Source organism: Zosterops lateralis (genome assembly GCF_965231275.1).
Source record: "Zosterops lateralis genome assembly, chromosome: 5".
In the NCBI taxonomy this organism is placed as follows: domain Eukaryota; kingdom Metazoa; phylum Chordata; class Aves; order Passeriformes; family Zosteropidae; genus Zosterops; species Zosterops lateralis.
In genome coordinates this window covers 45,885,298-46,010,217 of record NC_139766.1, presented here as the reverse complement: position 1 = coordinate 46,010,217, position 124,920 = coordinate 45,885,298, and the positions used below count along the sequence as shown (strand labels likewise).

Genomic DNA, 124,920 nt, shown 5'->3' with positions numbered 1-124,920 from the left:
GCTGCAGGATGGAGGTCTTGGACATGATTTTCATTATGTCAAATTTAGTCTATGAAGCCTTGAAGGCTAATGCAGTTTATGATAAATCAGGTGGCTACTGACAAGAATGCCATGTAGGATTTGCATGCTGCTGCCGAGTAAACTGGAACAGGTACTATCTGTGGCAGAAAGCATCTCAGACTCTGGCTTCTACCAGGCAACTTAGCTGCTAACAAATAATATGAGATCAAATCCAAGCTCCTGTTTTCTGGAGATATAGAGATGTAGGAAAAGCCTTGTTTTGCATCTGCTGCCATCTGCAGAACTCTAAGTGCTCCCAGTAAGTCCCTCTAGCACTTCAGATAGGTGAAACAATGCTGCTCTACCTTTGTTCCATTGGAGCTGTGCCTGTAAAAGACTTACTTGTATTTTAAAGTGCTCTGTTTCTTTACAGGCCTCGTCTAAGTCATGTGAAGATCACCTGTCTCTTTGGAGATGCTGTGTGCCTTAACAGGGAGAGGAGGATTCATGCACTGATGTAGAGAGCTGCTTGTTACCCTGACAGAAGAAAATGCAGGCTGGCCTGTTTCACTGCATCAAGCAGCAGCTCTGTCTCAGCAACTGCAGAGGACAGGCACACGTGTGCCACTTTTTTCCTCAAACAGGGCAATGGGCTGTGAATTCTATTTTAATACTCTGGCACTGGGGGACTTCTGTTATTGAAGGGCGTTGCTGGTATTCTGGGCTGGCCTCCCTGGCTGCAACTCAGACGGGTGTAGCAGTTTCTGTTACAAGGGCCTGGAAAGAGGGACTGTTTGGAAACCAGCCAGGGCAGGATCTAGCATACTTCAGAGCTTGAGGCCATTGCTGTAGCATCCCAAAGCCTCCACGCGTTCGGTATCTCAAAGCTACAAGGGCATGTAATAAAATCTTGCCCCAAGTGACTTTTCAAGGCTCAAGATAAAGGCCCTGGCTTCTCCCCTCCCGCCCCCCCCCCCAACATTGGCTCTGGAGAATAATTTTATTTTTTAATGGATTTTCTGCTTTTGTTTTTCTACCTATCAGTTCTTAACTGCCATCAGTTACTAAAAGCCATGGCTAGCATTTCATATAGCATAGGAAAGCAGGGGATAATAAACCACAGCTGGAATTAAAATCTGCAATGAAATGCAGCTCATTTAGAGGTTCTGCTGATTTTTGAAGGCCAAATGCAAGATGTTTTTGTGTTTTTTAGGAGGGGGAGGCCTGAAGCCGTAACTGAGCTGTCCAGGTGTGCTGATGAAAAAAGGAGTGGACTTGTCCAAGGGAAGGATTTCCTCTCAGTGCACCAGTTTGGTCTTGTCAGATGGCCACAGAGAATCACAGAGTAATTTAGATTGGGAGGGATGTACAGAGGTGATCTTGTCAAACCCCCTGCTCAGAGCAGCTCTAATTAATTCAGGTTGTTTAACATTCAGGCTGTTTAACAGAGTTTCTGTCAGTTCTGTTAAACATCACTGACAGGAACACTCACTTCAAAGTTTAAAAGTAATGATTGATTGCTGTCTTTGGTCTGAAATCCGTGGCTTGGCTTGAGTAACTGGTAAACAGTTATGCAAAACATCTTTGTTTATAAATTCCAAAGATGTTATTGCTACAGGGTTGGCCAGTGGTCTTCTCTAAAGGTGTTCTAAAGCCCATGGGGCTGTGTAAGTATGCAAACACAAACCCAGGTAGTCTGTTATTACCATTCTTAGGCAAGCAGTCTGTCTGACCGGCTGGGCTGACTTTGCAGGGTTAAACTGAGAGAATGGTCATTACATCTTTTTACACTTTCATTCACAAAATCCTGTGCACCCACATTCTTGCATTTCCACCCCACGCTTTGATAGCTAGTTTCCGTACTACTTCCCTAGTACTAACCAAAAAAGGTTACTAATTGCCTGGCTTACTGAATGACACCCTAATACCAAGCTCATTGCAACTTGATAATTTATTGTGAGGAAAATTATTTGTTAATTATTGTCTTTTCTTGGTCTATCTGTACCATTGTTCCTGGGGCACAGGTGCGTGTAAATTGATTTTTCATCATCTGAAAGAAGCAAGTGTATTTCCTTATTTCACACTGTTTCACAGGACAGTTCATTTTAATGTTTAATTAATTTGCAAACAAAGGCAACCTACTTAAAGATTTATTAGGCAGGTTGCAAAAGATTCTTGATTGTAAAAAAATAAATAATTTCTTAGGAATATCTTTGTTATTCATACTCTGGAGTGACAATAGGAATAGTCTGTCATAGTGTGATCTGAAAATTACCAGAAGTTCATTCATCTGTTATCCAATTCCTTTCCTTTGGCACTTCTTCCTGAGAACCTTTGCAATTCCAATTAATGTTTTTCATTCTTGTTTCAGGGCTCAAGATTTCAGGTAAATGATATCTCAAAATCTAGCTGTTTGCTGAAACCTACTTCTCTTGTAATACATTTTTTACCTGGTCCAGGTGGTCAGAGTTTGGCACTGAACTTCTGCACGCATCAGGGAGAATTCTCCACATCTCACAGGGTAAGCACTTCAAGGGCCACTTTTTCCCAGCATAAAAAAACCCCCCAAAACAACAACAAACCAACCCCAAACCAAAAAAGCAACAAAAACAAACAAACAAACAAACAAACAAACAAACAAACAAAGAGAGAGAGAAAAAGAGGAAGAAAGCCGCAACAAAGAATTCTAAGGTATTTTCTTGACCTCTGCATTGAATTGATTTGAAATCAATCTCCATCACTGCATCAAGTGCTTGAGTTCCTGTGGGATGTGTGTATTTCTGGGTGGAGCAGGGAATCTTTTTTGAGTTTAACTAATTTTGAAAAAGAAAAATAACATGGTGGGTGGTGGGGAATGGAAGGTACAGCCCAGGGAGGATATTAGTACTTGACAGTACTTGACAAGTACCTGTGTACTTAGTCAAGTAAAGCCTCAGGTAAGGCAGGCAACTGTGACAATGCCCTTTCCCCAGGGACCTCAGAGAAGCCAAAAAAACCCCAATTGATTTGATCAAAGCAAATGAAGAAATCAATGTTACAGAAACAGCAGATGCAGTTCAGCAGTGATCAGCTTTTCCCACTGCCCTCAAAATGGTCTGCGCAGACACTCCTACAATTGCATTGAAATGCCTGTGAATGGATAACTTTGAGGAAAGATGGAAAATGACTTGATATATTTAGGTAAATTTTCCTCTTGCCTTTTTTTTCCTCCCCTCCCTTTATGGTGAGGCTGTTTCTGGAAGATAATGAATGTTCCAACAAAAATGACTGAAATATTGAAACTTCATGGGAAACCAAATGTTTCAAGCTTTTTGGCACAAATGCAAGAGTATCAAACAGCAGAAAACAGATTTGCTTTCTTGTAATTTTACTTTTAGGTTTGTGATTTTTGATTTTCGATGTAAATGCACATTTGTCACTGGTGAATCTCCATTTTTTCCCCTTTCCAGCTGGCTCTGAAGAATCACGTTTGTGCTGGGAGAAGGGAATTCCAAGGGGATTGGTGGCCCTTTTCACAGAGTAAGCATTTTCCACAGGCGGGGTTATGCCAACTATTAAATGACTAACATGTAATTAGGAGGCTGGATACTTATAGTTGTCTTGTCCCTGATGCCAAGGGAGTCCAGCACAGCTGTGGATGAGTGAGCACTGAGGTAGATCAGGCTTGGCTGACCAAGCCATTTATGTCCATATTTGTTTTTGTGTTGGCTCTCTCAGAAGACAAGTGACTTAGCGTTGTGGACAGTGTGGTGCCTCTCCACTGTGGGTTTTACAGCGAGCATGTGGTAGAAAGTGCAGCCACTCAGGACAAGGCCTGCTGTAGGGATAAAAGCTGGACAGAAAGAGAGTGCTGGAAAAGGGAAATCTCACCCACTTCCTGTTTCGCTGTAGTGAAGAACAAGTCTTCTTGCTTGGGCCGGTTTATCTGCTCACTCCATCTCTGCCTGGGGAGCTCTTTGATGCGGAGCTGATCGGAAGGTTACAGTCTCCTTATCAACTCCATGCTTACCTCTGTTTGTTTTTATTCTGAAGTTCGTTCCCTCATTTTGCAATAACCCACAGGGTGCTGGGTGTTGCGCCAGCTGTGCCTCAATGAAGGATCTTCATTCAACACCTTTCCCTTCCCGTCACACCAGTCAATGTGACTCCTGCGTTTTCCAGCACCATTCTCTGCGCAGTCCAGACTTTAGTCAAGCCTTTGTTGGTGGGCAGAAAGGCTACCAGGCCTACCGGGACCTACCATGGGATCTTCAAAAGTAGGTGGCATGTTTTAATTAACCTGGCAAGATTAATTTGGAGGTGTAATGGTGGTAAAGGGTACTGTCTATGGGAAAGACTTAGGGCTTCAAGGCCATAGATCCAGAGGAGAAATCTGTTTTTTCTCTCTCCTACCTTTGGTGCTCAATGCTCTACCTATGCCTCTCTCATCCTTTTAGACCTGCGATACATCGTGGATCTGTTTGAAATGTGCAGCCTGAAAAGGGATGATAAACAGAGAGAAAGCTGAACAGGAAATTGCAGGATGAAAGGGTGGTTTTGGTGGTTGTGGTCTGGATGAAAAGAGTAATGTGACTGGAGTGAGAAATGTAGAAGGAAATCCTTCTCTAGCATGGCCAGGAGCACAATGACTTGCTGTCTGTTTAGAAAAATTATGTCAGATTGACACTTATGTTTTCTTCCTTCTGATCATCTTATTCTGCCTGCAGCAGGCTTTTATTGCAGCAGTGCAGAAACCAAGAAGCTCTTTTGTGTCACAATCAAGTGCTAGTGGCATGATTTTTCAAAAACGTGGTTTGGTCAGGTGCAGTTGTAATGTTATTTCCCCCAAATCCTGCAAAACATCCTGGTTAAATAAGTGATGACTCAGCATCACTACATAAAGGAAACACTATAGGTTTTCATCATTCTGGTTTTAAGCCTAGTATTTTAACGAAGAGGCCATGATTTTTAGGGTGTAATGAGTAGGTGCTTTGCATCAGAAAGTATTTCATGCATTCAGAGATGATGGATATCCTTAGTTTTATTTTTCTATAACAATATTTCAGACAGCACTGGAAAGTTCAGAGTATTTTTACAAAAGTAAGTCTTCCAGGTGCAACACTCAACTATTGTCTCTTGGGTCAGAACAGAGATTGGGTTTGAGATGTACTAATACCTCTTGGAATTAGTAATTTCTGTTTAACTCACTGGATTCTAGATTAATGTGGCAAGAGGGGGATGCTCAGTCTCCCATGAGTTTGGTTTTGGTTGTTGTCTCAGTGGTTGATGAAGCTTCAAAGTATGACCTCAGGAACAAAATTCTGAAGAAATTGAATTATTTTTTAACATCCTAATGATTTGGCTGGATGGTTGAATTTTTGTATGTTATTATTAAAGACCTTCTCTCTGTGTTGGTTTGGGCAAATGGCTGTGGATGATTGCAAGATACTACTTACTTTTTCCATCCTCAGTATTTTTAAAAATTGGGTTTTTCAGGGCAAGCTGAAATAGAAACACTGCTTTTGGATGGACAAAACTTCTTATTCATGTCCACTGAAGCGTTCTCATTTTGTGCAAAAAATCTAATTTTAGTCAATAGTCCTGACTTTGTCAGGAGAGGATGAAGTTCTTCTTTGTGTTCTCTGCTGCTTAGTAGTACCCTGCTCAATACCCAAAGATTTTCTGCCCCATTTAATATCCATAACTTAAAAGATATGATACTCTAACTGTCAGGTAAAGAAGAAATCCCCATCAGTTGTGATTGCCAGTCTGTGTTTGTTACATAAACAGGAAAAACTAAAAGAGAGTTCTCTACCTAACAGAATGGAAAAACCCTTCTTTTCTAGTTAGATGTAAATCTACTTGCTATGTCCTTGTGATATCAACAGTGGTGTAAATAATTTTAATGACAGTGTGCTAGAGGGTAGTTAAATAACCTCTGAGTACAGTTTGTTTGCTTCCTACTTAAGAAAGGATTTAATTGTTTAAATGGTTATTTAAATTATTATAAAATCTAAAGTACAGTAGAGGAAATCTGTGATGGATGGTTAAATATTTACATGTTTGGGAAGGGGTGGAAACTGCCTAGTCTTAATCAAAGCCCTGGCGCAGCCTGTTAGATGTCCAGAGCTCTTTGCTGGGCAGGGATGTAGATCTGAGTGTGGAGCTTTAAGCTTTGCTGTTTGAGCTCATCCTCCTCTGCCTTAGCCCCTCATGGAGTTTCACTGTTAGCTTTAACCAGTTCCAAGATGCCTCTTTTCAAAGCTTTTCAAGCTAAGTTGGAATGTGTGCTCTGTAAACCCTTCAGGAAGCAAACCTGATGAGGAAAACTGGGTGGAGTAGACAGCCTTGTTGGTCTTGTCCCACTGTTGTGCTGTGTCCTGCACTCTGGGAAGCAGGTGCAGTGTCCTATCTGCAGCTTCCTTGTGCAGGTCTCGTGCCCTGGCAGGGTGAGGTATAGAGTAGCTGATGTTGTATATGGAAGTCTAAAAGTGAATATGCAGGTGGAAATGCGGTGCCACTTGCACCAATTTGTCATGCAGTAGGTGGGCAAAATGAATGCAAATTATAGACTGCTGAGGTGTAGCAGGAAATAGATACCAGCCCTGGTGCAAGGACACTCATGTGCCACTGGCATTAGCGGGAGCTTACCTTGATTATTGCAGCAGGCAAATGTGGTTGCTGCATGGTGCCAAAGAGAAACCTATCCTGCTCAGTTTCTCCCAGAGCAGATCCTGAATTTACGAAGCCCTAGTGAAATACTTTTGCTTCTGGTACACACCACACCTGATTCAACTCATATGCAATTGGAACAATTGATGTTTCCTTGCTGATTTCTCTCAGTTTCTGGCCATCTAGGAATCTAAAATGAGACAAGACAAGACGTCCTCCTGAGCCTAAAATCTTATATTCTTCATTCCCTGAGCAAGCCCCAGTGTAATTCCAACAGCTTTTCTGGCCTCTGCTGTTCCTTTTAGAAGGTGTTTCAGAAGTGTTTCCCTCTACTGTTTTTTTTCCCCACGCAGTTTTACAATTGGGCATTTTGGGTCAGCATAAGCTTTGTAAATCAAGGCATTCTGCTTCCACCACATACTCCTTCCATGTTTGTGTTTTTTATTACATACAGATCCTCCTTTTGAACAAAGCCAAGCTTGGGATGGCTTAATTTGACATGCTTCTGGTATGAGACAATCTGAATGCTTCATGTAGTCTGTGGACAGATTTAGTGATAACAGGGGGACAGATTTAGTGATAACAGGGGGACAGATTTTATACAGAATCGAACATGGGAATTATCCAATTTCTCTTCCACTGGAGAGTTGCCTGGGGTTTCAGTATCAGCTGAACCACTTGTCTAGGGAGCTTTCTCTAAATTCAGCAGCATTTTTCCCATGAAGAAGTGTGTCCATCTCTATTCAGTGAAAATACATTGCTAGATTACAGCATTTCATTGTTTATCTACCCAGCCTAGCAACTGTTTATTATATATTGTGGTTTAACCTCAAACAGCAGCTAAGTGTCATGCAGCCACTCACACCCCCCACACACCACCCCTCATCCCAGTGGGATGGGGAAGATATTTAGAGGAAAAAAAGGTAAAAAACAATAGATTGAGATAAGAGCAGTCTAACAATTGAAATTATTATTATTATTATTGATGATAATAATAATGATAATAATAGTAATAGAAAAAAAAAAAAAATCCCAAGAAGGACAACTGATGTACAATACAATTGCTCACCCACTGACCAATGCCCAGTCCATGGTAGAGCAGGGAATGGCCCCTTCCAGCCAACTCTCTCCCCCATTTACATACTGAGCATGAGGCCCTTGTAGTAGGGAATATCCCTGTGGCCAGTTCAGGTCACCTGTCCTGGCCATGTTCCATCCCAGCTCCTTTTGCATCTACTCACTGCCAGAGTGTGGGAAACTGAAAAGTTCTCAACTGACAAGTGAGCACTACTGAGCAACAACTAAATCATCACTGTGTTACCCACATTGTTCTCACACTAAGCCTAAAACACAGCTCTGCACCATCTACTAAATAGAAAATTAGCTGTATCCCGGTGAAAACCAGGACATAAAGTATAAAGCACAGAAATTTGGGTCAGATTCTGAGTTGACATAAGCTGTCACAGATGTACATCAGCAGAAGAGCTATATCAGACTTGCAGAACTCCTTTGGAGTGATGGTAAGTATAGTTTCATGTACCAGTGAAGAGACTTATTTCATCAAACAAACTGAAGCACATCACTGTCCTACTATTTGTGTATTTTTAATATTACATTATATTGTAATGTAATATTAGAACCATTGCTATAGTGATTTTTGTAATTTAGTTTTGCTCAAAGCACCTTAAGAGATAGGTACTATATGTATCCTAAAACAGTGGAGAAATTTTGTCAATCTAAGCATGCCTCTCTTATAGGAAGGACTAAAAGCAAAGGATGTGTAATAGCTCACAAGAGATCATCTCCAGGTGACTGTTTTGGGTTTGGCTTTTCAGCAGTCTGTCCTGTCAGCACCTTTCTTGAGCAGCCACTGCCAGAGGGTGCGTGCCAAAGCAGAGCTCTCTTTCCTGGTGCATGCTGACTTAGCTGGACACTGCCTCTGATAGAAAGCTCACTGCAGGTAATGGAGGTCCATGGTGAGGAAAACCTTTGAGGCTTTTCCTCTGAAGCAGACAGTTTGGCTCATAGATGGCAGTTTTAATTCTGCTTCTTTGTGAGAAGTGAATCTAAATTTCAGTGGGTAAAAGACACTAATTTCTTCTATAAACTAAGAGTTCCAGGCTGCAGTGAGGCAAGTGCATTTATGATTTATTTATTTCAATGTTTATTATTTGTTTATTAAACAACCTGAAAAACCCAAGAAAGGATATTAGGCAATATTTTTAGTTTTCCTTTGAGACTAACATTTTTATTTTGATATTCTTCTCTTACTAAAGTCAGACATAATTAACTGTGTCCTTCTTACGCCTTCTAAAATGCATAATGGGAGGGATCTCTCTGGCTCTGTATTCATTGGTGTGAGCTCCTTGTTGAGGAAAAGATTCCTGAAAGGCTTCTTTGTGCATGATGTGAAGGAATCCAAGTATGGAATGCAGGGCTCCAAATCACATACCACTGTTCAGCAAAGGTTTCAGTGGGTATTTCTTGGAAAATATCAGCTGAATGTCAGTTGAAAAAGCTGAGACAATGTTGGGAAGTACTAGGAAACCAAGAGAGGACAAAGAAGTAAAATCATTATGTCAGTGCAAACAATTCTATGTCAGTTTTTATTGTTTCTCTCTGCCAGCAAGTATTTCACTCCTCTTCCTCATTGGAAAAATCTTAATCTGAGACTTGGCAGTCTTGTGTCAAGACATGAAATCCAGTCCTTGTTTGCAGTGCATTTAAGATTGCTGCATAGGCATGGTTTCCTGGGAAAGAGCTGCAGTTTCTTTCCAGGGAAGGAGGGAAGGGCCACTTAAGCTGCAAGTAGAAGGGAGATTGTCAGAAAGCCTTCTGAGGTAGGTGGGGAGTTTTCATCTTCAGGTATTTGGTTCAGGCATAAAATTTTCACTTCTGCTCTGGAGGACTTCAGTGACTTTTCCAGCTGGAGTGTTTTTAATCTCAGCATCCATTTCTAGGCTTCAGTCCCCGTTCCCTTGCTTTGAGCACATAGCTGTCACAGAGTAAGCAAAGGCTGCTTGACTCTTGGTCTGAGAAAAATAAATTCACAGAGTTCAACTTTTATCAGGTCTCTCCAGAGTGTTCAAGCCCTGACACATCATCACATGGATCTCAGTTGTTTCAGTTCTGGCATAGTTATTTTTCTTGTGTGTACTGAATTCTTGTAAGTATTGGTCAAGTTTACACAGTGGGACATGTTAGATAAAATAATTAATTTTTGAGGAATGAACCTTAGAAGGTACAGCAAAGCAGTAATAAAGTTCAAAGTTAGTGGGGTTTAAAAAGTATCAGTTCAGTAATCTTTGTGGGTTTGTCTCACAGATATCTTTGAGAACCTGGATTAGAAATTCTCTTAGTTTGCAGCATATCTATTCAAGATGTTTAGCCAGATGGTACAGCCTAACCAAGGATATTTTGCTCAAAAATACCCTTTGTTTTTAAAACCAATTTTCATTTTTAAAAGAAATTAGGAGTGGAGGATAAAATTTAACAGCTGTTTCTCGTTTATGTATAAAAGGAAGGGGGAAAGATTAAGATAAATCAAGAAAAAAGACATCCAAGTCCCAAACAGCACCTCCTCCCCCTGTTAAGTGACTTTCTAAGATGAATTTGTCAAACAGCTTATTGTTTGAGGAAATTCAGTTTAGAAACTGGTGCTGAGACCCCTCTGCACCTCTTGAAATTATATTCTCAAATAGGTTTTGTGAATTAGGAGAAAGTTGTGTGTGAGTAGAATTACATGTGTGAGCCCCAGCTGCTGTGGACTGGGGCTTCTCTTTGTTAATGATGACATGGAACTTGAAATAGAAGAAATAAACAGTAAGAGTTACAAAAGAAATTACACTATATACAAGAGAATGCTGAAAAGGTTTCAAATTTATAATACTCTGTTTAACTGTGTCCCAGCCTTCTGGTCTGAAACTGTTGTTTCACTGATAGGATAGGCAGTAATTTCTTCAGGCTCACCTACTGCGGTGCAGAGGTGGCATTCAGCCTTTCAAATGGGCTTCTCCAACCCAGCATTTTGGTTTGAGGTGATGCCAGAATCATTATAGCTGAAAGACCTTCCCAGTGTTTTCCTTCTGTACAGCCTAATCAAGATAACTGCTTTTTAAATGAGAGTATCTACAAGAATACAAGAGTAGGTTATCTTAAGTTAGATGCATTTTTGTGTCTGTTTTGTTGGCTTTTCTTGTAACTCAGTCTCATTTCAATCATAGTAGACACAATTGCCAAGCACTAGGGAGAAGAGCCCCAACGAACCATAAAACAACAAATGCACATTGAATAACTTTATGATTTCACCTAAAAGCTACAACTTTGAAATATTCTTGTTTGTGAGGTAGAGTCCTGACTATTTATACTTCCATATTTTTCATTTCTCCAGTTGAAGTTTTAAGGCAATTTTCATACAATAGTCTCAGAAACAATTTTGGAGGTGCTCATTTCTGAACTGTTAACAGGACTATTTAATTTCAATCTTTTTTTGGGGGGGGTCTGGTTGGCTGGTTGGTTGGTTGTTGTTTTTTGTTTGCTTGGCATTTGGGGGGTGGTTTTTTCTTTTTTTGCTATGGAGTCACAAATGAGTTTTGATACAAACTTGATGAAAGGTAAATGGCGGTTGTACAAGATAGCAGAAGGGAAGGAAACACTAAATAGGACATGCAGAACAAGTCAGAACAGATACAAGTGACAAATTATTATTCCCATTTTCATTCAATCACATATCATGATATTTGGCCTGAGTCAGTTGTTTTCCAAGCCAAAGTAATAAGATTGTAATTGTAAGGCAACACGATTGAATTAGAATGAAATATCAGGATCTGCTTCGGTATTTATGAGCCATGCACAGTTGCTTGCTGTCCCTTTCCTGCACACAACTGCAGGGGTCGCTTGCAATTATTTCAGCTTATTTGAATGTATTTAAACTTCTGGCTCATGAGGTGTGTGTTCTGGGAGTGAGCTGTGTGTACTTCGTATATTAGAACTCACTGAGGTGCCCCAGATCCTTAGGAGAGGATCCCTGCAGCCTGCTTTTCTGAGGCAGACTGTACTTAACCTGCAGGTGTGCATGTCTGCATGAGTGAGGTATCTGAAACAGAATGAAGGACTCTTTACCAAAAATAGTGCCTTCTTGTTCTGTGTTTTGTAATGGCTGATAATATAATAGCAAAACGGCTTTAAGGTTCTGAAGGAGTCTTTGAGTTTATAGACAAAAACAGAATTTGCTGTAACCAACCTTTTTATCAGGGAGTTTTTTAAAATAATACTGACTGTCCATTGGCTTTTCATGAGTCAATTTGGATTAGTACCCATGTTATTAAGAGCACAACAGAGAGAAGCATCTGGTGATGTTCTTACTCACATGTCCTTGTCCTTCCCTGTCATTCTATCACTTCAGCAATTACTGCTTAAAGCAGTACTTGCCTTTGTGTTTAGATTCAGTCTGAATAAGACAGGAAGCACAGGCTGGCCCTCTGAAATCTCTTTCTCTTTTTAGTTCAGCTCTGTTTTGAAGGCTGAAATGGACTGAGCAGCTGGAATAATGTACAGATATGTACTATACAAACTATGGGGTGCTTTTAACCAATTTTCCTTCACAAAGCAGTTTTAGGAGCAAAGGTGCCAGTGTGTTTGATAACTGATTTGCTTAACCAATTGAAAGCTGTATACATTGCTGTGTGAAAGTTCACCTAGCTGAAAAATAAGTTTTATTGTTGCAAATTTCTGGTCAGGAGTCACATAAGAATCTTAGTGGGACTCCTATTTGATTTGGCCCTAATAATACTTAAAACCCTCAAACCTGTCTGTGTTCTTTGACTTCTTTGACTTCTAGCACATCCCAACACCTATTTCAAAATTGTCTTGTGTTATGGTTTCATTTTTAAGGCTGTTGGGTGAGAAGTCAATTGATATTGCTGGGAAGAATGAACTGATGTTGAGGGAGAAAACTTTAGCCTAATTTTTTTTGGGGGGTGGAGATGGGGGCCTTAAATAGAAAAGGATCTCTTAATAATCTCTCTTTGTTCTTATTTTTCCCCAGAATTATTCAGTCACCTATCAAAATAAGACATCTTGAGCCCTGGAAAATTGCTGTAATTGTTATTGGAACAGCAGTGGCAGCAGCAATCACCATTGGTCTCCTAGTTTATTTTCTGGCATATGGTAAGTTTTGCATAATGTAACACTATTCCTATGCTTAGTGAATTTCCTCTGTTTCTGTTGTGCCAGATGATGCTGGGAGTTTTTACCTGTCTGTCTACAGCTTATTTGGGGAAAAAAACACTGGCTTCTCTAGAGCTCTCTTTCCTTCCTCACTCAGCATCTTTGCAGATCTAGTAAAATTTCCTGCTGTGCAGGGTGATTTAGGGCTGTGGTTTCTGTTGCTTTTTATTTACTTTCACTCGTTTCACGTTTTTCTCATGATCTACTTTTGGGATGAAGTCAACATGCAAGTGTCTGGTCTCCCTTACATGACTGGCAAACAGAGCCTCCTGCATGTCTCTCTGGGGTGTTTCTCTGATCCCTTTCCCTGATCATTAGCAGCTTCCTGCTAGGGGTTGGTGTTGTGTGGACAGGCCAGGAAGGAGGGTAACTCAGCAGCAAGGTGCAGCTTGTGTTTCTGTGTGAGCCCCAGGTGCTGTTGGTTGGCCAGAAATGTAACTGCTGGGAAAACTTGGATTAGATCACCTAACTGAATCGAGTTGTATTTGAAGGGTTGGATACAGGTGAAGGATCATCCACTCCCTAGATGTCAGGATATCAGTCAGCACCAAGTGTTTCTCTGAGTACTTTGAGTATTGCCTGTTCCTCTTCTTTCCCTTACAGATCAGAAGCTGTTCTATTACAGTGCCAACGTAAAAATCACCAACATCCGGTACAATAATGAATTTTCCAGACAGTCCTCAGGAAGGTTTAGAGACCTGAGCGAGAGGGTTGAGAGACTGGTAAGTTTGGATCATTGTGCCTTTCCATTAAGGACTGTGTGATAATACAGGAGTCAAAAATGTGAACAGCACACCTGGAGACCACAGGGTCTGGTGTACCCTCTGTCCCCCCGTGGGCAGACCTTGGAAATGGACAGCAGGAAAGGCATGATACCTGCCAGACCAGGCACTTGCCACTTGGCATCTTCTAGCCCGCCACTTCTCTCTATCTCTGCAGTGGTGGATTAAAATAATCTCAGTTTCCTCCTATATCACTGATCATACTATCACAAAGTATTCTCAGCTGAAAGGGTCTAATGAGGACCATCAACTCCAGCTCTTAAGTGAAATGCCCATACAGTGATTGGACCCACAACCTTGGTGTTTTTAGCAGCAGGCTCTTATCAACTGAGCTAATCCCATAATTTGTGTGTGTTCTCTTTCCATGTCCTGAGCCTGGCTTTGTGATTTATGTCCCATTGTCTCCAAGAAAGGCATTCTTTTACACCCTCTCCTTTACAGGGTGGGAACTCTACCTGTTGGGCTGCTACTGTGTGTTGAGAAAACAACACACAAACCCTTTTCCTGTGCCTTTGGTATGTTTTGTTGGGAAATCCTCCTACAAATAGCAGAGGTTGCTGAGTAGCTCTCAGTCATACAGTAGCTATGGAAATAAATAGACACATTGCAATTTCCTTTCTTGCTTTCTCTTTGAGACACTACCCCAGAGCTGCTAATTACAGAGTTCATCTCTATACAACAATAAACATATGATTGTGCTTGTATCTTTTTGTGTTTCATTCATCAGAATCCGATGCATATCTCTTACCTCCTGTTTGGCAACCATGCACAGATACCCAGTTAATAGGACAATGCTTTGCTCCCCACTATCATTTAATTTAGGGCAATGTCATTTGTCCACAACAAAATGTGAGCTGTGCTGGACATTGCTCTGGAGAAGTAGGGTGCTGTGTAGGGACTTGGCAGTGCTAGCATCTCTTCACAGCTCCAGTAAAGAGGGGTTCATTAAACTTAGTCAAGTTGTCCTCTTCTCTGTATGTGTCTGTTCTCCTGCCCTCTTTGTCTACTGGGACCCATTCCAGATTTCCCAGATACGCTTCTGGTGCATATCTGTATGTATGGAACAAGCTGTGTTTGCTTAGGTGCCACCGCTTTACAACTATTGCCTAATAATAACAGGCTTTTCACCTTGTTATATAGGACCTTGGAGAGGGAATGTTCTCCCTCACCAAGGAGGCACTGCGTATTGCTGAGGAGGAAGGAAGGCAAGGACTTAGAAGGAGTCTGAGGAATAACACATCATTGAATACAGTTGTATCCCTTCTTTTTTTTTTTTTTTTTTTTTTTTTTTTTTTTTTTTTTTAACATGTGCCTCCTTTGGCAAAGAAATATTTATTTTAGCTAAGAGTGTCCAATGCAGTCAGATTTCCTCTGAACGTGGCCATCAATTTAGATGCTTGAATGGAAGCCAATGGTTTAGAAACCCCATCTCCTCTCTGGGTGTTGAGCAGTTCTGACAGTAGTGACAGTAAATACCAGTGCAGGTTGAGCAGTGAGAACCATTTTATCAGGGCATGTTAATTGTACCTGATAAGTAACATCATAACAAACATACACAGAGTATACATATACATACACACTGTGTTGCCTTTCCTTCATTCCTGTAACTTTTCTTAAGAGCTGTTCTTAATTCAGCCATTAAATTCTATGTTCCTCTCTCAAATTTTATGAATTCTTTGCTTATATCAATGGTTCCCAAATCATAAGTTTGACTTTTTGTTGTTTTAGTTCCAGGTGTTCCATTTAACAAGGATGTATAAGATTGAGAATTGTCCGTATCCTTATTGAAAGCAACTCCATACAGTAATGAAACAGTGTGTTCCTTGTAAGTCTGATTTTATAACAGCATAACTCATCTTGTGGTGATAAAAATCAGTGAAATCTTTCCAGACACATTTATCCTCTTGACATCTTGAGAGACAGCTGTCTCAGAAAATTTGTGGTTTTATTCTCAGCATCTTTGCAGCAACTCTAAGATAGAGAAGGAGGGAACTGAGTTCTTTATAACATTTTCTAATTTTTCTGGATTTACCAAAACCCTTTGAAGTCTATCCTTGGCTGGTGTCAGGGTTTGGATGTCCAAGCCTTCTCATTGTCATAGTAGTAAGGATACCTTAAGCTCATGTTGAAACAGTGAGTCAATGCAGATAAATGCAATGTCTTTCCCAACACTGGTGTAAAGTGAACAGAAGTGAATCATCTCTGATAATCAGAAGCATTCAAATTGCCTGAGTTAGTGCAACTCCCTGCCAAGTGTTCCCTTCTCTGACTCCATGATGAAGCCCTCCTTCATTTATCTCCAGAAAGACCCAGAAAAGAGGTCTTTTCAGAGCTGGTGTTTCACCAGGAGAAATGTTTTTGTTTCTATATCGAAGTCATATCCTGACTTGGGACTTGCAGCAAATGTCCGATGTTTGCTTTGGTTTCCAGATTTGAATAGTAACACCCATTGTGTGAACAACATTCCTGACTCTTATCTCATTGAAGGTGGGAGGGAATGTAGCCAGATCATGCCAGAGAGCTGATGAAGCTGGTGCACCAGTCAACATCTCAGGGCTGACTGGAAAGTCTGGAAAAAGTCTTCTGGGGTGGAGCTGGGGGGACTGAGGAACAGATGATGAAAGGTCTTTGCTCCTTGACTGGCTTCCTGTGAGTGTCTGTGAGTGTTCCCTTTGTGCTCTCTTGAAAAATCAGACTTGACTGAATGCCACTAGGGAAAGAGATATTCCAACTCATCAGAGTCTCCTCGTTTTTCTAGTTGGACCAGTCCCTCTTCCCTTGCCAAGTTAAAATGCTCTGTGCCAGACTGTCCTCTCTTTTACTGGCTAAAAAGGACATAGTCACAGCCTTATGGCTCTATTTTATAGCTTCTATTTTATAGTGGGTTCACTTATTGTGTGGCTCATCTGCACAACTTTTACCCACTGTTTTTCTCCAACTCCTTCATCAGACTTGGATTTCTTTTTCTTCTTCCACAAAATGTATTACTTCTTTTGGATTTCCCAAGAATGCCTTGGAGATGCTAACTACCCTCTTATTAACAGTATCCTGGGGGAGATTTCCGAGGCTCTGCTTTAAGCTTTGCTTCTTCAGCCTCTCTGAAGGCATGCCAAAGAGGGAGCTGTGACAATCAGATAGACCCGGGTGACTGGGATGATCCCAGTTGTATGATCCCAGTTTCCTGCTCTGGGCAGCTGCAGGAACTGCCCTGTGTGCAGGAAGAAGGGTGGAGGGGTGTTGTGTCTTGTATAGGAAGTCATCTTTGACCCCAAGGGAAGGGGAAGTGCAGTCAGGGAGCTTGAAATTAAAATCTCAATCTCAGTGGAAGTTGTCTTAGCTGAAGGCTGGCAAGTTTCTAGCTGTGAGAGAGAGGTGGATATCAAGCAGCCACAGCAGGTGACCCCTTCAGTACATGGCTGGTTATTCAATAAAAACAGACATCAGCCATTACCCTGCCCACCAGGGGCTTGTAAATTTACCTGTTGGCTCTTTTTTATCACTACAATAAATTTCTGATACTTCCTCCTAGAAGTGGTGGGCTTTGCCCTCTTTGAGGAGAGCTTATGCAACCCTTCTCCTTTTTCAGGCACCTTGTTATCTCCCTGTCTCCCTCTCTGGGCAGAGCTGTTCCCAGCCCTGCTGTTGGCTGCTTCTCCCTGTCCAAGTCCATTTGTCTCTGTGGAATCTTGTGCTGGTCACTGTACCCTTCCCAGCTTCTGGGGCTTTGTCTTGCCATTCCCTACTCACTCCTGCTCCCATGTGCTGGTAAGGCAGGCTGTGAGCTGGGTGGATGGATGTTTCTCAGCTATGAGTACAGCATGGCTCCCTCCTTGCCTGGTTGGGTGGCTGGGGGAGAGTTGAGGTGTTTGTTTTCCCTCCTGGAGGGCCTTGAGCCACGGAATGCACTGACTTGGGTTTCCCCTTTTGTCTCATAATCCAGAAGGCACCTGGGCTATCCCCTTGTCCTTCCACCATCTGAAAGCAGCACAGAACTAACTGGCTGGATCTGGGCAGAGGGGTTAGGGATTATATTAAAACAGTACCTGGACACTTCCCCTGGGAAGCTACTGCCCATCCAAATATTTCTATTGACTTAATGGAATTTCATCAACTAATTTTCACCTCAGAACTCAGCACTGTTTGTCAGGACATCTTTTTTAGAAACAGACATCTTGCTTCAGCTACTTCAACTGACAAGAGAATCTTCTACATCCTTAATTACAGGTGTTGGGGTAAAGTTTTTAATTAATAAAGCTCTTGAAGTTTGTCCTGTCTGATAGAGCTGAATTAGTGTGGGTTAAATTTAATGTTCTCTATTGAGTATTGCAGAGACACTTGAGATTCCACAGTAAAACACTGCATAACAGTTCTGACAATGGTGCCTGTTCTCAGTAGGTTGAAGGGCCCACTGCTGCGTCCCTGTACTGGAACTGGTGAGGAAGGAGGCAGTTTTCTCCCTCGGCAGATGATGATTTTAGAGGTTATTAAGACACATCACTCACTATGAATTGGGTGGAGAAGAAACAGAAGAACAACCAGGCATCATGCACCTCTTCCCCTGCCCCCAGCTCTGACACCTGATAACCCTGTTTGGTGCAAGGGTTAGCCTTCAACAGTATGCTTGTGACTGAAAGGCTCTCTGCTTTATACCCAGGGATAAGCTTGCATCATCCCAATATCAGAAAGTATCTTGTATCCTACAAGTTGTGAACAGATTACTGTCACATCTGCAAGGCCAAAGGGCCAGTCAAAGTTCTGATTAGTGTTTCCACCTGAGCTGAACTCCAAGGAAGCCCATCTGAAAACACCAAGGACACCAGTGAGTGAGCAGATGAGGCTGCTTGGCCTTTTAGGGTCACACGTGACTCAAGTCTTCCTGGGGAGCAGAAGTGTGTGTATTTGGGAGAGAGAGGGTGGTGAAATACAAATCCTTTCAGAGCGCAAAGCTGCAAAGCCAGGTGAAACTGTGCTTGAGGTGTGTTTGTCACACCTTCCATGTGGGTGTTTAGATAAAGCTCAAAAGTCTGTGGCTTGCTCCATCAGTGCCTTATGATCCTTGGGTTGGGAGGTTAATTCAGTAGGAGCAGATCCCCAAGGCAGCAGGTTTTTGAAACACTCCTGAAGAATATTTGTTCTGGGAGACCAGACTGTGAGGATCACTTCAGAGATGATAAGTAAACATCCCCTGACAAAAGGGAGCGTGCTGAAGATCAAGAGAGTCTAACATGACTCTCATTTTTACAGAAAATGGAAAAGTGCAGGTGTCCACAAGTATCATGTAGCTTCATTTGCTGTGTGAGTAAAAACCTCACTTATTTTACCCTCTTAGCCCCTAAAGCTAAAGAAAAATTAATATAAATTAGCCAAATCAGAAATTATGGTATCTGCAGCAGCCAGATCTTTCCAAGGACTTCATAGAGTCTTGCAGCACCCAGACCAAGTTCAGTAAGAACGTTCTGGCTGTAATAAATTTCAAAAGAGATTTGGAAGTGTTTACGGATAAAGATCGCAAAATCTAAACCCTAAGTCTCTATTTAAACTCCAGCATTCCTAGGCTTTATATGTGCTCCCTCAAGTAATTATATACTACCAATATGAGGTGAAAAGAGCAGAACTTTAATAGAAAGATTTTCGTGTTCATCACTAAAGCCAATTTTATTTACAAATGCATCCGTAGTACAAAAGCCAGAATAATTAAGATTTTTAAATTTAGTTTTTTAGAAACTTTTAAAATAACAGTTTCCTTTTCTTTTTTCTAAGAAACAATATTGTAAAATTGGGAATTTAACCATGTAAAAAAGTTATTTAATGAACACTTTGAGAAGAAAAATACCAAAATAAATTTATGGGATTAAGCTTAATTTGAAGGGAATGATTCTCACAAATAGAAACCTTTGCCTTTGGACTAGCGAGGTACAATCGGGGTGCCCTCTATGGGTGGCTGGGACTAGAAACAAAGCAGAAAGGATTTTCCATGGTAATTCAGCCAAGAGGGAAACAGCAATGGATCAGTGGTCAAGATGACAGCCTGGCAACATTTTTATTTAGCTCGGGAATTAGAGGTTGGCAGTGCACTTGACTGTCAGTATGTATATATACAGGTGTGGCCCTAACAAGATAGGTGAAACGCTCTACTCTTGACAGAGGAAATAACTCAGGAAAACACCTGCTTCTCACTTGTGATGCTGTTTTTAGAAGTTCCTATTGAAATTAAAAGAAGAAAAAGACCATTGGCATAGGTGTATACTGCATGGATTTTAAAACATGGCATGCTTTTTTGATTTTAATTTTGTTTCTACAAAACATGGAAGCACGGAAAATAGGTCACATGGAAACAGGAAAAACTAGCACAGGAAAAACTAGCACAGGAAACTAAATATTGAAGAAAATATGAAGCACTTTTACATGCTGGTGTGAGTTGATGAAGTGTAGCGCATGAAGCTGTGGCTTAGTGCTTTTCATCACCTCTAAGAGCTCAAACTTTCAGTGAGCTCTACCTAAATTTCATGAATTTTCAGGATGAAATAACTAGTTATCAAAAATGTGCCTAATATCTAAATTTTTTTCTCATGTAAAGTCAGTGATCTTTCAACTTGTTTGGTTCTTTGACTTACTAATGCAGTACAATTTTCTCAAGTAATGGGCATGCAAGTTGATTTTTCTTTTTCTTTTTTTTTCCTTGGTTCATCAAAGCAGTTGTAATATGCACGTACAAATCCAGAAAAATCATAAGACACCCTCAATAAACAAGTAACTCTAATGCTGATGCAGTGTGCAACATGAAAAGCTCTAAAATGTGCACAAGGAGAATGGATGTGAACCTGAGATAGAAAAAGGAATTCAAAATGAAGTAAAGCACAGCTATCGATAGTGTGTGTGATTAAGAGTAGAATCTTAATTATAGACTCACAATCCAGAATTACTGCATTGTTTGCAAGTAATTATGTCAATGAAGTGATTCAAGATGCAAACCAGTGATCAAAATCTGGCTGGTCAAGAGAGTGGCTGCTTAGATCCTGGTGCTGTCCAAGGGGAGAATCCAAATTCAATACTGAAGTTGTGTGGTTGGTGGTATTTGGGCACTTGTAAGCTGAATACATAAACAAAGATCTTCCTGAGATTTCACAAAACAGTTATTTTCCTAAGAGGTATTTGCTCTTATATTTCAGCTCCTTACCTCTAAGTATTGTTTAAAAAACCTCAGAATGCACATAGTAATTTTCCTGGGGAAAGCATGTTATTTTGAGAAGAAAAACCTCAACCACAAAGCCCTTCTCTGGATATTGACACAGATGCTTTTCTCACCAAACCTGATTTTCCCTCCAAAAGTTGGAAAATCCCTCCACTAAGTGGACAAAATTTTAATAGCAGTGTGAAAGTTTTAGGGAGCTAATTATGGATAATTGAAAGCAGGGAGTAGGAATGAGAATACTTAGGTGACCTTAATTCCAGCTGTCACTAATACACATTACTATAATGAAACACTCATGTCATTACATGCCTTTGAAATTGGTTGCACCAAGCATAAGCATGGTACTTTAAATCCTGACGTTATCCCATATATTAGTCCTCTTAATTTCTTTTATCCGAAAGAACAATCTTTTTAGGAACTATTGTACAAGGACAATTATTCCTCTTTTGCAGATGTGGCCTCTGGGAACCATCCAGCTGAGCTCCTTATTTCAGTGCAGTTCAGGCAGTGCTCACTCAGCTCTCAGCTTTAGCTGCCCTGTTAGGTTAAACTCTGTGAGAAGTTTGTGATGTCATTTGCTGGTGTTTGGGATCACACAGCCCTTGCCTGCTGTGAGACCTGCTGTCTTTGTGTGTGTGGTTTCTGATGGGAAGGTTGCTGACCCTCTGGTTTTCTGGAGGCACGGGGACCATTGCACTTGCTGTCCTCCAGGTCCTTTTTCTTCACCTCAGGCAAGGACTGTAGCTGTGGGGCTGTGGTAGTAATTGGAATGTCTGTTTCCAAGGAGAGTGTGATGTCCACATCCTGGTTTGGTCCCTGTCAGTCTTTCTCTTTGCATTCTCTCTCAACCCCTTAGCTGAAATCAGGGCAGGAAAAATATCAGGTTCTCAAAGGAGCAGCTACTGGATTTATATTATGGTCAGCTCTGGGGGTCTCAGCATGTTGAGCTGTAAATTGGGGAGAGTCACTGAATCAAGTGGTATGTTTCCATTAATATTTATGGTCAAAAAGCTTTAAAAATCACTAATAATAGGCTTTACATTCCAAGTAGCTACTGAGGTAAGAGGAAGAATGTAGTATGAGGATAGCTGTTGAAGGACTAAACTGGCAGCAGGCAAAAAAGCAATACTATTGAGCAGCAAGAGGCTTTCTCCTCGCAAGCCTGAACACTTTTGAACATCCCATGCAAGTAACTCAGTGCCTTCAGCAAATATTCCTGAGGAGAGCTCTGTCAAATTAGATTTAAGATAACTTTTTGATAAATCTTGTGACCCAGTGTGTGGTGGCAGAGCAGTGTGTGGTGGGAGAGGGTGAGGACTTGATACTGCCAGCATTGTTGGGTCACTTCCAGACACAGCCACACATCTGGGCAAAAGTCAGTTCCATACTACCCCGGAGTGATGAGATCCCTGTTGTGACCTATTTCCAGAGCTTGGGTGTTTTTTGGGTCCCAGGGAGGAAGGACATTGTGTGCCTCTGAAATCACAAAGATTTTTACAAAAAGAATCTCAAAGATTTCAGTAGGTTGCTCACTGAAAGGGCGTTAGAAAGTTGAGCATGGTGCGACACAAGAAAAAGGTTATGAGATCTGGAGTTTTTTGAGACAGAGTAGGACATCTTGTTCGTCAAAGTATAAAACAACTTCTGACTACAAGGAACAAGGAAGCATTTCCTTTTTTTTTTTTTTTTTGGGTTTGTACAGGTGGGAATGTTTTGCCCTCTTACTGCATCTTTGGTGCTAGCCACTATTAGTTACTATATTGGAAGGACCAGCACTCAGGAACATAGTCCAGTTTGTCTAAGAAAATTGTTCTGCATAGAGAGAAGTGTAGTAAAAAGTATAGAGAATGTGAAATTAAACTGAGGAAGTTAGAAATGTCATTAAGCCAAGCTAGCCAGCAAACACCAGCTAAAAGAAAATCTTGTTTGGACGAATGCTAAAACAAAGGCTGTCAGGAAATGACTTCTCACTTGAAAGGAGCAGGACTTAGCACTTGGTTCAGAATGCTCATAGACCCTGCCTGCAGTGACAGCTATCACAGTTGAGCTGTTGCTAGACAAGGGCCAGGAAAAACAGTGAGATGCACTTAAACAGTGGCGATTTTAGGAGTGTGGTCATGACAGTGTCACTTTTGAGGGGCTGTAATCAAAGCAAAACATTTTAAATGAGGGTAAATGCTTCTCCCAAGCAGGACTAGGTTACACCTAGTCATTGGACAAAGTCTTAGCTGCTTTTGCTCCCAGTGTTGTAACTCAAGCGGACAAGAAGCTATAAGCAGGCTGGAGAGAAATGTTTTCTTTTTGGTGTGTGAAAGGCTTAGCCAAAAAAAGAACTGTAAAAAATATAAGGCAGAACATTAATCTCTGAAAACTTTTATCTGGAGGCATTGTCCTACATACTCTCCTCTTATATAAACTCTGTGTGAATATAAAGATTACTCTTAATAGTTCAGGTTACCAAAATCGTGGTTGGAGGCAAGAAGAGATTTGGGTCATATTTGCCAAATGAATTCATCAGCAGGTGAGTGGTAGGCCACAGTGCTGAGGTTTGTCTAGCCTTTCTTTCATGATAAGACACAGTAGATTGCAAAAGTAAAAAAAGTTAGCTCATATTTAAAGGTGTTAAAGGCCCTGCAAGGTTCACTGAAAACGAAGCCACCCTTCAGTTATTTTTTTGTCTGTGGGTGATGTAGTGCTAAGGCAACCCTTAAGGGTGGGAAAGTTAGTGACAGTGTGTAATGGGAAAAGTGTCTACTTTCCCATTTAGATATGAAAGTGTGAAAGAGAAGGAAAGTTAACACAAATTTAGTATAATTTTAAATCATATGCTTCCTGTTCTCCCCATGAAAATAACTAACATGCTTTCTGGATTAAATGTTAATGATAGTTTAGTTGCATTTGGATTCCACAGATTCTTTTTGTTAAAAGCACTGTGTGTAGTTGTGTTTTGTGAGACATCACTGGAAGTCTTTGTCTCTGCTGCAGCACATGGTGCTCCTAATCAGACTGTATGGGACATTTTGCAAGTAGTCCAGGTTGAGGAGAAAAGGAGAAAGCTGAACATGTTGGGAGTACAAAAACCACAATCACAGCTGCTTAGGCTGTAAGAAAGATACACAAAAGAATGAGTGATAGAAGTAAGGATCCCTGTAACTGCTGCAGAAATGCAGGTGGAAAGTGTAGCAAAACCACTTGACATCTGAGACAGTAAGGTATCTTGAAAACACAACTGCCGGGAAGAGATAAGGGATTTGGGAATGTTAAATGGACACAACCCTCTCTAGCAAGGGATTTCAAATTCCTGCCTTTTTCACTCCCAAGCTGAAAGTCACTCTGCTTTCACTGGTACTTGTTAGCAATGCAGCAGCTTGAGGTGTAGCTCAGCCCAGCACAAGGCTGTCTTTTGATTGCAAAGAAGTCCATGTCCCTAAGATCTCAAAAGTTCTCAAAGCCAATGCAGCTGAAGATAGCACATACCACTGCATGCCACAAAGCTGGCAGTGCTGCTTAGCCACATGCTTCTGCTTACACAATCACTGGTGAAGCAGTTAACACTGCAACAGAAATGATAAGCCAACGTTATCATTAGAAAAAGGCAAAACAAAAATCCCCCTTTTTGTCTAAGGGCAACTTCTTCCAATAACCAGGGGAGGTTGTGGTGGAACAGGATGCAGAGTTATAAGAAATAAAACTCTTTTTAACTGGATGCATCATAAAATGCAGTAATAGCAGCTGGCAATCTGCAAAGTGAGAGGATAAAATGCATTCTGCATATCTACAGTAGCTTGTTGCAGTTGAGATGTCTTTTTCTATAGAATTTTGTCTGTTCCAAATGCCAAACTAATTGCAGATAACTGCCAGTAAGAGCAAGGTAAAACATCAGCATGACCATTAAAAAGGTTTCTTTTTTTCCTTACTAACGCATGCTTAAAATCACCTTAAAATAATCATTGTGCAGTTTTAATCTTGAAATTGTTCTGCTTCAATATATCCCTGTTTAATGCCATGAAGCTTCATCTTGTGACACCCAAGGCTGGAAAAGGGTGTGTGGGGGGGAGTGTTCCTTGGGAGGAATCACCCCCAGATTTCATGCTTACATGCTTGTTTCTGTATCTGACATATTTCAACATACTAGTAGTTTGAGAACCATCATTTTTTCCTTTCCTTTGGAAAACAGAACATCTTGAGACATGGCTAAAATAGACTGCCTTTAAGGGCTAAAAACTAAAAAAGACAGCTTACATGAGGTTGCAAAGCATTTCTGTGCAGTTTTTTCTGTAATGTATTTGATGTTTACAGGATATGTTCAATTTACTAGGTCTTATTGGTAGGAGGAGTTGCTGCATAACTCATCAGTGACTCTGCTATTTCTCAATCCTTCAGTTATCCTGAGCCATTCCTGGCAGAATTTCATGCCATGTTATATCACACTGAGCTGTCTCAGACTGATCATGCAATCTTGAGATGACATCTTGACAGGATGTGGTTAAGCAGGAACCAGTAAAGATGTTATTTGGGGATCGATTCCTCAGGAGTCCTAGATTTCCAGTTTCCGATGAGGATTGCTTGACGATTGTCCAAACATGTGGAAAATCACAAGGGTGATAGGGGAACATGATAATTGAATAATAAATTGAAATTATTGGCAGTTTTGATCTAGATTTCTACAAGAGTAAGGGTAAATGGTGTGCCAGAAAGGACCGCTACAAGAGAGGGTGAGTGCACTGCAGAGCACAGCATGCTGTATCTGTTCTGTGGGCAGTCTTCAGGAAGCTGTGCTTTGGAAGACTGCACCACTGTGTTGCAAGGATGTTTATGTATTTCTCATTACTCCTTGGAGTGGATGAGACAGCATTGCAGTGGCACACTGATGTAGCCATAGGACATTTAGAAAAATGATCTTGCTTTTTTATGATATGCCTTTTAGGTCAAATGGGAAATGGTTAGAAAAGGTCTGTGACAAATGTTACGTAGAGGCTGATCTGCATTATGTTTCTTGGCTCTTTAAGCCATCAGCTTGTAACTGAATGCTATTTTCTGAATGCTCCTTCCAGCAATATGTCCACTTCCATTCTTTTTTGTTGTTATCTTATATTTTTCTTTTTTCAACAGATCGACAAGACATTTTACAATTCCATTTTAAGGAAAAAATACATCCGTTCACGCTTAATCAGAGTGAGGTATGTGAGATTATAATAAATGCACGCAGCTGAGGTAAAATTAAATGTACAGCAAGACCAGCTAGATCTGATTCAGTAAAATGTATTGTGTGTAAAACCAGAGCATAATCTCTAATTGAGCATAATCTGGTTCTGAACCTTGCTCTCCTCTGGATCTTAATGCAGAAGATACCCTTCAGTCAGTCCAAATTCCAACAAGTTTGTGTTCAGATCTTGAGCAAGCTTTAGTTATTAAAGCAGAGATAACTAAAGCTATCTAAAACCAAAAAGGATTTTCAAAACTATTTCTTACACTCTAATGGAGATGTAATTTCTAGCATTGCTATTGCACTGGGCTTGTCAAGTAAAACCAGGCTGTGCTGGCTCAGAAAGTTCTACTTATCATTGTGGCTCTACGAATGGCCATAAATAGGTGCCCAGGGAACAGTAGCAGCACAACAGACATATGATAACTGCTTCTTGGTATGCTCCCTGCCTCCAGGTATTTACTGCTTGGGAGTTCTTGAAGTGGCTGTGCTTTTTTTAGCAGCCCTCAATGGTGTTACTTCCCAAGGACTTGTCTATTGTCTCTTGGACTCTTTGGTGCTCCTCAGTCCTTTAGGAAGGAGATACTTGTGAAGAAGTACCTTCTTTGGATCATTCAATGACCCCTAGCTCTTCTGCTGAAAGAGATGATGAAAAGTTGATCAGTACCCCTCCTCTCCATGCAATTACTGATACTGGACACTCCCATCCTATTGCTTTTCTCTCTTGTATTAAATAAGATCCACTCTTTTTAATTTTTTTTTATTTTTTTTTTTTTTTTTTTTTTTTTTAGTGGAAATCTCAGTCTACTCAGCATCCTCTGCATTCAAACTGTATCTTATCATCCTGTTCCATACATCTTTCAGGTCTGCTGTTCCTGCTTTTTTGAGATGAAGGGGTCAGACCCATAGCTGAGATTATCATTGAGCAATGTGGAGCTGTTTTTCCTCTTTCACTCTCTGTTCAACTGCCAGTAATACATAATGATTGATCACTGATCACTGTTAAGTGTTAAAAATGATCTTTTTATATAACTGTCTATTGTAGTAGTATGATCTTGTTCCAGAGTGACAGTGCCCATCACTTTGCAAATATACCTTGAATGTCTTCACAATCGTAGACTTAAGCCGCAAGACTAAGATCTAGAGATCTAATCCTTGTGATTGTGTTTTTTCTTGTTCTTACATGGTTCGTGACATCCTGCCTCTTCCTCTACCTTAGCTTAATCCCCAGTTACACACAAGTCATTATTAGAATGTAGCTTTAAGGATATTTTTGGTTCTGACTAGAGTGTTGCAAGCATAGGCAGGGTGATTTAGAGATCTGAGAGGCCAATATGTAGGGATAGGTGGTATTTTTTACTACTTCTTGTTCCCAAGGACAGACTGAGGTACTTGTGATGTTTGCTGTGTTGGATGCAAAGCTTGTTTGTTTTTTCAGAGATGCATTTTTTATGCCTCTTCAAAGGCTCAGACTGCAAGTTTTTTTGAGCAGGATCATGGTTGTGAATTTACTTAGAAAGGATTGTGCGTATCTTTTGGCTCAGTATAAGCAATGCATTAATAATAATGCCCACTGCTCACTGAGAAAGACAATACTTATCTTGACTAGGTGTCTTTGGCTCTGCATCTCTGCTATATAATAAGTGAATCAAGGTGGGCAGTGCTTACCTGAGGGTTTCGAGAGGTGTGGCGTGCTTGCAAGAGCTGATATGGTAATTCCAGTGTGGCATAGCACAGGAAGAGGAGTGGGGGGAGAGATGAGGGAACACCTCAGAAATGCAGAGCAACACCCACAGTTGGATCAGATAATATCTGGAAAATAAACAAAGTGGCAATCATGCTGAAGAAAAGTTCACATATGACTTCTCAGTCTCAATTATGAATGAGATCCTTGAGGCAAGGAGTGCGTCTTTCTGTTCACCTACGAACCACTTGGCATACCTTGGTGTGCTCAAAACACATGGCCTTTTCTTTGCCTTCACTGACAATATCAGGAATGTCTGTTTCAATTTGGTACATGATCCTTTCAAAGACTAAAGCCTGATTGCATGAATTCTGTGTAAGCTGCCTGTCTTCTATTTTTCTTTATGTAATTACAAATTTCCAAGACAGTGATATAACTAGGAGATCTTCTCTTTTCCTTTCCTATCTAAAGATAGGGCAACTTGGTTTTAGCTCTCCCCCTCTATTGGAGTAACTGTGATTTCATCTGCTGTGGCTTCTGTCTCATTGCTTCTTGGTTCAGGTGGGAGGATGCACAAGAGAGAAGGTTCCTGGTGCAAGCTCTTACCTTCCCTTTGTGATGAGCAGGGGATAAGCCATCTGCAAGTACAGAGACAGATTTACTATGCCAGATTAGTCAGTTTGATGTTTGTAGTCTATCATTCCATCTATTGCAGTATCTGATGCTTTAAGGAAAAAGAAAGACTACTACCAGGTAAATTCAGCCTGTTCTCCTTTTTCTTTCCTTTGATCTTACATTAAAATGGTGGAATTGTGTGTCTCAATGTGTGTGCTGCTTGCACTTTTCCATGAGGTGTTAAAGGCCCCTTTTGTGATCCATCTCTTTGACTTTAATAAATAGACTGTGGGTATGCTGCCAAGTTTCATTTATTGTTGCACAACATGAGGTTATTAGGAACATTCTCCAAGGGGTTGCTGTGGTAGAATTAGGTTGTGTGGTCTCTCCCCATCCCCCAAAAAGATCCAAATACCTTTTTGATGGTGATTTTAAGTTTTTATTCTGTATATGTACAGGGCTGTTGAAAGGTCTGTGTAGATCCCATTAATCATCTACCTCATGTTTCTGAAGTGTTGTTTATCCAGCTTTTCATTACAATCAAATCAGTTCATTCCTTCCTCTCTTCTGTCTCAGGCATGTAGTCAGCAACTGCTTTTCAGACTGTTATTGGTCTAGCCATTTGTTCACAGAAAGCATCATGCCACCTCCTAGCCTACGATGCATTTGACTATGCAGTGTTCTTGGATTTCTCTTGGAAATTCCTTCTCACAAATGTTTGAAAATGTATCTAATCTTTTATGTTACATTGCCATTGCTAGAACAGTTAAGATGAAAGCTAAGAAATGCAGAAATGGGCTGAAGGTAACGAGACTCTTTCATTGGTTTGTAGCCCAGATACTGATGGTGTGATGGCAGAGGCTTTGCTCACATTCTGGTTCTCCTCTACGGATTCTAGAGAAACATTGCGGGAAAGAGTTGGAAAGATCCTACGGAGGGGCCTGAAAAAATACAAAGGACCTCTGCGAATAAATGCCCGATCTTCTACCGTCTCAAGTAAGTATATTACATTTCTTTAAAAAGTAATTCTCGCCATTTTCTGATTGATGGGACTTGGTTTTTCCCTTTTGATGATAGCTTTTGGTGTTACTGTGTCTGAATGATAGTCTTTTGTGCTCCTTAAGTAGACCAAAATCAGCAGCAAACCCCCTAAATCTTTAAAAAATATCTTAAATATGGACAAATTGGAGCATTTACTTTGTGGTTTCACAGTACAGCCTCAGCCTTCCTCCAAATGGCAGTACTGACTTCATGTTACTGTCATGGAGCCTGAAAGTGCAGGAGGTACACTTGGATGACAAGGGGAAAGAACCAATACTGAAAAAATAGTATTTGGTGGAAGGATCAAAATCCTTGCAAATTCCCCAGAGGAAAGGCAAAGAAAGGCATAATGTTCTTACCTACATGACTTCTCAGATAGGGATTCTATCCCCTTCTTCACAAAGCAGACATGAATCTGCAAGATATGAAATTAACTGCATTATCTTCTACATTTCTGTTCTGCTACAGAATTTTTGTGCAGGCTTAGAATGTCGTCTCTGTCTTGGCTTCAGTTATACATAGTCAGCAGTGTTTCTGGGTGTCAGACTTTTCAAGAATGAGTTGCTGGTTGGCAGGTAGGGACAGATACTTGCTCCATTTATTTTTGCAGAACTGCTTATTTCTAAGTGCAAGACTGACAGTACAGTAATTAGGGTGGGTGCTTGCTGCTTGCTATTCCACACTAGACTACTTGAACCAGCAGAAATCTGTGGAGGTTAGAAAGCTGTATTTAGAGAACAAGAAACCTGGGCCAGATTCCATGCTGGATAGATCCAGACTTCCTCCCACTAAGAAATGAGCAGAAGCAACTTCTTGTTCCTCTTCTTGGTGCTTGAACTGGGCATACATTTGCATTGTGGTAATGCAATGAAACTCAAATATGAGCTGTCACATCCCCATTGTTTCCTGATGGGCCAACCAGCCTTCCCCTTTGGAATGGCTCAGAATGATAGGTGACATCCCTCTGGGCAAATAATCACCATTTCCTTGCAGTGTTGTTTATTCCAGTAGTTCCTGTTCAACAAAGTGCACATGTAAATTCTCCCAGATAAAAATAGTGTGTGGGCACCAGAGAGATTGAAAGAGTTTTGTTTTTTGTTTACACAGTTGGGTCATGGGTTAATGAATTTTGAATCTTCAGTTTAATTTGATGCTTTACATAAAGGATAAATTTGGAAAGAGTACAAAAATTATTGTTGAAAAAGGACTGTGATCTTATCAAATCAAGCTACTTTTATTCAGTCTGGTAAATGTGGGAAGCGACTCAAAACTCTTTTAGTTGACCTTGAACTGCACCAGGATTGTTACAGTAATGTACTAATAGCTAATTAAAAAATTGGCTAATACAATTGAATTGCAATGTTTTCATTATATAGTCTCACTAAGAGATGGCATCTGTATTACTTTATCAAAACTGTGTGACAAACTTCATGTTGCTTTTCTTGGCTCTCCCAGCCTAATCATAAAACACTGACTACACAGGTCAGCTACTCATTACAGGACTAGCATTGTGCAAGTGACACAAAGGAACATAAACAATACCTTGGCATTTCTAAGAGACAACAATAAAAAGCTGTCCAAAAAAGTTATTTTTGATCTTTCTTTGCTAATAGGATTTCAGCAGTGGTATGAAGCATAGGCCAGCTCCTGAATGCTGTTGCCATTTCAGGTCAACTCAGGAGAAAAGTACAGAATGGAGAGCTCCTGTGCTTTTAGAGGAGATGCTGGTCTCAATTTATAAAACTTATTCCTCATACCAGTGAGAAGTGACAATTTTCAACAGGCCCTACAGGTCCAGAGAAGAATTTAGGTTTTGCATTTTCTACTTTTCTTTCCCCTCCTGAAATATCTCTTCCATCTTGGTATTTAAACCACAGAAGCCTAAGAAGCCCTAGTTTTTTTTCCGTGCTCTGCAGGCACCTTTCTAAATCTTGCTTCATTGTACCTTTTTGCCAACTGGAATCGTTATTAATCCTAAGGCATTTTTAAAATGACACTTTCATAGTGGCTTGTAAAAAGTCATTAACTTGTTCTTTGTAACCACCTTATCAAAAGATTCTAATTTAGGGGCCACAATATAGCTCAGTTTAGCTGAGCATAGCTCACTAGTTGAACAAATCCAGGTCAGGCACTTATCTATATTGCATGCTAGGGGGAGTCTGATAAAGGGAACCTCCTTAAGTCTTCCTCCCCCGAAATAATCACCTTGTTGTTCAACACCATGTCTCAACTTGTGTTTCACTCACAAGTATTTGCCTTGAGAATCAGCTCAAGCAAATTCCTCCAAACTGGGTGCTACACTTGGGAACTTCAAGCTGCAGTTCAGGGCAGCACTACAACACTAGTCTGCCAAACCAGGGGTAGAACTTGCTTTGCCTCAGCATTCCTGAGGATTGGGAATAAAGAGGGGATGAAGTTCAAACTGACAATATTTTCTTAGTTAATTTTTTTCTAAAACAGACAGAAGCTTGATCATACATACGTGAGAAAACAGAAAGTGTGCAAAACTTCAAGGAAAACAACATATTACTGTCTCTGGTTTGTCTGTCACTAAACTGTAGATGTTCTTTATGTAAGACTGCAAAAACACATTTTTGTCAGGGTACCTTCAAATGTATTTTTACTGAAGCTCCTTCTTCCTTATTTAGCTAGATATCAGAGTCCCCTGGTCAAGGATGGTTTACATTCAGACATTCCTTCTGGTTTTGATAGAAAATAAGAACTGATAGAATTCTCTGCACTTGTGTACAAACCCCACTAGAAGCCCAAATATTTTCAGTGAACAATTAAGCAAACTAATTCCTACCTTCCCTGAAGAGCAGTGCAAGGGCAATCAAAGTGAGATATCAAAGTGTCAGATGGCTTGGAAACACCCATGTTAGGACTTGCTCTTCCACTGGCACTAAAAGAAGGTGTTGCAGTTTGCCTTCTGTATAGTTCTGGCAACAAAGAGCTCTTCCTACAAGGCTGATTTATTTTCCTGAGGGTTTCTTGGTTAGAAGTACAATCACCTGACAGTCTGGATCCGTATTAAGTAAAGCATAGAGCAGCTTGCCAGACTACTTCCCTTTGTCAGGTTGGTTGGAAGTATCCCAAAAAGTATTTTTGGGAATGTACTTCTGACGTTAGAAAGCAGCTGGTTGCAAGATCACTGGCACTGTACAAAATGAGTAGGAAGTATTCCCACCTGTTGCACAGCCAAAGGTTTTGACCACGAAAAATGAGTCATGAATTGGTTTTGATCAACAAGCCAACTGTTATTGTTTCTGTTTATCTGGAATCTGTGCCTTGCTAAAGCTCCTAACAACTACAAAGTACACAACCTGGCAGACAGATTCTTTATTGAGTCTTCTGTGGGAGTCTTGCAGATGAGTGTCTGACAGGGTTGATGAGGAATGTTCCGTGTCAGATACTGTATGGAGCAGTCTGGATATTTATTTGCTCTTTATCAGCCACAACAGCATCTCTGGGGAGTGGAACAGAACATGCATTGTACATTGGGAAACAGTGGAGATCTGATATTTTTCCACTTTGAGGTCACTAGTTTGGCACAAGGTAGTACATTTCAGTAAGAGTCTAGAGAGAATGATTGAAATGGGAGGGACTGAAACGTATTTTAAAATTAGTATTTTGCAAAGATATGCTTGTGATAAAGGAATTGAGCAGAAAGTCATCTTGACCTCACTTCTCATGACCCAGATACATTAATTTAATTGACTTTCTCACTCAAACCTTGGTTTTTCCATGCTTTGCCTGCAGAGGTTGAGAGCAATTTGGGCTGCCTTTACTGTAGTAAGACATTGATTGCAACTGGGGCATGACTGTAGGTCAGGAAGAAAGGTAATGCTAGAAATGGTATCTGTTTGAATATCTGCTACAGAACTGATACATAGCAGATCCCTCCTTGGGCTGCAGGACAACCAGATGGAGTTGGAAGTATGCTGTGAGGAGGTATGGACCTGTGTCTGCCTCATGGACAGGATTAAGATGTTGATGGGGGACGGTGGAGGGAGTCATAGATGTGAGAACAGGTGCAGTGAGCATCAGAAGGGAGGCAACAGCTGGGTGACAGGACAATAGAGGCACAAAGCAGTTGTTGTGTCTCTATCAGGTTACTCTGCTCTTTTGAAGGAATGAGAATTGCACCACCTGTATTTAAGCCATGTTTTGCTACTTCTACAAGGGTGTATAAATCTGGAGAGGTAATTCCTGTTGAGAGAGCAGTGAGAATATTGGAAGATAAGTGGAGAGAGATTTTAGGATCTATGAACTATGTGACCACATAAGAGCATGCCTTTCCTGCTGAACCCAAAGCTCATGTTTTGCCATCTTTCAGGAAATTCCTGCAGTTCCTTTTGGGTGCAGGTTTTGGAACATGACTGAATCTGCTGCTCACTGCTCTCATTCCCATTTCCCCCAGTACTTCAGACCTTTGTGGTCTTTACCGTAATTAAAGAGCATTAGAGTAGAGCTATTATCCCCACCTCTGTTTACACTGCAGGACATGCACTCTATGACATTCCTCTCAGCTGCCCAGTTTGGTGACCTACTGGAGCTCACTGGTGATCCTCTTTTTGTCTGCATGCACAGTTGTTACCCTACATAATGCTGGGTGAGGCCCGTTTCTGATGTAGCTGAGAATTTTGTAATTCTCTCTCCTTTCAAGAAAGTTGTTATTAAAGTGTGGCAAAGGACAGTGGGAAAAAAAGTTTTCTCTGCTGCCTGGTGCCTTTCCCAAAGCTAAGCTTCAAATGCATTTCAAATAATGTGTTATGAGTATTGAAGCACATACTCTTTCTTATTTTTGTTTACAATCCTCTCCTCCATTCATATCCCTTTTAAGATAATCTCTACATTACCTCCTCTGTGTGAAAAAACATCTTAGACAAGCAATATGTGGGAACTTGATATAGTATAGGATGGTACATGCTTCTTTTTGAGATTAAGAGTTGTTTTCACATTTAGAAAATCTACAGATGTAGAAACCTATAAAGAAATTCAAGTTTCTTTTACGAATCAATACCTGTGAAAAATTATGTAATTGGGTAAAACCGCATCAGATTTTTAAAGCATTTATCATCTTTATTTTTCCAGCCATCTCTGGCCCTTTCTATGCTGAAAATGCATAGTATTCCCTAATAATTAATTTCCTTGCCTTGCTTGCACTATGTTGATATAATGTCTGAGAATGTCGATATAATGTGACTTACGTCACAGAGTTCTGTCTGATCTTTTCCTTTTAACATAAACACTGAACTCTGTGGATAAAATGAAATGAGGCAGTGGACACACGACTGATTCCTCTGATGCAGTGACACTGATACTCTTTAGAGATGTAGCAAAGTAAGCACATTTTTCCACAGAAACCTCTGAATCCCTCACAGATAAGATGTCCCATTCATTCTGCAGTTAACAATGAGCATTTCCTTTTACGTTCTCAAATGTAAAAAGTAAAAAAGTTCTTTACTGATAATTTATTAACCTTAAATAGTAAATATGAGTTAATCAGAAATTAAGAGTCTAAGTGTGTTTTATATTATTTAATAAATATGTAAAATAACTGTATCAACCAAATTGCTTGTCCAGTTGGAGAAGAGAGCCCTCTTTTGAGAGATGGAATCCCTAAGCCGCATTTCAATAGGTTGCCATGATTTTAACTTAAACATTCGTTTTCTCATTAAAGTTAAGCAAGCTTGAATTCATTAGCAAGCTCCATTTTACAGGTATTCAATGCAGGTTCAAGTTGAATTTGTTTACAGTAGAAGCTTGAACACTGCTTTGCTAAATGTGGCACAAACAACTATTTTTGAAGCCATATGCGGTTGGGACAAGATATGGCACTTTAATTATTACTAATTGATGCTTTTTCTTGGTAGTGCAAACAACTAGGGCAAACAGTAAATGAGCAGGGCAGAAAAATTGTCTCTCGTGCCTTACAAGTGATTGCTTCAAGGCAGGGCTTGCAACACATTGGCTGGCACAATATGAACATCTGTGCTCTCGAACAGGCCAAAATGTGAAGCCAGTAACAAATGAAGGCAAGCCCCTAGCAAGGTAAACCAGTAAGCAACCTAATTTTCAGCGGTATCATGCAACCCAAAGTGCTCCCTGCTTTTGATGGGATCCGCTGTGGGCTCAGCTTATCTGAAAATAGGGTCAGTTCCTTCACTTTTCCAAATACATGCGTGTGCTCTGCGTTTGGGACCCTACCCTAGTGAATACAGCTGAATACTGAATTTGCTGACAGGGTATCACTGGCCTTTTTCCTTCAGCAGAGGGTGGGCAGGAGAGTACAGCGGTTGCATTGTAGCGATGTATTATAAGATATGCTGACATTCAAAGCTGTACAGAGTGGCAGTGTGCGTGTGGAAGGCTTGTTTCTCCAATCACACAGAAGTTGATCCAACTGGAAGCAATGGGTAGAATTTTGTGAGGTTTGTACTTTTTTCTAGGTGCCTCACAAAAAGGCAAACAGAGATATAGACAGGTGCCTTGCAGAGCACCTGTGACTCACAGCAAAACGCCATGCAGTGGGAACATGCCAATTGAATTGCTTCCGGCACTGCACTTGAACAAGCTGGTTGCTCCTTTGTCTCCTTGATGAGCTTTGCAACATAATGTAAGTGATAATAATTGGCTGCAGGCTTTATAATTATGAATTATGAGGTAAATGTCTCTCCACCCAGAGAAAAGCTAAAAAACATTGTTGTCAATATTGCAATTAAAGGCAAAAGGTCTCTTTCATTGTGAATTACATTGGTTGGTTTCTTACCAGTTTCCAGTCATAAAGTATTGGTGTGATTCCAATGATGAATTAGTTCTGAAGGCTGCATGAATTTCTAGGAAAACACTGGCTGCTCATCACAGTTGAAAGAAACAAGTAGGGCCAGATTTTTCAAAGCACTTCTGCCCAATATAAATATACAGGGGAAGGGGCCAAATCCTTAGTACAGTTTAGCAAACAGTAATGTTTACACCACTGCTGAATCCCTCTGCTGACCTAGCTTTTGCTCTGTGGTATTGTTCCATTTTGATGTATGGGTTCTAGGAGACAACCAACCATATTATCCATGGAAATTCACAACATACAATTAGTGTTACTGAAATGCAAAAGTATATGTCCTTTTAGTGTTTTCCTCCCTTTTTCATATGAATTGAGAAAGTACAAGTGAGCATTTTTATCTGGAAGAGGACCTTGAAAGTTGTGTCTTGCCAACCAGTGAAACATAATTATCTTCATCATGTGAATGTTTACAGTGAATAAGACTTCAGTTCCTTCTATAGTGAATAGACAGTGCTGCTATATAAACGTCCAATTTTAACTCCTCTCCCATCCTTATAAAATAAAGCAGAGGTTGCACACACACACGGCAGCCCTAGCACTGCCTTTGGTCTGTAACATTTCCTGCAGACAAGCTGTACTTGTGCTGGAGTTCTGCTTGTTTCCTTTTCTCTATCATAATCGGCTTACTGGCACATTAAGAAATGAGTGAGCACACGTCTGGTGCTGGTGGATTGCAAACAATTAATTCACCCTGCATACCTGAGGAAGTGTCAAGCCTGCAAGCAAAACACATGATACAAACCCAACCGGTGACAAGTGTGAGCCAGAGCCCTTTGCATTCAAAAGTGACTTGTCCTGAATTGGTGTGGGTTTGGCTCAAAACTAGGATATTATTCTGTGTAGCAGGAAAGAGAAATGAAGGAAGTGGGTAAGGATAGGGATTTGCTGAGAAAGCCTATCCAGATACAAAATATGAAGTTGCTGACACTAGTATAGAATCACTATATAATTAAAAAAAACTGTATTGAAATTGTGATTAAAAAAAAATTAAAAATTGTTTCAAATGCTGGAAACTACAGTAGTAGCTCTAGTGAAAAATAGCATTCTGGAAGAAAAGGGATAGATTTAAAGCTTGAACCAATGCTTGTTATTGTCAGCATGAGCATGCCATATTTTCAGTAAACATACAACATGCATGTTAAACAAGGGAATGTATTGCTAGAACCTGCTGTGCCATGCAATAAATTGCTATGAATTTTATTACTAATAGTACTAATATTTTAGTACTAATAGTGTACCAATAAGACAGGAGAAAGGAGACTCAGCCACTGCTATTGTAAGCTTCCATTGCTGCAGTGAAGTGAGTGTCCTCTGATCTTGAAGAAGGCACAAACAGAGTATCACATCTCCTATGGCCCTCTCTTGGGTGTAATATGTGAACTGTTGATTTTTTTTTTTTTTTTTTTTTTTTGCAAGGGGAGTTTCAAAAATTTTCCCCATAAAGATTTCTCCCCAACAAAATTGTAGATCTCAAGTAATACAAGACTTGTTTTGTCTGTACTCCCCTCCAGAAACACTGGGGGCCAGCAGGATGGGCAGGATGAGTGCCTGGTCCTCACACAATACTGACTGCAGAGGAGGGCAACAGCCAGCATGAGCATGATCACATATGAGCTACCCTGGTTTTTCTAGCAGCCCCCTCAGCCATGTCTCCTGTGTGCCCTGTACTCAAATAGCTGTCAGGGAGATGACCATGAGGATGGGGAACCTTGTCTATGCTAGCCTGGCCTTACCCTGACTGCTTGTTTTTTTTGTTTCAGATGTGGACCCAATAAGAGCAGAAACCATCTTCAATGACAGTAAGTGAGGCTTTTTTTTAAACATCAGAAATCTCATCTCCATCTTTTTAAATTAGCATTAAGAGTCCCTGAGCACTTTTCCTGGCCCTTAAGAGCCTTTTCTCATCCTTCTGTCTAATGAATGTGACCTTGTACTCTCAGAAATTGGGACTATGTCGTTTTCTTTAGCATGCATTGAAAGGAGTAAAGTACCACAAGGAAATGTATAGAAGTTACATCAGCCTGTGATAAAAATCAAAATGTTCTGGAATTTGGAATGGCTGGCAGCACAAAATTGTTCCTCATGGAAATATATGGAAATGTGACTGGTCTTCTCAAAGCATTTTTGTAGGGGTTAGATAGAGATATTTTATTTTGTAGAGATGTTTTTTTAATTTTTCAGAGAAAGAAGTCAGCTTGCTTGGAGATAAGAGTCATAAAAGCCATCTTTACTTACAAGTTGTGTTTCTTTTAACTCTGAGAAGGTTGGATGAGTTCCTTAGCAATAAGTTGTTTAACAAGTAAAGATGAAATTACATCAGTTTTTGGGTCTGATGTAGGTGCTCATGTTCTGGGGCACTGATGGAACTAGGTTTTTTCCCTGTGTTTTGAACATTGACTTCTCAGGTGGTTGATAGGATTGTGCAGTTGTAGGACCAGTTACTAAGGATTACAAAGAGCTTTCAGGAGGGAAAAATGTTAGTTCAGGCAGTCTTATGAACTATGGTATATTCTGAACTTTGTCTTCTACACAAAACTTTTGGACAGGTAGATTTTGGTTTCACTGATTTCCTTCATCGTGGTTTTAAATCTCAGAAGAAGGCAGACTCTGCACTGAGCCCATGAACTTCTCAATGTGGTGTAACTTTTCTTTCTTCTTCTGAATTTATGAACAGCTTTCAGTCTGCTGTGGTATTCCTGCCACTTTTGACCATGAAGTACTGTTAACATAACATTGTGCAGATCCTAGCAGGAAAGAGAAGAGATAACACTCTGTGGCTTCAGTTTTTCTCTTCTGAGGACTTCAAGGGCCCTGGGGCTGCCAGCTCCTCAGTGATGAATTAACAAGTTCTGCTTTGGCCCTCCCCTGGATCAATGTCTGGGAGATGAGCCATGCAGCAATGGTTTGGATTGTGTGGTCACTGCAAATAATTCTCATCTCTGTCTCTTTTTCAATGAACTGGGATAGTCCTGTGTGTCAACTTTCCTAATGTCTAGCTGAAATTGGGACCTGGATGAAAACTAGTGGGTCTTGGTCCAGGTATGATGAATTTGATGCTGTTTGGATGGGAGAAGACACCTGAAGTAGGTCTGTTCATTAAGGAAGTTTCTAAAGCTGTGCAGGAGCTTCAGATGCTCCTGAATATCCTGAGTTTAATAGCTGAAACTATGGATATTTTCAATTTCTCTCTGGGTTTGGATAAAAATGCTTATTTTGTGTCATGGATGCATACCATGCTGGAGGTATCCATGCCTTTTGTCATCTCTAGTTGAAGTAGTGTGATGCCCTATGCTTGAAGTGCCTCTCCAGGTCCACTTGCAGATCACAGTGATCAGTTGCCTGTCTCCAAGTGACATCTTGCTGATGTAATCTGCATGCGTGCATGGTAAAACCCCATGACTTGTATAATTCCCATTTTAGGTTTTGCCTTTTTCATATTTTATCCAAAAGAGAAATTACCTGGGACATTAAAGTTGGCAATGCCTCTGGGAATTGTCTTGGGTGTGTGGTGAAGAGTTGGATTCCTGAGTCTGCTTACACAGCTAAGCCTGAATGTTTCACCATCATGACTTTCCATGATAGTCAGTTGTTCATTCAGGTTTCTAACACATGGGTTGTGCATGAGGAGATCTGATTTGAGGGGCCTGGTGAAAGGTATGTTTTCTTGTTGATGCCAGTACATTTTTACAAAACATAGGTGGTGTGTAACTTTACATATGTTTCCCACAGCCGTTTGTAGGATTTACTGAACAGAAGAACAGCTAATGCTCTCTTTATCCTTTCTGACAGTCTGTGGGTTACGGCAGAACCGATCAGTCAAGTCAATGGCAAAATCCTCATCGCTGCGGATTGTTGGTGGATTGTCTTCTGCAGAGACCGGGGACTGGCCCTGGCAGGCCAGTCTGCAGTACAATAACATCCATCGCTGTGGTGCAACACTCATCAGCAACACATGGCTGGTGTCTGCAGCTCACTGCTTCAGAGAGTAAGTTGCCATCTTAGAATCTGCAGCAGAATGTGCCCCTTCCGTATCAAGTTGTGTGGCTTTCCAGATTTCCACCACACCCCTGACTCTTTCCCAGAGAAACAATTTTGGAGAAGTCAGGGTTAAGTAGGCCCATCAGCTGGATGTTTCAATGAGAAATTAAAGACTGGCCCTCGGGAGCAGAACTGGCAATTTTATGAGTGAAAGTCAGTAGTCAATGGCGTACTGACCAAAGAAGTGCAGAAAAGGTAAGGTGAGTGAAATGGTGGAGTATTTGTTTCCTGTTATACATTCCTTAAACGTATTCCTTCGTGTTACAATGGGGTTGTGTGGAGGTGTTAGCTCCAGCAAGGTCTGGACAGAAGACGGTACCCATGGTGGTATCTCATTCAGATTTGGTTATTACATCCTATCTTGGTACAACCTCGCAAGGTGTGAACTCTAACAGGACAAGAAAATGTCTACTTCTACTTTGTTTCAAGGATTTTCAAGCAATAAGCAAAACCAATTAAAACCTGACACCTAAGTTCTTTTTATTTATAACCCAATTAAAGATCACACAATGTCCACACTGTGGTTTTCACTAACCGATCAGAAAAGACCACCCAAACCTGAAAAGAAGGAGGAAGAAAGCAAAGAAGAAGGACCCAGGCAACACCCAAATCCCTCCATATTGTCTCATATATATATATATATATATATATATTACTATTCTATATCCTAAAACCCTTAACCTTAAATATTTCACCCTGTAACTTCACATAATTCTATACAACTGCACACACACACTCTGTGCTATCACTCAGTTTTGGAAGCCTTTCCCACAGCCTCAAGTCAAAGGCAGTACCCTCTGAGGGTCACCACCTGTCAAAGCAGAGAGCCTGATATTTTCAGCATCCAGGGTTCCAACAGGGTTGCTGCTACTGCAGACTGCTACCAGCAGTTATCATCTCATGTTCCCATCCCTCTGTTCAGCCATGCATTCCCAGCATTTTTTGCTTAAAGCATGGCAATTGTGAACTGCAAGGTATTTTAAGATGGAATAGTTGATTGAACAGATTATCAATGTGCAAAAAGAGTAAGGGAAATGAAGAGTTTACAGCAGAAGAGCTTTTGGATTTGATGACACCCTATGGCCACACAATGGTTAGATCAGGGACAAGGAGCAGGGGAGGAGTACAAGACCATGGCTGAGGAGGGAATGCAGGAGTGCCCTCTTCTAGAATCAGACCACTGATCTGTTATGGAAAGTGAAGGATGACACAACTGTCTAGTAGGGAGCTGGTTTGAAGGAGTTTTACAGTAAAGGTACTCTGCAAATTTAAAGTCCTAAACACATATTTACAGCAAAATACTTACAGCACTCCTACCTTTTTCAGCATGACTCACCCTCAGAAGTGGACTGCTACTTTTGGAGCTCTTTTGAAGCCACCAAGCTTGAAGCGATCAGTCAAGACAATTATTATCCATGAGAAGTACCTCTACCCAGAACATGACTATGACATTGCACTGGTGCAGCTCTCTAAACGAGTTGAGTTCACCAGCAGCATACACCGTGTCTGTCTGCCGGAGCCATCTCAGACTTTTCCCTACAATATTTATGCTGTCATCACAGGCTGGGGAGCTCTCACCAATGATGGTGAGTCCTGAGTCTGCCAGGTGACCTGTATGGTCCATAAACAGTGGCTCTGAGTGAATTGATATCACTTCTGTAGCCACATGTGATATGACAGCACGCTTAACGTTTGCAATAGGTCTGTTTAGTTGTAGGCATCAGTTTCTTGTGCTAAAACTACAGTGGATAAAGACAGAACTACAGTCCACTGGAGCAAAAAAAAAAGAAGACTCTTCTGTTTTTCCAGTCTTTCCATTTCATATTGTAAATTCTTAAGACGGGTAGTCCAGCCATGCATGTGTTCATATAGCACCTAAAAAACTATTTTGCCAGCACTAGTCAGAAGCTGTGAGCTTTCAGGTAAAGATGCAGAGTGAGCTGTGAATTACTCAAGCCCATACTCCCACCAGGCCACTCTAAGAGTAGATATAGCAATGGAATCAAGATGTCCTCATTTTGTATCATCTGCTCAAATTTCTAGGTAATTTGTGTTCCATGGAACATGGAAATTGTGTTATATGGAACATGTGTAAAATATATGGCTTTACACTTGCAGCACTATGTACCGTGTGATCAGTACTTCAGTCTTAATGGTACAGCTCCTAAGTGAGTCTGTGATTCTCTGTACACTCTCCTTAAGGGCCTGACCTAGGCAGATCAGCAAGCAAAACCTCCCCATTAAACCAAGTCAAGCTGGTCCTCCATAAGAGGACATTAAACTCTCATACTGTATATTAACTACTGCAAAGTAATTTTGTTGATAAACGCCCAAATTGTATTTTCTCTCAGGTCCAGCCCCAAATGCTCTTCAGGAGGCAACAGTGAAACTTATTGACTCAGACACTTGCAACAGAGAAGAAGTGTATGATGGGGACATAACACCCAGGATGTTGTGTGCGGGATACTTGGAAGGAGGAGTAGATGCTTGTCAGGTAATTGTAGCTGAAAATTAGAAATGAAAACTATTTTAATGCTGACTGCAGTATCTTAATGGTTAACCAAATCTTAATGGACAGTGTATTAGTCCTTCAAATAGGCTTCATTCAAACAGTAATTTAGTTGTAAATTAAATACTATTTAGTATACATCGTTTAGCACTAAATGCTGTTATACTAATTATGACCTAAAAATTAAACGTCTCAAGAAGCTAACACCAGATATCTGTAGAGGTGAGAAGGAAGAAGGTTAAGAACTTTAACTTACCAGCAAAAATGCACTGTCACTCACTGAAATTAAATTCTGGACTGGATCATATAAAAACAGATCTGTTACAACGTGATCTTTGATAAGAGACTTGGCTCAGGGAAAGGAAAACTGTCTGAAACAAAGATAACTTTAAGGAAGGTAAGTGTAAAAGAATGGGAAGAAAACATCTATGCTGCAGGTTTGAAAATGTTGCAAGGAAATGCTTATGTTCAAAGAAAAATATTTCTATAGTGATAACTTTTAAAAGCATAATTTCTGATTATGTTATTCCTAAAGATTGTACTCTTAAAGCACTGATTCAATCAGACTCTTCCTTTAATCCCAGTCCTGCAGATTTTTGCCCAAAGACAAACTCCCTGCAGAATAAACCTGGGAAGCTCATTCCTCTGTTCCTGGCTCAGCACTGAAAAGACCTAAGCAGAAGGGTGCAACTGCTGTCTAGTTCAGTAAATAATTTTGGTGAAAGTTGGGGAATTTCATCTGTTGTGTGAGGATTGCCTCTCAGTCTATAAGATTTCCAGTTTAACTATTATTACCATGTCATGCTATTAACAGTATCAGAATTGAGCCTTGGAAAGTGGCCTTCAAATACCTTATGGAGATAACCATCTAACTAGAAGACCAAGTTCTTAACGAAAGCTCCAAGCAAATAGGAGCTGTAAGCTCCTTTTTGAAACATTATTGCTGAAAGTGACTAAAATTATTTATTTTAAGAATAGCAATTACTTTTAAAACCTATTAAAAAAAAGGTTCCTGCTGTCTTAGATTGCTGCCTCTACCAGTATTTCTGTACTCTGTACAAGGAAGAAGACAAGGCAAGTGGGAAGCAGTGTATTACAGAACAGAACAGAAGTTTTTGTTAGACTTTTTTACTGAAAAAGAGGTCAGGAGGTGCCCTGGCAAACAGGAAAATGTCACAGACTTCTGACTCACGTTTCAGAAACAGCCTGGATTCTGCACAAATGGCTGCTCTTGAAATACTGCTTAACTTCTCTTATAGGATAGACCCTCCTGTCTGTGGAGAAAAGTATGTTTTCTCTTCTTATCAATTAAATATTTTTCCCCCTCCTCTTTTTCTAGGGGGACTCTGGGGGACCACTGGTTACTCCAGACTCTAGACTGATGTGGTACCTCGTGGGAATAGTGAGCTGGGGAGATGAATGTGCCAAGCCAAATAAACCTGGAGTTTATACACGAGTGACTTATTTCCGTGACTGGATTACCACAAAAACAGGCATCTAATTCCAAAGTAAAACATGGCTTTAACTACATAGACTACATGTAACTCATATTTGTCTGTAATTCTGAAAGGTTATTTTTTTAGTATATATATTCCTATGTAATTTTGGTTGAAGCAACCTTAGACCACAGCAAGCACTATCTTTGCTGTCAGAGATCCTAACCCCTTCTGAATTCATGCTAAACGGATGAAATTGTCTGTCTCACCTTTGAGCTGTGAAACTTTCTTCCTTACCAGAAATGATGAACTGACATCATAAAAATTAGTATTAAAAACTACCAATTTACCTGCTTTATAAATGTAAACCTGTTCCAGGGAAAAAGAAAAAAAGAAAAAAGAAATTTTTCTTCAGCCATGGGCAAGGTCTGCAGCTGAATCTTCCTCCTCCAGTGAAGCAAATGCCATCACAGCTGTGTTTCTAGCAAAGCCAACTCCTGATGATTATTCTTGTTAGAGACTATCATCTGCACTAACTCCAGCTGAGAACCTGGATGCTCACCTTGCTCTGTGGCCTTGGTAACTAAAAGTGGATCAGCAGGACTGAGGTTAGGTCCTAGCTAAGGAAAAGTAGGATTTCTGTGCTTGCGGTAGGTTGGAAGGGGAAAGAGAAAAGCTTGATGTTCTTATTGCAAAGCACATTTTAAACAGGAATGTTTTTGTGGATTCTGTGAAGTTCAAGTTGCCTGAAGTTGCTATTGTGGAAGTTTCATCACAACATTGTGCTGCTACCTCTGTACCTGTTGTCTTCTGCATCTAGTCTGTTCAACACAACATCTGCTTAAGATGCAGAAACACAAGCTCTACCCAAACTGTTTTCTTTAAAAAAAAAAAGCCCCCCTGAACAATCTCCCTAGAAAGAATTTAGCATTTAAATTTGTTCTAAAGGAAAAATAAATATTTGCCACAAATGAACTGGGAACTACCTTTTTTGGTCAAGAAACAGCATGCTTTTCCATGGGCATGCCAGCCAGTGGAAACCATCTCACTGCAAAGAAAGTGATTCCTGATACTTCATTGAGGGATTCATGTCTGCCATGAATGAATATGATCCTGAATATGAATATGTCTTATGAGAATGAAGAGTAATTTCATATTAAAGAACAGTCTCAATAGGAACTTCAGAGTAAATGCAATCCTTACACATTGATTAAGCACTTTTCCTACCTCTGTGTACAACCTCTCATGGACTCCTGGTGGAAGGGGGTCCTCTAGAGTCAAGGTCTTCAATATGGGGATCCAAAGTGTCCCTCTAGTACTGTCACCTGTAGTCTTCAAATGGCCACCGGACTGCTTAGGCTCTGAATGCAGTACTCACAGGAGTCTGTATGAATGAAACTGCAAGTCCCACAGCTGCACCTACTACACTGAAAATTCTGCTGAAGCATCCTGCCTCCCCCATCCTGCTCAGGACTGGATCTCTCCTCAGCCTTCCTACTGTGTAAGCTCTCCAATAATCAGCATCCCTGGGAATGAGATGTTTGGCATTTCTTGAAAACTCACACCCTGAATTACAAGTCTACATATGAATGGAAAAACCTGTGTTTAAGGCTTGGTGGTGTAGGAGGGGTTGTCTTGTAATTGGGCTACTTTCATCCTGTATATCTTTTGAATTTTGGTAAAACTCAAGCTGCCTTATCTCAGAAAGAAATCTACTGAAGATTTTAGATTAGTTTTAGTTTCAAAACAGTAGTACCTTTATTCTGATTTTCCATGTCATTGTAAAAATAAAAGGATCTTGGGACAGTTAGGAGAATAGTTAGATGCAGCAAATCCATTTCCTTAATTTACTGATAAAGTTTGTAATTTATGCACTTTCAAGTTGCTGCTATTTTTCAATTAAGAATTTACTCCAGGCTGAGTTCAGTTACAAACCAGAAACTTCATGGAGCTTTGAATTAGATAACCTGAACATGCTGTTTTCTTCTAGTGCTCAAGTCCCCTTCTTTCAAAGGCATCCTTTGGGGAAAAAAATTACATCTAGTTTTTTGTGCCTCTTATTGCTTTGAAGGTGAAAATAATGAGAAGTGTCCTTTACAATCAGCTGATGAATTGTGACTGAAAATAAACAGTAGTTCACTTTCATAGACAGCTAAGGCTTTGTTTTGCACTTAAATCTCTTTTTGCATCGCAAATGGAGGGGCAACAATAAGGAGGTGAGGCCCAGATACAGCCCCTAGAAACTGGTTCCTACCTCACACAGCAAGTGACATGTAAATGCAATACCTTTAAAATGAGAAAGGCAGATATTATTTCAGATTTTCTCATGAGTGGCTAAATAGTCAAAAGGTGTGTGGGAGAATGTCTACCTTACTCAGGGAGTCCTGAGCCAGCCAGATGCACTTTTCATAAACTTTTTAGCAAACTGTCTGGCCTGGGTTGGTCTTATATTCCATGTCAGTGTTTTATTTATGATGAATCTGTTTGTGTTCTGCCTTAGAGTGAAACAGTGAGACTACTGTGTGAATAAAGAAAAGCGTTTTAAAAGCCTTTTATTATTGTTGATGTTAAGATTTGGCAAGGATTTAAACAAAATAAAGGCAATATGTTTCGTAACATTAAATGTATTTAAAAACAACTGCTCTTTTTCTGTCCATTTTCTTTGCATAATAATAATCAAGCTAAAATTTTAATATGACACAAAATAGACTAATCTTCCTTATTTTATATAAAACTGTTCTAAAACTACAGCTTTCTGTCCAATCCTTGTCTAGGAATTGTTTTGTTATTAACAGTGGTTGAATTTCACAGGTGTTTCAGTGAAGACAAGGTAAGACATTTGCTTTTCTAAAATACTCAAAGGTGAATTTCAGTTAAGACAGCTCTATGCAAATTTGAGAATCGATCTGAAGCTTCATTCACGAATTCACCACCTTGCTTCTGCCCTTGTGAAAAAACCTGTGTGTGGTGTTGCATCCCTGCAAACCATCTCTGGGGAGCTCTATGCAGTTGGTATCAATTCTCCTGAGATTTAAAGCATCAAGAAACATGTTCCAAACCTCTGGTTATTCAAATTGAGTCGTCTGGGGCTTTCCCAATGCTAATTTTCAGCTTGGAGCCCAAGTAGGAAAGAAAGAAGTGGCTGATTGCACAAGGCCTAATCATGTGAAGGAGGTCTGGTTGAATGACATCAATCTGTCATCACAATTCTTTAAGTAAGTAAAGCTTGTAGAAAATCCCATCCTGTATGTGCTATTCCTGTTAACAAATTAGATGAGCTGAAAGCCAAAAGTCATTATTTAGCCCAATGAATGTTTATCTGGCAACTTGCAGCCTGTGATGCAGATTCACAGGCATGGAAAAGCTGGCTCTTGCTTTTGGAAATACATTCATACACATCTCAGTGTGAAATCAGTTTAGGTAATTGGTGCCCTTGTTTATCTGGATTTATCAACATTATTAACATGGTTTCTAGGAAGGTGTCACTTGCTAGAGCAGCTTTAAGTGGCAAGATCCTTTGGCCCACCTTGCTGGGAAGCTGGAATCTTTTTAAATATACCATCAAAACATTCCTACACTGCATGGATTGCCAAAAAGAGGAGACAAAGCCTTGCCAGTCCACACCTTGCTCCTGCAAGAGCTGAGGGCAAGCCATAGCTTATGGCAGAATGTTTGGAAACCTACTGAAAGATTATGTAGATTTATGGTAACTTCTGGACTGGCCTGTGTGCTAAACTGAATTGTGTTTGCCTTAGTATTTTCAAATAACACATTTTTAGGGAAAAAACTACAAGAGTTTTATGTGCTAATTTGCCTATTAACTAAATCAATCAGCGAAACAAATGTACCTCCCCAAATCTCAACTATGAAGTCCCCACTAAGAATGTGAAATTGCACCTATTAACCAGGAAATTAAAAATATCCAGGTGGCTTGGATTTTCCCAGCAGATGGAAAGGAGATTTACAGCTATGTCAACTTCAGCTCCTTTTGAAAATACTGGCTCTAAAGATGTATTCGACACCTGGATGCAGAATGAATCTACAGTGGGGCACATAAACTGAAATTGCAGAGATTTGGGACATGAATAGGCTCAAGTCTGGAGGTGGTGATGTTCTCCTGGCCACAGCCTCATCCCACTCATTGCTTCAGCAACTCTGTAAACTGACAGCTCTGCTTCCTACCTCAAAAGCTATAGCTGACTTTAACATGATGCAAATATGGAGCTGGGATTTCCTTTAAAATTAATTTATTTAACCAAATTTGCTAAGATTTTAATGTCGTATGTAGTTTTTAAGAAGAAGAATACGGGGGAAAAAGTAAAGTCAAATGACTCCAGATGTTTCGAATTTTGCAGTCTTAGAAAGCTAGGGGAAAACCTTTATGTTTTCTGGTTTGGTACCATCAGCCTAGAGAGTTCCTGGGTACACCTGCTAATCGATGCATTTGGAAACTCATTTCTTTGGCTTCTGAGGTAAACAGAATCTGTCAATTTCTTTGTGGTATTTCATATTAGAAGGCCCATACTCATGGTTTCACTGATGATTAGTGTTTGCCTGGTTAAGGGGTTAGGAGAGAATTAACTGGATGTTGCTGTTTCTCCACTTAGGCAAAAGGCTTGTCAGTATTTGCTGTGACTGTGCAAAATCTGTTTCATGTGAGATGACTGTATCAAAGTGGACTGGGTCTTGAAAAATGTAATGACCCGGACACAAAGATGGTAGGTAGCAGATTTTTAAAATTTATTATTATTTTCCATAACACATTTGATGGGTAAGTGCTTGAAAATAAGAATGATTAGGTTAACCTTGGGGGAAAAAATATTTTTTAAGGAAAGAAAACACAAAAATAACGGTAAACATCACTGACAAGAGTACAAATTTTGCAAGTGACAAAACTGAAGCTGACTATTTTTGGTGTCTTTAAACTCTTTTTCATTCCCCCCCACCTCCGGCATGCCAGGCTTCTAGTGGCCTCTAGTGGTTCTCCGAAATTTGCCCACATCTTCTCCAATTATTTCCACGAGTGTAAATAGCAGTGCAGCAGACAAGAACCTTCACCCTGATCCCGCCAAAGCACAGCCCAAATCTGAACGAGCGTTGTCCAGCTGTTCTTAATCTTTGTTACTAATTAAGTAAAAAGGCTGTGTGCTCTTGGACTGAGGTGTAAATCTCGGTTGCTAGAACTCTGTTAAAAGAAATGTCAAAATAATTAATGCACCGGATGCTCACAAAGAGCACAAAACTTGGCTCATCTTGCCCTTATAAGTTCCCCAAACCCTAATCAAGACAGACAAAAAGCTTTTTTTTTTTTTTTTCTTTTTTTTTTTTTTTTTTCTTTCCTTGTGTACCGTAGGATGCGGATAGTTGGTTGGTCTGTTTTAAAGTTGTAAATAATTTAAAATACAAGGTGACTATTCTATATTCACTGGACACTTCTGAGTGCTTGAATCCCTCCCATTCTAGACAAGATGGTATCAAGAACGATATAAACTCGTCTCACCTACTCCAGTAACAAAAGCGAAGGCAGGGTTCGAGGTGAAGGAAGATTAAACTAGATGACGGGAAGGTGGGCTGTGCTGGGATCTTAATCAAGAGTTTGGGAAAAGGAGAGAAGGTATTGATAGGGAGAGCTGTTGTGTTTAGGGGGCAGTGAGGGGCTGGTGGTGGAGGCCGCAGGGGCTGCCATGGCTCGCTCTCTCCTGCCAGTCACCACCAAAACAACAAGAGAAAAGGTTTCCGCAAGGCCATACACCACCCGCCACGGGCTGTACTTTGGTTTTGATAACTCTTTGCCAAATCTCCTCCACGGCCTCGGCTACTATCTCGTATTTCGCAGTTGGCTCCCCAGACCCTTGGGATGAAATTGTTCCTGTTTGTGCGGTCGGTGCCATCCCGCTGGGCCCTCCTGCGAGACACGGAGGCGGGTACCGCCGGAGCACGGCCTGGAGCCGCTCCTCATCATCTGAACTGGCCATGCTTCAACCTAAGGAGGCTTTATTAATTTTATTCTGTTTAACAGCACGGTGCGTTACTGCCCGGGCAGAAAATGGCGGGGATTCCCTGGCTCAAGCGGCCCCGGCCGGGCAGTGGCTGCACAGCCCCTTCCGCTGCCGAAGAGACGCGCCTCCTGAGGGCGGCCCCGGCCCGGCCCGGCCCGGCCCCTCCTCTCCTGTCGGCGCAGGCGGAGAAGCGCCGCGGCACCGGCGCTGCCGCTTCCCGCCCCTTTCCTGCCGCTTCCCCCGCCGCCGCCGGCTGCGCACGGGCCTGGATCGCCACGCCAAGGCCGCCGCGGGGTGAGGAGAGCGGGCGGCGGCGGGGCCGGGGGCGGGCGGGGCCGGGCAGCGGTGCCCAGCGGTGCCCAGCGGTGCCCAGCGCCCCGAGAGTGCCCCGAGAGCGGGGCTGCAGCCGCCTGGCTCTGCTGGGTTGGGGTGGTTCCGGGGCAGCCCTGAGCTTAGTCGGGATTCCCCGCTGTAAATCCGAGGTGTCGGTGTTCTCGCATTAACCTGGCTGGGCAGGAACTGGGTTTGAGCCTCCTCTCGCTCTCTCTCTCTCTCCGCCGGCTGAGCAGGGAGCCTACATCGACTGGGAAGCTCCGGGGAGGTGGGATGAGTGCAGGCCTCCGTGCCATCCCAGTGTGCTAAACAGCGAGCGATTAACACTGCTTCAGCCTGCAGGAGGTAAGGACACTGTGAAACCAGCACACCGCTACAGCTCCTGTGCCTTTGCCCTTCAGAGCATCTTAGTCCTGCTTGGTAACGTGTAGCGTCTCGGTTTGTCCCTGGGTTATGTCATGAAAGCAGCTGAAGCTTTAAGAAATGAAAGTACTTAAACAGTGAAATACAAGGCTGAAATTGAAACTGAATGTGTTGGCTTTCAAAAGGAAGCGGACAAGAGTATAAATGTTGAGCTTCTGGTAAGAACTAGGACATAATGTTATAATGACTTTTTTACATGCATTTCTTTGAAGCAGATTCAATACTGGTGGAACAAGAATGAGAAATAATGCAGAATGGATGCAGAAATACATTGACCAAGTTTGTCCTACAGTTGCTTGATCATAGTGTCATTAAATCCTCCTTGTGGAAGGAGGTATTTTGCTCTACCTAATGGGTGCACTGGCAGCATCTCAGTGCTGTAACTATGACTGCAGGAGGAGAATTAAAAACTATATTGAAAGAGTCACTGTCAAATGAGTCTGTGTGAAACAGGTGGCTGAGTTTCTCTTGCCAGTTGATCACACGTCCTAGTTTACAAAAGACTGTTTGGGAGGGCACAGAGATTGAGATGGCTGTCAGCAACCACAGCAGTGGAAGCTGAGCATTTTTATCTGGAGTGGATCACCATCACCATCTTAGTACCACAATACTTTTATGTTGTGTAGTTCCAAGTGTCGCCCTGATTTTTCAGTCTTCTGGTTGTTTCTCATATTACTGGAGCTTTCTCATGATTTAAACAAAAACAAAGACTGATGCTTGGTAAATAAGGCATTTCTTTCCAGGTGGAAGGACAAAGTGATGGACTTCTGAGTTGACCACTGGGGTCAGAGAGGTGCTCCTCTCATCCCCCAATCCTTGATCAAATTCCAAACCCTATATAAACCCCAAATCATAATAAATTTCCTCTTTCTCTTCTTACTTCACAACCTGACTGGTAAGTGTCGTTCCTTTCATGTCATGATTGTGACATTCCAGAGTGCCAGTGCTGTTTATGGAGGAGCAGAACAGCTCTGGTCTGTTAAGAGATGCTGCTGGCTTGCTTTGAGGGGGAAAAACTTGCTTCTAGTCTTATGTCTCAGGCAGTAGCTGAAATGAAAGCCCTTATTTAATCAGGGACTGAAGCCTGTGACTGTAAGATGTGGGATGTTGCACTCTGGCTTGAGATCTGGCTCTAGTAAAATGGTCATTGTTTGTCCTCAGCCCATGTGGTGTCAAGGGCATGGGAGCTCTGTGGAAGTGGCTGATGGTGTGGACTGTGATGGAGCTGCCTTATGCTGACTGTCTTGAATGCTAGCTGAAGAGTAGGACACTGTGGAAGAGCTTTGTGGATAAGATTTGTGGCCTGTGTCCACTATAACTCTGTCCCTTGCTGTGCTTTGTAAAAAAACCAAAAGGATGAATTTGGCCGCAGAATGTTGCAGTCTCCAAGTCGTGACAGGCTGCAGGTGCCATACCTCAGAAATATTAAAGTGTTTGCCAAAGTCACCTGAACAGCGAATAGGAATTAGATTTTGGGGAGGTTTGAAAGCTGTTTTAGGGTATATCTGTGCTCTCCAAAAAAAAAGTCCTTAGTATGTCTGGGTCCTTACTTTTCAGTCTCAGGAGGGAGGGTTGTCAGTGATGTATAATTTCGAAGGCAGTTTGTAGAAAGCTGAAATAAGATATGTGACCCAGAACATCAGTTCCTATCACTTCTACAAAATACACACAGGGTCTATTTTGGTCTTCCTGTGTTTGGTGGCAGTCACCTGCCAGGTTCACCAAGCACCAGTTCCCAGTGTGCATAAGTAAGAAACAAGGTGCCCAGGGGCAGCTTGTTCCTAATCCTGGTGCTTAGTTATCACCAACTTAAGAATGAAAACATCCTTGTTAATGGCCAAAGGCCTTGATAGCATAAATTACATTTTTTTTCTTACAATCCTATCAAACTGTCTAACTGCGTGTCTTAGTTAAATGTTGCCATAATTTAGATCTTTGGGTGTTGGTTTCTTCAATTAGCTGAAACACTTGTTTCTTAAGGGTTTTCAATTAACATAGAAATAATACAGCATAAATGCCTATTTCTAGCTATTCAGTAATCTTCTGTCTTCTTTTCAAAAAAACCCACTGATCAGATAGATGGAAGTTGATCAGCTTGGAGCTCTTCATATAAAATGAAGTTGCTTTTTCAGTAAATCTAACTGTGGCAAATACAAGAAGTAGGTCTTGCATTTCTTCAGTGGGGGAATTAATGTCTTTGTATTTTGAAAGCATTTATTGAAGATTTTGGGGTTCTTGTCTTCTGGCTGGTGTGTGTTTTCCTTACCCAGGTGCTCTGGTGTTCCACAGGCTGCTTAATGTTCAAAGGGATTCCTGCATAACATCACTTTTTTATTTTTCAGTTCCTTTAATGAAGACCTGAATGGGACAGGGAAGGGATGAGTGCCAGCTGTGAAATTGCATTGACATAACCAGCTCATTTCTTTTTGTAATCCTTCTAGTGTAAATAAATCACATTGAATCATGGCAGCAGACTCTATGGAAATCGACGATGCTTTGTATAGGTAAAGTTATGCTTTGTATAGGTAAAGTTGTCTGATTTTTAAGTGTTGCTCCTGACTTTTCAGAAACACTTACATTTTTACATTTACATGCAGTAATGTTGTAATTTAATTCATCCCTCAGCCTTTGCTGTGCTTCTCAGTCCTCATCACCAATATCTCTGTTACCCTCCAGACTTCAAGGTGTTGGATTTTGAGGGATTTTAGTAGATTTCAAAATAAAATATTTATTTCTTTTGGTTTGGTTTAGTTTTAATTTGTTAGCTGGGAGTGTCTTGAGATAACTTGGCATGGTAGTAGTTCAGAAAGTCTCTACTGGGACAAATGGTATCCCTGTAAAAACATGGTGGAATGAAAAGCTTGTTTGTATATCAAAAAATGAAAAAAATATTTTTAAAAAATGCTTGTATGCAGAACAAATAAGGCTTCTTTTTAATTCAGTGCAATACTTCTGGTGTTGCGTCACTTTACTTTTTGTCAGTAGCCTCATTAAAGTTGTTCTTTTCCTTGGTGGAAAAGGTGATGTTTAGAATGGTATAAGTTTAATCGTACAGTTGGAAGTGAAGACTTTTCAAGATTTTGGGATCTGACTACAAAAGCTGTGTGTCACCTTCTGATTTGAAGATTTCTGATGACAAAGAAATTCCTATGCATGCTTGTGTCATCGGTAGTTAATTCCAAGAACTTTGTTTATCCTGAAGAAGTTTTGTACTCATTTAAAATTATAACTTGATTTATCTTCTCTAAAACCTGGCACTGACAACGTCTGTACTAAATGCATTTTGCTGTATGCATTTTGACTGCAAATCTTGTGTTTGATTGATAAACATTTGAATTTTTAAGAAGTTTCTTAATGACTGGGAATTCTTGCCTTGCTTTAATATGCTCTTGCCTTTGTATCTTGTTTTGATCTGAATTTGTCTTTTGCTGTAGTCGCCAGAGGTATGTTCTTGGAGACACAGCAATGCAGAAGATGGCTCAGTCCCACGTGTTCCTGAGTGGTATAGGTGGCCTTGGTGTGGAGATTGGTAAGTTAAGTAACGTTTATTTAAGAAAACACAAGTGTGTGTAAACATACTGTCCCAGAATACCTGTAAGCCTTAAATTTAAATATAATAAGCATGTCTGAACTATCTGAGTGAATTTATGTGTGCATGATGCCTATTGCTAACATTGCAGATGCAGGAGAGATCCTTGACTTAAGTTCTCATTTTACTAGAACAACATTTCAAATTTTATGTTAAAATGTGCTTCCATGAACCAGATTGCTTTACCTAAATCTTGTGTTCTGGGTGAAGGTTTAGGGTAGGTAATCCAAACTACTCATTTAGGCATCAGTATCGATGAATGTATTATAGGAATAGCTGTAGCCCAGATTTTTCCCATATATGAGATGGAAGGATGTGTAGGAGACCAGAACTATTTGATGAAGATGCTTAACTGCCCTGATACAAGAGACTCCTTAACAATTTACCTTACTCCCTTCATAAGCAAGACTTGTTTTGGCTGGTTTATGCCTGGGGTATTACTCCTTCAGTTGGCTCTAGTGGTTCTCTGCACCAGATGCCAGAACAGAGTCACGGGGTTTTGCAGTTTATTGTCATTACTATCTCTGTAATCACAACTGTGGGATGAACAGCTGACAAATGACAAATGTAGAGAGTCTTTTTAACCTGGCTTATGTTATTTTGCTTTCAGAGGTGCTGTAGAATGCTTGAGCCAAATGTAAAAGAGAAAAAACCCTTAAGCTATGAAGTTCTTAACAATGAAATACTGTCACTGTCCACCTGAATAACTATCCAAGTACAGATTTGCAAGTAATCTGCAATAATCCCTCTCTCTGTTTTTTCTTTGCTTTTTCAGCCAAAAACATCATTCTGGCCGGAGTAAAGGTATGTAAGACAGTTTTGTTGTTGGGTATTCCTGGATAAGCAGGAGAAAAAGGGAAAACAATACTAGCTAATCAATCTAAAGTTTCTGAATATATTTTTCAATAGAAGGGTTGCAAAACATTTGAGAACCTAGGGGTAAAAAATCTGGATGTTCTAGTGGTACAGGTAGAATCTCATATTAATGTCCACTGCACTCTGAAATAGCTCATAAAATATTTTAGCCACCTGCTGATTAGATACTGAATCCTTTTGTACAAAGTGGCTTCTCCTAAATGGAGTGGTCCAAATTCGAAAGCCAAACTATTCAAAATATGTTATCTTATTTTGTCATCCATTAGAATCCTTTTGTGTAGAGATTAGAATGGTTGGGTGTTTTAATCCAACAATTGTTTTTGTGCTGCTGGGATTAATTTTATTATCAAGAAGCCTTTTAAAACTCTTCTTTCCAACAGAAAAAAAGCCAAATTAATCCATTAATTTTCAGATCACAATTGCCCCTGTATCACAGTCTGGCAAAAATCATCCTTGATATTTAAGTGCTGTCTGTTATCACTGCATATTGGGAGGAAAATGCTGAGTGAAGTGCATGTTGCAGATGTGTTTAGCCCTCTCAAACAGTAAGAGTTTTCTTGGGAAGAGGTTGGAAGAGCTTGTTCTTGTATTTCTTGTATGTGCTACAACTAAACATTCTGCATTGTTAGTCCTCCAGACATTTTATGTGGGGCTTAATCCACGCTTTTGGGGGCTGTAACCTTGTATATTTCTTCCAGCAAATACATTTTGACAAACTTTCTTAGGCTCTTACAGTTCATGACACCAAGCTCTGCACAAAATGGGATTTGGGGATCAACTTCTTCATCCATGAAGATGATGTTACCAGTCAAAGGAACAGGTTAGTGAAGTCTTTGGAGTGAGAGAGGACTGAGCTTGACAGTCTCATCAGGATCAAAAATAGCTGTTGTCCAAGAGCTGGTAGTACATATCAAATACCTGTTAAACCCTTTCTCTGGAGTTGCTGGCTGTGAGTACAGTGCCCAGGTAGATATTAGAGGAAGCCTCGACTGGGACGGAGGTTCAGAGTCACAAGTGTCACTGCTTGTAATGCAAATTTAATAGCAGGGGCCAGCGTGCATTTCTTCCTTGGGCTTTCTCAGCCACCTGTACAAGACTGGACAGTAGCCATGACAACTGACATCCATGAGTCTTGTGGGATATTGGACACAGAAGTTTTCCTGAGATTTGCTAGGAATTGGAGTGTGAATAAATTAGTTGTTGGTTGTTGCCAGGAGACATTGTGAGGGTCTCTTGTAGAGCACGTATAGTATGAAATTCTGTATTGATAGATACATATAAATAGAAAAATAGATTTTGTAGATACATAAAAAATTGAAAATTGTTTTACTTTCAGGGCTGACGCCACACTTCCTCGTATTGCAGAGCTCAATCCATATGTCCATGTAGCAGCATCAACTGTGCCACTAGATGAAACCACAGATCTGTCTTTCCTAAAGCACTACCAGGTATGTCACTTCTAAAGCAGTTGTATGTGTATTCATGTATTTTGCTCAGAGCATATAACTTGGATTTTTTTATGTAAGTAAATAGCATGAAGAAGTTTGAAGCTTATTTTGAGATGGTGCAAAGAAAACGGTAGGTCTTGTATTTGGACAGATGAAGTGTTGTGCTTGTTTTTTTCAAGACCGAAACGGTTGGTTTGTGTTCCCACCATTTTATTCGTACACTTACTATGGAATTTGTTAGGACAATAAATAGCTAAGTGGGGTCACTGTACAAAGCTTTTTCTTTGAAGGTGAAACTGTGACTTTTCTTTGCAGCTATGTAGCACAGATGTTCTGCATATATTCTGTGTGCTGTATTCCAGGCAGCAGAAGCTCAGGCTATGTAATTAGATCATTCATGTATGTATGTAATGAAATATAAGTGCCTCTGTGGTGGTGTGAGGGCACTTGCAGTTGTTCAGTCAGCTGTCCTGCCTGTGTGCGTGGCTCAGTCTGAGTGGGGAATCTTTACTGTGTTTTACATACAAACACACCAAGTTTCTGAATGTCCCAGCTACAACAAGCCAGGTGTAACTGAATGGGTTGCTGTGCATGTGCCTTGGAACCCAATTAAAGGTAGGCATAAATGTCCTAGGCATTAAAGGAATGTGTGTAGAAATTCTGTGTCTGCAGCTTTATGACCACAAATACTGGAAGCCTATGCAGACTTCTTGGTGTGCACTGATAAGTATTTTTTGTATTTGCTAGCTTTAATCCTAAATTTCAAAATCTACAGTTTTGCTGAGATTTTCCGTAACTGTTTTGGTAAATATTCTGATTGCATTTTGAGTTTCACAGCTGCAGATGGTAAAAAACAAGCAACCAAACAAAAACCTGGGAATTTGCTGTTCCTGCTCTTACTCATTTTGTTTCCAAAATTTGTGAGGTGGTAACCAATCTGCTTTAATGAGGAAACTTCCTCAAGACTGCTTTCTCCTAATTGTGGAGGATAGGAGTCAGGACACCTAAGTAACTTACTCTAGGTACTAAGTTTTCCCATAGCCTGAAGATACTGATTACTTTCAGTGTCTTATAACTATTTCTGTTCTTGTTCACAGTGTGTCATATTGACTGAAGTAAGTCTGTTGCTGCAGAAGAAGATTAATGACTTCTGTCATGCTCAGCAGCCACCTATTAAGGTAATAGAAAAAATGCAACACATGAATAATCTGTAGAGTGGGCATTCTGGACTTCCAGGATGTTGTTTCCAAAAACGGAGAAAGCTGGTTATGCAGTATATAATTCAGTGCAGATGGCATGTTGATGGAGCAGCAGGAGTTTTGGGAATACAGTGCTGCTGCTGGTATTATCTGGATACCAGCACAGGTGACAACCATAGCTTGGTCCTTAATTAAAAAAGCAATTGTATTAAAGAAATAGTTTTCACTGTTAACTCAAAATGGTTCTGAAAGGATGTGCTGGGGCTGAAGGACGTGCTGAGGCTGGATGTAAGAGTAGTAGAAATAGCAGCTTTTCACTGTGTAGTGATGTTATTCCTGTGTTGCGAATGGGCCCAGAAATGCTCCTGCAGGTCAGTGCTGTGCTGTGTAGTCAGTGGCCTGAGTACAGCAACAGGTTTCCACTGTAGAACTAAACCTTGCTGGCCTTCAACAAGGTCCAGTGTGAGGCATCATCTTTGGCTTGTGCTGTTCTAGGAATACTCATGATTTTTACTGTCTCTTGCAGTTCATCAGTGCAGATGTGTATGGAGTATGCTCACGTTTGTTTTGTGACTTTGGTGATGAATTTGAAGTGCTGGATACAACAGGAGAGGAGCCAAAGGAAGTCTTCATTTCAAATATAACACAAGTAAGGGATAAAAGTTATTGTGTTGCTTTAACAGTTTTTAAAAGGACTCATTATTGGCTCTTTGAAAAGGAGAGTGCCAGAGTGCTTCACTTGAGCAGCCTGCTAATTAATTTAAAATTGTCACTATAGGAGAAACAAAGCTACTTTGGTTACTTTGTTCTTACCTTGCCTCCTGGTTGTTACTTACTATGTAACACACAACACTGATTTTTTTTTAATTGGAGAGAAGGAGAGAAAGAAAATGAGGAGGTGTAGAAAGAAGAGGAAATAACTTTGTTGTGAGAATAGGGTAAATCTTCTAAGGAAGTGTAAAAATAGGTGTGAAAAGAGCCCTTTTTATAAGAAACTGCAGCAATTAAAAGCAGGTTACTGAAATAATCAAGGGGACGGAGAGGATATTTTAAAAAGAAATTCAAAGGTTTGTTTTAACCTACTAAAGCAGAGGTAATGAGAAGGGGATATTATTGCTAGTACTTCCAGTGCAGAATGTTAGGATGTCCATTTAGTTTTGTATTATTGTTTTATAAAGGGAGATTACTTCAAGTTCTTTTTTCAGTTCTGGAAGTCCAGACAGTAAGCTCACTAATCCAGCAGCAAATCTTTTGTCCTATGTCCACTGTAAATATAATAATAACCAATCTAGGAGGGTTTGGTACAGTAAGTTGGGTTTGGTCTGGATTAAAGCTTATGATATGATGATTTGGGTAGCCTGTTCCTTGGTGCCTTTAAAAAGGAATGGATGACTTGATTATTCTCATTGATTACATAAGGAGTACATAACTGAGTTTCATGGCTTGTGCTGACTACCTGCCAAATCAAGAAATTATTATATATTTGTATGTATGTTCTATGTTTAATAATCTGATACTTAAATTTCATTGTATCTTCATCCACTCTGATGTGTAAAACTAACTGATGAGAATTAAAACTCAGTGCCATCAAGTGGCTGTTCTTGTCCTGTAGACAGGGTCAAGGTGGCACTGTGTTCCTAAATGAGAGCAGAATTTTCTCCAGTCAACTCCTTTTCTCCTGTTCATTGTCACAGAGAATGTGGTCCACTGTAGTTAAGGTCTGTGCTACGTAACTGAAAACTTTCTTTTACTGGGGACTCAGGAAGGGATCAGAGGAGACTTTACAGGCCAGCCTTGCTTGCAGATGCACCAGGTTACAGCCTGAGGTGCAGTACAAGGTCTTGATGAGCTGTGTTCAGACTGCAGTGAGGTTTCTGTGTGCATGGCAGATTGGCATCACATCCCATAACAGGATGAGATGTTGTCTGAGATTCCTGCAAGAGTGAGCTGTCACCTGTCTGTGACCTGCTGAAGCTGTCTCTCTCTTGTATGGTGTCCAGCTTTTTAAGCTTTTAAACTTTCAAGAATGCGTTTGGATATCCTCTCTAAGGATATCAGACAGAAAGGAAGCATGGAGTAGTAAGGACCATTCACTGGACTATTTTTTAATGCCTCTGAAAATTTCTTTGCACGTAGGGACTATTTTTAGTTTGGGAAAAGGGGATAAATCTGCTACTATTTTAGAATATAACAATGGATCTGACTACTGAGAACTAGCAAATGCAGTTTGCTAACATACTGAGAACTGGAAACAGTGAAAATGAGAGTTTTTGTTATAGAAATAATGTTAAATTGAAAATCGTAGGACTGAAAAAGCTGTCATAGGTAACTCTCTTGCTGTGGCAGAAATGAGATGTTAAAAGTATTAAAGACTGCAGTTTCAGTAGACAGAAAGCTATGTGACCCCTTTGCACGAGACACTTTCTTCCTTGCTGACAGCTATTTTTTATTTCAGTCAAATCCTGGTATTGTCACTTGCCTTGAAAATCATCCACACAGGCTTGAAACAGGACAGTTCTTAACCTTTCGGGAAGTTAATGGAATGTCCTGCTTGAATGGATCCACACACCAAATAACAGGTAAACTGCTGTTGACTCATTTGCAAGGTACTTCTTTTCTGGCTTGATATAGTCACAAAAGCGTTAGTTGGTTCCTTTTAGATGCTGGGGAATTTTGCAGTTCCCACATCTGAATGCCTGTTTGTTTGGAGCAGAAGAGAGAGCAAGTGGTACTCTTGAAACATGTGCTTGAATTTGTTTCCTCTGAGCCCTTGCATTTTGCTCAAACTGATGCTGCAGTCAGTTCCTTCCTTCTATTCATGGCATAGCTTTTGGTTTTAATTTTCCATGAATTAAAAATTTTTCTGTCTTTTTGCCTTGCCGGAATGATGCTTCCCATGTATGAGGGGGAAGATGTAACAGAATGCTCCAGCTGCCTTTTTTGATTGCCTGTAGTTCTTGTTACAGGGCTGGCTAAAATCCTACTCAGAGCGCTTAATACTGGACACCGCTGTGCACAGTCTGAAGAAAATTAAACGTGATTTCATTTTTGTTACAGAGCTGTGGTCATCAGAATTCTTGTTAAATCTGCTGCCACTTAAAAAAGCTCATTTCATAATGGATCATGTGAAACTAATACTTTGTCCCTCTGCCAGTTTCTGCGCTAATCCTGTTAGGAGAATCAGCTGTGCTTTTGCTTTCAAAACAAGTTTGCCCACTGCAAAAATTGCAGCACAAAAATCATTGGCAAACCCCCACTTTGTTGTATACAGAACTGTAGCATCCAATGACACTTTGAATTGTCTGTCATTGTTTCTTCTCTTTTCAGTGGTGTCACCTTATTCCTTCAGCATTGGTGACACATCAGAGATGGAGCCTTACCTGCATGGAGGCATAGCTGTGCAAGTGAAGACACCCAAGATGTGTTACTTTGTAAGTGTGTGCTTGACAGAGCTGAGTTCTCAGGCGTTAATGCTTTGAGCACTGGAAGCAGAGTTCAGCATGTCCATGTTTCCTAGAACTATAGAATGTCCTTTGTTTGGAAAGGACCCACAAGGATTATGGACTCCAGCTCCTGGCTCTGCTCAGGGCAGTCCTAAAAATCACATCCGTTTAAAGATAAGTCTTGCCATTAGGATATGGAACGTCTCTGTCCATTTTCAGTAGAACTTGCAGGAGATAATTATTTTTAGCATCTAGTGTGGTATGAATAATGAAGAGAGCAATGGCAATGCTAGTCAGAAAGGATATTTATTTCTTAATCTCTATAAGAAGAATATTTTTTCACCAGGTAGCAGTGGCTGTTGTGTTTTTAAGTAGTGTGGTGTTGTCATGAATTCTGTTTTCCAGGAACCGCTGGAGAAGCAGATAACAAACCCATTATGCCTTGTTGCAGATTTTAGCAAGCCTGAGGTAATTAACATGTGGGGATTTGGACATAAGTGCTCTAATAGTAAAAATACATGGGTTGTAATCTGTAGCTTTATGTTTAGAATAATGTAACTTCTACTTTTTGCCTTTAATGCTGAGCTTTGTTATTGATGTTTGGCAAAAAGCAATGCGTTATAATGTCTAGTTAAAAGCAGATTACCACACTTTCCAATTTCAGCTCTAAATTCTTTTGGGGACTCCTCAGTTGGACTTAATTGAAGTGGGTGCTGAATGTGTGTGAAGGGAGTTGCATTACTGAGCAATACTTTTAAAAAAATTAATAAAAATTATTTCAAAATCACTTTTCAACGTAATTTTAAAACTTTTTTCGAGAATTGTACTTAAGAGACAAGAAATGAAAGAGTTCAGGTAGTTGTTTTTGTGTACTTCATTTCTCTCTAGTTTGTAACTGATCAACAGTTATTGTTGTCTTAACAGGCACCTTTGCAGATCCATGTTGCCATGCTTGCCTTGAACCACTTCCAGGAGAGCTTTGGTCGCAGACCGAACATTGGGTAAAGCAGCAGTTCTCTGTTTGCCAAGCCTTGAATCAGACAGATTTCTCCTTTTTGTGTAGTTACAGGCTGGTTGTGCAGCATGGTACCTTCCCTTCTGGTACCTGATAGACCATGTAGAAATGAAAAGATGAAAAATGTTACCTGATGTGTGTCTGAGTGTGTAACAAGACTTTCCTAATACAGCAATGACACTTTCTGGGCCCACACAGACAGAGGATAGTTCTGGAGGAAGGCCTTCTCTGTTCTAGTTTTTTCACATTGTGGGATTGATATAGAAAAGTTGTTTCAGTGATCCTGATTTATCTTGTAGTTCATGGATTTAAAAAAAAATCTGAATAATTTGGGTTTAGTTTTCAGTGGTTTTCATACAGCTGTAGTTTGTGATGTGTGTAATTTTGAGTTAAATGAGACAAAATTACTTAAAAATTAGAAATCTTAAGACTGTACTTGCACATGGGGTTTTCCACTGAGACTCCTGTTCTTGGGCTAACCCTAACCTTTAGAAGTACATTTTGAATGCTCACTGTTACGGATAATGTGAGATTCCAAACTTCCTGTTGTATCCGTTGTTCTTTTCTTCCATTGATTGTATTTCTAGAAGAACTCTGGAATGTTTAAGTCATCATTATTGTTTCTACCCTGGTGTCTAGATGCCTTCAAGATGCTGAGGAAATGCTGAAAATAGCCATGTCTATAAATGAAACACTGGAAAACAAAGTGAGTAAGGAATCTTTGTCATTATGAGTGACTTTTTTATGTACTCACTTAATTTCCTAAAGGTCATGCTTTAGTTGTTGGTCCTTGTTCTGGCCTTTGAATCCATCTTTAGATGGATCAGCTAGCTGTTTGAAGGCCATGTGAGAAAACAGAATTGGATTTTAGCATGGATTCAACTGAATGTTGACCTGACATGAAGGCTGATCCTATGGTGATGTGAATCTAATTTTTAGACAAATGCATATGACAAATACAGGGTATATGGTGGATCTGTTTTGGCTGGAAACTTTTTTGCTAGTCAGAGTGAACTAATCTGTCTTTTAGTGAAGAATAATGGTTTGTGAAACTGTCCAACACCAACTTGTTCCCTGAGAGTGTAAACCTGTTCCTGTGTCTTACTTTTCAGCCTCAGGTGAATGGAGATGTGGTGAAATGGCTGTCTAGGACTGCTCAGGGATTTCTGCCTCCTTTGGCTGCAGCAGTGGGTGGTGTTGCTAGCCAGGAAGTCCTGAAAGCAGTAACAGGAAAATTTTCTCCATTGCAGCAGTGGGTAAGGCTGTCTTGGTTTTTGGATGGTTATTTTGACATCTTATGAATGGATAGTTTTTTTTTTAAATGCTGTATGATCAGAGTAACCCAAAGAACTTCTATAGCATGGAACTAAAGAAAAAGTAGTGGTTTTACGTGTACAATAAAAGTATAACCAGTTTTAGTTAAAATTTTTGTATTTGGGGTTCAGACAGCACATTGTTTTTCCAACTAACAAAAAGAGAATTGGCTTGTCACTGCATGGATGCAAAGGTGTGATGTAGTGCAGATACCAGCTTAAGCTACTGTACAGAAGAGCAGGGCTTTCAGACTCTCAGAATAAATGTCAGAGTACAGTTGGATTAAAAAATGTCACAGTCTTCAGAGTTACCTATGGAGGGGTAACATGCCTGTCAGAAGTCAAAAACTTGGAACAAACTCATCTGTTTGAGTGAATGTTTTTTCCCCCTCTCTGTCCAAGTGCTGTCTCCTGTCCACTAAAATTGTGAAGTGAACTGTAGGGTACCAGATGCTGTGTAGTCTTCCACTGACAGTAAAAACTTAGTGCTTCTGAATTTCTAGACTCTGTTGTTCATACAACATAGTTAGTTTTTAAATTAAAATAACATGAATGTTTGTCACAGGTTTTTATTGGATTTTTTTTTCATTCTTTTACAGCTATATATAGATGTGTTAGACATTGTAATGCCTCTAGAGAAGGTGGGCTCTGAGGAGTTTCTTCCACGGTAAATACAACTACAATCTGCTGGCTTATGTACTGTTCACATCTGAGTCTCAGGCACAGATGTCTTTTAAATTTAATTCGGTGCTGTTTGCTGGAGGGACAGGTTTGGGGTTAAGAATGTGTGTCCTATTTCAGTTTGGGATGAACAGGAATTATAGACTCTGTCTGACTTTCTTAGTTCACGTCAAAGTGCAGTTTGGTATCAGTGGTACTACCATGATAAATAGCAGCTTGAAGTCTCCTGTTCTTGTCTCCTGTGCCTCCATAGGGGAGATAGATATGATGCCTTGAGGGCTTGTATTGGAGACTCTCTGTGCCAGAAGCTCCATGATTTGAATGTTTTCTTGGTGAGTATGACTGACACTGTTACACTGTTTGCAAATGCTTTGTTGGTACAGCTAATGCCCATTGTCCTCAAAGTACATGAGGGCAGCTCCGATAAGTGCCACTGCCGAATAAATGGTCCAGAATTGCAGTTGGACTTGTCTTTGTGGTTTCCACTTACATCTCTGATTCTGCAAATGTCACGTTTTTAGGTTGGCTGTGGAGCAATAGGCTGTGAAATGCTGAAGAACTTCGCACTTCTTGGTGTTGGTACTGGGCAAGACAAAGGATTGGTAAGTCACCTGTTAACCTTACTTCTCATTAGAAGTACTGTTACAGGGAAGAATTAAATAATTAGACTACTAAAGTTGTTAAAAGCCTAACACTTATTTCAAGTTGATCTCTGTGCAGAGGATAGAGTGGCCTTGGCATAGAAGGGTGTGCAATTAGAAGCAGAATACACTCGGAGCAGTCTTGCTGTATTTTGATTTTAAAACAAAATTTAGGCGGTCAGTATAAAGCAGAGCTTTGGCCACAGTGAAAGCCAATAGCAGTATTTTGTTTGGACAAGTGTCTGTAGAAGTTTCATCAAGATCATTCCTTAGTGTTACACTTAAATTGTAACTTCAGCTGTTGCTTTTACCCCTTCTGACTTAGGTTACAATTACAGATCCAGATTTGATAGAGAAATCCAACCTGAACAGGCAGTTTCTTTTTCGACCTCATCATATACAGGTAGGCTTTCTTATTCAGTAAATTTTCTGGGCTGCTGTGTCCCTGTCCTGTGTCCCCACAGAGAGCTGAACTTGTGAATGTCTGTACTTCTGTCCAGAAAAGACTTTAGAGGCTGTAATGAAATGTAGGGTTTTTTTTAAAAGAGTGCCTAGAACTTCAGTGGTATCCAACTCATCACTAGTATCAGTTGAGTAAAATTGGCTTGTCTAATTTGTACTGGTGTTTTTGACTAATGAAATCTTTCAAATTTGACAGTTGGATGAGTACCATATTGCATAAGAGCCTGCCATGGGTTACTATGTCAGAAATGCTCCACTATGCCATTGAAATCTGGGGAAAATAAAACAACAAAAAAATAGACAGTGTCGGCAGAACTGTTCATGGTAAAGCTCAGTAGTGCTGCTGCTGCTGGAACTTGACCAAAGTTGGTGTCTTCTGACTTAATCCAGTTTTCACTAAGCCGATAAATAATTTTGAAATGCCCAACATATACATTCAGTAAATGCATAACCCAGAAGCTGTTAATTACTTAGAAGCAGAGAGAACATCCCCTGGCTCGCAAACACAGCACAAAATAAAAAAGGTGGCTTAGATCTTGACAGCAATGTGGAAGAAGGTTTCCCCTGCCCAAAACCCAACAGTTGAATTTTCTGCCTCCTGTTTGTGTGTAGTAAATCTGGGAACAGATTGCACTTTGGATGATGGGTAGATAAATGGGAGGTGAACCCTGCAAGCTTTCAGAAGCCACAGGCTTGAGTGCTGATCCCTAGATAATTGTGGTATGGCTAGAAGCGTCGGGTAGGTCAAGAACTCTGTTTCAAATAGCTTCTGAAGTTGATTTGGTGTGGAATACCTTGCAGAAATGTGATTATTCGCAGGTGCTTGATGTCTGTGCTGCACAGACACAGAGTTACTTACGGGTTTATCCTCAGACAGTCGTGAACTGCTTCCTTCTTTTGAAGAAATTTCTGTGAGAGGCAGCACAGTTTCAGTTACTTGATAAACCATTTAAGCACTTCTACCATGTGGTCTCTGAAATACTAAATAAAACAAAAAACTAGATTAATAAGATGTTTATCAGTGAAGGAGGTATACGATTAAAAAATGTCATTTATTGTATGTTTTGCATACTAACATTTGTCAGTGGATTTTGCTGATCAGTAAATGAAGTCGGTATTTCTGTGTCTCTGATGTCCTTTCTCTGCATATTGCTGATCTCTGTATTTGTGCTTTCAGAAACCTAAGAGCTACACTGCAGCAGAAGCAACTCTGAACATCAATCCTTACATAAAGATTGATTCAGATATTAATAAAGTTTGTCCAGCCACTGAGAACACTTACAGTGATGAATTCTACACCAAGCAAGACGTGATTGTGACTGCTTTGGACAATGTTGAAGCCAGGAGATACATTGATAGGTAGGGGGTGGAAGGGAAGCAAGGACAACTGTTAACTTCTGATGAGAGTGAGAATACTCTGGCAGTTTTAAGGTTGAATTATTTAGGCATAAAAATATGTATTTAAATATAAAATTAAAGATACTGACATTTAAAAATAATTTCTAATGCTCATAATCCACACATGCTGAAGTGTACAGTATCCTGATCTAACCTGAATAGTTCTTATTTACTCTCTTTTTTTCCCTGAGTTTGGTGTAAGCTTTCCACTCTTCTGAAAGTGCCTAGAGACAACTCTGGTTGCACTCCAGTTATGTTTGCAAGGCAAGAACATAGAGATTTTTCTGTACTCTGATAGTCTGTGTCTTTCCATGTCAGTCGTTGTGTAGCAAACCTGCGTCCTCTTATAGACTCTGGAACTATGGGAACAAAAGGACACACAGAAGTTATTGTGCCCCATCTGACAGAGTCCTACAATAGTCATGTAAGTCTTTCATTGCTCACCTCCTGTAGCTTGTCTCATGATGGCCTCTGATTCTTTGATCATTTTTATGTGTCTTTCTAAAATAAGTGGCCTGTTTGAGCTGCTGAAGAGCAGTACTGTTAGGAAATAATTACTTCCTTTGTTTCTGAAGAAAAACTCACAGGAAATAAAATTTGAGCAGTTCTGTTTGAATGGGAAAGGGGAAAATGAACCTTCAGGCTCTATTGCTGATAGACACTACGTGCAGTATCCCTCTGTTTTAAGTTCTTGTGGAGAAATTCATTGGTTGAGAACACCATGAAATAGTTCCATGTGGACACAAAGACAGGACTTTGAGCATCCTAGTTGTCTTGTTGTCTTGTTAGGGTCCATAAAGAAGTCTTTCTGGCCTTGGGTGACAGGGCATTTTCATGTTGAAAGTATATTATGCACACCAGCTGCACATCTTGCAGAAAAGCTGGCTGGCAATTTCACTTGTTTATGTTTCACAGTTCAGTTTTGCTTTCGAGTGTTGAGTTTAGGCTATTACTCATAAATGCTAGCTAGTGTTCATAAACCAGATTTCTAAGCATAAAAAGCCACTTTGTATTTTATAAGAGCAGAGTTTTTAACTTTAACAGAGTTTTTAACCAAGTACAAGTTCTTGGTGCTATTATTAGCAATTAACCTGGATAAGCCTGCATTGACATGCAACCCTCCTTAATTACAGCGGGATCCACCAGAGGAAGAAATACCTTTTTGCACCTTGAAGTCTTTCCCAGCTGCTATTGAGCATACAATACAGTGGGCAAGAGACAAGGTAATGGGTTAACCTTTCTGGCATTCAGCACAACTCCATGTGTATTTAGAAAGGTGGGCATCTGATACACTTCTTGCATAATGTCACATTTGTTCTTTTTATTTTACAGTTTGAAAGTTCATTTTCTCACAAGCCTTCATTGTTTAACAAGTTCTGGCAAACCTACCCGTCAGCAGAAGAAGTTTTACAGGTAAGGGAATGTTGCCAAGGTAAAATAGAGGGCTTAAACTACTGCTTTATGGATTTTGTCTGTATTTAAGGTCAGTGAGATTAGGGTTAGTTTCTGACTTTTTTCAGAAAACCTGAAGACTTACTCGGCCAAGTCATTAGTTGATCATGTGAACACTATTTCTGGTGTGTCTCATAATTAAAAGCTTCTCCAGCTCATGGGCTTTGTACATGATGTAGAAATACCAGAAAGACTGAGACACTGCTAGTGTGTCCCACTAATGTGTAACTAGCTGGGGAAAATGAAAGTAAGACTGAGTTTGAAATGAGTTCAAGTAGTAATAAATGAGATTGAAATAGTTTACTTTTTATTGTGAGTCTGTAATGGCCTGTGGTTCAAAGGGCTGGTGGAAGTAAATGGGGAAAAAAAGCCAGTGGAGAGGAGCACATAAAGGATAATATTTCATGAAATGAACCTCTGTTTCCTCTTGCCTATGGAATTACTAAAAACATATTTACTGTGTAACTGGATTAGAAAGAATCTTGTCTGTTTTAACATTTTTGTGTTTCTTTATCTAGAGAATAAAATCAGGAGAGAGCTTGGAAGGCTGTTTTCATGTTATTAAAACGCTCAGTAGAAGACCCCGAAGTTGGACTCAATGTGTAGAACTAGCAAGAGTAAAATTTGAAAAGTATTTTAGCCATAAGGTAGGTAAGACCTAAATAAATGAGGTAGCACTAGACTGAAGAAGATTTTATAAAACGTGGCCCTAATAACAAGGTGTCCAAGTATTTGCACTCACTTCCATCTCTTCCTAATAACAAACTATATTTGAAACCTAAAAATGCTGCCTCCCATTCTACTGTAACACTTCCAGGTCTTGTTTATTAACTCACTCTTAGTACTCTGTTCAGTAGTCTTCATGCAGTTTACTTGGCATTCTTCCAGTGTTTTCCAAAGTATCAGGATTATCAGGTGCCTTTTATTAGGCAGTGGGTTTTTGTTCCCCACGCTAAACTCCTGTTACTGAACTCTCCTTTGTACCCTGATTTTCTTAAAGATTTTTCTGAAGTAAGAGCCAGTCATTGTTACAGTCTGGTCAACAGTATCGCTTAAAGTATGTGTGTAATTCTGTAGGAAAGATAGGGTTGGGATGCTGTGGATTAATAAACGTTCCTATGCATACAGAATCCCTGGTGGTAGTTGCCACATTGAGAAAATATTGCATCTCAAGTTGGGAATCCATAAGCAAGAATCCTAAAGTGACAGTAAGGTCACTAGGAGAATGCTTTGCTTCTGGGGCAGAGTGATCATGAAATTAGAGAGTTCTTGATAATTGGTGAAGTCAGGAGGTATACCTTGTCAGGCCACACCTTGAGTGCTGTGTCCAGTTCTGGGCCCTTCAGTTTAGGAAGGATGTTGAGGCACTTGAGCACGTCCAGAGGAGGCAACACGGCTGGTGAGGGGCTTAGAAAACAAGCCATACGAAGAACGACTGAGGGAGCTGGGGTTGTTTAGCGTGGAGAAAAGGAGACTCAGAGGTGACCTTATCACTCTCTATAACTTCCTGAAGGGTAATTGTAGACAGCTGGGGGTTGGTCTCTTTCTCCAGGCAGCAGCTGACAGAATGAGAGGACACTGTCTGAAGCTGCGCCAAGGGAAATATAGGTTGGATATTAGGAAAAGGTATTTTATATAAAGGGTGTTAAAGTACTGGAATAGTCTGCCCGGGGAGGTGGTGGAGTCACCATCCCTGGATGTGTTTAAAAAAAGACTGAATGTGGCACTCAATGCCATGATCTAGTTGAGGTGTTAAGGCTGGGTTGGACTCAATGATATTGAAGGTCTCTTCCAACTTACACATTTTGTGATTCTTGGATTAAATGCCTTGCTTGAGCTTTGTACAGATGAGGTGACATTGTCATCTCTGTTCTGTGAATGAAATGGACAAGCACTCTGTCTAGTAGTACTTGTCTTTAAGCTGTCCATCTTGACAAAAGTGTTTCATGATTTTCTTAACTCTTTAAATTACTTCAGCTAGACAGGCTTGATTTAGTGTGGTCATGTCAATCTATGTGACAAATTACTAAAGCTTCTCTGGCTCTTCCTCTAGGCTCTTCAGCTCCTTCATTCATTTCCCCTTGATACACGATTAAAAGATGGAAGTAAGTACAAATGCTCCTTTAGGCCTGTTGAAAAATCATGGCATATGTCATGTTACTTCTCCTGGTTCCTTAGGATTTCATCTTAAGTCTGTTTTCCTACCAGGTTTGTTTTGGCAATCACCAAAGAGGCCTCCTTTCCCAGTGAAATTTGAATTTACTGATCCTTTGTAAGTATGGTACTTTCCCAGATGCTTGATATAGCATCCCATGAAACTCACAGCAGGAAGTGCAAGGCAGTGGCTTTATCGCCCTGGAAGTTGGACTGGAATCTATAGGTGTTAGTGCACAGTCTTATCCTGTGACAGATTTGATGAGCTGTTAAATACTTTCTCTGCAGATAATTTTAGCTTTCACTGACATGAGATTGGAGGGTGCTGTTCTGACTTCATCTAATGTGAAATGGCTTAGAACAACCCATTTCATGTCTTACATGGCTGCAGAATAACTGAGTTTTTGCTGTCACACCTCCCTGCCCCCACTGTCCACATCATAAAATGCAGGACGTGCCAAATGACATGAAAGGACTACTTTTCTTGTTCCTCACAATTTGGGTCTGATCTAGATGGCTTGGGTATTACAGATAATTTAAAAAAATGATGTGGTTGATGGATTAAACAGCTTTTATCTGCTGTATATCTACAATTGCTTTGAGAAACTGGATCACCATTTTTAGTTTGAGTGAAAACTGACATCATGGTAAATATCAAAGTAATTCTGAGATTAAGCTTTTTATCATATTGATGTCATGTGAGCATTTTAAATTGTTTACTTGACTGCAAAGGTTAAGGAGATATGGTTTTTATTAAATAACTCTCATCAAATTTTGCTTAGTTTTGGGGACAACTTCTGAGTTACTCAGAATGTGCTATTTAGTACCATGTACCACTGAAGGATGGAAATTCTGTTTCTCAGTATGTTTGTTCAAGATCTTGAGCATGATTGCAAAGCTTTGGGCAGCTAAAGCAGAAAAAACAACCAACCAGAAAGAATTTTTTTTTCTTTAGGCACTATGGCTTCATCGTGAGCACAGCAAAACTCTTTGCAACAGTGTACTGCGTTCCTTTCACAGAAAAGGTAATCCAGACTGTAACAGTGTTCCCTTAACTTAACTTGGTGTTCAGTTTTGGCCTGATGTCCAGCTGCCAGTTCTTTTTAAGAGCTGATTAAAGTGATTCTTACAGTAATCTGTCCTTCAGCACTGGCTGTTTTGCAGCTGCTTATTTTTTTTTTTTAATTTAAATCCCTAACCTGGAGAAGAAATGAGTAGTGTATTGGATATTTTTAATAAGCACTGAACTTGGGAATTATTATTTTATGCAATATAACTACTGAATGGAAAGAAAATCTCTTTGAGGCTTTTTTAAAAATTAAGTGTCTTAGGTATGCTGTGGGGGGTTTACTTTTTACTGCTTACAGCCTCTGCATTGCTTATCCCTTGCTTTTTCTTGTTTGTTTTCTAATTGGACCTTCCTGTAAGTCAGGTTTGTACTTCACACTGCTCTGGTTTGCTGTGGTAAATGAATTGTCACTTGGTGTTTTAATCATGATGTTTGGCTGAAACATCACTAAGTATCTGTGAGACTTTTTGGGTCTAGTAGTCTTTGAAATCCTATTGTATTTACAATATTTTTGTGGAGCCCTTTTTGAGTTGATGTGAATTTAAATTGTTTTTCTTCAAAAACATAACAGGACTTGTCAGAGGAAACCATTTTGGGCATTATTTCATCTGTGAAGGTACCAGAGTTTAGACCTTCAAACAAAGTAAGTGTGATATTTAATTTAAAGAAAAAAAATAAAATATTCCACAAGCAGTGTCCCACATCTCCAACTACTGCATTGATGCTAATGAGAAATTAACACAAATTACAATTTGTGTTTTGGGGAAATAAGAGTGTGTTAAGGTTAGAAGGAACATCTGAAGACGACCTAGTTCAATCCTCTTGTTTAAGCAGGGGCAGCTACAGCAGGTCATCAAGGACTGTGTCCCATTGGGTTATGAATATCTCTGAGAATAGAGACTCCACAGCCTCTCTCTCAACCTGTGCCAGTGTTCAACCATCTTCAAAGTTTTGTCTGAGATGTTTTTGTTTGTTTCTTTTTCTTTGAAGTATTTTTGTATGTTTCTTAAGGAATTTTGTGTGCTTCAGTTTGCGCCTTTGTGCTGTCACTGAGCCTAGTGAAAAGAGTTTGGCTGTGCTCTCTGTATTTCCCCCCCCATGAGATACTTGTACACATTGATAAGATCCCACTGGCCCTTGTCTTCTCCTCTCTGAACCATCACAGCTCTCTCAGCTTCTCCTCATATGAGAGATGCTCCTATAGAAGCTCTTGGTTGGACTTACCCAGTAAATATATGTCTCTCTTGAGCTGGGGAGGAAAGCCTGCAAGGAAGACAGGAAATTTAGTACACTTGACACTTGTTTTGTATGAAGCTCATGTATTTCATTACTCAAGCACTGCACACACTTGCAGGTTGTACAGACTGATGAAACTGCAAGAAAACCAGATCATATTCCTGTCAGCAGTGAGGATGAAAGAAATGCTATTTTCCAGCTGGAAAAGTCGATACTATCCAATGAAGCTCTGGAAAGTGAGTAGTGCAAACCAGCTTCATAATTTAGTTATTTCCTGCATTTGCATTTGCACTAGTGACAAATGCCAATAGCAGGTCTTTGGATGAAGCAGTTATGGAATTCTGCAAGAAGTAGAACTAATACCTGAAGCCTTCTGAAGTGCCATGCAGATACCTGTCCTGTTGTTTGACATTACCCAATAGTTCTGTATTTCTGAGATTCCTGGAAGTTTTAGGGCTTTCTGTTATGCTTGCTTGTAATTTCAACATGGATGACAGCGAGCAGGCAGCAGCAGGGAATTGAACTCTTAAGGAGGGGAAGGGTGCTGGCTGGATTCCAGATGGACTGCAAGTGATTTGGGCATGAGAAGGCAGAGTCACTACTTGGAGCTCAATCTGAAATGATTCTAAATTGTAAAGACTGTTAAATCTTCCTCAGCATCTTCTAGATTTAAAATGAGGATGCTCACATCCCATTATTGTGCCTGGCCACACGAAGGGGTCACTGGGCAACAGCTACATGAAAGCTTTTTTAGCCATGAATCCAGGAGAAACTTAAGCTTATGCCTAAATCATCCCATGGAGTGTCAGCCCAAAGGTCTGACTCCAATCTTCCTGAGTCCATATTTTGAAATTTTTGCAGATAAACTAAGCTTTAAAAGGGAATTCTCACAGGATGGAGCTTTAGTGAGGTGGAGTGTACAAGAAACATCCATAAGAATATTCAAAATATATTCTTGGTGGTGCAAGGAGAGTAAAATTACAGAGCACTGTTGATGTTTATTTCATTATTCACTTTTAGCAAGTGGTATCGAGAGTGGCATTTCCTAGCATAGGAAAACAAGTAAGGCACCAAGCTCCAGGATGTGAAATTTTTAATTTGTTAAGGTTCTAGTTCCTTTAAATCATGTTTAGGATATCTTCAGTTTTCTAATAATAATTCTTGCTCTTTTTTTTTCTTTTTTATGAGCAGCTGACTTGCAAATGAAGCCCATCTCCTTTGAGAAAGATGATGATAGTAATGGGCACATAGATTTCGTAACAGCAGCATCGAACCTGCGAGCCAAGATGTACAACATCGAGCCAGCAGATCGATTCAAAACAAAGCGCATTGCTGGAAAGATTATTCCTGCCATTGCAACAGCTACTGCTGCAGTATCAGGGCTGGTGAGATTGATTTTTAAAATGCATATTTCTTTCTTTTACTGTTTCTTGCCTAAAACTGTTGTCTGGGTATTGATTACTGCTACCCTGACAGAGGCTCATTTAAAGAAATAGATTTATTTCTTATGTACCAATAGCAAAGGTCATGTTGGTTTAGAGGTGGCTGTTGAGGAATACATGTAGTGCAGGTTGCTCAGTGTGGAGCTGCAGTGCCAGCCAGAGATGGAGCTCTGGGTGAGAGTCTCAGGCAAGAGGTCATGAACTGATGCTGACCCTTTGCAAACAAAGGCCACAGGGGCCTGTGGCCCAGCCCGGTTACGGGACACTCAGGGACACAGCAGAGGCCGAGGACTGAGCTGGAAGACCCTGGACTGTTGAGCACACAGACTGTGAGGGTACAAAAGCCCAGGTAGTCCTTTGTTCAGGGCCCCTTCTCCAAGGCACCAGCTTGAGTTGTTATTCTGTTGCTACAGCATGATAAGATTGCTTAAGGAAACCAGAAGTCTGAGACCCTGCTAAGGGAAACCCAGGGTCAAGCCAGCAAGGAAACTTTGTCTGGCTGTGAGAGTGGGATGAGTAGTGAGGCAGTGATTGAGAAGCTGCCCACTGTGAAGGGGATTCAGTCCCAGCAGTGAAAGTCTTTGGTGGTGTGAGTGTGGCTGCTGGAGTTGGCTCCTGGATGGTCAAAAAGGGAAGTTTCCTTAACATGATGAGCCTTTTGGTGATTTTATTTTTGATTTGCTGCACAGAAAGATGGGTTGGAATTCAGCATTTTGGTTTCTTTTTGGCCACTAATACTAACTTCCAACAGAATGCTGCTGCTAAGAGTGGAAAGGATCTGTTCTGTAGTAGTTCACGTTCATGCATCTTAACAGAACCTTATGCTTTGTGGAGATTGCATGAAGGAAAAATTTTGGAAGAGTACTACATTAAGAACATTTTTGAATGTTTTAAGTATTTCCCTTTACTGCAACAGAATTTATTTCTGTGGCACAGTGGGTTGCATTTCCATGTTATTTATTCTGCCGGTTGGACAAAGGCTAATCTCATTAATGACTTCTTGGTAGTTGCTGGCATCTAAACTACACTAGAGTTGACAACACTAAAATCTAATAATTAAATTCTAATTTACTGCAGGTTGCACTGGAACTCATCAAAGTTGTGGGTGGCTACCCAGCTGATGCATATAAGAACTGTTTTCTGAACCTAGCCATTCCCATAATGGTCTTTACAGAAACTGCTGAAGTGAGAAGAACGGAAATCAGGTAGGAAGAACAATGTCAGAAGGGCAAAGACAATACCTGGAAACTTACTAATTGCTGCTTAGAACTTCCTGAATCATTCCAACAAGTGTGAAGTTTGAATAGTTACTAAATCCAGATAGCCACATTAAGGCCTTATTTGCTCACATAGCAGAGCTATGATGGAACCGCAGCTCATGGCCATACTCCAGTTAAGCATTCTGGATATTCAAGGGTATTTTTTTGTTGTTTAGACTTGGAAGATGATGAATTGCTTCATGCTTGCTATCAAACTCTGCTATCTACTTACTGTGTACCTCTAGAGTTGTGATCCTTGTAATACTGCCAAGGGTATCCCATAATACATTGCCCAAGAATTTCCTGTTTGGAAGATGCAGTCCATACTCATCTGTCCTAGTTTAAAAAATCCTGGGTTTAAAGGCTTAGTTTGATTTTCAGTAGAAGCTGTTACTTGCGAGACTTTAAAAATCTAGAGAAGGTAGATGCGTGTCATTGTTCTTAGGAAACATCCCGGACATGCTTTTGCATCTTGTTCAATACAACAGCTATTTTCCAGTAGGTCTGAAAACTCAGTAATTTCATTGTCAGATACCACATTTACTTAGAGGTCTTACTGTGTCTTGTGCTTAGCAAGATCAGAGGGCTGGAGAAATGGCAGCAGAGAGGGAAGAGATTTTTGCTGAAGATTAAACAGCATCACATTGCCAAGAAGACGTGGCAGTTCTTCAGTACACCTTTAAAGAGTGGCCGAGTTCACATTCTAAAGTAACAACTTTTCACTTTTTAAAACAGAAACGGGATATCATTTACCATCTGGGACAGATGGACAATTTATGGGAAAGAGGATTTTACTCTGTTGGACTTCATAAATGCCGTCAGAGTAAGTTTTCTACTGTCCTGGGTTAATACAAGACAAGAAGAAAGGAGTTTTTTGTTTTGGGCTGTTGAACTGTGTTCTGTTTTTCTTTTTTATTTTCCATCAAGTTACTGGTCAAAGCAGAATAATTTTAGTAATAATGTCAGTGGGGATGTCTCTAAGTAAAGGCATCTAAGCCTGTTTTCAAATTCCTTGTTAATTCAGTTGGCTCAAATGTATCTTAGTAAAACTTTCTGTCAGCATCCATGCATTATCAGGTTTTCTGGTTTGGATCTTATGGATTTGAATAATTAGCTGTAGTATTAGCAGCAGTACTATCTGCTGGTTTGGGCAGCTGTTCTAGTCTTCTAACAAGTTTCAATTTGTGAATTCCAGGAGAAATATGGAATTGAACCAACTATGGTTGTACAAGGAGTCAAAATGCTCTATGTTCCTGTGATGCCAGGCCATATTAAAAGATTAAAGTTGACGTAAGTATAACTGGAAAACTGATTTAGGGATGCAATGCACATACAGATTATGTTCATTGCTTGTATCAAAAGGACACGTGTCTGACAGCAGTATTTTCTCTCAAAGTGGTTTCTAGCCATTAATACTTTGGAGAGAAAAAAGATATTGGAATGAAAAAAGATAATTTCTTACTTCTGTAAACAAGAAAGAAAAGAAAAAATGAGGAAGTAAATTAATTTCTGTGATGAGGAACGGAGACTTGCAAAATGCTGCTTTAACTGTTGAATACCAGAATGAGAAAGCTACAGAAGTCTGACAGTAATTTTTGCAGGGGAAAGAATGGTTCAAGCAGAGCAAGATACTAGAGCCTTTTGAAACTGGCTTAAAACTAATGTTGATGTTTACCAACTTAGCTCTGAAGGAATAATGTATTGCTGCAGTTTAATATATCTGGAAGTCTGTTCAGTTATAGTAATTGTTTGAGATTCTACATCACTTTAGCCCTTTAAAAAAATATGGCATTCACAAAGGCTTTGCAATACTGCTTACAGACAGGAAATAGAGGTATTTCACCCTGGCAGTTTGGCAGGATGTGAAGGCAGGGCATTGGGTTTTGACTGAAGGCCTTTGCAGAACAACAGCCAGATCTCATCCAGGTTTAGGTCTGCTTTATACCTGTGGATTGGACTACTTTAGCTCAAAATCTGTTTCTTCCTATGAAGTGTGTGCTAGTCAGTGCTCACAGGCTTTGCTGAAACAAGTGGATGCACTGATCAGTACTGTTTTGAAGGCCTGCCAGTAGGTATCAGGCAGAGAAGTATGAGTAAGCTACTTCAAACTCCTGGGGAGAGAAGAGCTGCTAAACTGTAGAGTGCATGGCATACTAAGATGAGAATTTATAGCCTGTCTCCAAAAACATTGCTTATATGCTTTCTCTTACAGCTATATAAATAATATTGAATGAGTGAGGTATGTAATGAAGTCAAAGTCATGGTATGAAGCTGCCTTCTTGTGAATATCAGGATTTTTTACTGTTCTGTGACTTTAATGCGCTGTGTCTGTCAGGAAAATGGAATACGATTTGCTGAAGCTCAGGGGGAGGAGCAGCTTTTGTGTGCAATTTAGAGGTGGCTTATTCTCTATTTTAATTTGGTCTGTAGTATGCAGGACAGTACATATTGCTGGCAGTAAAATTCCTCCTAGTCTGGCCCTGAATTCCCACTGCCAATCCTCTTGGTACATTTATGAACTGTTCTTCATTTCTTTATAGGATGCAAAAGCTTGTGAAACCATCAGCTGATAAGAAGTATGTGGATTTGACGGTATCATTTGCTCCAGAGACAGATGGAGAGGAAGACTTGCCCGGGCCACCAGTGAGATACTACTTTGTTCAGGAAGACAATTGATGGTAGAGACACAAAGTCACCCATGGACCATTTGTTCTGGGAGTGTGCTAATTTTCAGCTATTAAAGATGGTACTATATATTTCTTTTTGGTGAAGCCTTAATTAAATGGTGAAAATCAGTGTCTTTGCACTGAAGACAAACTGGATTTGTTTCTTCTGCTCCTGTATTCTTCAAGCCTGTTTGCTCAAAGGAGGATTGGTCACTCCATGAGATGGAATGTCCAGTACAGTCCTTACCTAATGGCAAGATTTGTATTGAGGAAAGCAAGAAGAATGGTGAACCTAAGGAATGGTCCCCATGTGCAAATTAGGCAATTTGCATTTGCTTAGGGAAGACTGCAAAAAATAGGAAAACCACCATTTTATGATACTCCTGGTGTTCTAAGAACATCTCAAATTCATTTCATATGTTACTTCATTCTCAAACAAGAATTCCATTCTTGCCATCTACACGTGAGATTTAATCCATCTGAAAAGCTTAAACTCCCACTTAAAAGCAGAGGAACTGCCTTCTTGTGTGGCTGGTTAGTGGTGCCCTGGTCAGCACAGCTGTCTTGTGTCAGTCTCAGCATGGAAACATAGGGAGGGAGTGTAAATTGTCAAAACTCCCCTGAAGTCCAGAGAGCTGGAATTGTTGATTATCTGCACTAAGACTGTTCTTTGTGGAATACTGCAGTATGGGGAAAGTGAAAACCTATTGGAGAGCCGAATTAGCACTTTCAACAATAAAACTTGGTCTTCAACAAAGAGAAAATGTGGTTGAGCCTTTCTCCCCTCACCAAATTAAAATCACTGTAGCACTTGATGATGTTAAAAGGGAGGAAAAGTCAATACCTTTTGGTATTGATGGTCATAGCAAACAGTTACCTCAGCTGCTCCTTTTGGTACCGTTTCCCTATAGCAAACTTGTGCTGTACACCTCTCCTCAGAACAAGTCTGAACTGCATGGAACAGTGAGGTTTTTACTCTCATTGGGCAGTTATTGGGATATCTAATTATAAAATTTCTGCTTAATTGGAAATCATTATGGACTAATTTTGCTGCTGTGGTGAGGTAGAGGTGTGTTACAGAAACATCATCATTTAACTCATTTAAATACTGGATACTTGAGGTAGTACTTCTTTTTTTCTCCCCATCATAGAAGAGCAAGGCAAGGTTAGAATAAAAACTTACAAACTGAAATACCTCCTCATGTGTTTCAGGTTTAGCAATTGTTATTGAACATTAACTCCTGCAGCTGTTGCAAAAACTATTAAAAACCTAGCTTTTTATCCTCAAACATAATTTAAGTTTTAGGGATGTGTTCACATTTAATTTAGTGATGTCACTAATCGGTGCTAAGGTTTAGGTCAAGTTAAAAACACTGTCACCTCTCACAGTTGGAGGCTGGGAAACAAATGAAAAACTTTGAGTAAGTATACTCTGTTACATTAGTGTGGTGTTAACATCATGCTTATGCTTTTGAAATAAGCAGCATTTAAAAATAGTAAAGTATCAGAACTATTCTAGAATGCAATATGACTGTCCTCAGGGTTTAAAGTAAACTGTCAGATATAATTCAATGCAATGGGTTTTACTAATGACAACATGAACACCTTTGACAGTTTTATAAAACTTCCAGGTCAAGGCTGGCAGGGATTACAGCCAGAATTTACAGATATGGCTGTATCTTTATGGTGCTCTTACTGTGTGTCTGCTGGACAGATGGATGCTCTGTGGATGGGTTCTGCTCAGTTAAAAAGTTAGGTATGGAAAAACTAAAAGTGCACAAAGGCTCTAGATACTAGCACACCTTTAAAATTTTTGGATATAAATGAATCTAGGTAAAATGGCCCAACTAGTAACTTCAAGAGGACTTTCTGTAGAAGAAATTGGCATGTCAAGTGTCTTGTTAAAACTGTTCTTCCTGCTTTAAACCTTTTTGAATTGCTGATATGAAGAGTGAAGGTGTTTATATGGAAGATTGTAAAGTGCACATTTCAAATTCAAATTTCAAATTCAGTGTGAATTTCTGTTTGATAGAGCCTGTTTCTCAATCTGTTCCTGCTTTTTATCAAGAGTCTCTGCAGGTGTTCATCATGATCACACTGAAAAGGCTCTGTCAAACTGGGTGAGTGGATTTTGGGGTGCTGATCTTCCAAATCTCTAATGTTGCAACAGTGCTACTAAGCTAGAGGCTTGTAGAGTTACCTGGAATCTGAGAACTGCTTTTTTTTTTTTTTTTTTTTTTTTTTTTTTTTTTTTTTTTTTTTTTCTTTTTTTGTTCATTGCAGTGAAAGCTTGTGTTTGTCTAGGACTGTTTGATGCACAATTCCTGTGGAACAGCTAAAGCTTGCTGTCTTCCTGCAACAATGAAGAACTGACTTCTCACTAGAGCACTTTGAATAGCTTTCTTTCAAAATGTTACTCTTCGAGAGAGCAGTTGATTTGGAGGAATAAAGTTTTATATCAGTAATGAAGATCCTTCTCACTCCAGTGCTTTCTTGAAGACTTTGCTTATATTTATATCAGCTTTCTCTGAATTTATATCACTCTTAATAGATGCAGTTAATTAATTTGTGCATGCAAAGCATTAAGCTGCCAGATCAAGTTTTCTCTGGTTAGTCAACATGTTTCTTTAATGTTAGGAGTAGTGAGGATTCTGTGTGAGGGTCTCAATACTGTTAACTGTTAAGACTGCTTTGATGGATCAGATGCATTTAAGCATTTATTATCTACACCACAAGTAAAAAGTAGATGTTTCCATATTATTTCCCCACCCTTTTCCTATGCATGATGAAATATGTGACTGCTTATTAAAAAGATAAAGCTATTCAAGAATAGTTGTATATAGGAAGAACAACTCTGGCACCAGTTGGGCTGTCATCTCTTCATGGCTTCTCACATCCCGAAATAATACGGGTTTGAGCTAGACAGAGTCCATACATCTGTCAGACTTGTCATCAAATACAAGTAAAGATCTTAGATAAGTTCGTTATCTTAATTTTCATAATTTTTTCCTTGTGTTTTTGAAACAATGTAGGCCAGTTGTTTTAAGAAAGAAGCTGAATTTCAGCCCAAAGCTGAAATTAACTTGAAAGCTTATCAATCCCTGTGCAATTACAGAAAGCAAATGTGCAGCACAGTGCAGCAATCTAAACCTTTGTCCAAGGGTTGATACATTTGACCAGAGAACTTTTGAATATTTATTTTAGCAAAGTTATATTGTGTGTGGTTGATAAGGTAGCTGGTGCAGGTGCTTATCCATGTCCACAAAGCTTATTGAGGCTCGACCTTAAAGGCGCCATATGAATTCCAGCAGTGCTAACAGCAGAACTGTGTTGCTGTACCCTTTTGTATGGCACAGGTTAGAAACGAGGAAAAAGTGTTGAGTTACCACTTCCCCCAGCAGCATACAAGTTTCCATTTCATAGGGGAAAAGCTGCAACTGTGATTCCGTGCATACTGAGCAGCACCCTCTTCACAAGGTGATCTGAACTATTTTCATGGAAAAAGGTGCTAACCTCTCACGTTATGATGTACTTTTAAAAGTTCCCTTTAGTGGTCAGAAAGAATAGGAATAAGGAGACCTGGTGTTCCGGTCACAAGCGTGTGATAAAAAGCATCACTTAAAACTGTATTTTTGGGCGGTGTTTTGCTGGCACTGTAAGGTACTGCGGCCTTAAGTTCTCAAGCAGTTGTTTTTTGGTCGTTGTTGAGTTCTTCAGTAGAATTTTAAAGAAAAAAATTGCAACGCCAAGTGGTGACAAGGGATGTTTCGTAGCGTTTGGAAACCTGACGATTTGAACTGGCGTTTCCCACGGCGTAAATAAAAGAAGGGGACGCGTTCCCCGCCCGTCCCCTCAGAGAAAGGCGGGCAGGAAGGCGGGGGCGGGAGCAGCCGCTACTTCTGCGCAGGCGCAGCAACCTCGCGCGCCTAAATCAGCTGCCCTGCCCGGCGCGCGGCGGCCGCCGACCAATGGGACGGGGCCGGGGGGGCGGGGCCGGGGCGCTGCCGCCCGCCGGCCGAAGGCGCGCGCCCGCTGCGAAAGGCGCGCGAGGTTTGAAGGCGGCGCGGGGGGGGCGCGCGCCGGCCCCGGTCTGGGATGGCGGAGGCTTTGGTGAGAGAGCGCGGGAAAGGCCGGTCGGCGTGTCTATGTCTATCTGTGTCTGTTTCTCTGTGTGTCTGCCTGTCTGTCTGTCTGTCGGCTTTGTTGTGGGCGGCGGCCGGGCCCGTCCGTAGCGCAAAGGCGCGGCCCTCTTTGAGGGGAGGGACGGGGCCGGTCTTGCACTTCCCCCTGGGGACAGCGAGGCTGGCACTGGGGTTCCGCGCTCACTCCGTGCCCGGGCTGTTGGCGCAGACATTTGTGCGCTGAGGGCTGGGCTGTCGGGAACCCCATTCCCCTCAACGCGCAAGTGTCTGTGCCAGACCCCGTTCCCCTCTCAGGTTGCCTCTGCAGAGCCGACTTACACGGGCGAGCGAGCACACCAAGAGCAGGACACTTGTGCAGGCACGCTAGAGTCGTGCTTAAGTTTTAAAATTCTTCATGTGAAGAATGAACTGTTAAAGGCTCTTTTAGGTCCGTGACAGGAATTTTAAGGTCACTTGCCAGTGCTTTATGCTGCGAGGGGAAGGATTGACTGCGGAGTGTGGTTGTGCATGGTTTCTAAAGTGGTGGCTTTTGGTCAGTTGTTTTCCCATGTCACCTGTAACTTCCTTCTGCCACTTTGAAACCGATGTCGAACATTTACAGTGAAATCAATCCATGTGGAGTTTGCTTGGTTTTGATACCGGAGTAATATCTAAAGGGGAATCACAAGGAAGTGCAAAGTACTGTCAGTATGGCAAACTTCAGAAAAACGTGCCGAATTCTCTTGTGCTAGGATTAGATAATCACCACATTGAATATACTCTTTAAATTTACACTAATTAGGAAGAGGTTACAGTGTTTTTCAGCTAAACATTTACGTTTTTTTGAGATGTTTTCCTGTCACGTTTGTGAAGAACTGCACTCTGCTTTGCTGTTGAGTTTTTCTTGCCCTTTCATCCCCTTTTATCCTCTACAACCATTGCTGGTTCCCAGGTCAGTGGCTTTATTTCATTACACAGAGAATGTGCTGCTGCTTGAATCATTACTGCAATAGTGGAAAATGACTGGAGTCCTGTCTGCTGATAGAATGAATTTAGTTATACTTGGGTTTCAAGTGTATGAAGAGGCACTGTGGCATTCTAAGAAAAACAATGCTGCAGTAACTCCCACTCTCCCACGACTTTAAGATGTCTCAAGTATCCTCAAGATCTTGTTTTTCTGTCAAGTGTCATCATGCTTAGTAAAAATTGATTCTTATTTCTTCACAGAATCATTTAAAAAAAGACTACAGAGCAAGATTCTGCCATGGAGGAGGGTAATTTGCATTTAAACACCTATTCTTAGATTCTGGAAAACTTACCTTGGTTTTTATCTGAGAGCTAAATGTAGAAAACTACATGATGTAGCTTATTAAACTGATCATATGGTGTGTCCCAAATTTCTTGTATTTCTTAGTGGCAAGAGGAGGAAGCTCTTTGGGGGGCAAGGCTCTGAGGTTTTCCTTTGCTGAGGCAGCAGATTGTGGTGTGGCTGTACCTAAGGTACCCCTAACTGGGCTGCCTGAGTAGGGAAACAATAATCTGTGCAAATATGTTGCCTTTCAAGGAGTAGTGAAATGAAGCCCATATAGAGTTCCAGCGTATTTGGACCTTGCTGGTAGATGTCAGAAATGAGTTTGAGCACTTGCAGTGCTGTTACATTGTTTACATGCACGTTAGGAGTCTGTGAAGGTTTTGTTACTGAAAGCCATTTTTGGATGTGAGTTTCATGAGCTTACCAAATCTGCCCAATTAGTTGTTTTTAAAGGTACATAATGATCACAATGGGAGTAGTATTCCATAGCTTTTCTAGTGTTATTTTGGTTTTGGTCAATACTGTCTGACTGGTGAATCACTCTCTTCTTCCCATTTCATTTGTGCTGGTTTGGAATAATAATCCAACCAGCTGAGCTGTTCACTTGCTTATGGATTGGATACCTCAAGCCAGTCCTTGCTGCTGAAACTTTTGTAAAAGCACAGAAATAGCTTCTTTTACAGGGTAAGTCCCTGTATGAAGGGATAGATGTGCAGCAGCACGTTTAATTTCCAAGTCTGTGATGCTGTGACTACATCACTATGCAGGCAACATAGCTCAAGGTCTGATTTATAAAAAAATTACTTATTTCAAGTGAGACTCTAGTCAGCCTAAAGGTCATTTACCTCAGGGCTGTTGCCCTCAGTTGCATGTTTTCTTTTTTATGTAGAGAGAATTCTTCATTCTTATTATAATCTGTGCCAGTGAGGCTTTTCTTTTTTCCTGGAATTCTTACTTAGACAAATTTCTTTGCAGATATCTATGCATGGAAATGGTAGATAGAAATATATTGAAGTTGGAACTAAGGGAAATAATAACCTAAAATATTAAGAAGTAAAATTTTGCTACTTTAATATTTGGGATAAGAGCATTTGGTATTTTTGATTGAAAATATTTTTTCCTTCTCCTTTCTAGAAATAAGATTGATCTACAGCCAGGTCAAAACGTACTGAAACTTATACAAGATTGTTTTGAAAGTAAGCTCTTATTTGGTGTTTTGCTTGATTTGCTGATAAAAGAAAAAAGGTATTTTCCTCCTTGTGTTATTTAGTAGTAAGTAGATAGAAATAAAAAACAGGGATAAAATGGATAAATATAGTATTTCTCAGGGTTTTAAAGAACAGCCGCTTCTCAGCTTTTTAAAACTGTCTTAGCTGTCTTAGGATCTCTTTCTCAAGCAGCTGATTCTTTTCTTGTTTGGATTTACATGACCTTAATAAGCCTTAAAACTTCTTAAAATAAATAAAACCTGGACAATTCCAAGATTCCCATATTTACTGTTTGTTTCTTCATAGGTTGCAGCAATGATCTTACAATAAACTCTCCAAATTGCTCAACTGTTTTTTTGAAAAATAAGAAGAGGACTTCAGTGCAGAGACAAAGGATAAGTTCTGTCAGTGTCGTAGGGTAGCAGTGGGTACAGGTTCATGTGGGTACCAGTTCAATTATGTAGGATTTAGTTCTGGATGAGCACCTGTAAAAGTATATAGGCTATAATTTAACAATCTATAATAGTTGTTGAAAATATGGGATTTTTTTTTAGTTTGTTGTGTTCTAATGTTCTAGAAACAGAATTATTTAATAGTGTTTTTCCTTGGGTTTTTACTAATGAGAGCTTTCTCAGCTTTTTGTCCAGGACAGTTAAATTTCTCATAGTCTCAGGCTGAAGCGCTCTGCCTCATTACTGGTGGTGGGTATGGCTGTCTTGGATTCCCTTGGGTTGGTTGTGGTCACTTTGCTACATAAATGGACACAGTTCTTAGCTTTCAAATGGACAGTTAAATTTAAAGGTGATAAATGTAGAAAGCAGCTGGTCAACTCCTGATAGTTATCTGTACAATAACTTCGTAAGTTTCTAACCTTGTTGATAAGTGGAAACAAGTTGAAGGCCTTGTTAATGTACTACCTGAGAGGATGATGCCAATAATCTAGAATGTATATTTAGTTTAAATATTTTGATTTTACTTTTTTCTGTTAAGTAGGATATTCTATTAATGGCAGGGTTTAGAACAGGCAATCAAAACAATGGTGTTTGTTTGATTTAGTCTGATGTTAAAATATAATCTCAAGTCAATTCTTGCTAAACCTCAACCTGTCTTAGTAAAGCGTAATTAAATACTTTAAATGAATTAATTCTAATGACAATAATAAGTAGTTTACCTTGAGATTAGCCTCGAGGGTGTCTGGTTAAAGTTGCATATAGATTTCTACTGTATACACTGTTTTACCTGTTGTTTGAAATTTACAGTTACTTTTAGAAAGTTTTACACAATAGAAAGTGTTTAGGTAAAATAGAACTGTGATTCGAATGAGTATGAATTAAGGGAAGGAGATTATATCATGTACTGTAGCAATGTTACAGATCCTGTTAAAATACCATTGCTTTATCAAATATTTTATTTTGTCTCATTATTTGTTACCAACTATGACAGCCCAAGGCAGGGTCAGCCAGCTCTGTGAAAAGAGCCCGTGAGTTTGCAGAAGCCTCACCTGCATCACCGCTAAAACCAGTCAGCAGCAGAGGTTGGTTGCACTATTACTGAATTAAGCTTTTTAAAGTAACTATTGGGATTTTGTAGGGTTTTAAGTAAAATAATTAAACCTATTCTATATATATGGCAGGACAGTCATGTGAATCACACCTGAAGCCTGTAACACACGATTATGTAGCTGCTTCTGAAAACACAGAGTCTCCTGTGTCTAGAAGTGAAAAAAAAAGTACATTAAAAGACGTTGAAGCACTGGGCCAGCATCCAGCCGTGCCTTTGGACTCTGAGAATAATCGTGGGTCCATTGCATCACCTATTCCTGTGGAGGAAGCCAAAAGTTCTCCTGTAGTTAAGTAAGTAGAGCTGAACATGGTTGTGGTGTCATATTCTATGTGTGCTCTCCACCTCAGTAAATCGAGTTTGGATTGTGAACTCATAAAAAATAATTCCAAGCTTTTTAGAAAGTTTCTATGTCTGAGTTTAGAAAGGGCAGAATTATTTTTCATTTAATATTCTGGTGATAAGTGCAGTACCCAAGTGAAGGAAGCCTGTCAAAATAGATTTAAACTCTTTTTTCCAGGAAAGTGCACCAAAGTATCAGCTTTTCAGATTGTTTAGACTTATTCAGTGAATCCTATTGACTTTAAAAGTTAACAAGAATTTGTTAAAACAGAAATGAGCGGTCATTGTTCCTCTTGCTCTGAATATACAAATACTTTATACCCAGTAAAATAGCTTCAGTTGTGATTATTATCTCCTTGTTGGACGATTTGAAGCTGAATTGCAGCACTGGCCAGTGTCCTGGCCACAGTTCTGCTTTCCTTGGGGACTGGATCTCTGGGATAGATCATAAAGATGGACTGACACTGATCCCATTGACTCCCATTGATGGAATGAGATTGGAAAAACAGTGCACTTACAGTCTAAGAGAGCTGATAATTTCTCAAGCACATTCTCATAAAATTAGGAATTCGTCTTGCTGAGCAGTCTTTACTTTGCTCAAGAATCACATGCTGACTCCATGTTGCCTGTGGACACTTGCTGCTATGCTGGAAAGTACTACTGCTAACCTGTGTTGCAGCAAGTTTCCAAAGGGAAGCTCATTCATAAGAAGTGAGATGCTGTCAGCAGGAGCATCTATTCATCCTCACAATACTTTATTGTGCACTCAGGATTTTTAGCAACATGTTTGAATGCTGTTTCTGATTCATAGGTTACGTTTTGATAACCGAAATACACCAGCTGCAGCAAAGAGCCGTGGAGAAGTTGAAAATTTGGAAGGCCCTCAGCCTGGGAGAGATGAGCAGGTTGTTCCTGTGCTAGGAGCAGCACGTGTTACTGCATCATCTGCTCGGCCAGAGAAGTCTTTCTCTTCAGCTGTCTTAGCAGCTGTGGCAACAAGAACACTTGGACAGAGGTTTGTTTGGGAGCTTAATATGGAACGTACAATGGATGAACTTTATAATAATTCTTCTGAGGAATGTTCTGTACTGTGTCTAGATGTTGGGAGATTTGGAAGACTGAAAGTCAATTTTCCTCCTGACCCTGAACGATATGAATGTTTTTTTCCTTCCATTCTTTAGATATTCAACCTTGATATCACCACCATCACCTCCTCCTGTGAAACATCAAGATATAGAAATAGAAAATGAATGTGAATTTTTAATTGATGAATCAGATGATGCATCTTCCACTTCTTGGATTTCGATACCCACTAAGAACAAAAAATCAAAAAAGGATGGCTCTGCACCTCTCATTTCTAAACCTCAGCCCTCTGAGGAGAAGGAGAAGACAAAGACTAAGAATGTCAAGAACAGAAAAGTACAGGCTAAAGCACTTACCAAACAGAAACTGGATCATCTGGATGTTGGAGCTTTTGACTTCAAAGAAATGTTAGAGTCAGATCCAATCCCTAACAGTGAGGAGAATGTACTTACTTCTCAAAGCCAAAAGAGTACTCATATTGGTAAGTTACTTAACAGCTCTTCAGACTTTTCCTTCCAAGTCACATTACTAGATTATTTTCTGGTGGTTTATAAGGAAATTACAATAAAGCGGATGATAGACATCAGTGGATTCCTTTTTGGTGTTTCAGTTGCCCAGTTAGATTTGGGTGAGACAGAGAGGCAGTGAGACTGTATTCACTTGTTTTGTCACACACTTTGCCTTTCCTGTGAGGACATTAAAAATTTAATTAGCAATGTTACCTTTTATTATGAAGAGTCATATAAGGTAGGTACCCAACAAGCTTTTGTTCCTCTCTCCATAGAAGTGCAGATATGTGCTTTGAACAGAAAGGAAATTGAGTTATAAGAATGATTTGTAGGACAAGACGCTGAAAACTGGAAAGCAGACTGAATGTAACATTTCTGCCACCCTTTTTTTATTAGGAAATACTGGAAGTACACCAGAAAGTTTTTTGTAGACTATAGTTTATAGTTGTCGTGTTTGTTTGTTTGTTTGTTTGTTTTTGTTGTTGTGGTTTTGTTGTTGTTGTTGTTGTTTTTTGCATTCAGGTGTCAACATATATCTTCAGGTTTAATGGGAAAAGATATTAATGCCCAAATATTTTGTGTATTGGCAGGAAAGACTAAAAAGGATGCACTTAGACAAGACTCTCCAAACCAGAAAAAGAACACAGAACACAGAAAAAGAACCTGGAAACCTGAAGAAGCTGAAGAACTGATGTTGTCATGGTCTGGATTGGAAACAAAACCATCTGCTGAAGAGCAGTGTAAAACAAGGATGTTGCCAAATGAGGATTTGCCTATGCCCTCGTCTGGGCATCAGGAAGAACAGACTGTGTCACTAAGAAAGTCTCTCAAATCTTCCAAGAATCTGCAGTTGGCTTCTACAGGTTCTCAGCATTTAGTTAAGAAGAAACAAACTGCTAAGAAGAAACAAAGTGCTAAGCAGAAACTTCCAAAAGTGAAAGTAGCTAAGAGAGGGACAGTAAGTCCAAAGAAGAAGCTTAAAAATTCTGTCCAGAAAAGAAGTAATAAAAAGCTTCAGTTACAAAGAGAGGAGAGTTCTGACAGTGAACCTGATGAAGAAGAGCTTGAAAGAGAGCCTGTAGAATTGAATGAAGTGTGCACCACACCTTTGCAGCAGAAATTAGAGACTCCTGTGATTCAGAAGTTGACTAAGTCTGAAAAGCGTAGAAATGAGCTGCACACATCGGAGTCACCTGGTGGGGCAAATAACAGAAATCCTCTAAAAGCACTCCAGCATCCCATGGAGAGTGTGAAGAATCCTGAAAAGAAACAGTTGTCTTCCAGTTCTTCAGGGAAGATACCCAAAAAAATTCCATGTAGAACCAATAAAGCTCTTTACTCAAGCCCTGAAGATGCTGAGTCTGAAACAGATTTTGGTAGCACTTCTGTACAAGACATAGCAAGAAAAAAACAGAAGTTATCAGATGTGAAAACAAAAAGTAACAAAAGAAAACATAACAGGCAGCATGGACCACTGTAAGCTTTTTGTGTAATTCCTTACAAATATGTATAACTTGGTAGATAATTAATCACACCTTGTCACCTTCCAAACGCTGATGGCCCAGTTGAAGTATGTGAAAGTTTGAGGCTGGTTGAGTATTTAATAGTTTAATCAACATTCTTAAAGCTGGTTACCATATTTAGTGTATCCTACATGAGGAAACTTGTTCTAGTTAAAAGCGTTCTTGTGAGACTTGCATAGCAGATCCACTTTAACACAACCCCACCATCCACAGAATAACTTCTCTGTCAAATTTGTTCCTTTTAAAAAATAAATTTAGAAAATACAACATCTGATTCTTCAGCAATATTTATTTTTGTCAATCTAAAGACTAAGTTCAAGTGCCTAAAACCTGGTTTATAATCATTGGTCTTTGCACTACTTTTAATTTTTTTAATGTTTTTTTTGTATTTTTGTTCAGAACATAAAATTATTGACCTACAGGTTCCTTTCATTAAGTTTACTTAATACCAAATGTAATAAGAATATTTTTCTCTTTTCTAGGGATTCCCTTAGAGCTGAGAAGGTTGTGAGTTGTGAAAGGTAATTTCCTGAGTCGTCTGAAAAACATTTATTTAATCCTGCTTGTGCCCCACTGAGACCCTCTGAGACTGGGCAGCTGGTACTGCTGCTGTGTTCTGTGCCCTACTGGTGAAACACCAACTAGAACAGGATTGTGATTCTGCTTCAGGGCTTTAAATGCTATTAACTAATTAAATTAGTTAATAAAGTAATACAATTTTTCTTCCTGTCATGAATAAGGGGTCATAATAAGCTTCTTGCCTTTGGGGATTTCTTTCCTTTGAGGCTTGCTTCCACGTTACTGTGTAATTTTTGAACAGAAAGACCAGTGCTCCTAGAACTAATAACAGCAGCACTAACAAAATTGATGTCAAGTAGGGTATAGAACTCTGTCTACAATCCAGACTCTTTGTGCATGTACATAGGCAAGTATCTTTCCCTTTCAAGAGATGGGAACTTAATAACAAAGCAAACAGGAGTGGCAGTCTGTGAATTTATTAAATTCTTATACAGTCATTCTACTGAAGATGTTGGGGACTTTGAGGGAACCTGCTGCAGACTGACTTGGATAAACTTATAGTGTAGGTTTGCTGACCTAGGTGATTGGAAGGCATCTTTTGGAGTTGAGGTGGATAACACCTGAATTTCACTGGCACAGTGAAAGGAGTGAAGCACAGCCTCCTATGAGGGAAGAAGGAAGGTCAGGGGTACTGATGCTAAGGGTGTAGGAGAAGTTCTGTTACAAGTGGCTTGATTGCTAGAGAATCTCTGTTGGAGTTATATGTATAGATTGTTGCCATTTTATGGAGGAGATTTCATGACAGACTACATATTAAAAGCTATTTTATTGTCCTTTCCTTGGAGTATGCAAAATGACTCTTTAAAGCACTTCTGCAATTATTGTATATGAAAATTGTTCATAAGGTAATGCTACAGACGTGAGGATAAGGTCTGTTCTGGAATGGAGAAAAAAGAAAATATTTAGGAAACCTCTTTAGAGAGGAAATGTGAACACTAACTGTCTGCCTGATGATTGAGTAGAGGAGTAATTAATGAACTTCTGACCTGTGATTTCTAAGGAGTAGTCATTTGCTTCAGTGTCTAATTGGTATAGACTTGTTTAAAAGCAAAATAAAATCCAGCACATGTGATCTGAAAAAAATTTAAATTCTTTGTTCTTGGTAGTGCTGTAATGTTCCTTTGACACTTAACATGTTCAAGCAGGTGTATTTTTTTTCTTTTGCAGTGGGCCTGTTCTAGAAGATTGTGATAAATTTGGTTTCAGCACTAAGTCTCCTGAGCAGGATGATATATCTTCAGGTAATATTTAAACAAGGTATTTGCTTTTATGTATAAGCTTCTTAAAAACTGTAACTGACAGTTCAGTAATTTCTATTGTATTCAGCTTGTCCAGAACAAGAAATGCAGATTTTATTGGCTGTCCAAGTGTGTGGTACAGCATGCCAGCTTTATGTTGTTAGCTTTGGGAGAACACAGCTATCCATGGTTTGGCATCTTGCCTACCAGGATAAAGTCATTCTTTCCAAAATACTTTGAACAAAATTTTCAGGCTCAATTTGTACTGGTTTGATGTGTTGCCCTGTGATGGTGCTGTGTGCAGTCACTTCAGGCAAACCTGAGCCAAATTACAGCATTGATAGAGCCGTGGCCTGTTCACCAAAGAATACTTTGGTTTAGTGGTTTTTCGGGAGGATTGTTTGTTTGCTTCATTTGTTTTTTTGTGTTAGTGGAGTTTTTTTTTGTTTGCTTTGTTATGTTAGGGGTTTTTGGTTAGTTTATTGGTTTGGTGTTTGGGGGTTTCTGTGTGGGGAGGGTTATTATTTGATTTCAGTTTTAAATTTCACTACACAAGTTCCATATGTTGTTGAAATGAACATGAGCCCTGGAGATATGAAGTCTTTTTGTTAGTGTTTCAGAGCCAGATGTGAATGTTATTAGTCCATGCAATGCTTCCATCAGATACCTAGTTTTGTGTGTGTTCTGGTAAAACAATTGTTCTAAAATTAGGTTTGAGTAATATAAATCTGAATAACCTTGCACTTTGATCAATAAAATTATATAGTTTATAATTTGTTAATGTTCCCTTTATCAAGAGGAATAGGTCTAAGGAGTATTTACTTGAAAGTATCGTTTTCAAGTAATTTTTAAGTTTACTCTGTTTAAAACTAATTACAGATACTGTTTATCTACACTGGATTTCATACATGTTTATAGCAAAAGGTGTTAGTGGAAGCACTATCTTTGGGACTTCTGTTTGTGTTACTTTTGGTTGCTTCTAGTTGGCATATTGAATAAAAGTCAGGAATAATAAATGCCTTTGGTGGGATTTTTGAATGTATTTTCAGATAATTCTGAGGACTTGAATCACAAATTAAGGCATCTCTTGTCAGATGAAGTGGCAAGGCATAAAATAGGTAAGAATATTTTAAAATATCATGTGTGTAAATGCAAATGCATTTTCAACTTGATGTAAAGGTTGCTGAAGGAGACACAGGCAACCACCTAGAAATGGGTTCATCTATTTGTATTTACAGATAGAATTTGTTATTTCTTCAGGTATAGCCCTTCTTTTAATTTAAAAGTTTTTTTAAAAAACTTCTAGTGTTTCCTTTTTTATTGCTCTGTTCAACAATTATATTTTTAACTGCCACACTTCCATTTTTCATGGTATTTTGTTAAGGAAACTTTCAGGTGTGACCATCCAGAGGCCACTCTGGCAATCACAGTCCCACCACCACAGACTTTTAAGTCCTGGGATTGAAATCCCGTTACAGTGGATGGCTCCAGTGCCCTGACAGGTGCCCCATTTGACTCCCTTCACAGCCAGACAAGCTTTCCTTGCTGGCCTGACCCTGGGTTTCCTATAGCAGAGTCTCAGACCTCTGGTTCCTGTAAGTAATTTTATGGTGTAGCAACAGCTTAAACTGGAACAAAGGACTACCTGGGCTTTTGTACCCTCACAGTCTGTGTGCTCAACAGTCCAGGGGCTTCCAGCTCAGTCCTCGGCCTCTGCTGTGTCCCTGCGTGTCCCGTCACCGGGCTGGGCCACAGGCCCCTGTGCCTGTTGTGCAAAGGGTCAGCATCAGTTCATGACCTCTTGCCTGAGACTCCCACCCAGAGCTCCATCTCTGGCTGGCACTGCAGCTGCACACACAGCTACATCCACTGAATATATTCCTAGAAAACTGAGTCAGGACAAACTCTTACTGTTCAGTGAGAACAGTAAGAGTTTGAATTGGTTTTATGCAGTAAAACTGAGGGTGCAAATAACCTGCCTTCTGTGGTGGTCTGAGTCTGGATAAGATGGAACAATGGGCATGCAGTCAGCTGTAGTTCCATGCTTGTCTGTTTTACATTGTGGAGGGTTTTTTATTGGCTTCATTATTATTTTATGCACTACACTTCAGTTGTCTACCTTCAAAAACTGTTTCAGAAACTGTTTTGTATTTACCATTTTTAACATTTAAATATTCTTGAATAATTTGCTCTGAGGTCTTAAGGGGCTTTTACTCTTTCTTACAGAAAGAGTAACTTTCTGTAAGAAAGTAACTACAAACACTAAAATATCATACTGTATTCATATATGGCAGCTTACACAACTTGAAGTTGAGATGATGTGATTAGTACATGTGAAGATAAATATCTGAGAAATCATGGAAATATGTGTAGTTTCTTTTTGCAAAAGTGCTGCTCTTCTGGACTCTGGAAACAGGACTTCTGAGTCTGGAAGAAAAGGATGTACTTGTGCAGTCTCTGTTACCCTCCCCTTCCCATAACTGAGGCAGTACCTTTTTGTGGTTGCTAATGAAATCCCCCGGATTCAGGCAGGGTTCTTAGTCTGTCAAGAGCTTTGTTTTCACAGATGTAGCATGTTTTCTGTCCTTGAGCTTGAGCTCCTAATGTCTGTGTATCAGTGGTTCACTAAGATAGATAGAATGAAATCTAATGTCAACTCAGGGTGGTGATTGTTTAAGAAAAAGGAGGGTGAGGTACTGATGTATGCAAAAGAAGGTGTTTGGCAATACTTGAATCCTATTTTCTTGTCACGATAGCAATGTGATAAAAATACCAGCTGGGAAGTGCTCATCCTTTTGTGGTACAGAGCAAGAGGAAAAAATACTTAATATTTTCTGTCTCTGAATTTTTCTTTCATACTTAATGTGAATGACTTCATCCTTCAAATCAGTAATGCCTTCCAACACACCTAATGTTCGTCGGACAAAAAGGATACGCCTGAAACCTCTGGAATATTGGAGAGGCGAGCGCGTAAATTATACTATGAATCCTTCAGGTATTGGTTCCAAAATACCTATTTGCTTCCTTCTGATAGAGTATAAAAGATAAGTCTGTGATTTTATCTTGGGCTGTGCAAGTTTTGAGATGCTTATTATTGGGTAACTTCTTTAAAAAAGATTATTTGTGGTCTCCAGTTATTAAGTCATCTCTCCACATAGTTTTCTTCTCTTCTGACACTTCTGTGTCAGCTGAAAATAATATCAGCAGAGCATTTTAAGTACTTTTGTCTTCACTATTGAAGGAAGAACAGAACAGTTTCTCTGTACTAGTGGGTTTTTTATGTCAGAGATTGTGTATGATACTGGAAAAAGAGGCAATCTACTGCCTCATTCATTGGAGCGTTTCTTTTTGTGTGGGGATTGTTTTCCAGAGCAGATACTCTTAACATTTTATAGTCTCAATGTTAAATACCTTAAGTGAGAAAATAGGTCTTGTTCGCAGGAATTTTTTTTATTGACAATTCAGCCTAATGTAGTCCTTACCTAATTAATTAATTCAGTTAAAAATAGTATTTTTTTATGTCCCTAAAAGGGATATTTTGTCTTAAAAAATTATTTGCATGTCATGGGTTTCTGAAATGTTCTTTGACTGAAATTTGATCAAATAATTTTCAAAATGTCTCAAGTTGCATTGCAAAGTACTTAATGTTGGAAAGCTTTTTGGTTTGTTTTGGCTTTCTGAAGCGATCTGAAAAGTTTGGCATCAAGGAAGTGTATTCTCAATTGAAATGCTGATTGGCTGTGCAAGTTTGCATTCTTTTAAATTTACTATGAGTTAGTGGACTTTGTTTAACTTCCTTTTGTTTCAGGAGGGCTTGTGATTAGTGGACTAGTGCATCCAGAAACAGAATCTCCCAGGAAGAGTAAAAGGAGAAAGGATCTTCCCAAGCGGAAAGGAGATAAAAAAAGTAGGAACACAGATTTTTCCTTTGGATACTTAGAAAAATCTCTTTAATGAAATGCTCTACTCTCTAAGATTTTTGTCCCATAAACATTCAGTTCTCTCTCTGGGTGAAAATAATTCTATAGCATAATTTATTAATATCATCTGATGAGGGAAATCCTGCTCCTACCGGATCTATAGCAATGCTGTACATTCTTGTAAAATTGTTCACTTAGCATAAGAAAGGAAGAAATGCTGGACATTCTCAGAAGTGCTGTTGTGCCTTTAAGTCAGGGGCTGCAGAAACTAAACTGTACTTATTTTGTGTTCAGATCATGATGCTAGTGTGCACAATTAAGGTATAAAAACTTATAGCCATTTTGCTGGTACCTGTAATAACACATCTAAGAATGCAGTGGAGAGTGTCAGTAGGACTTCAAGCTGTTGTAGTTTAAATACAAAACCACAACATGGTAGGTGAAGAGAGAGCTTTAAGAGCAGTGCATAAAATAGTTAAAAGTGGGGTATAAATCTATGTTTAAACAGAGACTGTCTGACTAGTAGATAATAAATATATAAGTAGTGCTCAGAAGAGAGAGTCAAAGTCCAAAAGCTAAATTATTTTTGCTGTGCTCTTTGGCAGATGTTTTAATGCTAAAAAGCCTTTCTTTATGGGGACTGTCTAGAGCTTTTGGTTGAAGCTGAAACATTTCTCTGTGAAGTTATAGAACTAATAATAAAACAAGTGCTAACAAACATATAAAATGCCATATGGTTCTAGCACTAAACTAATCAGGGCTGACATAATCATCAGAGAAATAAGGATGAAAATTATCCCTGTTGGTACTGATTTCTGATTCTACATGAGTTTCATGTAAGTTTTATTCCTTACCTCAAAAAGAAAGTGGTAGGACTAGAGAAGGTTTGAGGAAAGCTCATCAAAAGCCTAGAAGGACTTCTGTAGTAGTGAAGACTCCTCAGCCCTGAAGAGAATACTATGGAAACCTCTAAGGAAGAGGTCTAAAAACACCTCTGAAGCCTGGAGAAGGGAAATAAAAATAAATGGTCTTGTTGAGGTTTTCTGCTTGTTTTGTTAAACACAAGAACTAGAAGGTGTGGAAAGAAGACAGTGAGAGCTGGGTTATTCAGCAAAATAAGGTGGTCATTCTCACTGTGTGCTTCCTGCCCAGAATATTGTGCATAAAAATATTTATGTAGTTTCAAAGCAAAAAGCAGATACATGAACAGGAGACTTAACAGGAGAATTAATAACTCTAAATAAAATGTGCGAGCTCCAGGTTAGAGGTGGAAAGTATTCCGTTGAAGTGTCAGTATATTATTATGGCATTTTGGGGAATGGAAGGAATATCTCCTTTGGGCCACTGATGGGAGACAGGACCCTGGTCTACATCAATATTTGATCTAAGTGCAGTTTGTATTGTAATATAAATAATTTGCAGCCCATGAGAACCTGAGCTGATAGTGACTGTTCACACTGTATCTTACAAGAACCGTTGGTTGCTTCAAGTGCCTTTGAGCTGTCTTCCGGAAGGGATTGATTTCCTCTGTGACAGACGTTGATCCTCAGAGATAGTCTTTTGCTCACATCCTTGAGTTTTAGTGATGCATGTAAGGCCTGTCAGCCAAGTAAAATTTATAGCAAAAATTCTTATTTGTTATTGATACAATAAAAATTCTGTTTTTATAGAATGTGGCTATAGAGTTACACCTGTTGCTGCTTCTTTTTATGGACACATGTTTATGTTGGAACAAAGCTGTTCAAATACAGTAACTTTCTTCCTCCCTGACTGTCTTGCTGTAAGAGTGTTTAAGCTGTCATGAGTGCCTACAAAGTGCTACAAGTTGCCTTTAGCATGCTTCTTCTGTCTGTGTTTCAAGAAGTTTCCTGTGAGCTGTAGAGCTAAAATTGTCTGCTTAAGAGAATTCTGCAAGAGAGCTTTGGGATATTTATTCTGCCATGAACATTCTAAAGCATCTCTTTTCTGTTTGAAAAGCATAGTGTTGTTATCAGTTCTTAGGATATTTCTTTCTCTGGAAAAACCCTTTTTATTGGAGCAATAGTTCTCAGATTTAGAACTTACAGTGAGATTGCTGTAATGTTATTTCTTGAGAAAAGGAAAATTGGACATGTGCTTATCTTTTCAACACTTTCTCTTTTAAGTCTCCTGATACCTATCAGCAGTAGGTTGAGCAAAAACACTTGTTCTTCACACTTCATGATGTATTTCATATTCTCTCAGCATCTGTTGCTAGAAAAACACTTCTCTCAAAACATAGAGTTTAGTTTTGAGTAAATACTATTGTTAATAGCATAGGATAAATAGTTGGCATTTCTCTAAGAAATTCCATAGTACTTAGAGAGTGTTCATCTATTACACACAGAGATTATTTCAATGAAAACACATTTTCAAAGAATTGTTATGGATGGTTTTCTTTGTTTGAAGGAAGAGTATTCAGTCTATTTAGTCACTTACTAAAGGAAATGTAAGTACTTAATGTGTGACATTAGAATTGTGGAAAAGTTATGGTTAAATGATAAACTTTTAAAAATACATATTGATTACTTTTTGGTTTTGTTTTGGTTTCTTTATATCCTCAGATAGAAAAGAGGTACCTGCAAGTTTGGACCCCATTTTAGCTGATGCATCTAAGCCAGCTGTTGTACTGGACCCAGTAACAGATAAGGAAGTGCCTCTAGGTGAGTTGAATAGATATGCCCAAGGGACTTCCTGAACTGTGTAGACTTACAAGAAAAATAAATGTTCATGCCACATTAGGCATAAAAAGGTGAGGTTTTGAAATAGTCATTGCTCTTCTGAAGGAAGTTCTGAGGGAGACACAAGAAATGTCCTGATTTTTCAGCTAAATATTGAGTCTAGCTTTTGTTATGAAACAATATGTATTGCACTGAGCATGTAACAAGAATAATTGTGTGGTAGCATTAATGTTAATCTCCTGGACATTTTTTGTAGATTGTATAAACACTGCAAACAGTCCCTATTACGTCTTCAAAGATGAAGCAGTAGAAGTATACAAAAACTTGAATACATCTCTTTTTGCAACTGGTACATTGATTCTGAAACCATATAAAGAAAAAGGGCACCAGTTTGTCCACATGGATACAATAGTAAGTGTTCTTTTTAAAAATTTTTATCAAATGGACTTTGTAAACAGAAGATCTGTTGGGGGAGTTGGAAATAACATATGAAGTTGAGAGGTCCCCTCACCCCCCAAAACAAATAAATATTAATTAATAGTTTGTTGAAGTACTTTGCATGCACATTGCCCTGCTTGCTTTGTATTAAATCTGTATGTCCATATGCTCCTACTTTCTGGATCTTGCAGGCAAGCTAGAAATATCAGAAAAATAAAACATGACCCCATCCTCCTTTTGAGTTGTGCATCTTGTTTTTCATCAGGATAGGGAAAGGGGATTGCAGCTCTGCTGGCTGATTTGGGTTTTTATTTTTGTTAGGTGTATGCAAGTGTTTTCTTGGATATCTTTCTGAAATGTTGCTAACCTTAGAACCCTTTGGCTTCCATTAAGGCTTTCCATATTATCAGTGGCAAGGTTATTTTAACATTACACAAGACATCGTATTGCCTGACTGCAGGGGACTCCTTCTATGTTCCACCAGGTGAGTGCATGTGTCTGAGACCTGTTTGTTGGGAGGTGCAGGAGACTAAATTAGCATGCTAGGAATCAAAACCAAACAGAATGATTGAATACAGAATGGGACAGTACAGGGTGATGAAGAATGGAATGTGACACAACACTGGACATTGATGATCTAATGGTTGAATGCAGGGGTACACATACCACTTGTTTATGTGAGTTGGCCTCAAAGTTTTGATGACACTACCAAATTCTAAGAGTAAATTTCTCTTGGTAATCTGATTCTGTCACTAGCTGTAATGTTGAGGAAATATCACGGAGAGCCTAATGTTATTAGTAATTAATATAATTGTTTCCATCACCATGTGTGTGCTGCTGTTTTCCTGTGTAAAATTATGAGAATCCATTTGGATCAATTCACCATATTTTGTGCTTTGTGGTTGTATGTAGAAGGTTCAAACTATCTTGTTGATTCATATGAAGTTGTAACTTCATATGATTTTTGAGAATTTAAAGACCTGATTTTGTCCTTCTGATATAAAAGTGACATGAATTCCATGTGGGAGGCTGTTCATCAGTGAATTAAGACACTAGTCCAGAGATTTTGTAGTAGTGTTAAAGCAGGCTGTTCATGAAACTGTAGGGCTTTTGTATAGCTTTCTTGTGAAGGGGCTTATCTTTAGAAAATAAGGAATTAGCCCTTTTTTTTCCCCTGTTAACTTTTCAGCACAGTGTGCTGACTGAACAGTCATTGCTCAGTTAATGCTTGGTGCTTTGAAGCTGTTTTTTGATGTTTCAATCTTAAAAGTCTAATGGGTCTGCAGAGACAATTTTGTAACTTGCTTTTTGGGAAAGCAGATTATATAAAATGCTGAAAGTTTTGTATGACCATAAGAATCTACTTCATTCTTCCCTGCTTCCTGATGGCTGGTCTCGGTATGGCTGGATGGGCAATGCTGTGTTTGTGGCAGGTGATCTCTTTAATTCATTGTGTGACTGTATATGAGTGTGAGGATGTTGCTCATTCCCAGTGTTCAGCGCCTATTAGATCATTTGTGGTCATGTTAGTGTGCAAATCTCAAGTGAAGATCGACAGATACGTTTCCATGTGTGGTTTTTATTGATAGTTTCTGTAGGAATAAATTAAAGTAAATTTAGTCACCTTTAAGTTTTATTGTGGGTTTTGAGAGCTGGGAGCTCATCCCTGTTACATTCTTCCCAGTAAAAATCTTCTAAGCAAAGATCAAAGTAAATGACCCTAGCTGTATTCCTTGTCCTCTCTTTGAAATGCACTGACCTGCCTGTAAAAATGGCATCCTACATTAAGAGCTAATGTTCCTTCTGTTAAAATAGATAAAATTAACTATATTTGGCTGAAGACAGGAGAGGAATTCAAAAATTGCCAGTGGCTCCTAATAAAAACTTACTCTGTTTTTATTTGCAGGAAATGGATATAACATACGTAATCTTCTGAATGAAGAAAGTGTTCTTCTCTTCACACAACTCAAAGACAGGTGAAGAACTTTCTGCAAAGAAATTTGCTTGAACACCTGTCAGATTTTTATGTTCTGAAGTTCTTTTTTTATGTACAAAAATATTTGAACGGACCCAGCCTAACATTACAAATGAATACAGAGCAGCTGAAATCAGTATAAGAAGAGTTGAGGGAAAAAACCCAGAAGAATGTTGGTAGTTTGCTGTCAAACTGAAATGGCATGCTGAAGGGCCTTGCTCTGCATCAGTTACTGTTCTTGTGCCATCCAGTGACAGAAAGATATAAGTATGAAATGTGTGGGTATATTTGTTGTTCCAAATTGTATCAATATGCTTAATCTCCCTAAAGATGCTTAGCACTTGACAAAACCCTGGCATCTTCAGCTAACATCTGATAGATAGTCTTAACGACTGCCTGGTACAACCTGCTTAGAGTAATCTCTGTTTAAATGACAAACCTGCTGTTTGCATTCCAGTAATTGTTGTCTGGGAGATAGGCTGCTGCAAGGCTGCTGTGCTGGGGTCCAGCTGCCTTCTCATATGTTAATGACAGGCACCCCTTCCTTGTCTGGCAGCTGGATGATTAGTGCCTCCAATCTGAATAGGAAAATAGGAGCTCTTAAGTAGGAGCTTATCAGTTGTGTCTTTTGGGTGGAAGCTATGGCCTGATTAGCTCTGAACGTTGTTGATAGCTTTATTTTGTGTAACAGTGATAGGTCATTGCCAAATGTATTACTTTAATATCTCTTTTTGATTTGCTTGCTGTGCTCCTGGATAATAATGAGGACCTTTGGGAAAGCTGTAATTATACTGTATACTCCAGAAGCCAAGTCTAGACAGCAGATGGTATACATAGCATTTGTCTCCCAAGCTCTTCGAGGTTCCTTCTGGCTGAAGATAAGCATAAACTACAGCTCTTCTCATATGCTGCTTTCTCTCTCTGGCCATTGCTATCCTCAAAGAGGAATAATAAGATAAGAAAATATAAGGAATAAGGAAAATCGAATTGGAATTGTGAACTTTTAAGGACCTGACAGTTGAGCACTAACCTTGTAACCAGTCTTGGCCATGATCTTTATGCTAAATCTAGAGTATACATTAAAGTAGGAAAGAGGAATTGGCTTTTAGCTGTCAGCTAACATCCTGTGTCTGTGAAAGGGCTTGGACACCAAGATTACCAGGATGTCTCTGTGAAAGATCCTTTGGATTGGGGAATCTGAGCTAACACTTTGTCATTCTCTTTCAAGCAGTAATTCCTATGGTTCGTGCATATAAAGACTGACAGTGGAAATACTTGGTAGAAGTTGTATGCTGTCTATTCATTCTTGTTTAAGTCATGTGTAACTCTGAGAAGATGAAACAGGAACATGCCATTTAGTTCTGTCTTGAAACAAACTATTTACTGTCAGCATTCAGACTGCACCAAAAGTCCATTTTTTCCAGCCTCAACTTTTGTAAGCCGTTAAAGAGTTAAAAAGGAAAAAAGTCGTTTAGTTACTAGATGTATATTTGATGGCAGGTTTTGTAAATTTTGGACTTGAGTTTGTCTCTTCAAGGTCAGCAAGATTCAAATAATGACCTTCCTGTGCTGGAGCCATACCAGCTACCAGATGGGCACACATGCTGTCTCACTGCTTGAGGGGATCCCACCCACTAAAACGTTTAGTTTTTAAGTCTTTCTACTCCTCAGGCCTACAGAGATCTGGAAGTTTGCCACTTGGAAAAAGTACAGGGCTAGGATTAAACCAAAGACTCTGCTTCTGAAAGCAGGTCTCCCCAGCAGTCAGGCCATGGATGTGATGTCTCTGATCCCAGCAGCAAATTGGTTCCAGTTGAAAATCAGAACAAGAAAACTTTTCAGTAATGTTAATGGCCAGGGAGTTCTGAAGAAAAATACTCTGCAAATTCTTTTCTGTGTTACCTGTCTGCAGATTGGGCAGCAGAAGGATGGGTACTTAAGGGATTAGTGTAAGTAACTTATGTGGATGGACTGCAGGGCTCGTGGTCCTAAAGGATAGTGTGGGTGGATGCTGTGGCACATCAGGCGCTGATGTGTCTTTGCCCAGTGCAACTTGGCAGCAAGATCATGAGCAGGTTTTCTTTTGGGTCAAGTGAAATGAGTCCTTCAGGATGCTTTCTTAAGCAGAATTAATGTGTACAGACCTTTTCCTGACACAGGCTGAAAAGTGCAGGTTTCAGGTCAGCATGCCTGTTTGTGTTTTCCTAATTCTGTGGCTGGGAGTATCAAGAGAACAGGGCAGATTTGGTAAAGTATGTCACTTTAGGCTGGCTGGTTTTGTTGCTCTCTGGCTGGTTGGTTTTGTGGGAGAAGTGTCCTGTGTAGTTTGCAGACAACATTTTGTAGCTGGACTATATCTGAATATGTTTGGGGTTTGCTTTTTTTTTAAAGAAGCAATATCGGATTTGCCACAGGAGGTTCTCTGGAATATTGTTCTGATTTAGCAACAATTCTATTATTTGTCAGTAGATGGGGCTTCAAGCACAGCTCTTAGTCCTTTGTTGGCTTCTATGCTCATTAGGGTCTGGTTTTTGAAAGGCAGGAAGAACAGTGTGTTACAGGTGGAGGTAAATTTAGTTGAATTTTCTTGCAAGGAGATGTAGATCAATTGCTATTCACAGTAAGACTTAACTACTGAATGTTGCTAAGTTCATTCAGTTACATGGATGTTGTACTTGTTGCAGCCACTTGCACAAAATTGTTCTTTAAAACATTCGTGCACAGCAGGACCTGGGTTGTTCAGTGTTGGTCTGGATTGCATTTCAGATTTTTTCTTCAACTCGGCACTTGTTAGAAATTTGCTGCTGTGTCATTAGCCTAAATATAGTGTGAGGAGGTGCAGGAGAATGTTTTGAATGCCAGGACTCCTATGGCTGCTGAGTTGTGCAGTGTGTCAATCAATACTCTATTGTTAGTGAGAAGCAGCAGCTGATGTTTCACCTCTCCCTGGTCTTGTTTTGGTTCTGCTTCCTACGTTTTTGTATACAGCAGGCCAAGTAGGATATTGCAAAGAAATAAGCCTTTTCTGAAATTTGAGAAGTTAGTGCTCTTTCTGCATATGTGTGAGTCTTTTTACCAGCCTATTTTCTGCTCTGCTGAGTAATCTCACTTCCACTGGCCACTGTGTTTTAGTCAGGTGTTTGTGGAGCTAGGCTGTAGTTGGTTAACCAGTGTTACCTGTTCTGGAGAGAAGTTGGGATCTTTGTCTTGAAAGAGACATGTTGTCTGTGAGATACACTTACTGTTCCTGGAGGGTACATACTGATGTCCTAGTGGATATCCATGTTTCAGTATTTTTATTAAATAATAATATAATAAATGAATCATTTAATTATTGAATTATAAATATTCATTTTTTTTATCAACAATAATTGAGAGAGCTGGAAACAAAAGCCAAGTCACATATTTCAGCTTCATGTTAATAGGTTCATATGTTCTATATCAGGTACTATGGTAACATCCAGGGGCTTGTTTTAAGAGGCCTAACTGAGAAGCCATTCCACAATAAAAAGTCAGAGTTTTGCAGGCTTTGGCTACCTCCAAAAAATTGAAGGTTAGTAGGTTCTTTTGCAAATCTATCTTTTTGTAGTTTCATTTGGTTAGAAAGCTGTTCCTGTTTTATTAAACAAAGCTTTTTGAAGCTTAAATTAGCAGAAGGATGATTGCAGAACAGTCAGATGTGTATGCACATCCATATTTGTACAACTCTGTAAACATAAAATAGGAGATTGTGAGCTGTGTAATTACAGACAAAATAAACAAGACCAATAAAACAAACTGTTCAGGCACATATACAGCTTCTATTTTTCAAGTGCACAACTGAACTGATTATCCAGAGATGATTTTAAATTAACATTTGGGGAATGCAATAAACTTAAAGAGCTATTTCCTCATTTCTTAACAGTTGAAAAGGCATTTCAGCATGAAGGAATATTTCTTGTATTTCTACTGCTGTATATAGACTCTGCATGATGTCTTTTGTAATACAGGATTTACTTTTAAGTGGTGATTGATTGCAGGTGATATATCTAACTGAAGAGCATGGACTATGCCTCTTTAATGGTATTGACACCTGTTGTAACTGAATATCTTAGTTTTTCCAAGCTGGTACATTTCCTTGGCAGAATCCTGTCACTTCACAGATGTTCACAAATATAATCAGAAGAGCTCTCAAAGGCAAACTTTTTGGGTTGCACGGATGAGCTTCACTTAGGATTTGACAACCAAAGTGAGTCCTGTGGTCCAGTTCTAAGAAGAAAACATGGTTGATTATCATTCAGAACAGTAGGCTGAAGATTGTTAAGAAACAAATATGTTAAAAGGTTTGCCTGCAGAGCTGTTCTGTGTTTTTAAGTCCACTCACAAAGCTTCTGTTCTGATCTGCTTCAGTTGAGCTCCTTGCCCAAGTAAAGGTACAACATAGAAGTTTGTAAAACCACAGGTGCTTTGCACTACGTCTGCAGTCCTGTTTGGGGCGCAAGAGCAACAGTGATTGAAACAAGGAGCTGGAAGAAACAAAATGTTTACTTTGTCAGCCTGACTGTTGAGATGCAAGTCTAAAAGTGTTCACAAAAAAGAACATTAATGTCTAGAATAAGATTTTTAATTTCTCTTTGCAGCTTGATAGGTAAAGACTTTTAAATCTGAAAACTGAAGAATTCCAGTACTCTTGACAAATATTTAGGAAGTTTATTAAATGGGTGTGATAGCTGTTAACACACATTATTTCATTTCGCTTATTAAATTTTTTCACTGTGATAGTGTTTAAAGATTACTTTTCCTGTGTTTTCAGTAACAGTATTTGAAATGAGAATTGATCAAGATGGCAGATGCATGGTAATGCTGTGAGGATGTCTTCTGGAGTCAATGTCCCATAAAGAGGGAGAGGAAAGGAGTGATATGAGAGGTGTAAACATAATGAAGAGCTTTATGTTAGTGGTCTAGGTGTTACTGACTGGTCTAGGTTATGCAAAGCATTTTCAATGAAGCTCAATAACTTTGAAAAGATTGATATGGGAAAGGTTTTCTGGTGTTGGTGCCGCAAGGATGCAGCTGTCTCTGCTGGTAACCCACACTCCTGATTTGGGATTCTAGTAGTGATCTGATCACTTGCGTTTAAGAGCATTGTCATCTTATCTAAAACTACAAGGTTCATTTAATGAGCATGATGTATAATCCACTGAAGAAGGAGCCTTAATTTAATGAATTTTACCCTTTCTTTATCTTAGCAACACTTGTGTTGTACAGTGGGGGTAATTACAAGAATTGAAAGTTAATTACAAAAAAGTTTTTTTCAAATATTATCTGAACTCGAAATTTTATTGCTGACAAAGAGGGGGCTCCCATAGGATGCAGTAGCCTTTACACAAAAGAAACCTAGCACTTCTATATTTCAGTTAGTGCCAAGTGAGCTCTGAGCTAATTAATCAAAATAAATTTACAATTAAGCCCAGGAAGGAAGACTAATTAAGTAGACAGTTAAGAAAAATGCTGAAGAAGGGAGCAACCTTAAGGGGAAAGTGTGAGACTCCCAGTACTGGCCCATGAAGGACAATTAAGTGATGATTCCAGAGGCCTTTTTGCATCCAGCAAATGTTGTCTGCCTTTTATTATGGCTGATTTTCTTAGTAGAAGCAGACATTTGCCTGATGAGTAACTCAGCTTTACTGTACACTCTTAAGGTAGTTCATAGGTAAAGCAGAGAGGTTGCTACAGCTATGAATTAGAACACAGCTCCCAGACTTGAACAGTATTTTAGATAGTGAAGAAGTCCCATTGTATTTTAAAGAAAAGCTAACTTTAAATGTTTGCTTTATTTCCCTCTTCATTTTGTGGCATACCAAATCCATGTTAGCATCCTATTTAACCTCTCAAACAAATTACATGGAGTGAACTATCAGAATATAGAATAGCTTTATTTTGTTCAGTTGCTCACCCCACTGAAGTTCACAGAATCATTACCTTGTCATGAAATGGCTTCTGCTGCTTATGTTCTTGTATTGAGTTTGTATGGCCAGGTTTTGATAGTGGTGAGGGGGTGGTTATTGAGATGGCTTCTGTGGGAAACCAGTAGTGGTTTCCCTGCCTCTGACAGAGCCAATGCCAGACAGCTCCAGTGCAAACCTGCCACTGGCCAAGGCTGAGCCACAGAGTTAGTGGTAACTATTCTGTGGTAACATTTAAGAGTGAAAAAATGCTACTGTGCAGAAGTAATTATTGCCAGAGAAGAGAGAAGGTGAGGCTATGTGAGAGAAACAGCCCTGCTCGCACCCAGGTCAGTGCAGAAGGAGCAGGTAAAGTCCTCCAGGCACTGAAACTGAGATACCTCTGCAGCCTGTGATGATAATGGGTGAGTGATCTCTCCCTGTCCTCATCTCAACCCAGGAGCCTTTCCTTATATTTCATCTTGCCTGTCCAGCGGAACAAGGAGAGTGATAGAGCAGCTTTGGTGGGCACCTACATCCATCCAGGGTCAGCCCACAGTCCTGCACTCATGCTTCATGATATATTTGTGGGTTTTGGTGGAAAAAAAAGAGGAGGAACCTACAACACTAGTATTGTTTTTACTGAAAATGTCTTAAATTTTCTTCTGAAAAACTTAAGTTAGCAAAGCTAATCTCTGATGAGATGCTGAGGCTTTTAGATGAGATACAAGCCCCAGATCCCTCCTTGCTAATTTCCATTCAACTGTGATGCTAATAAAGTACAAAACTTCTTTTAATTCATTTGACTTAGCATGGGCTAAAAATTAGCAGAAATGTTCCCTTTTTTTCTCCCCCTCATATCTGGAACTTGAATTATTGCAGAAATTACAGTGGAGAGGTCTCCTCAAGTATTTATTGAAATGTTGATTGTAATTTCCTTTTCTTCATGAAATTCCATGTGAACATTCTGCCACTGTGATGTATTGTGTCCTTTTTTGCGACTTGGCAATTGTCTTCTTGAAGTATCTGTCCAAGGTGTGCTTTTGTCTCATTTTTTCATCCTTCTCTTGGAACAGGCTGCAGGATGAGGAATTCACCTGCTGCTGTTTCAGCTCAGCTGTTCCATCAAGTTTCAATCTGCTCCTTCATTTTTTGTCTTGCTGCCTAAACTAATTTCCTGCCCTATTTGGATGTATTTTCCTTACCAAAGGTTTCTTTTCTGTCGTTTTGCCACTTGCAAGGATTGAATAATTTTTTAGCTCAGTTCCAGCTGTTTGAATTATTTCAGAAGTGTTCTTGTGCCTGAAGGTTCCTTTGCTACGTCTCCTGCAAGTTTTGTACAGGGCCTGGCATAGCTCCCAATTTTCACCCTCAGAGAAGTGATGCAAAGCTTTCTTTGGTCTCTGTTCTTTAAAAGACTTTGTAGTTTTAATCCCAAGAAGGTTGGCTTAGGATGTCACTGGCAAAGTGTTTGTTATTGTCATCATCTGCCATTTTCCTGGCTGCAGAAGCAGAACTGAGACTGCTTTAGGCCCACTTGGTTGCCCTTGAACCTCGTCCATCTGTTGAGGCTGGCTCTACAGTGCTAGAGGAATCCATCCTAGCACCATTCCCTGTGGCCAGACTTACCCTGGAGCACTGTAGCACTGTGCTTTTTGCTCCTCTTAGAGCACTAATTCAGCGTGCTGGTGGCTTCCTTTGGCTTGGCACAATCTTGATGTGTGTCTGCCATCACTTAGGCACCACGCCATACCCTAATTTTGTATTGGCAGGCTAGTCCAGACATTCACCTGCTCTTACATCTTCATTCCTCTTGCCAGTAGGAATGCTGCCTGGCACCAGTTGGTTTTGGCACAGAGGTGTGCCCACTGCTGCACCTGTGAGTGTGGGTCTCTCATGTGCCCTCTCATACCCTGTTGCTGCTTGACTTTTTGGTCAATTCCAGGAGAAAGTAATCTTCCTGTTTTTTAGTGTTTCTGCAGTGTCTAAAGAATCTAGACTGAAAGAGCTGTGAAGGTTGGGTGGCCCCTCAGGATCAGCTTCATACATTTCTCTTGGAGATGGAGCTGAGACCTGGCCAAACACATGTGACATAGCCTTCCGTGTGGAGCGGTTCTGTCCACAAAGTTCAGATCCCGTCATCTCCGTTTTACCATTCTTAGTGCTGTGGGTGGGAATGTGTATTTCCAAAGCACATCAGAGTGTTGGTGTATACACACTTGGCATCCTCATTGTTATTGTTGTGATTACTGCCGAAACGTCAAGAGGTAAAGAAGAGATCAGGAAACAGAAGCTCATATGAGCTCTTTTCAGCTTATCTGAATCCAGGGCAGCTGGCTCTCAGTGGTCGTGCTTGAGCAGAAGTGTTGGGTCAAATGACTTCCAGAGGTCCCCTCTGACCTCAGAAATTCCATGAAGTTGCAACCTGTGCTATGGAAGCTGCTTTTCTATAAGTTTAGTTCATGCTTTTGTTTGGAAGACCCTTATTTCTGTACTGCTCAAGTGGAGAACAACTTTTTCCATGTCACACAGCAGTCCACCAGTATTGCCACCAGAGTGTGGGGTATGCCTGAACCTCAGCCACTGCTGAAACAGCCACTGCCATCCCTGTCTCCACAGTTAAGGACAAAACGTGCACGTTAAGTAGAGTCACTGGTGTCAGCTTTAACCTCACCTTTCTGGTCTTGGCTCTGAGGAGTCCCTCTAGGGCAGATACATACCTGGATTTGATGAGAAGCCCACTGCTCAGTTTGGGGTGAATTAACTTACAGTTTTCTGCACATACATCCCAAAATATTTTACTGTATTTGGATAGTGACTTACTATTTTCACCTCTAAGTCTTAACAGCAGTCTTTATTCTGTGCATGGGCTTTAAACCAGTTGAAAATTCAGCATCTTGTGCAGTCCAGGCTATCAAGCATCTGCTTTTCCCATATAACTCCATATGTGGAGTAGCAGTCCTTAACTGTCACTTGATGTGGGGAATTGCATCAGATATTGTCTCAGCAAGCATTTTAGTTCCTGGTTGTTTTCTCTACTGTCAGCAGCTTTTTGTGACCCTTGGAACTGCGGACCAGAGATTGTGAACCATTTGTGTAAACCTGAGTTAAAGGGAATCGAAATACGTGCAAGATCTTTATAAAAATTACATGAAACTCACATACACATTAACTACTGAGGCCTCTTGGTCCTTCCAAGATATATTTCGTATTCAAAATAGCTTAAGAAAATACCCGGAGAGCATGTCAGTGCCACAACCAGGTGTGGCTTTGACAGCTCCACATTTTGCACAGATGAACTCATTTGTCAGAGACCACTATTAGTTAAATTAAATTAGGCTAAGGTGCTCTTTTGAGCATAATTGAAATGATACTAATGTTTTTATTGATTTGCCACTGGAGTAGGTGGATGCTCTGATGTCCTTGCTGCTGTGAGTACAATTTGCAGTTGTTCCATTTTACTGTCTAGTAACTCCCCAATATTACGGCGTGGATAGGCCTATTTTTAACTGTGTTAATTCGAACTAATTTTTTTTTTTTTTTTATAATTTAGAACGAAAGAATGAAATGAGTTCTTGGACACCTCTTCCCCATAACTTTACCTGCAAATTGAAGATCATCTAATTCAGAGGAAGTTCTAAAGAACACTGAACATTTTCATCTGACATCCCAGTTTTAGGGGCATGTTGTTTCATTGATCTTAAAGATCTTTCTTCAGTGTAAATGGTAAATACATAGTTTGTTATCAATTATCTTTTCTTTTGTATCAATAAATATTAAGGAATGCAAATCCAGTTTTGATTTCTTTGATCTTAAATAATTTTAGAACCAGTTTTCTAGCATTCCATGTGGTTTTGAAAGTGCAGATAATTGCATGAGTTTGACTTGTAAATATTTATGAATAAATGTGTAAGTTGTCTTGAGTGGCTTTGAAGACATCATGAACTGAAATGTTTTGCTGTTTCTTTGGAGTTTTTCAAACATTCAAAGGATGTTTGAAAGTGAAATAATTTTCAAAGGACAGAGCAATAGAATCATTAAGGCTGGAAAAGACCTTTAAGACCATCCAGTTCAACCACTAATCCAGCTCTACCAAGTCCATCACTTAACCATGTCCCTAAGTGCCATGTCTTTAAAATACTTCCAGGGACAGTCATACCACTTCCCTAGGCAGCTTGTTTCAGTGCTGACCACTGTTGCAGTGAAGAAACTTTTGCTAATATCCAGTGTAAACCTCCCCTGGTGTAACTTGAGGTCATCTGCTCTCATTCTTACTTGGGAGAAGAGACCAACCCTCACCTGGCTACAGCCTCCTTCCAGATGGTTGTAGAGAGTGAGAAGGTCACCCCTGAGCCTTGTTGAACCTCAGATGCCTATGGAGGTGAGATGTGTAAAGCAGTGTTCCTAGTTGACAGTGGCTTTGGTTGCAGTTTGAATCCCTGGTGTTCCTGCCAAACTTATACAGAAACTTCTGATTTAAATTGTGCGGAATTCTTTTGGTTTTCAAGTAAATCATAATCAGAGCTACATTCTGCTGCAGCATGTGATCATTCAGGGCTCATCAGGTTTGGTATGTGATGACTTATGCTCTCCTCCACATTTTCTATGAAATTTTCAAGGTGTTTCCATTTAGCTGGAGATGGTGCTCCCTGAGAACAAATCTTGCATAGTCATCAGAGTGAAATAAAAACACCTCCCATCCCTTCAAGGAAAATACGGTCCATTAGTTTTTCATTTGCCAGGAGCATCAGTTTTTAATGTTTTTCCCTTTATCTCCTGGGAATATCAATCTGCATAGATCTATTATTAATTCCACAGCAACAAACTCATTTTTTCAAAAATCTTTACAGTAGATAGTAAAAGTAGGTCTCCCCAGGAATTATTTAATATCCAAATTGAACTCAACAGTCCTATGCATAGTGTTGGGTGGCTGCTGTGTTTCTTTTTGGTAGTGGTGGTTGGTTTTTTTCCAAAAGCATCTGTGCCTCATTTGAAATCACTGTTTTCTATGGTAAGGTGAGTGTTCTAGGGTTGTCCAGCATTTAAAACTCAGGAGTCTGGATGAGCATTAAAAATAATTCTGGAACTAAAATATTTTTTGGAGGTGAAAGGATGAGGAAAAATCCTCTTGAATAGCAGCATACTGTGCTATGAATCATAGTGTATTGTTGTACACACATTACAGAGAAAGGAGTAACAAAGGTTTTCCACTCCTGGAAGGTTCTGGAAGCTCTGTTTATAATGTTCATTCCCATCAGCCATGCCCCAGGAGCACTGGTGAGCGTTTTGCTGGCAAGAGCCTTGCTGGAGGGCAGCATTTCCACCTACAGTTCTAGTGGTTCTTGAAGCCCCGTCTCATTTCCAGTAAGTATTTACCATTCACTGAAGCAACAGAGAACCTGGCTCTGCAGCTCAGCCTCCTGTGGCCTCTTCTGTGCACCTGGGCAAGCCCATACCCATCCACAGTGCTTGTGTCCCTGGGCTGTGCAGGTTGGGAAGGGGAAGGTGGTGCTGGTGTTCTCCAGAGAGCTCAGACCTGGTGTGGCCTGAGCACTGTTCCAGTCAGCAGCTGTGTGGGTCACTGTAGGATCCCTCCAGGGCAGGACCTGGATCTGGAGTCTCTTTCCTGATCCTGACTCGCTCAGGCAGAGCTCTTTTGCTTGTGGTCGGACATGAGGAATGAGGAATGGTTACTGCTTATTTTCTTTGCAGTGTTTAGGAGATACTTTCATTTAGAACAGTATCACAGTTTCTTGTTAATTGGCTCAAACCAATGCATTGAGCAGAAACACCAATAACCACATAGATCATGTGCTGTATTTTGACAGTCAAGAAAATTGTCTTTTACCTGCCCTAACCTGGAAGGAATAGAAGATTTGTCCTTCCTATGCCAGTTAGACTCAGTTGTAACTTCACAGAAGGAGGGCAGTTCCAGTAAAATCTGCACAGTGACCCAATATTATTTTTTTGCAAGCAAGGAGCTTCTTTGTTACATGGATGTATTGTTTGGAGTTTGTTATGTCCCTGGAGGGTCACAGTTTGAGGAGCTATAAGAAGTGATAAACAGGTGAGGTGCACAGTTCATAGGGGAACATTAGAAGATGAGGCTGAATTTTTTTTTGCATGTGAAAGAATTCAACTTAAATCTTTTTATCTTAGGGGATAGAAAGCAAAGTGTGGGTCTTAAAAATTACCTGAGTCATCTGTCTTTCCCCAGTGCACAGCAGGAGAAGGTGGGGTATCCTGTGGCTCATACCAAGCTAAGGTGCTGGTGTTTTTACAGTAGCTGAGAGCTGGGTATGGCATGTACCACAAGCCACAGTGTCACTGCTTCAGGATTGCTAAGCCAACTCTGAGCTTGTGTGTTTACTCATGCTGTAACACATGGTGGGCATAAAGACACATGTTTGTACTTGGGACTTGGGAGCAGCCATGGAGCTTCATGTTGTTCTGTGGAAGGGATTATTAAAGGTCACATTTATTACACATCTTTGGCAACTCAATGTTGGTTTTACCATTTGAGTCTCTTGTGTATTTTCAGTATCTCAGGTTGAACAGTAGGAAGCCACTTGGTCACGCTGATATGTGGTCTGCTGGTGCATATCTGTGACTGCTTTCTCATGGGACTCAGTTGTTACTAAAAAAAGATTTTCATTCCTCTGCAGATAAGCAGGTTTAATTTGTCTGTTAAGGGTAGTGTGATTTTTTTTTTCTTATTTTCTGTTTTCAGCTGAGTGTTATCCATATGCATACTTAACTGAAAGACTATATATCAAATGAGTGCCAAATGTTTTGCAGCCTAAGGAATTAAGACGAAAGTGAGTAAGGTGCAGACAGCTCTCCTGGTTCCCTCTCTTCACACTGAGGAGAGCTTTCCTGTGCCGCAGTAGCCTTGCTTTGCTTCAGGCACTGCCCCAGCCTGGTGAAGCTCTGCCACACACCAGTCCTGCTGCCATCGTGTCTGCTTTCTACTGCTCTGAGATCCCAGTCTGTGCAAGAGGCAGAGAGAAGCCCATTTCCAGCTCAGGCTGATTGTATTTAATCTTTTTTCTTTATTTTTTCTTCACTCATGAAGGAAGTAAATAGAACTAATCTGCAGGATTTACAGATGGAAGTTCAGCCAGCCCTGAGGATTCATGGTCTTGAAGTCCTGTGCTTGATTATTTTACACCAATGTCATTAAAATCAGGCTGCTTTAGGTTACTCTGCTAAATGTTGCAGAAAAAAAGGTACTTGGACCAGTACTAAGCCAGGGATACTTAAACAGAAGGTAGCCTGGTAGTTTCCCTGCTGCTGGTTGCATTTCTTCCTCACAGTCACACAAGGTGGTGGGTGTGAACACTTCTGCACTCACAAAAAGTATTGAAGTGGTGGCTTTTGGATGTTGGTCTTTTCCCTTCTCTCCTTGAAGGGAATGTAACCAATTTGACCAAAACAAATGAGTCAGAAGACTGCATCTGGCTTTCAAAAATGGGGATTTTTTTCAGATTTTTTATGTAGCTCATATCACCTTGCTCTGAATGCTGTGTTGTTTTGGCATGGGGTTTTTTTGCTCTTTTTTTGGCAGTTAAGCCTCCAAAGAAACTTCTAATAGCAACTCCCTGTAACCTTGGCAAGCACAGAAACTGCTAAAATGAATGCAAGAGCAAGTGGATACAAAACCCACTCAAAATACACTGAAAGTAAGTTTTGAAGAAGTTTTCCCTGTTTTAGAATGCCTGTTGCTCTTTTCCTTTTTCCTGTGTGCCATGGCTCCAAAAGGCCAAGTGTCTGTAGAGGATTGAAGACACATCCTGGAAGTTGGCGTGCCTCCGCTGAAGGCCAGCCAAGCAGCCTGCTCCACGTGGAGGGTGGAGGTTCCATCTGCCTTCCACCATCTCTCCAGACTGCTGTGACAGATGCTCTTTCCCAGGGAGCAAATCTTGCTGTGTTGCCCTGGGCTCCAGAAGGCAGACGTTGGAGGAGGGAGGAAACCAAGCCAAACTTAAGGGGATGTTGGAGGATGGATGCAGAGAGATTGTACTCAGCCAAAGGAGGATGGCACCCACCAGCACCAGCACCCCTGCCCTGCTCAGGACGTATCTGCCCATCGCTGGTGTGCACAGTTCTGCTGGGGGACTATTTGCTTCTTCAGCTGGCCCTGATTTTGAGGGTTCTGCTCTGCCCAATAAGATGGTTTGTTCCTGTCTGTTATCCAGTAGCTCTGTGCTGAGCCTTCTGCCCTCCATTCACTCACCTTCTTAGAGGTTTATTCCTCTGATCAGAATCAGAGTGCTTTTTTTTATTATTGTTTGTTTTTTAATGAGTTGAGGAGAGGTGTCATCTTGTTTATATCCATGGAAACTGGAGCCATGGGTTTTGAGTCATTAAATTTATATCTAGGCAGGACTGCTGTTGCAGTCACTGCCTGCTGCATACAGGCATATGTTTTCATTTTGAGAGCCTGCGTTTACAGAAGACAGCAACTGAAATCCTGGTTTAGATTGTTCTTTACAATCAAACTGCTGTGGTCTGAATGCTGTAAGAGTTAACTTTCAGTGGAGCACATACAGTAGTTTCAAGTTTCTAGCCCAAATGTAACAAACTTATTGCCTCTGCAGGTGAAATTTTATTTCTTTTGTGGCAGACAATTTAGGAGCTCACTAGAATGGGAACATGTGTAGGAAAAACCTAATATTTAACTCAATCTCTTCCCAGAATGATAGCAAAACCAAGACTCTGTATGTACCTGATGCAGAATAGTCATCCCTTTTCATCACATACCTTGCATTCCTTCACCAGGTATGTATTCAAGCTCTGTGTGGGCAGTGGTGTATTTGCCTGTGCTCTGTAAATGAAGTTTTGTGATTACAAGGCATAGCTTCTGTTTTCCACTAGAGGCCAATGAAGCACAGGACAAGGCTGCTGCAAGGCTTTCAGGAAAAACCCCATTTTTTTTCCCTTCCAGACCTGTTGCTGAGCAGTGGTATCTCCATCTTGATGATTATTTCTTCTTTTAGAAATGATTCTCTCTCTAATGAAGTGGAATTCAGTTGTTGTCTTCCTCCCAGCATTTTGTTCCCAAAACCTTCAGAAAGTTAAAGAATTTGCATCTTGATTTGCTCATAGGTGTTCTTTCCATGTTTCCAATTCATAGCCATTAACTATGTAGCAGCCCCCATGGAATGAAGGGCACATAGAAACAGAGAATAATGCCAGTGCTTGGGAGTTTTGAGAATTTCAGGAAATGGAACATCTTGAGGTAATGCATTTTACTGGGGAGCTTCCTAAATTTTGTGCTTACAAATGACTGAGCCAGTGACATCCCATTCCAGCTGAGGCACATGGTACTGTCCCTACTGTGATATCATTCTGCCCGAGTGCCTCTGATCATATCTCAGTCCTAAATAATAACACTGGTCTTTTACAAAGTTTTTAAGAGGTCCAGAACAGCAAAAATCCTCAAACGTGAGGCTGGTGGTACCAGCTCTGCATCACAGACAGAAGTCATCTGGGATAATGTTTCTTTGCCTGGGAACCACTCCACGTTTTCTATCTCAAGTAAATGAAGAATAACGCTGCCTAATGTGTTGGTTAAAGCCAGAAATGTTTACAGTAAAAAAAAAAAAGGCACTGCTTGGGGCATTAGCTTGGAAGATGGTTTAGGATTTTGTTGCTGCCTGGCAGGGCTGTCATGTGGGTGGCACATATGTGTGAGCCCCTCTGGATGCCACACTGCTGGGCCTGGTTAGAGCACTGTGCTTTGGCTGCAGATCCTAAACCTGTGAGATTTCTCTGGGGGTTGTAGGAAACCTGACTTTAGAGGGAAGTGGGCTTCTCCTTTGAAGGGATATACTGCTATGAGTATGCTGCTATGCCAGGAAGCAAAACTGAGGTGGGATTGCAGCTCAGAGGGTTGCCTGAGCCAGTTCTAATCATGTGGTGGCATGGCTTAATGTACACCTTTGAGCTAGGACACACCCTTCCCCTCCAAGACTGGGCCAGCAAGCCCCTGACCCAGCCTATGAGCCAGAAGGGCTTCGCTGCAGCCTTTCTGTGGTTAGAGAGGAGAGGTCAAGCCCAGGCAAATGCTGCATGAGACAGGCTGTAACCCAAGAGGTGTCCCCTCCAATTTCATTCATCTGCTCTCTGCAAAGGATTTCCTAATGTGGCAGGATGGGCTGCTTTGAAGTTTATACCACAGAATATGGTAGCTGGCTCTTCCAGAATAAATGGTGTTTGCAGTATTGCACTGTTTGCTAGGCAGGGGCCTCTGGAAACCGCCTCAGAATTGCCAGTGGCTTCAGCGAATATTGAACACCTTACTGTCAACTGCAGAAAGCTGATTTATTACTATTATTTACTCCTCATTAGCACTGATGTAACACAGCAGGGAATCGAGAGCAGCAGCAGCTTCCTGGCCGTTATCTGATGCTGCTGATGGCCGTGTGTGTGTTGTGCTTTGGTGTTATGTTTGTGCAGGACCTGAGATCAGGGGGAGGTAGCAGCTGGCAAAAATGGAGGAAAAAAGGGAGAAAAGGGAATCTAGCTTAGCTTTATTTATCCCCTGGTGCAAGTAGTGTCAGAAACACTCATACAGTATATCACATAAATTGAAAAATAAGTAGGAAGTGAGACTGACACATCGGCTTTCAGTCTAAAAGAGTCTACAGTTATTTTTGTAAAATGAGCAGTTTTATGTATTACCGGTCACACATGCTGTTTAATTTCCCTTGTTTTCCTGCTGTGCATCTTCTCTTTCTCTCATAGGTGGATGTCAAATAAAATGTCACTGGGAATCAATGTTAAATGCTCAGTGCCTGTTTTAGAATAGAATTACAGAGTCATTAAGTTTGGAAAAGACCTCCAAGATCATTGATGATCGTAGACCTAGCAAACAGTGCACCTGTCCAAGCCATGACCATCCAGGAGAATGCTGTGGGAAACAGTGTCCAAGGTTTTACTTGGAGTCCAGGTAGACAACATTCACAGCTTTTCCCTCATCCTCTAGTCAGGTTGCCTGGTCACAAAAGGAGATCACGTTGGTCAAGCAGGACCTGCCTCTTATAACCTGTGCTGGCTGGGCCAGATTCCCTGGTTGTTCTGTCTGCGCTATGTGATGGCACACAAGGCAATGCCTGTAAATTTCCCCAGCACCAAGGTCAGGTTGGCAGACCTGTAGTTCCCGGAATCCTCCTTCTTGCCCTTCTTGTAGCTGAGTGTCTTATTTTTTCACCTCCTGTCAGCTGCAGCCTCCCTGATTAACCAGGACAGCAGGTAAGTGATGAGGAGTGATGGTTTGGTTAGCCACTTTGGGTTCAAATGTACCTGAAAGATTAGGACCTTATGGTAAAGGTGCTGTGCAAACAAAACCCCCAGAATTTCTTTCTACAGTGTTCATATTCTAACTCACAAGGGGAAAATAATTATAAGTGTAATTTTCCTGGTGTTCATACACTCCTTGAAACAGTGGGGCCACCCTTATAAACCACATTAATAATTCTTCATTTTCTGAAGGGTGGTGTTACAGGATGACTGCCTTGCTGTAACTGAAGCACTGTAAAGCAGGTGTGTAGATGAAAATGTGAGCCCCCAGTTTCTTGGTGGAGTTTCAAGACAAGCACATCTCTCTGCTGAGGTTTCCCACATCAGAAATGTTCAAATGAGAAAAGCTTTAATTCCAAGGTGCTATTTCCCTTGGCAAGTAACATTACCTTTCTGCCCAGCTGTGCCACCCTCATGTAAAGTGGGTGATTTGGAAACTTGCACTTCAGCAGCAGTGGAGGAAGAGCCTCGGGTAAGTACAAGTCTGACAGATGCTGAACAGAGGCAGCGACTCTTGCATCATCTGTGATGCACAAATGGGGGATACTATTAATGCTTCTTAATATGTTAAATTAGAGGAATGTTCAGCCCTGTTTTCTTGGTGTGGGTATTAATTCTAGAGGTTGATTATGTCCAGGGAATAAGTTCCTGCTCCCTACAGCACAGGCTGACTTCGGGTGAAGCTGGCGTCCCTCTGGCCACGCTCAGGCTCTGGCACATGGAGATGGCAGTTCTGTGTCTGGCCAAGGCAGAGATGCTGGCATCAATCCTCAGCTGCCATTCAACTCAAGCCAACAACTGCATCAGGGTGCACTTCAAGCTGCTCTGACTGGGAATGGTACTATTAGATCAGTGCATGTAGTATTTTATAGCAAACCTTTTATCCATCCCCAATATCACAAGTCAGCGGGATGCTTGCGAATGAGCAGGAATGTTTGATCTGAGTCTGTAATTTGTTAACCATTTCTCCTTATATTAATTTACATTTGGGTGATTCTGTGAGAAACTATAGCAGAATTTAATAACACTAATATTAAAAAACCAATATCAAGTCTGCATATTTCAATCTGATTAGTAGTTTTTCTCTTGATTAAATTATGCATTTTTAATGCAAGCCCTTCATTTGTCTGCAATAACATGACACGGTAACCCTCTGTGTAACGGGAGCACAATTCAGTGCCCTTTTTGCTCCTGCTGGTCCTGGATGCAAATTTCCTTGTTTCTCAGTAATCTTTTCCCTGTATCCATCATAGCGCTTGCTATTGCTTGCCTAGAATAAAAGGTCATTGTAAATCCTGATTACTCTTGAAAGTTGCTCACACATTTATTTCCTAGACTTCATATATTTCATCCTCTTACACGTTGGAAATAGATTTAATCAAAAATGAGAATTTGTCTGGGAGAAACAGTTCATGATTCTTTTTCTTTGTGTGTTTTTTTTCTCCCCGTATAAAATGGTTTTGATAAATACACCCTCCACCCCCCCGCCCCTCTGAATTTAAACTGTTTTTCATTTTAGTTTGGACAGCTGATGTTGAATAGTTATTCTTTTTCAAAATCTTTCCTTTTTTTTTTTTTTTTTTTTTTTTTTTTCCCGGAGGATACAGACAAGAATTCATTCTTCTCTTCACTGTAACATTTCAGTGATTCTCCAAAGTCAACCCCACCAAAGTGTGGTTAAAATGATAACAAGAGAGCTTGGGATTGCATCACAGTCAATAGCTAGAGGAGTATTGGGTTCAGTGACACCAGGACATCATGCTATTGGGATTATTTGATAAGTACATTTTGTTCCTGATGCTCTTGAGGTTTATTTGTTATATATATATTTTTGCATAATTTTTGTGTGATTGAAAGTTTTGTCTTTTCCATGTAAAGAAACAAAGATGGCACCTTCATCCAGATCACTTCTTTGTGGCCATCTCATCAAAACCTTATATTGATCTGGAGAGCTGTGAAAAAGGGACAGCTGGGGCCTCAGAACCAACCTGACCTCCTTTTTTCCTAATTTTTAAACTGTCTTAAAAGTTTTTTCTTTATTTTTCTACTGCTAGGAGGCAACAATCCTGTTTGCTACTACCCTCATTTATTTTTTACTACCGTGTGTCTGCACAGGAATAAGCCAGCATGATGAGCATCAGGTACCATTTTTGTTTTATAAGATAATGCTATTCTCACAATGTAGTCTGACTATAATTTTCCAAACACCAGGCAAAGTCCTGGGCCGTGAACTTAAACCCACAGACAAAGAAAAAAAAAAAAAAAAAGAAAAATATGTTCCACCAGAAGATTCACAGCTTGTTTTAGTGTTATAATAATTTGATATCCTTTTTACCATGGGTCTGTGATTTGTTTGCTTTTCCAAGCAGGACTGTTTCCCAACCTCTTTTCCCTTATATTCTCTCATATTCATGTTTATCAGTTACACACAGAAATAAAACTGTTTTATGGTGAATACCCTCATTAATGTGCTTTAAACGCTGTTGACTTTAAAATGATCCACTCCAAAGCTCCAAAGGCATTTTCGAGATTAAAACTATCATTCCCCTTTTAGCACAAACAATGTAAAGGCACCAGGTAGAAGGCAGAGATAGGGGAAAACCATTTCCAAAGCTGAAAGGGATTCAGGAGATTTAGCTACAGCCTATCCAGCTTAAAATAAAGTTACAGCCCTGTCCTTTCCCGTGGCTCACGTCTCTGACAGCAAACGTCATTAAAGCCGTGGCGAGTGGCATCACTACTTGTTCTGAATCGCTGAAACTTGACGACCGAGAAAATAATGCCAACTAATGCATCCCCTCTGGGGCCCAGTCCTTTAGTGGATTTTTTTTTTTTTTTTTGGCCTCCATTTGGGCAGGGAATACAGTGGAGGGGAAGCTGTGCATCAGGAAATGTCTCTGGGTACTGGATATACATCTTGTCAAAATTTATACCTTGCCCTTGCTCTGAGGATTCAGGTAGTTTTCTGAAGGACTAAGTGTCATTTAAGCTTTCAGATGTTTTAAATCAACTTCCCAATATGTACCAGCGTGATCTCCTACCTCATTCACCGGCAATGAGCCTTAAACCTAATTCTACACATGCATATACCTGAACTGCCTTTGCTTTCACGTTCAGTTTCCCTCTTACTAAAAAAAACAAAAAGGCGAATTATTCATTTTAGTGTCAGACTGCATTCAGGGACTTCCATATTCAGCCCAGCTATACTGCATAGAAGTCTCCCTTCTTTTTGTGTTTGCAGAAGAACTTGGCTCGTGGTCCTTTCTGCAAACCAGAGCTCCTGGCTCCCAAAAACTCACCTCTGCTTCTCTACAGCTGGAATTCAGATGCCCACCAAAGCCATTCTATCACTCCTCTCCTCAGCTGGACAGGGAAGAAATATATCAAAAGCCTGATGAGTTGAGATGAGGACAGTGAGAGATCCACTCAGCAATTACCATCATAAGCAAAACAGATGTAACTTGGAAAAAAAATGAATATTACCAATCAAATCAGAGCAGGGTAATGAAAATAAAATCTAAATCTTGGAAAACCTTCCCTCATCTTCCTGAGCTTAACTTAATTCCCAGGTTTTCTACCTCCAACCGTGCAAAGGGATGGGATTGTGTTCAGTTCATCATGTTCTCTCTGCTGCTCCTTCCTCTTCAGGGGCAGGAGTCCTCCCACTCTTCCCTTGCTCCAGAATGGGTCCCTCCTACAGGAGACAGTCTTTCATGATCTTTTGGAGTCTCCCATGGGCTGGAGTTCTTCACAGACTGCTCCAGTGTAGGTCTCTTCCACAGGGTGCAGTCCCTCAGACACAGACTGCTCCAGTGTGGGCTCCCTGTGGCATGACAAGTCCTGACAGCAAACCTGCTCCAACACGGGCTTCTCTCTCCACAGGGCCACAAGTCTTGCCAGGATCCTGCTCCAGTGTGAGCTTCCCACAGGGTCACAGTCTCCTTTGTGCATCCACCTGCTTAGGCATGCAGTCCTTCATGGGGTCATTTCTCACCCATGGGCCTCCCATGGGCTTCAGGGACACAGCTGCCTCACTATGGGCTGCACCATGGGCTGCAGGGAAATCTCAGCTCTGGTGCCTTGGACACTTCCTGCCCCTCTTTCTGCACTGACCTGGGTATCTGCAGGGTTGTTCTTCTCACATAATTTTGCTCCACTCCCTGGTTGCAGTTGCTCTTGAGGTAACTTTGGCCCTTCTTCAATCTGTCATCCCTGAGGTGCTACTGTCACACTGATGGGCTCAACCTTGGCCAGCAGTGGCTCTGTCTTGGAGCCAGCTGGGACAGACTCTATTGGACATGGGGGAAGCTTCTGGCAGCTTCTCACAGAAACCACCCCTGTAGCATACCCTCCTACTGTGCCCTGCCTAACCTGGCCATGCAAACCCAACACATGCAATAATGTTGCACTTTTAAGGGTTCCCTGCACAGATGCTTCTCATTTTACCCCTGAGCCTGCGTAGGTGGGCTGCAGAATCATTCCTGTGAATCAAATCTGTCCATTCCCATGGCTGCTCCCTGCTCCTGGCCTGTGATGCCTGCCATGCATCCTCAGAGCAATAACGAAGCTGTCAGTTGCGACCAGCCTTTGCGGATTACCCATATACATTTTGTTCCTCTAAAGCCTCTATTAAGAATGCCATTCCGTGATACATATTTAACTCGGTATCTCGGCACCACGGTTGCCTGCGTGAAAGAAGCCGAGAAACTATTACTGTGAAATTGCCTGCAGCTCTTGAGCACAGGAGGTAGCAACTGGCTAATAGTTTCTTAGACAGCCCTGGCAGATGTGTCAGGTTGCTTCGCAACTGCGCACCTCGTGGGAGAGTGGTGCGTGTGAAGCTCCCGCCTCTGAGTGTCCCCTCCTGTAATTACTCCATAGCATCATTTCTATAGTGTCAGCAGCAACATATGGACCAAGCACTATTTTGCAGGACTAACCACAAAGGAGGAAGACTGCAATTATGTGTCTGATGATTCTCCAGGGTAGGCATGGGTTGTTTTATGGAAGGCAAAAGAGTCTGAAAGAGGTGGGATTATGATGAGTGTGGCCATGGAAGATGAAACAGTGGATAAAATTACCTTTCACCTTCTGTAGTGCTACTGTCTTATGTGACACTGTTTCCAGTCTTGCTTGCAATGGGAATTCAAAAAGGAGAGCTGCAAAATAAACCATCCATTTGGCATTCAACTCAAGCCAAGTTGTTCACTGCATAGTACATGTTGAGTGAGCAGATAAAAAAGGGTGCAAGGCCACATTACTTTGATACCAACAAAACAACCTCCTCTTCCTGAAGCCTGTAAAGAGCTCCAGGGAGTTCCCAGTCAGAGGTGAGTGCCTGGACTTTTACAGATCTAGATTTAGGTAGAAAACTCCTGTAATTGTCTTTTAAATCCTACCCTAGAAAGAGAGAAATATTTTTAAGACAGTCTAGCCTCTCTAACTCTGTATTAAAATAACTTTGTTGCCAAAGCCCTATTTACCTATTTATCTATTTTCTACTGAATTTATATGTTTATATCAAATGCATAATCAGATTATATATAAGCTGATTCATTCCAGGAGACAACTGAAAAAGATTAAACACATTTTGCTGGTTATATCCACATTGCAACAGCAAAACTCATGCCAGAATCCTATATTAGAGGTCAGCAGTCCCTATGCTGCCATCAATAACCCCAAATCTCCCAATCTGTCAGAGAGACACAGTGATGGCTGTGCACTGGACAAGTCATATCAGCTGCCTCCAAGGCTCCAAGAAAGTCCTACCAAAAAACCCTAAATGAGAGTCCCTTCCTTTCCTTCCTTTCCTTCCTTTCCTTCCTTCCCTCCCCCCCTCCCTTTCTTCACCTCTTCCCCACCTCCTTCATCCCCCCGAATTTGATGTTTACCAGGGACGATTTTGTCATCACTTCAAAGAAGGGAAAAGAGTTTATACTTAAAAAAATAATATCAACTGCTTATGTTTGATTTTGTCTTACAGAGATGGTGGAAATAAAGCTGTTATGATCTCTGTGACAGTCACTACTGCTAATGCCTATCATAAAAGCCAGTAAGGAGGCAGATATGTTGATTTATCATGCATTGCTGCTCCCATATATCTACTCTCTAATAAAAATCTCTGGAATTATTGCTTACACTGAGCTTCATGTGCCCAAATTTGTATAGCTAACTTCTCCTGGAAGATTTCAAAGCTTTATTTATGGGAGGCTTTTATCTAGCCATAAGAAAAGCGCTCGCAGTGGGAGCCTGCCTACCCTCAAGACTCATACCCGTTAAGCGTACAGATTTATGCCACCCAAATTCCCCAGTGGAAAACATGCTCTGTATCTGCGCTCTCAATTAAAGCCTGGCTCCAACACATGTTTGCTGGCACTGAGGGCACTGGTAACCAGGGATTTTTGTATGAGCCTCTGATAAGTCATCCAGCACCGTCTCTTCAGGCAGGACCACATGTATCACCTAAGATCAAGCTTTCCTTCTAAAGCCCCTAAGGGTTTTTTCACAGCTGTGGTTTTGTTCCTCCTAGAAGAATTGCTTTCTTGCCTGCTTCTTAATCTTATCACAGAAGGATTTTTTTTCCGATTTTAGAAATTAAATTGTTTTAAAGTTTGCTACCTGCACACAGCATGTGCTGAGAAGATCAATGTGTAATTTTGAGCCAAACTATCTTAAATATGATCTTCGGGATGAGATGTCTCCCTATATTTTCTCTACGGTTCTTGCAAATTATGATGATTTTTTCCAGATTTAAGAAAAAAAGAAATATACCAAGTGCCAAGCTTTATTTCCACAAGGTTGAGAGATGGAAAAATGTTGATGCCTTGGAGAAAAACACTTGTTTATGGATGGAGGTAAATG

General features: G+C 40.2%; 3 protein-coding genes across 4 annotated transcripts; all 3 read left to right on the top strand.

Moving 5' to 3' along the window:
* Nucleotides 1–4,092: 4,092 nt before the first annotated feature.
* On the top strand, nucleotides 4,093–44,291 carry LOC310909206 (transmembrane protease serine 11E-like; the record flags this gene model as incomplete). Its single annotated transcript, XM_083860800.1, has 10 exons — nucleotides 4,093–4,256; nucleotides 12,698–12,819; nucleotides 13,483–13,601; nucleotides 25,966–26,033; nucleotides 29,191–29,354; nucleotides 38,004–38,042; nucleotides 40,033–40,228; nucleotides 41,608–41,867; nucleotides 42,633–42,775; nucleotides 44,130–44,291. 10 exons carry the CDS (start codon nucleotides 4,093–4,095, stop codon nucleotides 44,289–44,291), a joined length of 1,437 nt encoding a protein of 478 aa, XP_083716926.1.
* A 6,136-nt stretch (nucleotides 44,292–50,427) lies between these two features.
* Nucleotides 50,428–79,922, top strand: UBA6 (ubiquitin like modifier activating enzyme 6). Of its 2 annotated transcripts, XM_083861171.1 has the most exons (35): nucleotides 50,428–50,519; nucleotides 50,795–50,903; nucleotides 51,725–51,876; nucleotides 53,423–53,485; nucleotides 54,416–54,510; nucleotides 55,346–55,374; nucleotides 56,172–56,266; nucleotides 56,783–56,894; nucleotides 57,992–58,072; nucleotides 58,620–58,742; nucleotides 60,549–60,672; nucleotides 61,421–61,524; nucleotides 61,942–62,004; nucleotides 62,461–62,537; nucleotides 63,191–63,257; nucleotides 63,664–63,807; nucleotides 64,464–64,531; nucleotides 64,799–64,877; nucleotides 65,067–65,147; nucleotides 65,512–65,589; nucleotides 66,826–67,007; nucleotides 67,365–67,470; nucleotides 68,180–68,269; nucleotides 68,379–68,459; nucleotides 69,017–69,145; nucleotides 70,552–70,603; nucleotides 70,707–70,770; nucleotides 71,608–71,677; nucleotides 72,293–72,364; nucleotides 73,076–73,193; nucleotides 74,149–74,342; nucleotides 75,477–75,604; nucleotides 76,394–76,481; nucleotides 76,854–76,948; nucleotides 78,199–79,922. In XM_083861171.1, exons 4-35 carry the CDS (start codon nucleotides 53,445–53,447, stop codon nucleotides 78,332–78,334), a joined length of 3,066 nt encoding a protein of 1,021 aa, XP_083717297.1. In that variant the 5' UTR covers nucleotides 50,428–50,519; nucleotides 50,795–50,903; nucleotides 51,725–51,876; nucleotides 53,423–53,444; the 3' UTR covers nucleotides 78,335–79,922. The 2 variants fall into 2 exon arrangements, with proteins under 2 accessions (XP_083717297.1, XP_083717296.1); XM_083861170.1 differs by lacking the exon at nucleotides 51,725–51,876.
* A 2,446-nt stretch (nucleotides 79,923–82,368) lies between these two features.
* On the top strand, nucleotides 82,369–110,651 carry CENPC (centromere protein C). Its single transcript, XM_083860771.1, has 19 exons — nucleotides 82,369–82,434; nucleotides 83,673–83,719; nucleotides 84,892–84,953; nucleotides 85,272–85,369; nucleotides 86,409–86,499; nucleotides 86,599–86,818; nucleotides 87,679–87,882; nucleotides 88,049–88,431; nucleotides 89,050–89,935; nucleotides 90,465–90,503; nucleotides 91,729–91,802; nucleotides 92,849–92,917; nucleotides 94,690–94,794; nucleotides 95,608–95,706; nucleotides 98,302–98,400; nucleotides 98,675–98,829; nucleotides 99,250–99,340; nucleotides 100,763–100,832; nucleotides 110,309–110,651. The coding sequence occupies exons 1-19, from the start codon at nucleotides 82,420–82,422 to the stop codon at nucleotides 110,319–110,321; spliced, it is 2,820 nt and encodes a 939-aa protein (XP_083716897.1). The 5' UTR covers nucleotides 82,369–82,419; the 3' UTR covers nucleotides 110,322–110,651.
* Nucleotides 110,652–124,920: the final 14,269 nt, after the last annotated feature.

What these genes read in the sequence shown, in the direction of transcription:
- UBA6 (XM_083861170.1), top strand. Translation starts at nt 53,445, where the DNA reads ATGGCAGCAGACTCTATGGAAATCGACGATGCTTTGTATAG. An exon ending in ATCCAATGAAGCTCTGGAAA is followed by an intron (nt 73,194 to 74,148) that starts GTGAGTAGTGCA and finishes TTTTATGAGCAG; the next exon opens with CTGACTTGCAAATGAAGCCC. An exon ending in GTGAGAAGAACGGAAATCAG is followed by an intron (nt 75,605 to 76,393) that starts GTAGGAAGAACA and finishes TTTTTAAAACAG; the next exon opens with AAACGGGATATCATTTACCA.
- CENPC (XM_083860771.1), top strand. An exon ending in AAGGTTGTGAGTTGTGAAAG is followed by an intron (nt 90,504 to 91,728) that starts GTAATTTCCTGA and finishes TTTCTTTTGCAG; the next exon opens with TGGGCCTGTTCTAGAAGATT. An exon ending in AGATAAGGAAGTGCCTCTAG is followed by an intron (nt 98,401 to 98,674) that starts GTGAGTTGAATA and finishes CATTTTTTGTAG; the next exon opens with ATTGTATAAACACTGCAAAC.